Raw genomic sequence first — 144179 nt, 5'->3', positions numbered from 1 at the left:
TCAAATATACCTTCGAATTATGTTTCATCATATACTTCATAGCTATGTTATTATATTTAATTTAAAAAAAAAGCAATAAAACAATGCAGTCGAACAGGAACAGTCAATAATAATAATAATCTTTAAGCACTTTCGATATTTATTAGGTTCTAGCTGTTCGAGACTTTGGACGGGTATAATTCATTCTCTCATTAGTTTAAATTTCTTAATGTCCTAACTTATCGGTTGCTGACGTTATAAAATATACTTGTGTGTAAATGTATGTGCCAAATTCAGCTTTCTAGAATGTTTTGGAAAGTTGCGCGTTGTCAAGACAAATATTTATATAAGTATAGATATTAATCACTTAACCAATGTAAAATATAGGCATAGGCTTACAATTTCGTCAGTATAGTCCCTTTAATCAGTCACAATTAAAATGATTAAACGGGAATCCAGCACAGGGCGATATCTGAAGCAATGCCGCGAACAAAGCAATTTATCAACGCTCAAACATTAACCCTTTCTTTATCGTCTTTCAGCTAACATATTCATTTTGCAAGTAGAGATCTAATTAATTATAATAATAATAATACAATTTTACTTACACACAAAAGAATCATGTTCACAATTTGTTTGCAGTATTATCTAAATCTGGGGTTTTTTAGGCTCTGACTCCGAAACTAATATTAATTGAAAAATTAATCAAGCGTTTGCCTTTAAAACCATAAAAAAATGTTACAGAATCAAAAATAACTAAAAGCATAATATATTCAAAAATAAGAAGCAAAAGAAATATTTGTTTATATTTATTATTGGTATATACAAATGCCAGAAAACGTATAAAAAACTATCTAATGGTAATATGTAATTGCTTTAGACATTTCTAGTATAATAAAGGCGCTGGCGCTTATTTAGCTCAAAGGCTTAGTCTAGCGGTGCAGAGAGGCAATAGTGCCAGCGTTTTGGGTACAATGCTACAGGACAATCTTTTAGACTGCGTGTTTTTGGTATAAATTTAAATTTTATGTATTATAAAAATGACTGTATATAGTATTTACAAATAATAAATCATAATTATCGTTTAATAAATATAAATCATATATCAAAATTTATGAATTACAATTTCATACGCAATGTTTTAGCTCGATTTGCTATGTGCCTTTGACGATGTAAGTTAATCAGGGGTGAAATTCGTGAACACATTTACCTTAAGCACGAGTTTTCAATTTCCGCTCCAAAAGGCCCATTTACAAGAGGAAATTTTCATTTATATTTTATACTGTATATATAAATGTAAATTAATGGGTGTGCTAAGCATAAGTCAAGTTTTTTTATACGTTAATGTTTTTTATTATATGCGCTAAGATATATATTTTAAAAGACCATTAAACACTTTATTTATGACCTTAAAATATATTCAAAATATAAGTACGAAGATGTCACAAATGTCAATGCTTATATAGTCAATATTATTTGTTTATATATATTCCTTATATAGCAAATTTCTATGAAAATATTTCATTTACGTTTATTCATTGTAATAATATTATCGACGTGTATTGAATGTATACGTTTAAATATCGTATCGTTTAATATACCCTATATTTCATGATATATGCTTAATGCATCTCGCGTTAAGTATATATCATAGAAGTATTCTAAAAAGCCTTCATAACAGTCTGTGAATGTCCCACAGCTGGGCTAAAGCTTCCTGTCCCTTTTTGAGGAGAAGGTTTGGAGCTTATTCCACTACGCTGCTCCAATGCGGGTTGGTGGAATACACACATGTGGCAGAATTTCAGTGAAATTAGACACATGCAGGTTTCCTCACGATGTTTTCCTTCACCGTATAGCACGATATGAATTATAATCACAAATTAAGCGCATGAAAATTCAGTGGATGTTTGCCCGGGTTTGAACCCACGATCATCGGTTAAGATTCACGCGTTCTTACCACTGGGCCATCTTGGCATTTCAACTTTTTTTACGAATATTAAACTTCTATTATTTAAGTTAAAAATTATACAGAATTTCTTACTTACAAGGAAGCGCAATTAAACGAATTGAAGAAACTATAATATTAATTTTCATGGAAATGGGTTAATAGTTTATTTTGTACACGACAATGTATATAACTGGAATTTCTCAGTACAGGCTATTTGAATGAAGGTTTTTGTGTGTTTTAGCTTTGAAATATTTGCTTTGGTATTTTAATATTTGCTCTTTTGTGTAAGGATATGCTGTAAAATATGTTCATTGTTTTTTTTAAATGCAATGTTACAACAAAATACTTACTATTTTGTAATGAAATATTCGCTGTATTGACAAACAATATCTTTACTAATGCTAGTGTGGAAGCAATGCTATGCTAACAAATATATTTCTCATAGTTCTGTTTAGCCTTTTTATTCACAGACAATACTCAAGTTATCTATCGTTATGCGAACGCATTGCGCTGCTGAGTTCTTTTCGACGTTTGTAATTTACGAATAGTATGTGTTTACATTTCAACGAATTTCTCATCCATCTCGTATTCATAATGAAAATTAAACCGTATGAAGGGTTTTTTTCATTGTACATCGTATACAATTTTGATTGTTTTTTGTATATTAAAAAAAATAAACAATTTTATGTTGCAATGGTTGCAATCTTTGTTTTAAGTCTTGTTGAGAAATTTTTGTAAGTCTATTGATTACAAATATTAACGTATTGATGTCCTCAATTTGATACGATTTTTTTGCCTTTGTGTGTATATGAGTTTGTAAATATGTATAACGTACGTATGTGTGAAGGATTTTAATATGATCATTTTAATCTCGCGTTTTATGGAAACAAATTACGATTTCGATTCCAAATCAATTACATCCGATGCGTTATACGATTACCATAACGAAAGCCTAATAAGGTTTTATATAAATTTTAATTAAACTTGAATCAACCGTTTGTTTAATTAAAAAAGTAGACGGATATAGATAATATTCAATACAGACATTAAATGGAAAGTTAATAGCTTCAGCAGGACCCGCTGATTAATCAGCTAACTGAGCTATTTTAATTTACAAAAAAGTTTTAATCGATATATTTCATTGATATAAATGTATTTCGAAAAAAATATAGAAAAATTATGTAAAATGGTAATGTTCTTAGTAACAAATTATTTTTCATTCGTTACCGCCAAATTGTATATAGTATCAAAATGTATTAATTCACCTTTAAAAGACCGTATCTTGTCGATCTTGTGTTCGACTAATGGAATTAAATCGTCAGACAAGAACATGTGAATGGGATTCGAAGAACAAATTTACATAAAGGGTCGTACCTACCTAGGGAAACGTGAAAAAGATAAGGGTCTAGTATCACTGTTCTTCAAACAGTTTATTTTATACAATCGTTGTCAATAATGGTATTTCTATATGCTTAAATAAATAGTAAAAAATAACACAAGTACAGTGCGTGTTAGTATTTTTAATATACGATTTTTAAATTGGTAAATAAAATTGTAGTGTAGTAGTAGGGATACTATGTTTTTAGTAATATTTTTTAGAAATGAGAATCGATTAAATTATCCTTGATGTCACTAGGTAGGAGACAAAATGGCATAACTTCAAATTAGTGGCATTTTAAAGTTAAATTATTTTCATATTGCAGTGTAACATTACGCTTATAAAATAATGAAATATTCTACATCTCTTGAAGTTTAGTGAAGAATTATAACAATCGATATATTCGGATAGATTCTGACACGTTAAATAATATGATTAATAATAGACAAAAAAAAAGATTTCTTTTGTTTTTATAGTATTTCCTACAAATACAGGTACTTTTATGAGGTCTCACTGGTTTGACAACATACAAGTCGAAACTAGATGATACGAATGAAATTATATAGGTTTGATGAAAAAAAAAGAAACATGGTCATATCAATATAACGTTATAGGGAAAACAGTTCACTAATTACAATGCATATTATTCATTTTAAAATCAACATTACTTTTGCGAACGAAGCTGTGCACAAATGTAATAATTCTATTATAATTTTTAAAACTATGATGACGGGTCATATATATGATAAAATTATTAAAATATTACAAAATATATAAAGGCAAGCGGGTAGTACATCACCCTATGGTAAATACCACAGCCCATAAACGTTGAAATATTTAGGATTATTGATCATTTCATTCACCGTCAATGTGCCGACCAGCATGGGAACTAAGATGTCACGACCCTTGTGCTTGTAATTACGCCCTTTATGTACCCTTTTTCATATTATCCAAGACTACATTCTAACTCTATATTAGTTGACCTGCGGTTTAAACTCAGAACAGACACACGAGTGAATTTGAGTTTGAAATAAAAATGTATCGAAGCCATGAAAAATATAAGTAAATGAGAAAAGAAATACAAAGAAACGATCTCAAAAGTTTTTTTTTTAAAAATAACCAATATTTCATTAGGTATAAAATATCGGTTGCTTTGCTCACTTAAAAGAAAATGTCTGAAGATTAATTGTAAGGAATGTTATTTTAGTGTTTTTTATGAGATATGCTAATTAAGTTAGAAGCGGCGTCGGCTTGAATGTAAAATGAAATAGCCGTGTTTCCTCTTAAACAAAGAGTAGCCTTTACCCTTAGAAGCCGACAACAATGCCCGCTTTCCCACTTTATTACCTTTATAAAGACCTCTGTAGAATTAATTACCGTCTCATATTTTTATTGAATTTGCAAATCTTTTTGCCATAAAACAAGTAATATTATTTCTATATTGAGACATTTTGTTCAGTTACCTCAAGTAGTAATAGCCGAGTTGTCAGAACACGTAAATCTTAAATTCTTAACCGATGACTCCGAGATCGTGAGGAAACCTAAATATGGCGGATGTATAACTGCTACTTATTCCACATCGGAGCAGCGCTCCGCAACGTAGACCGCAGCTTAGCAGTAGGACATTTATAGGCTGTTAGTTTTCAATTTATGCTTCTTAATAATATACAAATAGCAATTATTAAATTAATAAAAAAAGTGACAAGTATCTTGACATGACATGACATGACATTTTCATTCAGTGGTTGAGAGCGCATTGACAGTGTAAATAGTGATTTATTAATTTCGGTGTCAGTTCCTTCTTAGTAATGTTCAACTAACAAATATTAATATTACAAATAATGTGTATAGAAAATAAAAACATGTAGTGATAACGTTTTAGGATTTTAAGTAATGGAACGTAGCCTTAGTGTTGTAGCTGAAGCAATCATCTTACGACTTATCTCTAATACCTGTTGTCCAAAAGATACATTGCTTGAATACAAACTCCAAGAGAATACCAGAGTATTATTAAAAAATGTTGGCAATAAGATTCATAATATATCCCAAGTAATATTATAAATGCGAAAGTGGATTTGTTTGTTTGTTACGCTTTTAATTTCTCAACCTAGCATCATGAAATGTTGTATACATGTCAGGGGCAAATAAAACGACGTAGGGTAACTAACGGCAGCCCATTCCCATAAACTAGTAGGCGGAAAATTGTACTAAAATATTTCCACCTGGATATGTAATGTAACTTTTATATTATTTTTAATTAAATTTTGTTATGAATATTATAAAACGTACTGTAACGAGCTTGACTAATATTTCATGCGAAATGATTATACAGTTCAATATATATATATTGAATAGTTTTACCCTCCGTTGATACATGTATAAATTGTTCAAAAACGGCTCACGTTTTGAACTATTTAAAACGCTAAAACACTCACTAATTTTCAAGTCATAATTTACGCGATTTAAACATCACGAAACAAATAAAAACTGCCACGCACGTCCACCAATTCGCATTGAAGCAGCGTAATGGTAAACTTAGTAAGTCAATAAGCACCAAACCACAAAAGAAGATGAGGTCTTGGCTCAGCAGTGGGGTTTACAGGCTGTTAAAAGTAAAGATTTTTCATTTTGTATAAGCCAATATTAACGCGGGTGTAACCTCAAAACACAACTAATTCTAATATAAAGTAAAAAAGCAGTATATTACAAAAAGTTTTATCTTTCAGAAAAAATGTAATTAAGAAAAGTGTAAAAGTACAAGGCGCTATCATATTTTTTGACCCAAATTGCAGACCGCGATCTGTAAGTATTAACGTCAACATTTCGTCACGTACTTTTAACGAGAAAAGTCCCATTCTTAGATGTAATTCGGAGAAAGCGGATGGAAAATTATAGCGAGAGTATTTCATGAAACAAAAATAATAATAACTATTTATATATATTTTAAAATTTTGTATCGGGGATTTTATATTTGACAAAATTAGCGTATTATAAAGCAAGATTTAATCCTCTACGTATTCACTAATACCTTAAAATGGTTTTTCAAATGTAATAGAAATATATTCCGGAAATATTTCTATATATAGAGATATTAAAGACGAGTTTTATTTGTTTAGTATGTTAATGTGATTGATAACATATTATTATGTTAATGCTATTAATACTGCCTCCACATTTGCGTCATGATCGGCGTCATGAAACGGCACGAAAGCGAATGTTTGTGGTTTTCGCATATGTTCACGCTTTTCACGCTCCATCGCATCTTGTTCCTCTATTCCGAGTCGGTATTTATGTCTGTCATTGTTTGCAATCTGCGAACCCAGCGTGAACACAAACGCACTCAAAATTTGCACGGTAAAAACAGTGTATAGTGGGTATTTATTATTTCACACGTACTGATATTTATTTTCTTTTTTGTGCGTCATCGGAAATGTCCTACTGACCAGATATAGGTCTTCCTATCTTAAAAATAAGGCTTACGGGTAGGATTTATATGACAGAATTACATAGACGTGAAGTGGTTAATTGTTTTTATTTTATGTTTATGTCAATTTGTTCGTTAGCCCAAAACTGCTGATAATTTTCGGTATCGATTCATTGGCAATAACGAATGATTCATATAAAATAAATTGAATTAATTATTTAATCTCAATATATTAGACATGACGTACGTACATAATATTATACAAATCCCTATTGAGCCACATAATCGATTGTTGAGTTGTTATAGAAATCGGACCGGCTGCAAGAAATGGAAAATTACCTTTAAAACTTAAGCAATCCGATTTTTGACGTAAAATATGCGAATGAAGACTAAGATTGTTCGTAATTTTTGGCGAGTTGGTGACAAAAGAGATTATGGGTTAGTAAGTAAATAAATCAAACGGCGCCGCTTGCCTTTTATGTTCGCGAAAAAACCGAAGTCCTTGTTACGTCCTACAGTCGTATTACGATTCCATAAGGAATTTTCAAGAACCATAAAATATTTAATGCGTTGCTGTTTACATTTTATTAGTAGCTTGTAAGTATTTTGTTTTATTTTATTTCAAGGAACACAAATACTTATAAATAAGAAAACCACTAATTATTTTTAATATCTTATAAGTGGTAGGGCTTTGTGCAAGGCCCGCAAGGTGTTAAATATCAACTTAGTATTATTGGGTTTCGATTTAAAGGGTAAATGAGCCATTGCAACTACTGGTACGAGAGACGTAATATCTTTGTTTCTAAGGCTGGTGGCCGAATGGATTGACACTTAAAGCCGTTGGTGCTGCGCCTGAACTCTTTCCGGGCCTGTCGAATTGCCGTCCCATCGGATTATGAGAGTTAGAAAATAGAGAGTGCACCTGTGTATGCGCACACACTTGTGAACTATAATATGTCATGCGCAGTTGGCTAGTCTGTCTTGAGATTGGCCGCCATGGCTGAAATCGTCTATAACACATTATTGATTACATTGATAACTTAAATAACTATACTTTAATCACAATTAAAGTATGGTAACAGCCTGTAAATGTCCCACTGCTGGGCTAAGGCCTTCTTTTTTGAGGAGAAGGTTGGGAGCTTATTTCACCACGCTACTCCAATGAGGTTTGATGGAAACCAACAATTCAAGTAACCAACAATTAAAGTAGCTACTGTATAAATCCTGACCGCGGGGAATGGTGGCACTCATTTTCCCATTGAATTGCATTTCCGATTCTCTGAGTGAAATTGAACCAATTATACGGAGCAGACAGGGCAAAATGTTTTGTAAAGGATTTTTTGCTATTACTCCAAGGTCCAAATATTTCAACTGCAAAGCCCACCAATATACAATTTAGAGTTCAAAATATACGATAAATTTATATCTGTTTATAGTTCAATAGTAATTTAATTAGTACGTTCCATATTATAATCCTGTTTTTAATTGGAATATCATTTGCTTATACCAACAACAGAAATTTTAATTAAAATAAAGTGTGTAAACAAAAACAAAGTTAATTTTCGGTAACCAATTAAAAAGAAAAACCCAATTAAAACATTTTTAAACGAACAAAATTTCTTCATAATCTACGTCACAGATTCCAAAAGTAAGTTACTGAAATAGTAGTTTTTAAAACATAATTTTGAACGCAAACTTTTTATCATGTTTCACATTAAAAATTCGTTGATACTAAATCCTAACTATGATTTTTATGGCGTTTTTTTAAAAAAACTTGTAATTTAAATATTTTTTATCTTTATAATTAAATTGAACGTAGCATACGTTAATCTACTATTGGTTTAAATTAGAATATACATATTAATATTATACCGTTATTTGGTCAGGCCAAGTTTTGTTTTAAAGGAAAGAAACTATGTTATTATTATTTATAGTAAATTAAATAATATATAATTTAAATTTATAATTATCAATTTTATTCAAATTATAAATAAAATTAATTCATTGAATGTACTGTATCTTATTGATAGCCAAGTAAAATAATACAACAACAAACCAGTGAAATAAACGCAGCTTTTTACATATATTTCACTCTACGCTTACTTAATTTTAATGTATGCAATGTAGGAAACGGGTTAGAAATGTAGTCTTAGGTTGTGTTATGCTATGTACATACATCTTAACAGCTTAACCTAATTGTGTGAGAAGACGGAAGTACAGATTCGGTTAATTAGATCCGGTTAGAGAAATATGATTTACAGCGGTAAAGTAATTAAATGTGGACATAATATTTACACAGTAATCTGTTTATCTCGTAACAATAAATTTTAGGTTTACAGATACGAGAAAATTAACTGTATTTTGGGCCATATGGTAGTAAGTAAGTCACCATCACCCATAGACATTGGTGCTGCAAGAAATATTAACCGTTCCCTACATCGCCAAAGCGTCACCACCTTGGGAACTAAGATGTTATGTACCTCTTCTGTAGTTACTATGACTCACATTAAACTGTAATACAACATTACAAAGTATTGTTATTTAGCGGTAGGTAAGGTGGTAAAAACTTAGTAATCTCTTCATACAATATATACCGGGTTATTGTTTATTTACCTAAATGCGAAAACTAAGCTTCACCTTTGTTAAAAAGTGCCTTTTGAATAACTAATAATATTGTTTTTTTTTACAGTTAATAGACAAGCGCTTGACCGTTGACTTGCCTGATCTTAAGCATAGTCACGGCCTAGGATGGAGCGCGCCTGCCCAGAAGGAACCCGTGTACTCTGGATTTGAAGACACCAACATTGTATCTATCAGGAAATATGGACTCAGACAAAGCATTCCACAGTTTCGCAGTGCGAATAATAAATATGGATTCAATGCGCTTCGTACGTAAGCGGGGAAGTTCCACTGTGTACCTATGGCGCTTTGGTCGCGTTTGCATGTCCGTTCGATAGTAAAAGGGGGCGGAAGGAATTAGATCATGTAATTCCTGCGCACATTCTTCTAAATGTATCCGATAGAAGACTGAAAGCGATGCAACCACACGTCGATGTTCGAGACTTTGGAGTCTAGACTCGACCAATGTGTCGTCTCCTATCAGCCTCCTGGCACGCTTCTCAATCAACTCTAGAGCCCGAAGGTGGTGCTTAGCAGAGCTATCCCAAAGGTGAGAGCAGTACTCCATACAAGACCTCACTTGTGCTTTGTATAAGCTGAGCAGTTGTTCTGGAGTAAAGTAACGTCTCACCTTGGAGACGATACCAAGCTTTCGGGCGGCTATTTGGGCTTTGGACTCAATAAAAGAGCCGAAATTTAGCGTATATAGATGACGTAAACGTTGAACTTAAATTCTTTGTTGTACCAGATTGTGACATGACTTCAAAAATCTTAATAGGTATGGATTTAATTAATAATTCTTCCCTTAACGTTTTAGTAACTGCATCGGGTGCCAAGTTAGTTCGTCAATGTACAGTAATGCACATACAGTCAAATAACTCAATTTTCGATACACTTGACTGCGATCTTACAAACGATGACGAAATCAATCGATTACGTGGTTTATTAAACAAATATTCACATCTTTTTATTCGAGGGTTTTCTAAAACACGCGTTAATACCGGACAATTAGAAATACGCTTGAAAGATACCAAAAAGTATGTCGAATGTAGACCCTATCGTTTAAGTCCCGCGGAACGCGAAAATGTGCAGAATATTATTAAAGAACTGCTCGAAAATAATATTATATAATAAGGGAAAGTGTATCTCCGTACTCGAGTCGTATTATTCTCGTTAAAAAGAAAAATTGAGATGACAGATTATGTGTCGATTACCGCGAATTAAACTCGAATACGCTCAGAGATCATTATCTACTTCCTTTAATTTTTGACCAAATTGACCAATTGACAAATGGACATTAATATATGTACTACTTAAGATAAGGATGCGGAATTTCATCAGATCCCTATCTCTGAACAGCCTATAGAGAAAACGGCATTTGTCACGCCTGATGGATTGTACGAATATCTTACAATGCCATTTGGTTTGAGCAATGCGTGCTCTGTATACTAACGATGCATTAATAGAGCACTACAACATCTCTTGGGAAGTGCAGGCATTGCTCAAGTTTACGTAGATGACGACCTGAGTAAATGCATTAACTTTGAAGAGGGAATTTCCCATATAGAAAGAATTCGCATGGCACTTTTTTTTTTTTTTATATTCGCCGGGAGGGCAAATGACTCTACTCCACCTGATGGTAAGTGGTAGTAGAGTCCAAACGCGACGACGGCCAGTACAGACGGGAAAAACGTTCTGCACTAGCCGCCTTCGCCTTGCCGGCCCGCAAGATGCCTCTTCACGCCTCGTTTGAAGGAACCCGGGTTGTAAGAGGAGGGGAACACGTGAGCTGGTAAGGAATTCCATTTTTTGGAAGTGCGACAAAGAAAGGAGTTGCCAAATTTCTATTAGGCACTGGAAAAGGCAGGCTTTTCTATTAATATAGAGAAGTCTGCGTTTTTAAAGCGTTCTATTGAATACCTCAGGAACATAATAACTGACGGAAAAGTTAGACCTAGTCCTCGTAAAGTTCAAGCTCTTTTAAAAGCTCCTGTGCCCACAAGTGTAAAGCAAGTTAGACAGTTTAGTGGTCTAGCTGGCTATTTTCGGCGTTTCATTCCCGATTTTTCCCGCATAATGTTACCTTTATACGAGTTAACCAAACAAAACGTTAAATGGGAATGGAACGAGCGTATGAAGAGGCACGTAATACTATAATTCCGTATCTGACGTCCCGTATTGTCAATATTCCAGGAAGAATACCCCATTGAACTACACACCGACGCCAGCAACATCGGATATGGAGCCGTCCTCGTCCAGCTGATCGACTTACGCCGGCATGCTGTTGCCTACATGAGCATGCGCACTACGGACGCTGAGAGCCGGTACCATTCATACGAGCTCGAAACGCTCGCAGTGGTGAGAGCTGTCAAACATTTCTGCCAGTATTTGTACGGCCGTAATTTCACAGTGGTTACAGATGGCAATGCTCTTAAAGCATCTAAACATAAGAAAGAGCTTCTTCCTCGAGTATACCGCTGGTGGGCGTTCCTCCAAAACTATCATTTGGAAATTGAGTACCGAAAAGGACAAACACTTCAACATGCTGATTTCTTTAGCCGAAATCCAGGTACGATAAATGTTAATATAATGACTAATGATTTAGATTGGTTAAAAGTAGAACAACACCATGATCCTGTAATACGACCTAAAATTGATAAAATTCTGCAGAAACAAGAAGTTCCCGGTTACGCCTTGAAAGACGACGTTCTTATGAAGGTTTGGGATGATCCAACACTGGGGCCGCAACAAGCTGTAGTAGTACCCAAGGCATTTCAATGGAGCCTATAAACAGCTTTCATAATGCATTGAAACACACTGGATGGGAAAAGACCTTACATAAAATCAAAGAGACTTATTGGTTCGACACTATGAATACCGTGGTGAGAACGTGTAAAACATGGAAAGGTATGTCGGGCGCTATACAAGCACAACTTCACCCTATACCTAAACCTTCAACTGCTTTCGAAACCATACATATGGATATAACTGGTAAACTAGGCACTACCTATGACTACGTCATAGTAACAATTGACGCCTTCAGTAAGTACGTCCTTTTATATCACGCTGCAAATAAAAATCCGCAGAGTACGTTAACAGCCTTAAAACGTACGATACACTTATTTGGTACACCGGCACGGATAGTTGTCGATGGCGGGCGCGAATTTCTGGGAGACTTCAAAAATTATTGTGAACAATACAACATAAACATACATACAATAGCGCCAGGAATAAGCCGAGCAAACGGGCAAGTGGAACGGGTCATGGGCGTGTTAAAGAACGGCCTTATTATGATAAGAAAATATGAAACCAAATTATGGCATACAGCTATAGACAGCCTACAATCAATCAATCAATCAACAGCCAATCGTTGTCCACTGCTGAACATAGGCCTCTCCCAAGGTGCGCCAAAGCTCCCTGTCCTCCGCCTTCCGCATCCAGTTGGTGCCCGCCACCTTCTTAAGGTCGTCGGTCCACCTGGCTGGAGGGCGCCCTACGCTGCGCTTGCCGATTCGCGGTCTCCACTCTAGGACTCGTCTGCTCCAACGGCCATCGGTCCTACGACATACGTGACCAGCCCACTGCCACTTCAGCCTGCTAATTTTGCAAGCTATGTCGGTGACTCCGGTTCTTTTCCGGATAATCTCATTTCTGATCTTATCCTTCAAAGATACTCTGAGCATAGCTCGCTCCATAGCACGCTGAGCGACTTTGAATTTGTGGACTAGTCCCGCAGTTAGTGTCCACGTTTCGGCACCGTATGTCATGGCAGGTAAGACGCATTGGTTGAAGACTTTCGTCTTCAAACATTGCGGTATAGACGACTTGAGGACTTGACGAAGGTTGCCAAATGCTGCCCATCCCAAGCGAATTCTTCGATCGGCTTCCTTCTCGAAGTTGTTCCTACCGATTTGTATAATCTGTCCTAGGTAGGTATATTCACTAACAACTTCGAGAGGTTTGCCCTCGACGTATATCGGTCCCGGCACGACATGCCTATTGAACATGACCTTGGTCTTGTCCAAGTTCATGCCGAGACCGACACACCGGGATGACTCGCCTAGGCTACGCAGCATTTCGGTGAGTTGTTCCAGCGACTCTGCTATGATGACGATATCGTCGGCAAATCGAAGGTGTGAGATGTACTCGCCGTTTACATTGACTCCATACCTAGTCCAATCCAGCGTTTTGAAAACGTCTTCCAACGCGTTGGTGAACAGTTTCGGGGATATTACATCCCCCTGTCTCACCCCTCTGCGCAATTGGATCGCCTTCGTCTTACAGTCCTGGATGTGGACAGTCATTGTAGCGGCGTTGTACAGACATCTCAGTACCTCGATATATCTCCAATCGATATGACATCTCTGCAATGAGTCGAGCACTGCCCAGGTTTCGATGGAGTCGAAGGCTTTCTCGTAGTCCACAAATGCCATACACAGCGGCTGATTGTACTCTTCGGTCTTCTGCACAATCTGCCGAACAGTATGGATGTGGTCCACGGTGCTGTAGCCTGATCGAAAGCCGGCTTGCTCTGGGGGCTGGAACTCGTCAAGTCGTCTGGCGAGACGGTTCGTGACGACTCTTGAGAACAGCTTATACACGTGACTCAGGAGGGAGATTGGTCTGTAGTTTTTCAAGAGGGTTTTATCACCTTTCTTGAAAAACAGTACCACCTCACTCCCGCTCCACGTTTCCGGGGTCTTGCCATGTTGGATGACGGAATTAAAGAGGCTTGCTAGCTCTTTCAGGACCGGAGTCCCGCCTGCCTTAAGCAACTCTGTTGTGATTCCGTCATCTCCCGGAGATTTGTTGTTTTTAAGCTGTTCTAGAGCCGCCCTAATCTCTCCTTGGTCAACGACCGGGAGCTCCTCGGAGTAATGGCGCATAAGAGGGGCGCGCTGGTCATCAATACTGATTCCCATGGGTTTATCCGATCTTGAAGAGAACAACTGCCCATAAAACCTCTCTACTTCTCCGATAATCTCAGGCCTAGAGGTAACGACCCCACCATTTTCAGTTTTAAGTTTTGTCAGACGCGGCCTCCCAAACTTGCGAGCGAACACTTTCGATCCCCGATTTTGCTCAATCGCAGCCTTGATGGCACGGGTATTGGAGCGTCGGAGATCGCGTCGCGTCAGCGTTTTTATTGTTCGGTTTAAGGCCTTATCTGACAAAAACGATGGTAGTTCTCGTCGTTTTCTCATGAGCTCGAGTGTCTCAGCAGAGAGTTTTGGTGCGTTGTCTCTTCTCTGTGGCGGAAAACACTTGCGGGATGTGTTTTGCAGTATTTTGACCAGCGTGTCGGTTCTCTCATCAATGCTGCTTATGGTTTCCAACGCGGTGAATTGATTTTGAAGTTCCATTTGGAACTTTTCGGAGCCTTGAGCAGCTTGGAGCATGGTAGGTCGGAGAGTAGACCTCATCATTCTCGATCTTTCGGCTTTTAAGTTGATATTTAGAGTGCCTCGAACCAAGCGGTGATCACTTCCGGTATTAAACCTGTTGATCACTGAAACATCTCTAAATATGTGCCTTTTATTCGAGATGATAAAGTCTATCTCGTTCCTTGTCACGTTATCGGGGCTTCGCCAGGTCCACCTCCTCTGAGGCTTCTTTTGAAAGAAAGAATTCATCAAAAAAAGCCCCTGCGCTTCGAGGAAGTTTACCAGCATTTGCCCCCTGTGATTTCTGCAGCCCAAGCCGTAAGGTCCGACTTTCGATTCACCGCTATCTTGTACTCCCACTTTAGCATTAAAGTCTCCCATAACAACATTGTAGTGGGCCCTCGAGGTGTCGTTGAGGGCCTTTGCGATGTCCTCGTACATCGCTTCGACCACATCATCAGAGTATGTCGAAGTTGGCGCATATACCTGTACAACCTTCAGGGAGTACCTGTCGGAAAGTTTTAGGACAAGGTACGCTACCCGGTTCGACACACTACTGATTTCCACAATGCTGCTAATGAGATCCTTTTTGACTAGAAAACCGACACCACCCTGGGAGAGGTTATCACCTTCGCGGAAGTAGAGTAAGTTACCGGACTCTAGAGTTATCGTGTCCTCCCCCTGTCTTCGGACTTCAGATAACCCCAGTATATGCCAGTTTATATGACTTAACTCTACTTCTAATTCGGCGAGGTGATGGTCCAGCCTCATCGAGCGTCCATTATACGTTGCCATTTTCAGTCGTTTTATACGGTAGCCTGCCGTGAACCGGTGATTCTTAGCACCCCCTGCCCTGCCGATACCGCGACCGCTACCTTGGTCGGGCCTAGCGGGCTTGCCGGTAACTGGGGGCCTTTTTTTGGGCGCATCTGGCATTTAGGGAGGTGGTTTGCCCATACTCGCCGCGCTGGGCAGGCGTGTTGGCGAGCGCAGTAGGGGGTAAGATGTTTATGGGAGGGGGGACGCTGCTGCCCATCCCCCCTTTTCCCCGTCCCTCAGTCGCCTCTTACGACACCCACGGGATGAGATTGGGGGAGTACTATTCTAAGCCGGTACTCCACGGCTACAGTTAGCTCTAAATTGTACCCCGCGTCGCGCTACAGGTACTGCATTGCTTACTCTACTCACTCGTCGGAAACACTGCGTCCCGCCCGAACTCATAAGTCTGGTAAATATAGAAGAGCAAAGCATCGATATTGACCGATTATATCAGCATATATAACTCAGAAAATGATAGTAGAGGCTAAAAAAGAAAAAGAACGCTTTGACAAAAACAAAGCAAGGATTCACAGATATCAAAGAGGTGACTACGTATTAATTAAAAATAACCCTCGTAATCAAACGTCCCTTGATCTAAAATTCAGTGAACCGTACGAGGTTTGCCGAGTTCTAGATAACGATCGCTACATAGTAAAAAAAGGTGGTAGGACAAGGCCGGCCGAGAAAAGTAGCCCACGACCAGCTTCGCCGAGTACCGCAACCGGGTCAGCAGGCAACCGTATCGGCGGACACAAATGATAGCGATGCGAGCGCATCTGATGACCTCCAACAGCACACTGCTAGATCAGAAGCCGCCAGCCACGAACCACAAGCTTCCACATTACACGAGAATGCCCTAGACAAAACAGCCGACTAGCTCCACCACAATTAACCGGTAAGAAGTATTTGGCTCTTTGTTTATATTTAATTGAATTGTAATAAAACGTAAATACCTAATTAAACGTAATTGTTAACATAATGAGATGTTACAATAGTTAAACATGAACACCATCATAAATATTACTGTTAAAACCTGCTTTACGTCCTTACTACATGAATATTTTTCAGAGCCTCTGAGGACCACGGTCATAAAAATAAGGCCTAGACCCCAGCATCAATCTTACACTATTACTTTAGAGCCTCTGTGTACCACGGCGCACAGGACCGCCCAGAGCACAGCATCAACCCAATTGTTTCCGAGCCTCTGGGGACCACGGTCATAAAATAAGGCCTTGACCCCAGCATCACCCTTTCACTATTCCTTTAGAGCCTCTGTGTACCACGGCGCACAGGACCGCCCAGAGCACAGCATCAACCTTTCCACCTTAATAAAAATATATTGTTGGCGTATTGAGACGTACAATGATAAAAAATTTGACTACAACTACAAATGACATAACTGTTACTATGACTAAAAACTAAATTGCTGACGTAGTGAGACGTTCAGTAATACCAATGACAGATAAATCCTAATATAATAAATTATGTATTTATCGCTGGTGTAACGAGACGTGAAGCAGTATCACAAATTATTAATTATAATAATTCAACATGAATACTTAAATTTATTACTAATAACGTATCACAGATACGCTTTTCAAATTACTAATATTTCTTGTTACAGGTGTAAACAAGTGCCGAGCACGCACTGTTCATCAGAATGGCCGTATCGACGCAAACATGATTTTATGTCGCGCTTGCTATAATTAAAACAATTTAAAACATAGTTATTCAAGCTTTAATAATTGTGTAATCATTATTGTAATGTATGTAATTATCTAGTTGATTATAAACACATAACTATGTGATTGATGATTTTGTGAGTTGTGTATGCGTGAATCGTCATAAATGTTAATAGTTTAATATTAGTTTACATATTTAACTTTATTACAGTTCTAAATATGTTTTTAATCGAGTTGACTATTTATTTGTAATTCTGTTATTTAATTCTAGATGGCGCTCAAACGCCATCTAGGAGTAGTGAATAAGAAGTGTTTAATATTATAATAACGGTAACTTTATAATTTAAATAATTAGTAAATGTTATAAGGCGATTTTAGAAATAATTACTTCTTATTAATTTGTTAAATTAGTACTTGAGAGTTGCCAAATTATTTTAAGTCATATCTATATACGCTAGCGGCGCTAGGTGGGTAGCTCTCAGGTAAAACAGTCCGCGTCGGTAAAAAAGGGCCGATGCCACATTAGAGTAAGGCTGGTTGCGAGAGGGAACGGAACGAGCGGCTCACCGGGGCGGACGCGCTGTATAATATAATATAATAAGTTACGTATTACTTTCTGTTTTCTATTATTTACGATTTGTGTTATTATAAGAAAAACTTATGAAATTAGCTTTATTTCTTCTTTATCATTTTCATTTTGTAAATACTTGTGTACTATTTTATTTAGTATAAATAAATAAGTGGTTTTGTTTAAAACTGTTAATTTACATGCTATAATTAGTTTTACTGTTTGAGATTTAAAACACGTACAAATTATTAGTTTAATATGAGTAAGAGTGGTGAATATGCTTTTTAAAAACAGTCTAGAGGCCTCTACTTCGACAAATATATCTTATAATATATCTTGGCCTGAATTAAGACCTTACTAGCTCGCGCGTTGGACCTGTAGCTCTCAGTCATCTGCGTACCCATGGATACCAGGAATCAGCAGATTAATGATGTGCAGCGGAAATATTGTCACCGAGAGCACTGACCCCTGGGGAACACCGGCATTTATAGCCATTTAATCCGACGATTGGCCAACCAACCACCACTTGTAACGATCGGTTCCTAAGGAAGTCTAAAATCCACGCACAAAGGCTAGCAGGCAGGCCATATGCAGGAAGCTTGCTGATAAGGCCATTGTGCCAAACCCTGTCAAAGGCCTTCGAGATATCCAAAGAAATAGCAAGTGCCTCTCCATGTTTCTCGATGGCCTAGCTCCAGATGTGTATGACGTACACCAGAAGATCACCAGTGGACCGATTTTGGCGAAGTCCGTACTGTCGGTCACTGAGAAGGTCATTGGCTTCCAATAGCCATAGCCTAGAGCCTAGTATTTAGTTGTTGGAATGCCATCAGGTCCGCTAGCCTTGTTCACGTCAAGACTGCGTAGCATTTTGCGAACTTCCTTTTGCCGAATGTGTATATCACTCATGTGAGTGTCGGCGCTAGGTGTTGCTGGAAATGTCGCGCTACCGACCGCGGCGGTAAGACGTGAAGACTCTACAAATAAAGACGCAAACAGATTTGCTTTCTCTTCAGCGGTGTGAGCTAGCGTCCCGTCAGGCATCTGAAGGGGAGGCAGTGAAGGGCGACAAAAATACGCTTCGACCGATTTAGCTAGGGACCAATACGCTTTGCTACCCGGTGGGTACGAAGCCAGTTTGTTCCCTATTCGATTAATGTGATAGAAGTGATGGAGTGCAAGCGGAAATAATTGAATAGAATTTTAATTAACTTGATAATTGTATGCTTATTATTCAAACCGAGTGGTTAAAATATATATAAATATTTAATTAGATAAATTGAAGTTGATTTTATAAAACGTATATAATAACAATAAAATGCATTTTAAAAACAAGCTTATATTTCATTCTGGTACTAAAATAACTAAACCTTAGTATACTTTTCTTAATGAAAATCAAAATATTTTGTATTCAAATAGACTTTTAAAAGTACTTATGAATCGTCAAGCGCTACCACCGGTTCGGACACTGTATATACTGGTGGTACTGTTGGTTGGGCTTTGTGCAAGTTCGTCTGGGTAGGTACCACCCACTCATCCGATATTCTACCGCAAAACAGCAGTACTTGTTATTGTTGTGTTGCGGTTTGAAGGGTGAATCAGCCAGTGTAATTACAGGCACAAGGGACATAAAATCTTAGTTCCCAAGGTTGGTGGCGCATTGAGTATGTAAGCGATGGTTGACATTTCTTACAATGCCAATGTCTAAGGGCGTTTGGTGATCACTTACCATCAGGTGGCCCATATGCTCGTCCACCTTCCTATTCTATAAAAAAAATTGTATTGTCAAAACCCACACATCTTAAATGTGAAGTTAAATAAAGGCTTGGCAAGAAATACGAAATATATGTTATTAAGTGGTTAAAGTTTAATACTGTTTAAATATGTGATTTCCTCCTGACCGAAGCTAGCTTCAAGACTCTGGGCTGCTACTGAGAACTCTCAACGGAAAAACCCAATATCCTCCTTTTATTGGTCTGGCTTGAACTCAGGATCTTGGCCTTATATACTAGTCACTGGACCAACGAGGCAGACATATTTATATAATATTCATTTTAAATAAGGATATAAAAATACAAAAGCATATACGATTGTTTCATTGCAGAATTTCAGACCATTTTTCATTTAGAACTAAAACGAATCGACTTCATATGAAACCACGCGCGGGAAAACACAGCTTGTAACATGTTTTATTTCTATTGCTACAAGCATGCGGCAAAAATTACTAAAAAATATTCTATCCCTTTGTGTGCATGTGGATTTTTGAAGTAATAAAATTGAACATGAATATTCGTTCTCGCGTGAATGTTTTAATATTTGCTATGAATGTTTGGAAAAAAAACTCTTATGGCGACGCTTCACTTGGCGTAGTGTGCTCGCATTTTTCCATTAATTGTCCGGACTCGGACCGGATTGTGCATGGGACTTTTTGACATTTGTAAAAATATCGCAAAAGCATTTATTTTTTGTGTTTCATTTACTTGTTTGTTTTTAATAAACTATCAACGAATTATTTTAAGATTCATATTTGTAAATTATAAGATATAATTCTTTCAGATAAGACTCTATGGAGTAGAATAATCTTGCATGAAATATGTACGAGTAATACAATAATATCTTAAGTGAAACCACAGAAGCTTTCAGTCATCAATAGAAATAATATATATGCCGATACAGTACCAAAAATACGATCAAAATGTACTTTATTCAAGTCTTGTAAGTACATTTGAATTAAAATTTTACAAGATAAATTAATTATAAAGCTACTAACCAAGGCCGTTCTTTAAAATAATATATAAAATAAAATAAAATGCCAGCACATACTGCTCAAACAAAAACCACAATGTCCAATACCAATTATATTCACATGGGATCACCTTTAATCTACACTAAATGTATCCAACACAAAGAAACAAGAACGAATTTAGATCTTAATTTTAGGTTAAAAAGGATAGTTTAAAGGTTTGCTATTTAAGGACATATGACATTTTAACTAAACATTATTTATTAATTATCACGATCAAATATTTTCAATTAAATAGGATTGCACGTATCAGAACAAATTAATAGAAGAGACAACATCAATTGAATTGAACTTCGTACTTTCATTTGACTCCGTCAGGTGCTTTCAAAGTTTTCACTGCATTGCAATTCATAAAGTACGAACGGCAGGCCTGTATAACATGCAAGCTGCTCCTTGTCAGTAATTCTCTTTTTATTTTAGTTGATCACCAATATGTATGAGAATAGAATTTATTCTTATATGACAAATAAAAAAACAGTTAAATTACATATTTAATGTTCTTACAAGTTATGTAAGCTTAACAGAAAAATGAGAACAAAGAAAACGCACCACGATATAAAATTAAAACATGATCGGAATTGCGATTCAAAACGGATATGCTGCTAGCATTCTTGCAACCATTCCACGTGGTCATGATTTGTACAGTAGCTATTTTTTTTACTTGTATTGTATGGTAGACGTATGTAAATTAAAAAAATAACCTAATTAAAAATAATATTAGAGGTGCGAAAGTGAGTTTGTTTGTTACTCTTTCACGACTTAACAAAGTACTAGACTTAAGTTAGGGGTAAAGTAAAGACCATATTATTAAGAATTATATAAAAAAATTGAAACTTACAATTTAAAACAACATAAACAACACAATAAGCCGAGATGGCCCAGTAGTAAGAACGCGTGAATCCTAACCGATGATCGTGGGTTCAAACCCGGGTAAGCACCACTGAATTTTCATGTGCTTAATTTGTGATTTGTGATTATAATTCATCTTGTGCTTTACGGTGAAGGAAAACATCGTGAGGAAACCTGCATGTGTCTAATTTCACTGAAATTCTGCCACATGTGTATTCCACCAACCCGCATTGGAGCAGCGTGGTGGAATAAGCTCCAAACCTTCTCCTCAAAAAGTGGAGAGGAGGCCTTTAGCCCAGCAGTGGGATATTCACAGGCTGTTACGGAAAACAACACAAATTTATCAAGGTTATCTCTATCAGTTCGCCTCTTGCAGTTTTTCAAATTCCATCAAATATAACAACTACATATATAAATTGTTATGTGTTTTTATGGTACTTACTAGCATAAACGGTAATTATAAGTGTCTTCACAAATAACCTGTAAATATTTTAAGATTACTAGCTAGTAAACCTGACTTTGCTCTTTGAATGCTTATAATATAAAACCGCGTTCTACTACTAGTAACTTTAAAATTTATTGTAAATTGTATACATCTTATTACAAAAATAAATAAATGTGGGGCATTTTAAATTCTCTTCGTAATTATCAGTGGCTGTCCGGAGTCTGGAAAATACCAGTGTTTATACTCCCTCCCTTTGGACATTCTCCTGAACTCTTTTCGCGGGTGGCTTATTAAAATAGAAAAAAATAATTTATATTATCTGTTTGGTTCGGTTGTGTTATAACATAAAACGTAACATAATTATTTATGGCATTATTTTAATTTATTTATAATAATAACGTTATAAATTTATCTAAGTTATTGAAAAACACGTCTTTGGAAACAATCTGCGCTTTTTCTTCACCACCAAACACGATAAAAATGAACACAAATTGAACAAATGGAATTAAGTTAAATTCAGTGGCGTTTGCCTGGGTTTGAACCTCCAATCTACGGCTAAGATTCCTGTTTCAAAACCACTGGGAAATCTCGGCTCAATATATTTGACTACAGAATATGAGATAGCTTTATAAAATTTATGAATTTCCTTACAAAGGTATGCTCTAATGTTATGGATTATGCCCTGGTTCGATGGAGCTGTCATACTGCGAGTATGACCCTACTTGTCTCCTTTCAACCATTGTATGAAATCGTACTTATATTTAGGTATATTACATAACTTTGTGCGCCCCATACCCGCATCAAACATGTTCTCGTTAAACATTGATTTTATCTTTCTTATTTTGTGACGCTGAAAGCATTTTACTTAACGGAAACACTGAAAATGACAGACTCCTTTTATAATTCCTAAACTATATAAAATCTTTCTTATTGGAAATTTATTTTATAAAAATATCCATTTTCTTATTATTGTGTATGAAATTGCATTTTAAATGAGTTATTGTTTGCTTAGAAACTTTTTATATAAAAATCAATGTTTATTGATTCGTCCCGTAAATATTCCGTTAATGATCAGTTTATTGTAATAATAGTTTAGTGTCTCATATAAAATAATTTTGTGCATACAGAAAGTTAATATTAGCAATGCATGCTCGATCTATGATCTTGTCCCTGGATATAAGGATCCCAGATATTGTTTTATTTTTTTAAATATAGAATAGGAAGGCGGACGAGCATATGGGCCACCTGATGGTAAGTGGTCACCAACGACCATAGACATTGGCATTGTAAGAAAGGTTAACCATCGCTTACATAGTTAATGCTTCAACTAACCATGGGAACTAAGATGTTATGCCCTTGTGCTTGTAATTACCTGGCTCACTCACCCTTGTTTTTTTTCAGTTAGCTCGAGATTGTTTTATGGTTAGAACACATGAATTTTAAACGATTCACTGAATTTTCATGTGCTCAATTTGTGTTTGTAATTTATCTTGTGCTCTGCGGTGTAAGGAAATAACACGTGACCCTTAGCCCAGCTGTGGGCTACAAGCTACTTCCTAATTTTTCTTCAGGTATTTTTTTGTCTTGCGATATAAAATTGTACAATACAATTTTACTGCTTATAAGAATATCGAACGGGGCAGATTGTTTCAAGTACGGCTTGTATTGTGTTTTGCCGAATCAGATATTTCAAGATGATCTTGAGAGACCGAGAAGAGATTTGTAAGACCGGAGTATTCCTATATTTTGTGCTTTAAATACGAGCACTGAGTTCTAAGAATAATAAATATATAAGAATGTAGATGGTTTATTTTATAGCGAAATAACCGTGCAATAAATAAAATAAATAAACCGTGAGAATTAATAAAGAATAATAAAATTCCAAAGATTTTGAATGAAATAAAAATCAATTTAAGAATTTGCTTCAATATAAATTTCAAGAAAAACATGGAAAAGTTTACGATGCTCTATATCAAATTATAATTATTTAAATATTTAGAACACCTAATCAGCGAAAAAGCACTATTTTAAAAATATATCGGAATTAAAGTTAAAAAAGGTAAGAGCACGAATTGATAACTTTTTAAAATTAAAATAAGTTCTCTTTATTATACCAATTTCTCATTAGTGGTTAGTTGGTAATTAAAAATAAATACCTCTTAAAAATAACACTTAAAGTTAACTCGCTTCTGTATGTAGTTCTGTGTACATAAAATACTTTTATGACGTTATCAATTAAATCTTCTACTATTTTTATGATGAAAACGTTTTCAAACGAATATTAGCGTACTTATTTGATGATACATTTTAAGTAAATAGAGAAGCATTTCTCGCAATCGGATAAATCTAAAATGTAAACGCAAGAAGTTTGTTTAGTTAACATATCTCTCCGTCTTTGGAAACGAGATCTTGTATATCTTACGATTAGCTGGGGGTATGCGGGTGATGACGAGTTAATATATTCATTGAGACTTACTTTAGAAGGTTTAGAAGATAATGTTGTATTACAGAAGACGGCTTTTATCTTAATGACGGAATCAGTTCAAGGTTGATTAAAAATTTCACTTACATAGTCCAATGGACTCAGATTTATTGAAAATAATTGTTCCATCGTTATTATATTAACAAAGGAAATGTACAGTACGGGGGTATTGTACTTTCAAGGACTGGTATTGTACTGTCCTATCTCTTTATAAGATTTGGTGCTTGGGGGATACACATATGGCAGACTTGGTTCGACTAAAAGATGGCAATTAGAATTAGCGGCCTAACTTAAACGTTGCTTATTGACTAATAAGTTAAAAATTTATTTATTCCATTCAGTATTATTGATTTAAAATTCAACAAATGTATTTTTTATTGGTATATTTAAAATTATCTGCGGGATTATGTTAGTGAAATAAAAAAAATCTCTGAAAGGCCAAGAGAAAAAAGCATCGAGAAGACTTGTGATATCAATCGCAATACGTTTCAATATCAAACAGTTTTATAAATCAATTTTTGAATTGAATGCGGATAGAATGCGAGCGAATAATCTGTATTCGGCAGTGTCTATCCAACTTCAAGTAAAATAAAAAATTAAAAACCTATGCTTAATTTGAAGATAAAATTTGCATATTTAGCTTTTTTATAATCCAATATTTCACACTTAATTCTCGTTCGTAAATTGGAAGAGGTCGGTATACACGGTGATCTGCTTCGTTGGCTCTCTTCCTATTTATTAAATCGAAGTCAGGCGGTTGCGGTAAGAGGTTACTGCTCCTCATTTGTTCCGATTTCCTCAGGTGTTCCTCAGGGCTCTCACCTCGGACCATTACTATTCAATTTATTTATTAACGATGTCCAGAGCATCATCAAGCACTCGACTACACTTTTGTATGCTGATGATATGAAAATATTTCTCGAAGTTGAATCACAATCTGACTGTTTGTATCTACAAGAAGACCTCAATAGATTATTTCAATATTGCTGTGATAACCAGTTACTTCTTAACATTGATAAATGCAATATAATATATTTTTCGAGAAAACGAAAACCGATAGAATTCAGCTATCACTTAAATGGTATAAGTCTATGACGGGTATCCGAGGTGAGAGATTTGGGGATATACCTCGACAGTAAACTCACATTTAATGCACATATCAACCATGCTGTTGCAAAGGCTTATCGGGTGCTTGGATTTGTACTCAGGATTGGCAAAGACTTCAGAGGCTTGGAAACTTTAATTATTTTATATAATGCATATGTTCGCTCAATTCTCGAATATGGGTCCGTGATCTGGAATCCTCAATATAATATCTACACTGACAAGTTAGAGAAAGTTCAAAAAAAATTTGTTAAACACCTTGAGTTTAAAGTACAACAAAGTGCTTCCTATTCTTGTTCCTATAATTTATCACCTTTGGCCGACAGACACATATTGAGAGATCAGGTTTTCTTATTTAAAGTTATAAGGAATCTAGTTGACTCCCCTTACCTTTTATACAACATAAATTTTAAATGTCCCAGACTAAGTTCTCGTCACCAGTGTCTATTTGATGTACCTACTACAAGAACCAAATTCACACAAAACAGTTTTATATTCCGATCTTGTAGGAACTATAACAAATACTTTTAGTGTTGACTTATTTGTAACCTCACTAAATTATTTTAAAGAATTAATTAAAAATGTTTTAGATAATCGTAATTAGAGTTACTTTTAAAGAGGATGTAATTTGATGTATTTTTATTAATTTATTATTGTTAACATTATTTTATTTTAATTAAATGCTTTTCTCTTCAGATTTTATATTAGGTTAGATTAGTTAATTAATATATTTAATTAAATTCATATCATTGTATTCAAATTGCTCTAATTCTGTATTATTTGTAAGTGGAAACTTAATTGGTATCTGTATTATCTTTTTCAATCATATATTTGTGTATTATGTTACTGTTTGTTTCCCAAATAAAAAAAAAAAATAAAAAAAAAAAAATTGGAGATTTTTAGTAGAAGTTTTTTAATTTAATATAATAATAATCTTTATTGAAATAATTTTTGTACATAAATTCAAATATACATACCATAAACACCATAAATAAGGAATACACCTATCTTGGGGTCAGTGCCATCCCATAGTGATTACAGTTTATTAAATTACCGAGTATGTTTAGATTTATTAATTTTGCTAGCATTTAGATAAATATAAAAGAATAGTAAAAAATATAATTATATTATTTCATATAAATTTAATTTCGCAGATTGAATTTAGACTAACATAAACATAGGGTAATAATTAAGATAATTCATAATGATTATATAATATAGTTGATTAATTTATTTACCAATATCAAAATTGAGCGTTTTCGTCATAAATAAATATTGTCAATTGCCCTTTTCAAAATATGAATAATAATTATTTATTGTTATTTTTTCTGAATAAATAAATGATTATCATTCATTTTGTTTATTATATTTATAATTGCATAATGTTAATAAATGTCCTCTCGTATTGAATAAAAAGCTTTCATTTGCAGCTACTGAAATGGGTTCGCGTAAATCTTAGTTTTCCGGTTCGACGACATCGATATCGAATTATTAAAGCATCTATCGATAATAACTACGCTATGTTTGTTCGCGGGGCCGGAAAATTCAATATTTCTCATTTCTCAATTCAATATTTCTATAACAGTCAAGGTTACCAGTATATTGTATTATTATTTTTGTTTCGTTGGTTATCTGTGTGTTAGAGATAATATTTTTTGTTTTTGATACAATTTAAATAATGGTATTATATTATAAGGTACAGTTGGGCAGTCGGTAATTGTCGGTGATTTTTCTTGTTAAAAATCTTGGAGCTTATTGCACCACACTTACGCAAATTACAAATTTTTAATTTACTTAGTATGAGTACAAAATATCTTTTCCTTTGTTTTATATTGTAATGTTTTTTTTTGAAGTACCCGTACGCCACTCCACTGTATTATTGAGGTATTTCTGATGTTCGATCACATAAATCAATATTCGAAACAGGGTTATTCGTCTTATAAATACGCATTGCGTATCAATAAATAACTAAATAATACGCTTCTAAGCGTGGGTTTTTTATTTATGAAAAAAAAATGATTATCTGTACATGCATACTGTTATTTTAAGATACTGATATTAATTGATAAATAATATCTTGTTTCAATATGAACATTTTCTGTTTTTAATACAATTTTATTTTTTCTCATCGACTCTTGAATGCTTTTAGTATTACTTCCTTGATGTGTTCAATTTTAATTAATCACTACATTTAGCAAGTTTAATGTAAAACTAAGTTTCAATAACGGATGATTAGTTAAACAATGCTGTGTCTTCTTCTTTCGAATGTCAAATCAATATTGACAGAAAGAGCGAAATGAGTGTTTAACTAAGCAATGCATAAACATTGTAACAACAGTAAGGCGCAAATATTTTAGTGTAAGTAATTGTGAGCTCATATGACTTAACTAATAAATATACATTAATAATATAAATGCTATATATTAATAATATAATTGTTAGTTGAGTTAATTTTATTTGGTAGGCTATGGATCGGTATGTAAATATTAGAGGACATATCGTGAATTTATTCTATCAAGAAAAAATTATGAACGTTTTTGTTCAAGACACAGTCCTTGAAAATATAAAGTAGTTTACATACAATATTTTATTTTTAAATTTTAACTGGATTTATTCATACAAAATTAAATGAAATAATAGCAATTTTACTTTATAACTCCGTCCTAAATAGAAGACATCGAGTGTAGTCAGTCACGTTTCCTTATGGACTGAAAATTTATTCAAAAGACGAACGGGCAATACAGCGGAACGCGTTACATAAATTACACTACATTTCATACATTCTTACATAGCAATATTCTAAATTCAAATACAGACAATTTTGAATGCTAATATATTTTACATCAATATATCTCATCAATAGCGTTCGATTCGAAATAAGAAGATAAAGTTCAAAGAATTGTTCAAACGAGAGCTAATTCAACAAATAGAAACTTTTCTAATAAATTGACTGGAGTTAACCGTGATAGATGTTGAAAATATATTTACAATCGACAAAGTTTTATTGTCATAAGTCGTTGTTACACATCGATAAAATTACTAGTTGTATGTCGCGGTACCGCTACCGTTACAAATTTTTTTTACCAATATTCACGTGTTTTTTGTTCGTGTCTGTTTCTTTTATGTGTCATTTTATGAGTTAATGTTTTTCCATATAGCTATATATTTACAATGAACCAGATTTTTATTTTGATTTTCCGCATGTTCGTGTTAGTAGGAAAGAATCCAGTATAACCTGGTTAAAGGGCGCCCGGTATCTTTTTGAAGAGTTTAGACAGGGACTTTGACAAGTGAGTTTTGAATAAAAAAAAAAAAAGAATGGTTGGCATTAAATACAAGGCTTCGACAGTAGAGCAGAACACCAGTGCTTAAAATCAACTGTAAAATTTATCGCATTTTTTTAATAACTCCGAAGCATATTACTCTAAAAGTTAATTATATTTTTTTTTTATTTCACTTGTGTTTAAGTCTTCTTATTTAAATTAAAACATATTATATTAAAGAAAAATTGGGAACTTTGTTAGTTAAGTTTTATAAATATTTCTTATAATTAATAAAAATATACCGTTTTTTTCCAAAATAAATAAATACAAAATAAAGTATAAACTTAAAACAAGTGCTTGTAGTAATATTTTGGAATACCTGCTACGAACGTACCTATAGATAACGACCATATCTTCGTTATATATTTAATTAAATACGTAATTTTATTACTTACAGGAAGTCCAGCATCTGCAACAAATAAAAATGATTATCATTTAATTGTAGTTGTTTTCATAAGTTAAACAAAAATCATACTTATTAGAATTAATAAAGAAATTTGTTAAATATTAATTGTCTATATACATATATAATAAATAAATAAAACATTATTCTACGATGTAATGTGCTCGTAAGTGTATATCCTTTATTGGAGATCCTTAATAAATAAATATGTATTAATATAAAATATGCGAAACTGTTCTAATGATTTAGTATATTTTTGTCTTGTCATCGTTGTTTTATGACGTAAGGTACAATCGGAGACTTATATAGGCTTATATTTCGGAAAATATACAAGAGCTATGACTGCGTCAAAGAATTAAATAAAGGAATTATTTGAGTGTGTGCTACGCTACATGCTGAGTCGAGCTAAGTCAAAGCCATGCCACGACGGTTACGTGCCGGAACTGTCAGCCAGCCTTGCCCGTTTGGGACGTCACGTCCAATGGTAGGCGAGTGATAAATATCCGAATCGCTCATTTGGTAACGCTTTCAGTGATGCGCCTACGTATGTCGAAACTTATTTTTATAGTAAAGGTAAGAGGAGCATATGGTAAGTAGTCACCGAAGCCCATAGACATTGGCATAGTAAGAAATGTTAACTTGTAATTGCTCATGGTGTACTGTATTCTAGTAGTCAAGTCCTTTCAATTGATACCCATATTGAGGGAACTGTGAGAAAATATGTAATCAGTCATTTTGTGGCGGCGGCCATCTTGTATTTACAATGATACTGAATGAATTAAATAATAGTGTCATCAGAACTAAAGGAGTGTACCAAATTTCATATCAATCAGTCAACTGGAAGAAAGTAAAAAATCAATGACTCAATTTGACCCAAAATCCAACAACAAACAAGAGTAATATATAATATATATATATATATATATATATCCAAACTAACATTAACTATTCCGTATTACAATAGTCGGCCAGCTTCAGGTCATGTCGAACCTTAAACATTCACATCGTTTGTCAGCCCGTAAGCCGTTGAGTTATTATATACACCCCACCATGTAAATGATTTGGCATGGGTAAATCCAGTTCAAAGTTAAAAATTATTTAAAAATATTTTATGTATAACTATAACTACATTACTAAATATGTTTGATCATTAACATAAAAGAATAAAATTTTCTCGATAGAAAAAAAACAAGACCTTTTTATTTAAGTCTTTTAATTTTTTTATCTATACTCGAAATGCTATAGGTATATAATAATTTTCTTTCCGCGGATAACCACTTCTCATGTTGCATCAGTCGCTTCGGCGCTGTTGAAACAAAAGGACTGTGGAAAAAAAATAATTACAACGCTTTGTATTAATTGTCACAGTTTTATGGCGAAAAGATCTATACCAAATTGTTCTGAATATTTTATAAATAAGTGTAACATTAAAAAAATGGACTGCCGGTGAAGATAGAAAAAGCATAAAAATGAAATCGCGTCGCAAGAGAGCCGTAGGAGGTACACGCGGATGATGTGTATAATTTTGCTCTTAAGGTGTATTCTATATACTCGTACAGAATATGCGGAATTTTTTCACACTTCTTTCATATCGAAGTTAAACGCATCCGGTTTCCTTCGTTCTGACGGATGTTACTTTTTCAGTCTTTGCCTTAAAATGTAGACATGTAAAATATATGTATAGCAACATTTAGTATTTTAATATGGACCTCTCTTCTCCTTATCTATAGTTTCTTTATTATATATAGCACTTTTATACGTTATTATTTTGATATTTTAAGAAAAAAAAAATAGTAATCGAAATGTGTCTCAATTTAAAATTCCAAAAATATAAATATTTTTTATTAAATAGCGTATCGCGGTCAGTTATCGACATTTTAAAAAAAGAATACGAAGTGAGTTTTTGCAGAATAGCATTTTATTAAGAACTACCTTAAAGAAATTCAACAAAATATTTTGTATACTAAATTTGTTTTTAATATTTGTGTAAAAGACAGTAGCCTAGATACATATAATTTTTATCTTAAGATTTAATGAAACATAGGAAAATGTAAAAAGTAGCTACAATACGAAACAATAATTCAAATGTTTAAAAATAAAGTATATAGATGTTAAGGGACAATTTTCTACAAAACAATAAGGCTTTGACGATGAAACTCAAAGTGAAATCAATTGGGGAATAGCTGGCTATTAATAACCTTCGAAGTAGTCAACTTTATTGCTCCCCGGATATTTTAATGATTAAGAAATCGTCTTTTATTATCAAAATTTAGATTACTATAAAACTTCAATTAAGAATTGAATGTATTTTTCTTTGATAATATGATTCTTGTTTGTAATTAACTTACTTGGACCATAAAATTAAAATTCATTCTAAGCTGTGTTTAATTTGGAACAGATTTTATTTAAATTTTGATTGCTAACAATTTTAAAGTGACTCAAAAGTATGAAGTCGCTTGATATCAAATTGTATAATATTAGGATTCGTATTATATTGTATAATATTATATTCGTAGGTCCTATATATCATATATGACGATGGTTTTTGCTGTGCATTCTAGCATGCCGTGACGGCAAACGACATGACGCTCCCTTACACCATCATGATTCCTCTCCGCCGCTCCCTACTCTCTTGTGTGTGCATGGAGCGTTTACTATATAATCAGTTGTTATATATTAATATAATAATAACATATTTCTTTTATTTCAACAACGAAACTGTATATTTTTATTTATTTTACTCCATATTTATATATTTCTTTATTAGTTTATAAATTCCTTAAATAAAAAAATATCAATGTGCGTGACAATTTTTTTTTTCCAAATAATTATGTTTGGTATATTCAAGTAAAATAATAATTACGATTTATTTCGGTTGAAACATGTAATGAACAAAAGAATTAGGGAAGATTTTTAATTTTTTGTTCCTTAAACGTAATAGAAACTCGATACATATTTATAATATAAAAATGGCATAGCTTTCTTTTTTGTAAAGCGCTATAAATGCTTATTTGTATACATTTATTTTAACTGAACAATATATGACAATAAAATTCTACAATAAAAAACATATAAGGATGTGTATTTGAGATAACAAGTGTAATTAGTTGTTATATCAACTCCAAATGTATACGAATTTTACATTTTATTTTTAAATATTTCTGCTGTGATTTTTTCATTTTTATTTATATATGATACTTTGCAAATAACACATAAACGTAGTGATTAAATTAAATTTCATATACCAATTTGCTTTCAATTTCGTATGCATAATGCAATACACTGTTATATTGTTTGAATGTATTAACTTACGATGTGCATTAGTTTGTCCTTTGAACTTTATTAAATGTTCAAAACGTTAAAATTTATTACAATTTCTCCTGCACCGTTGGTCTAGTGGCTGGCAGACCCCAATTCCTGTAATGAAACCCTGGGCTAGTAGAAATATTATTTTCGTTCACAGAAAATAATATTTGCAGCTGTGTATTTCTGGAAGTCGAAACCTGGGTTTATATTCCCAAATTTCGGAAATCACGTAAAGCCGTTGGTCCTGCGCCTGAACTCTTACCGGTCGGGTCGAATTTTTCATTTGTGTTTTATCTATTGATCAATTATAAGGATGAAATCTATTTAAATATATAGTAGTAGTAGTAACAGCCTGTTAATGTCCCACTGCTGGGCTAAGGCCTCCTCTCCCTTTTGAGGAGAAGGTTTGGAGCTTATTCTACCACGCTGCTCCAATGCGGGTTGGTAGAATACACATGTGGCATAATTTCAAAGAAATTAGACACATGCAGGTTTCCTCACGATGTTTTCCTTCACCGTCAAGCACGAGATGAATTATAAACACAAATTAAGCACATGATAATTCAGTGGTGCTTGCCCGAGTTTGAACCCACGATCATCGGTTAAGATGCACGCGTTCTAACCACTAGGCCATCTCGGCTTTTTATTTAAATATATATATATATATATATATATAAAATATATACATATATATATATATATATTTTATATCTTTATCTAACATTCTCTATTTAACTAAATAGAAATATCTCTATCCGTTATTAAAACAGGCACAGACATATACGTGCGCGCGTATATATTTAAGCCAAGCACGACTGGTTGCCTTCTCGTAATAATTTTTTTCTCAATGTAAATTCGTTATTCTAGTTTATGTAGCAAATTGTAATCATATTTCTGTTGAGGTAATCTAATCGAGTTAGCCCGCACGTCCAGCTTGACTTATAAATTAAGTGACAGTATAGTTATGTATGACGCATGGATTACGGCTTGGCACGGGTGACTTTTTCTAACTGTAATCAATATCAAATGTAATATTGAAGCAAGCAGCACTGTAGAGGTGCAATGCTTAATTGATTGTTATGTGAAAACAGTCATCAAGTTTTATTAATAACTTAATAATTTCGATTATTACAATCTAAACCTTTGGCACGGATGTGGTGCTTAACCATGTATTTAGATACATTCTCTGCATCTTCTGGTTTACTTTTTATGTACATCGTTTTAGTAGTTTTTTTTTCAGTAAGACATTACAAATAACGTATCTTCATTATATCGTGTGTACAAATACATACAAATAAAAGACAAATGATTTACAATCGTGCGAAAAGTAACCAATTAATTTTAATATTTTTAATTTTTTTTTCTATATGCTTAGATTAAAATATAAAAACATTTTCTGTGTAAATACTTTAAGCTCCAGTTTTAAATAGCAGTACTAAAATTGCATTTGCACACAAACGACACAATTTTCCAAAATGTAATCTATATTAAAAAAAAACAGAAAACAAAAAAAAAAGTTTTGCATTAAATCCAATAGACATAGTAGGTACGATATTTATTTTCAACGTTAGTTACTGAGAATGTTCTATTAAAAACATTTTCGCTTGAACAGTGTAATTGTATCAAAATAAATACAAGGCCATTACATAATATAGCTTAAAATATAGCAACGCATTTGGCATCGTTTCCTTTTTTCCCACGCAGGTGAAACCTACAGAAAGGTAAGAATGCCCCTGGGGAAGTATCCGGTTTATGTGGAATTCTCGTCCACTAAAACCCCTTCGGTGTCCAATCTCTGTACGGATCTGAAAGGATGTGGAGGCTGGGATCGCAGGCTAACTTTGATAATGTAGTCATAAATAGTCTTATCTTCCAAATAGATTTTTTTAAATGTGCAAGAACATTGTGTTATTGTGTACAATAAATTTTCTTAATTTGAGGAAAAAAGTAACCGAGTTTATTGTTTTTATTACTCAGTAGAATTAACTTTCTGAACCAGTGGTAGCTTTAAATTAAATTAAATCCTGTAACATGACGATTCAAAGGACCAAGTATTCTTCAATAAACAGAATTTTCATTTGTATTGCATTGTTTCGTTTTAGCGGCGATGGAATAGAGTTAGCGTAACATGCAAGAGGCACGAACTCATAACATTTGGTTAACAGTTGGTACCAAATTAGCGATGAAAGGGATCGTTTATAATATAAGCAGGCCCAACCCTAATAAGGATATAACATTTGTTCGTAATTTATCTCTTGATAAACCTTTTTTTTTAAATAACAATGTACATATGTGTATTATCCGAGTCGATTTATTGAAACCTTTAAAAATTTTATAAACATATATAATGAATGTTTTTTTTGTTAGTGTATGTGTTCATCTATCACTTTCAATTGAATGATGATATGAATGACTTACTTGGATGAACGCGTCTGACGCGTATAGTATCATGTTTAATAGGTTGAGTAAAATAAAATATTTAAGTGCCAAAGTAAAACATGTCATATATAATTTTAGCTTTAATTATTAGCATTATAAACTCACTAATATATATTCGCTGGTATCGCTACTTACGTTTGTATATATTTGTCATAGTATATATTATGTATATAGTAATGCACGTCTTCCATTTATCAATCGATTATATTCTTTACTTTAAGAATTATTTGCAAGATTCGTTTTTCTCGCAATATTTTTTTTCGGTCTTGATTAAAGTCTGATTTATTTGCTGTAACTTCAGTCGTTCGACTTTGGAATAAATTACCGGAGTCCATAATAAAAGTTTCTTAACGTGTATTTAAAAGCCATATTATTTTGATTAAATATAAGATTTTACATAATATTTGACTTAATAATATGTAAAAGTAATAACACTGGGACATATGTCGGTATATTTACGTCATTTTCTCCGCTGCCAAGTACAAGTGTTTGAACTCAGGGGTGCTTGCACGGATTATTGTTAGGAATCGATTTTTTTCAAGCAGGGGAAACTTTCAATGTTTCTTGGGCCTTGGAGTAATGGTTTATATGGAATTCTTACCCACTAAAACGTATGTGATGGTCGTCCTCGGCACATATTGACAAGGCAAGGTATTGTTGGAATTATCACAAATCCGCGGCCTCTCACTTGCTAAGTTCGTTCATAGCTCTTCGCAATCCTCACAATTGCGTAAGGTAGCTCGAAGCTATTCCAGAGCAGTCGTCCTTCTCAATAGCCAGTGGCTAACTACGCTATTTCGGCATCATATCATATTATTTAAGATGTTGTTAATTAAAATTAAGCATGTCTCTTAAGTCTAATACCCTTAGGTATTTATATTTTTTTGTATCATTCCTGCGCAAAAAAATATCTCTTAAATATACTAGTAACAGATTTGCAGTAAGCTGGTGTCTACAAGCTTACTACTTTCTAAGCTCTTGGCAACATGGCCCACCTTTGGCAAAAATATTTTTCTGCTTTGTAATGAAGTGTTAAATAATGATACAGTTTTATTAATATGTAATAATTTGTAAGTTTATTATGGAAGCTTCTATGATATTATATATCTTATTAATAATCTTGAATGATTGTTCCAGATCGTTTTGTTAGCAGTAGAACAGCATAGTTGATAATACATGAGAATCTAAGCCCGTGTTAAAATAAAAATATAAAAATGTTCGTGTATACTCCAGACCGATTTCTGTCACGGCGGCCAATCTCAAGAGAGCTTAGCCAACTGCGCAGGATATATTATAGTGCACAAGCGTGTGCGCAAACACAGGAACACACTCTTTTCCCTTAGTCTCATAATCCTATGGGACGCTAATCCAACACGACCGGAAAGAATTCAGGCGCCGAAAAAATAGCTTTACGTGGTTTCCGAGGCATGGGAGTATACACTTCTAACTTCCAGACTTCGACTGCTACTGAGATTTTTAAACAGAAACCCAATGACTTTTTATTGGCTCGACCTGGGATTTGACCTTCGGGCCTACGTTCCCGAGTGCCTTACATCTAACCACTAGATCAACGAGGCAGGGCATACTAATGATGTAATTATAAGTTTGTAAATAACCCGTAGCCGCAACATCTCCCTTTACGAAAAGGGATTTTGTAGATTAATTCACCTCATTGCAGTAATAAATATACTTGATGAATACACCTTCATCGATCACGAGTAGAAATTACGCACATGTAAAAAAATTTAATTTAAAAAATGTGATAAATTCTATAATTATTTTAATGCGAATCACAAGGATATTATATTGTAACGCAGGCATAAATCTAATGGACTTTACTGTATCGTAATAAGCTTTCCTATAATCTACTAAAGAATATAGCAATACAATTATAACGGTGTAATTACTAAGCGAGCTATAATAATATTAATAGCATATTCCAACTACAAGATTAGTAAAGATAAATAAACAACTTTGACATCGAGTTGACACAACATTATTTATATATAGATTCATGAAAAAATGGCGTTTTGAATGTCAGTGAAGTTGTTATCGGAACTTTAAAATTTAAAGTAGATATAAATAGATAAGCGGAATAAGTTTTATTATAAATTAATATATATTAATCATAAATTGTTTGTTATGCATAATCCCATGGAATACCCAAATCTAAGGTTTGTTTATCTTTACTCCTTTGGAATAAATTGGAATAGATTATAATAATATAATAATAATACCCTGGGACATTTTTCACACACGGCCATCTGATCTCAAATTAAGCTTGTACAAAGCTTGTGCTATGGAAACCAGACAACTGATATACTACGTATACTACTTTTCTTTTGTAAATACATACTTATGTAGATAAATACACCCAGACTTAGGACAAACAGACATGTTCATGCACACAAATGTCTGTCCCGGGTGGGAATCGAACCCACAACCTTCGGCGTAAAAGGCAAATATCTACCAACCACGCCAACCGGCTCAACATTGGAACAGGCTATAAGTAATTTATATCCTTCTAATATGGAAGCTATCATTATTTTTATGTTATAGAAATCTCTACTCAACCCAGCATTGGATACTCCAGAATAATGTTATATTATTTTGAAATCTTATTGAAAAAAAACCTTGCTAAGAAGGCTAATTATGTTTAAGCTATACATAATTAGCCTTCTAAACCTTAAACTCTATTCTACGTTATAGTTGTAAAGTCGATAAGTGCGTCAGACATAATATGCACTAGTGATCAGGCTTACAACTTTAAGCTGTCAGAGGCACAGGAGCGTAACAATGTCGATTATTTAGCATATATTTACATTTCTCAATATTAAAAAGCTACTGCTGACAATATTATAGAAGGGAAAAATCAATAATCACCAGCATCATTTTAGACTCTAAACTGCGATTTCATCTTCATGTGGACACTATAGTAACTAAGTCTATCAGGGTTTTGGGTTTTGTCTTGCGAAATTTTAGGGATTTTAAAAACACTCAGAGTAAAATTACTTTATACACTGCTTTAGTTCGCAGTATTTCAGAATACGGTAGCATTGTATGGAATCCTCACTACGATATTTACAAGAATAGACTTGAAAGTGTACAAAAAAGGTGCTTATGGCATTTATCTTATAGTCAAAATTTAGCTAAAAAACTGCCAAGTTACGAAGATAGACTCTCAAAATTTTAAACTTCTTTCTCTTTACGATCGTAGACGCGTCCTCGATAACATTTTCCTATATAAGTTATTGAACGGAACAATCGACTGTAGTAACCTTCTTGCTAAAATTATGATTCGTGCTCCTAAAAAGGCCACTTGACCATCTGTGTATACTCTCTTCGTTGAAAAACTTACTTAATCCTGTCAGGGGCTCTACTCTCCAATTAACAAGCTAATCATCGATTTTAAAAATATCTACAAAATGCTCAATAATATGATTAACAGCAAGAGAGTGTCAAAAGAAGCTCTTATATTTTTAATGACAATTTGAATCAGTTTCGTAAAAAAATAAAGGACAAAAAAGATGTCCTAAATAATAATGTATAAAAATAATGTATAAATTTTTGTTTTTAACATCTTTTTATTCATGTATAAATATACCTCTTACTTCTGTTTGCTTTTAATCAAATAATTAATATTCAAAAAATTTAAATGTTCTCAGATATTTATATTATATTCATTTTATACCAATAAAGTGATAATTTTATAATAATTTAATTGTTAATGTCTTTTCTATTTATTATTAATATTATGATTTTTAAAATTATTATTTTTTTGTACTATATTAACACCTATAATTTAGGTACACTTATTTGTATAACGTCATGTGTATTCTACCAACCCGCATTGGAGCAGCGTGGTGAAATAAGCTCCAAACCTTCTCCTCAAAAGGGAGAGAAGGCCTTAGCCCAGCAGTGGGACATTAGCGGGCTGTTACCGTTTTATACAACAAATATAATGTATTGACTCAAAATAGTATGGCCAACTGCGCAGGACATATTATAATGCGTACAAGTATGTATATGATAAACACAGGTGCACTCTTTATTTTCTTACTCAATTGTATTTATTAGTGTACTTCTTGTTGGTGTTGATATTATAATAAATAAATAAATAACTCGACAAAAGAATTAAATAAACATAGCCTATTTACAGAGCAGTATGAAGTAAGTGAACTTTAATACAAAAGGCTTAGTTTTTTGCCGGGATTGCGGTTAAAGCTTTAAGCTTTGCTTCTTAAGTTTTATACTAAATTGCCTTTAGCTCGAAAGTAAATGACCTGTTGGCTTCTATTGTATTATAAAGCAAAAGTTCAATCGCATTGTTAGTAAATCTACTTCATAATCCCTCGACAATGCAATATGATGCATATTTCAGTAGACGGTAACACTGTGATAAAGCGGTAACACTTTTCGCAGTTCGTTTCATGAATACTCGATGAGAATTTTTCAAACTTACATCCAATATATACAACAAATATAAGATATCTTATTATTCATAATTTTAACCAATGTCAAAGAAAGTAAAGGTTCTAAAAAAATAATTATTAAAACAAGTGCCCCGCTGCCGTGTTTATTTGCCTGTCTGAAGGCGAAAAATTTAAAACTACCAAATGCATGTTCATACGGCTTTCACCAATGAACGAAGTGATTCACGGGGAACGATTAGATGTAAAATTCATTAATTTCTTGTCAATTACTTAAAATATGAAGATGATTTTTGAAGATATCGGATAAAATTGCAATCGGCGTGCGCCATGTAAACCAGTAGAGTTATATAAATAATATTACGATATAAGGGTTTTACGTAGCCCCTTATTCTACTCATACGAAGCTAGGATAGGTAACGATTACACTTGCAAGTTTGACAGTTATTTACAAACACATAAATATATTAAAATATATTTTAAATAATAGCCTACAATGAAAATTGTTATTTAAACTTTCCTTCGCATTATAAAAAAAGTTATATTTTGAAGTGTTATAAAAAAAACAATTATATTATATATATCTGTCACGTCTTTATATTTATAATAAGGTACTCATCAGATATTCTACTGCACAACAAGTACTGCCTACCTATTATATAAAAAAAATCAAGACGAAGAATGTGGTTCTGCTCGATTCGGCTACGATAGTCCGTGGATTTCTTAACTTGTCGCCCTAACTCTAGGCTATCAGGTCTGCCCGTGTAGCCGTGATACAAACTGAATGCAGTGAATATACATTTTTTTCTATATATATATAGATTGTATATATTTTAAAATTATATTGTAGTACGGAGATGAATTCGGTAACTATATCTCCAAATATTAGATATAAATGAATAAATTAAATTCATAAATAATATAGATTACAGAAAAAATAAAACCCATTTTTTATCAAAGTTATCATTTTATTTTGTAAGGAGTCTAATGTATAATATATAGGGATTCTTGGGTGTTTTGCTTTCTATATTTTCAATTATATTATATTATAATCCGTCATATAAATTATTTATAAGTTTTGTCTTTCGACTTGATTTTTTCTCCATTTATATTTTGGCAGATGAGATATAGACTTGTATATAAAATATGAAATGAAACGAAAGATTTCCTTGCTCTTTTTCATTTTTATTAATTATGTTTGATTGATTGAAAATATGAAAACTTCTTGAAGATTATTATAATGATTAAACAAAAATGTTATATGAGACCTCTATGTAAATTAAATCTACAAAATCTATACTTGAAAGTCAAACGATGTTAGCTCCTTCATCAATACACGTCAAAGCTTCGTAAAGACGTATTGTGTTATATGAAATAAGAAAGCCTCGCTCCACTTATGGTGAACACATTTATCACTGAGGCCGTATGCTTAATTAAATTTTATGCGTCATAAATAATATGTACATTCTAGCAAGCCACGTTGCGGCTCCGCTTGCGAATTTCTTTTTTGGAATCATTTGGTTTAAGAGTTTTGCACGTTACTATAGATATTAACGACTTGAATATAACGCCATATGTCTAGCTATGCTCTATCTGAAAACAATCATCTCGAAATAAAAATATTGTGATTTTTAATTTAAAAAAGGTAATATACTGACAAATTGGCCTTCTGATGTTATATAGTCACGGCCTATAGTAATTGGCACTATAAGAAATATTAACAATCGCTTATATACCACCTTTGGAACTAAGGTGTTATATCCTTTGTACCTGTAGTTATACTGGCTTACTTACCCTTCAAAATGGAACACAACAACTGAATGTTTACTGCGATCAAATGTTTGTGTAAAACTGTTTAAACTTATCGATGGAACTGGTGAAAATTTCAGTTCCATTATTTGATTTACAAATTATACTAAGTCGATTGAAGTTAAATAAAAATTTGTATACAGTCAAGTATAGTTAAGTTTAATGTAACTCTGGCGGGATGAGGTGTGGTAGCTCTATTCAATATTCAACTATACTGAAAATCACTCGGCTTATTGTACTATTAGAAACATTATTGAAATTGATTAAATTTAATATATTATATAATTTAAAGGTAGGGTAGAGTATGTATTGGTTTATTGGTTAGCTTATAAGACTGCAGATTAAGAGGTTCCCAGAATCTAAAACCTAAAGCCTTGGTTCGGGCTAGAAAAAAGTTATTACCTTTTTAGGTATTTGATAAAAAAGGACATGGTATCTGTGATCGCTATTGAACAAAATTGTCAATTCAGTTATTTCATTACAAAACTAAGGAACGAGATATTAGCAAGAGATATTTTGAAATATTTATTAACAGGAAAATAAGCTTTCAAATATCGTCCAGTATTTTTGTATATAATATCAAAGACCTTTTTATGAATGTTTTTTGGTACAATTTCAAATCAAATGAAAACACCTGTTACATTATTGAAGCAAGCTCTTTACAAGCGCTTTTCTTTTCAACCTTCATTTTACTTTAACGTTGTTATTTAGGACCTTTTTATTTAATATTAAATTTTAAATTTTCCTTTTATTTTCGTTATTAATAAGTTTTTTTTTTGTAGCAAATACTCTGACAATTTTTAACTAATCGAATATATAAGTCTTTTGAAGTTAATTAACTATTAAAAAAAAAAAATTAGTTCAATAGTAATCTGTATATTCATATTAATATAGCTCATAATAAAGCTTACTGGACTACGTATTACGGACATCATTGTATTGGTAGTTTTGCTTATATTTCCCAGGTCGAGAATCAATTGACCTGGAATCGTCATATTATAAAAGCTAATAGCTTCAAGAATGATAGGGGATAAGAAGAGATCTATTTAATATTGGATGAGTTATAGGAGAGAAAATCGTTGAGCCCAGCGCCACTTTGGTCGAAACTTTACAGAAAGTCCGCAAAGCTTGAATTACGAAGGATTGACGAGCTTAGCTTTTGTTTTGTACTATAGAATTAAACTGTGTGCAATAATTTATAAGTTTTAAAGATAGCTCTGGATGCCCTTGTTTTACATGTGTACATACATTCGTGCCGATTTGAGAGGGCCACTGAAATGTACAAAAAATCTGCTCTGCGCTTTGTGTGATATGCTTCAGCTTCCGAGTGATTAAGTAGATTTGCTATTAAGGGTTGTACAAAATTATGGATTTTTTCCATAGTTAATTTGCATTACTTGTATAATATTTTCCTTTTATTTTCGTTATTAATAAGCCGAAGATAATATAATATAATATAGAAGCCGAGATGGCCCAGTGGTAAGAACGCGTGAATCTTAACCGATGATCGTGGGTTCAAACCCGGGCAAGCACCACTGAATTTTCATGTGCTTAATTTGTGATTATAATTCATCTCGTGCTTTACGGTGAAGGAAAACATCGTGAGGAAACCTGCATGTGTCTAATTTCACTGAAATTCTGCCACATGTGTATTCCACCAACCCGCATTGGAGCAGCGTGGTGGAAAAAGCTCCAAAACCTTCTCCTCAAAATGAGGAGAGGAGGCCTTTAGCCCAGCAGTGGGACATTCACAGGCTGTTTCGGTTCGGTTCGGTTCGGTATAATATTTTATTATATACGTAACAGTTTTATAAGAATGTCTTTATAATATGTACACGTACCATTTTAATAGTTGAAAGCTTTTTTATGGATTCATAATATAATAGCATTAAATTTTCAACACAGCACAAGTAATTAGATTCGGAGATGTTTTTTGTAGCAAAGGCATTTCATGTAAAGGTTAAAATACATTCAACCTTTTATGAATTCTAAAACGATGAATAGCTTTATTTAAACGTGAAAGTAATTATTTAGAATTTTAATTAAAAAATTATTGAATATAATATATTTATTTCGGCAGTAGCTATTAATATTAAAACAATAAAGATACGTTCGATACAATGGAAAAAAACTAAACAATACTTTAAAAAAATGTTTTCAAAGTTATGATCATCAAGCGATTTTATTACATTAGAAATAAAATGAACGCATCCAATTTATTTATAAAATAATAAACAAACCCTAATGTCACATAAATAGTAATTTGCCAATTTTTCTTTGATTTACATATATTTTTAAAGGAACTTTAAGTAGAGTTGATATATTAATATTGAATTAATTCAAAAAGTTTAATCTTCTACTAAGACCCAAACTGCTAACTATAACGTTTTATATTAACACTTCAATTGACAGAAAATAATAAACTAACCCGATTACGTGCTAACAATAAAATATAATGTGCTTAAAATATTTAATTTAGTGTTTTAGGGAAACTATGTAGTCATTTTTATAATATAAAAAATTAAAAAAAATACACACTATAAATTTATAGCAAAAACACGCCGTCTAAAAGATTGTTCTGTTATTTTATGTCCTTAAAATAAATATATTACAACCCGGGTTCCTTCAAACGAGGCGTGAAGAGGCATCTTGCGGGCCGGCAAGGCGAAGGCGGCTAGTGCAGAACGTTTTTCCCGTCTGTACTGGCCGTCGTCGCGTTTGGACTCTACTACCACTTACCATCAGGTGGAGTAGAGTCATTTGCCATCCTGGGGCATATAAAAAAAAAATATATCTACCGCATAGGATTGTCATCTTTTTAGAATGTGAGAGTGTATTTTTTTTGCGCGCTTGTGCACAATATTATCCTGCGTAGTTCGCTAGTCTCGAGAAATGCCGCAATTTTGGAAAATTGTGCCTCTAGAAATGACTTCTTTTTTTCTTCTTTTTTCGCTCAAAGGATCCGAATTGTGTTTCAAAGGGGAAATGCTGCTAGTATTATTGCCAACATTTTACGTGGTCATGATTTGTATAGTAGGTATTTTTAATTTTTTTACTCGTATTTATTTAATGCCTTAATGTAATGAAAAACATGCGTAATGAATATTTAAATTAAAACAAAAAAAAAAACAATCAAGTTCACTTCACTGATAAGTGACAGCAAATTCTGTAGAATTAATATTTTCTACACGTTCAAATACGTACATATAATATGTTCCTAACTTTCATTTTTATATAAACAATTTCAAATTCAAGAAGTATCTTGAATACAATTTGTCAGCACTAAGCGAGTTTTATACGTAGTTTAAAAGGTATTTTTGAGTATGAAATCGATGCTACGTGTAACCGTAACAGCCTGTGAATGTCCCACTGCTGGGCTAAAGGCCTCCTCTCCTCTTTTTGAGGAGAAGGTTTGGAGCTTGTAGTATTTCTTTTCTTTGTATGGTAAGTAAGTTATTAATTATATTATCGCCAGTTAATCAATCTGAGCTATATTAAATAATAAAAGTAATATGAGGATTTTTTTAATAAAAAACACAATCTTCATTAAAAAAAGCGACTTTTAACTTCACCTTTAGCAAATTAAAAAAAGAACGTTTAATTCTTCAGAAATTAAAGAATTTAATTTAATTTATAAAATACTAGGTTAAAAATATTATAAACAAATATCATTAGTAATTGATTCCAAAATTGTTAACGTTCTCAAAGTCATTTTCATATATAGTAAAAACAGTTTTGTTTTTGTTAAACCTAAAAAATTAATTTGTGTCGTAAAATTGCCAATTCATGTCATACGATGCTAAAAATCGTAGCACTGTGTTGAAATTGTTAGTTTAATTTAATTGAACGTCGATGGAGCTTTCATTAGCGTTGGTTATAAAAAAAGAATAATAGGAGCAATGTTTATTATGCGAGTATATTTTTTGTAACGGGTAAATTTATTTGTATTAATAGTATTCAGTGGTTTGTTTTTTGTTTTTTGAATGTGTTTGCTTTTTATGCTCACGGGTGCTAATATAACGGGATTAAATTACTGATTCATAGTAGTTTGTTTTCGGTTTTAGAAATTGTGAGAACTATATTAATTTAAATTCATACTGAGCTATTTGAATCATTTACCTAGAAATCGTTCGACATCGTCTACACCCGCACGGCAAGTTTTGTTCTCTTGGAATCTAGTGACATATTCATAGAAGTTATTAGGTATTTTATGTTATAATAATTTGTTACGATCTTCAAAATTATAATTATTGCTGTTATGTACGTTTTTATATGCAAGTTATACTGCATATATTTTTTGTGTTGCGTGTGTTGTGTTGTTTTACCTGTTGCTCTTAATGGTTATTTTAAAGTTACCAAAATATTACCTATTTCAAAGTCTGAAGCTTGAAACACCTACGAGTGTTGATGTTAGAAATAAAAATATACATTCTACATTTAAATTTAATATGCACAGCTTAAAATATATTCGAAAAAAATACTGAATAGAAAAGGTATATTTTTCGATGAATACTATGGAAGTGATAAAAAGGCATGAAATTTGTATTCATAGATTTAATAATAATTATGTAGATATTTTACATAGCGCTAAATATTTAAAAATATATTGTTGTTGTAATATATTATTATTTTATAAATAATAAAAATAATGCACTTCTATTATAAAGTCATGAAAACGTCAGAGTGACGTCAAAATGTATATGAATTAAATCAAACTAAAATATACTTTTAAAAACGGCTCTTATCTACGAGTTTGACGAGCCGGTTGGCGTAGTTGGTGGATTCCTTTCACGCCGAAGGTTGTGGGTTCGATTCCCACCCAGAACAGATATTTATGTGCATGAACATGTCTGTTTGTCATGAGTCTGGATGTAATTATCTATATAAGTATATATTTGCAAAATATATATAATGTATATTTACAAATAGTTTTTTTTTATAGAATAGGAAGGCGGATGAGCATATGGGCCACCTGATGGTAAGTGGTCACCAACGCCCATAGACAATGGCGTTGTAAGAAATGTTAAAAATCGCTTACATCACCAATGCGCCACCAACCTTGGGAACTAAGATGTTATGTCCCTTGTGCCTGAAATTACACTGGCTCACTCACCCTTCAAACTGGAACACAACAATACCAAGTACTGCTGTTTTGCAGTAGAACATCTGATTAGTGGGTGGTACCTACCCAGACGAGCTTGCACAAAGCTCTACCACCAGTGAACATATGTAGTATATCAGTTGTCTGGTTTCCATAGTACAAGCTCTGTACAAGCATAATTTGGGATCAGATGGCTGTGAGGAAAAATGACCCAGGATATTATTATTATTACCATAGTATCCATTTAAGAGTTTTTTTATAGATAGTTGAGTTTGAGTACCGAATTTGATTTTGCATTTATATAATATTCATAATATGTTACCAAAACTCTACAAGGCTCCTTCCTCTACGTACGCATATATTTAGCCTATTTCCATAATATTGGTACGCGACATATATACGAAAACCAAGAACAGATATAATAGAGATCACGGAGACAGGATGTCGTGAACGCCTAATGGTCACAGCTGTTGCTTGATGTGTTCCTTTAATGTTAAACCAAGTGAAATGATCACGAATTTAAGTACAAGAACGCTCTCCCATCCAACTTATTGTAGATAAAATTTACATATTACGTTGTTACGTAAATTTACATATTATTATAGGAATATTTTTTCTGTATGCTACGTTTTGTTTGTTATAAATTATACTTGAAAAAGTGGAATTCTACTGTAACATTTAATGTAACACACATGACCCATTGCTGGTCAGACGCTCCGTTTCGTCTAATTAATGATTTGCTGCGTATTCTACCACGCTGTTTAAATGCGAGTTGGTACATGAATGTTCTACTCGTTGCTTTTCTTCAATAAAGAAATGAATTAAAATACAATTGAAAAAAAACAGTCAGTGCGTTCATCCTCTTTCGGTTAAGATCTAAGTGTTTTATATTATATTGTACTTCGGCGCCACAAAACAAAATGGGCAATAATAAAAGACGAAATGTTGATAACAACTAGGCTACTAATGGACGCTCTAATCAAGTACTCCAGATGGATTTGCAAACAGACACCGCACAGTAACGTAATACTATTAATTTGGCCAATTTGAAAAAAGAAATATTGGTAGATAAATATAAGAACTGTTTTTTACTTGGTATTATTATTTGGAACTTAGTCGTAACACGGATTCGGAATATGAACACAGTTGGTAAAATTATGTCATAATCTGTATTACCTATGTGGTCTAGTGGCTAGATGTAAGACCGCAGATCCTAAGGTCATGGGTCCAAATCTAAGTTGCAAGTTGATAAGTTTTATTAACTGATGGTATTTGGACAGGTCTACAAAAAGCCTCACTAAATGTAAAAAATATATTTCACACAACGCATGTGTCATTATATGGTAATCAGACCGGTTCAGAAGTTTAATAACTTGTTTATAAATCTTATATTTACTTATCAGAAATTAAATATGTGTGCTCATTGGGTTGGACCCATAAAAACATCTAAAAATATATGCAAAAGCTTAACACTCGCAAGTCTATAAATGATAAACAAAGATTACAACTAAAAAAATAAATAAAAAAAAATCTAGTTTCTATACAAATAACTCTATTATTATTTTTTAAGACGAGATAAATTTGTATTCGTATATATGTCATAGTAAGGTTTATAGGCAGAGGGCTTGTATAATTTACATTGTGGTTTTGCTTGATAGGGTTATACTTATAGACGTTCAACGCTGGACTCGGGTTCAAAGCGTGACATTGGCGTAATTCTTGTTCAATTATTTAGATGTTAATTGATTTTGTGCTATTGGTCCTTTATTTTTTAATTCCAGTACCTTTTCATTCGATTAACTTCGTTAGCAACTTTATATCAGCCAACTTTGAAACTGGCTTTTTTTTATAAAATAACAGACGGGCAGACGAGCAAATGGCCACCTTGTGGTAAATGGTCACCTAAGCTCATAGACAACCATTGCATAGCCCAACCATTGTAAGAAATGTTAACCATCGATTACATCGCCAATGCGCCACCAACCTTGGAAACTAAGTTGTTATGTTCCTTGTGTCTGTAATTACACTGGCTTGCTCACTCTTCATACCGGAACACAACAATACTGCTGTTTTGTGGTACAATATCTGATGAGTAGGTGGTATTCTACCCAGAGGAGCTTGCACAAAGCCCTACTACCAGTTAATCCTCCAGTGACTTGAGAAAATTATACATTTAATAAGTGTGTAAAGTTCGTGGTTGTAAATATATTTTTATATTAAATATTTTGATAATAGAAATATATAGGAAGTTGATCTTTTTTTAAAACATCGTTCCTCATTATTAAAATATTGCATAAAACTGTATACAACATATATAACATAACATTATATATGCATTATCTGACAGCCAAACTTAAGAGGCACAGGATACAATAACAAAATTATATACAAACATTATTAGTAAGCACCAAAAGCTTTTTATTAATATAAAAAATATTTCATTCATGATTTTTTTCTATCGAGCATATTTTATTCTTTAAAATCTTATGATCTGACCCAACCCTTGAAACTATAATGTAGTTATTAACTGTAGTTATACATACAATATTTTATTTTTAACGTTGAACTCGATTTATTATGCAAAACCAATTAAAGATTAGCAATTTTGTTTTATACCCCTTCTTAAGTTAAAAGTCCCTTCACGCCAATTCATATATTTCATTTGCAATTTTTTGCATATTATAAAAAAAATTATTAAAAAGTTACTAAAATAATTATCTAGTCTTATGCCATTTTTATCTTTAAAACTTATTCAGAATTATTGTAAGGTGTATGAATATGACTACTATATTATTTATTATTTTACTTAATTATAGAACGGTTCAACAAAAAAAATATTCAACGTCATTCGTCGTCGTTAAAAACGTCAGTTACACAAGTATACTATACGTAAGCAAAACGAATCGTATTTTGAATAAATGGATTTCACAGGTTATAGTGCTAGAGGAATATAGTTTTATAAATTCGCACAGTAAGAAAAACTTGTTATAAATTTTAAATTAAATGCACGTTCCTGTCCATGTCTCAAGACAGGACTACGCGAAACTAAATTTCAAACAATGGCTTTCTGTTCAAAGTTATAATAGGTATTTGAAATGTTGGCCTGTTTTATGATATTTGATGATGAACGTTTTTTTTTTTTTATAGAATAGGAAGGCGGACGAGCATATGGGCCACCTGATGGTAAGTGGTCACCAAAGGCCCTTAGACATTGGCATTGTAAGAAATGTCAACCATCGCTTACATAGCCAATGCGCCAATGGGAACCAAGATTTTATGTCTCTTGTGCCTGTAATTACACTGGCTCACTCACCCTTCAAACCGGAACACAACAAGATCAAGTATTGCTGTTTAGCGGTAGAATATCTGATGAGTGGGTACCTACCCAGATGAGCTTGCACAAAGCCCTACCACCAGTATAACGTTACTATTCATAAAGGAAAAATTAGTACAACACGAGATGGCCCGCAGTTTATTGACTAAGGATTGCGGGCCGCCATCCCTCTAACCTGCACCATCGAGTTTGTGTGCTCGGCGTCATGTGTTAACTCGTGTTTTTAATCTATTTTGTGATCGGCAATGAAGAAAAACATCTTGAGGTAATCGAAGCTATATCGAGGTATAGAACTGGGAACTTTGATGAATCGTGGAAGAGTCGAAGCACTGGATTGTGATTGGCTGAAGACGATGGTTTCACTTTTGTACTTCTGTTTTTATGTGTACGAGACCATGCGTCATATAAACAGTTTTTTTAATTATGGAGCCCAGGCAAGCAAAAAGCCCACATGATAATATTAATTTTTATATAAAAATATGCTTTTTTTTAATAATCGTGTTTTCTTATTTCGTTATATTGATAAGCTACCTCTCATGACCTTGAGATTTGCACCCTTTTAAGCTAACTACTTTCTATTTTGAAAAGTGAAAGCTTGGAATGGTATGTCGTATTTGATAATGCAAATAAAAATATAATCTAATTTACCCACGTCCTTTTAAAAAACCTGGTCTTATTTTTATAATTTTATTCATGTAAGAAATGAAAATAACTATAATGAGATACAACTTTAATAAGGTAACGTTTTTCCCGTCAGTACTGGCCGTCGTCGCGTTTGGACTCTACTACCACTGACCATCAGGTGGAGTAGAGGCATTTGCTCTCCCGGCGAATATAAAATATATATATATATATATATATATATATATATATATATATATATATATATATATATATATATATATATATATATATATAAGATCCGATTAAGTATAACGACATTCTTATTAATTCTTAAGTTAATATTAGGTAAATAATAATAAACCAATTGCTTATAGTTATATTTAAGCGAAGATAGAGTAAGTAAATTCTCATCTATGCTAATTAGAACATGGAAATCAAAGGATTCCAGATATTATTAGTTTGCGCTAGTTGGAGGAATTATTACAGAATTTTAGTCGGTTGCGTTAATTTTAAGGTCTAACTAAATCGTTCGTATTCAAGACGCATGAACATGCTTTCGTTTGAATATATTAACAAGAAATCCTTTTGCTAAGAATATGAAATACTTAGAATGAAATATTTTTAATAAGGTTTTTTAACTTTAATTTTGTTTTGATGCGAAACATTAATTTCCCGACGGCAAACGGCATGACGCCCTGATATACTTTACTCCCTGTGTGCGCTGGGCCTATAATATATACTTAGTCGTCATATGTATAGTAGTAGTTATAATGGTTTCAAATTTTTGATAATAAGGAGTTATTTACTAGTTGGTCTGTTTCTTGAAATACGTGGATAGCGGGTTCTCAAGGAAAGTATTACTGAGTTCTTATGTACTTTTGTTTATATATTAGTTACTATTATACTTGGTTTCCAAATATAATAGTAACTAACTCCAAACCTTCTCCTCAAAAAAGAGGAGAGGAGGCCTTTAGCCCAGCAGTGGGACATTCACAGGCTGTTACGGATTACGGATACTTGGTTTGCATTATAAATATCAGTAGATGTGTTTCCACTAAGCCGTAATGGCGCAGCGTGGTGTATAGAAAGCGAGTTAGTATAGAAACCTCTATTCAGTATGACATTTTTTAATTATTTTTTACACCAATAGAATATTTTAAGCAAAATTGCAGAGATATAACATGTCTTTAATGGTGAATACATTTAGCAATTCACTAAGCAACAATTGACATACAAAACGCGTTTACTGCATCGACAATTGTGTAGCCTAATGAACTGTCACTGCTTTCAGTTACTGTTAGTTCCGGTGCTCCAGTCTACAGATTATCAAAGGCAATTGAAAATGAACTGTAATAAGTTATAATTATACTCATATTACAACGATGACTACTCTCGAAACAAATATATGATTACAAATTCAAATCATAACAGCTATCTACTGAAAAGTTGGTAATAACATTGGAGCCAAGTTAATTCTGTGTTGGTGAAACTACTGAGTAAAGTAGAAATCTTAGTTGAAAGCGGCATATATAGTTTTATTGGATGGAATTAACCGATTAAGGCTCTCTCGCCGCATGAATACCATAATAATATAACATAGGTCTACATTTTCAATTCAAGTTATGAGTGTTGGATTATGTTGTTACGAAATTAATTAATTGACATCAATTGTAATGCTTCATTTGTATTATAATAATAATGTCCTCCAGGCCGACTTCGGCCACGGCAGCCAATCTTAAGAGAGATTAGCCAACTAAGCAGGAGATATTATAGTGCACAAGTGTGTGCGCAAACACAGTTGCACTTTCTATTCCCGAACTCTCATAATCCAATGGGACGGCACGACCGAAATAGTTCAGGCGCAGGGCCAGCGGCTTTACGTGCTTTCCGAGGCACGGGAGTAAACACACTTTCAACTTCTAGACTCTGGGCTGCTACTGAGAATTTTCTGACAGAAAAACCCAAAAACTTTTTATTGGTCCGACCTGGGGATTTGACCTCGGGGTCTGCGGCCTTACATAAAGCCACTAGAGCAACGAGGCAGTCAGTTGTATTGTACTATCCAAATGTAGTTAACAATTTGGTTAATAATATATAATTTGATTTTGAATATTTTATCGTCCAATCGGATTGTTTGTGAGGGAATAGTGTGCACTTGAGTTTATGCACACTGTTGCATTATATTATCTTTGTTATGTGGGCTAACGTCCCTTGAAAATGGCTGCCGTAAACAAAATCGGCCTAGAGGACCTCACGCCTCATCCTATCGTCGAGCAAAGGATATTCTCTTATTGATCCATCCGAGTATCATATTTTAGTATATCAAGATGTTGTTTGGAGTACAGTTTTTTTTAATAATATAAATAATAAAAGAAACAACGCAAACGTTTACTACATATCGATACACCTGTTTAAATAGTATAAAACAATGTCACCTTTGACTATCGTTCAATCTATTATTCCATTACTTTTTATAAGCAACAGGAAGAGTTTTGATGCGGTTTTGCTTTGATTTTAGGTAAATCTTCTTAAAGGTTTACGTGGATTTTTAAAATAACGAGAAATTTAAAATTTTCTCCTCCAGCCTCCAGCATATCTATCCATAGAGATTTATTTCAATAAATATCGCCATTTTTCATTTTGTTATTATGACCAATAGTTTAAGAATTATTTGAATAAACGCATGTGATAAAAAACAAAGGTTTCCGTAAACTAAATTTACTTAATCCTGATTATATTTCAAGGTTGGATTACATCTTATTTAAAAAAAAAAATAGTACAACGTCGGGACCGGTGACGAGCACTTAAAAAAATTTAAAATTAATAATAACAAAGATCAAAGATATGAATAACTAAATCTAGAAAAAACGGTCTTACTTATAATCGTTGCTTCGCGGCTATTTAGCTGAACACTGATTTCGCTCTAAATATCATTATTGAGTTGATAATCGGAAAAAGGATATTGTGTCTTCTTGTTTAACTAATCAGTTACTAAGCAACGTTTTTAAATATAGTCGAAAATCAAAAAAGAAATTTGCGATTATTTGACACATTAACGCCATTTTTCAGCGTTAAACGTAGGTGACATTAAAATAGAAAGCTTGTTTATGGCTGGTGTAACAATGTGGTAATCAGACGTGCAAGTCTTAGATTTTATTTCCACTGTTTAAATTGCTTTGTTTCAAATTCTTACAGTTCATGCGATGAATCGTTTTTATAGTACTGCAGAACGTGCAAGTTCTAGGAAAGAGAAGTTCATTTCAGTAAATATTTTTGCGTTAGATATTTCATTTATTGGTTATAGGTTACATAAATTTACGCTACGACTCTAGGGAGCGGAGTAGTAACCTATAGCAAAGTAAAATATGGCAAACCGTATGAAACTTGTATAATACAAATGTAACTCGTGTGGAACCGCGGGACAGAGCTAGCTATAAAAAATAATAATAAGACATTAAAACATAAAAATTGATCGAATCTTGACTTCAACTTTAATAGTTTTTTATATAAAAATTTGGTAGTAACTATATCTAGCCAACTTTATTGCTATCCATTTAGCAATAAAGTTTTTTCAAAGATTACGTTTATACTTATATACTTATATATTTTATAATAGAATAAAAATTAAACTTCACAGAGTTCCTTCGTAGTAGCAGGCACAGCAACTCGATGAATTAAAAAGTACAAAAACTTCTTTCGACGCGCTGGGAGTAAATTTTCAACTGTTTTCTCATATTCATTATCATATAAAATGAGAATTCGTCACAGGGACGAGTTCCGGCACAAAACCTTGTTTTGTAAACACTACCAATATAAAATTATTGCAAACCGGCTCGACCCTCAGGTCGAGCCGGTTTAAAGTAACTAACCCAAATTTGAACTTAGATCTTCGGAATCTGCAGACTTATAAATATACTAGTCTAATAAGCCAGTTCACTTAACAGAATCGACTGATTAGATTAGTTAAACAATACTGTCTTCTTTTTTCGTATGTCAAATCAATAATGACAGGAAGAGACAAATCAGTGTTTGACTAAACAGCCGTTATATACTATTTGATTAACAAAATATTATTCATCGTTCTATTGTCACTAGGAGTTATTGGGTAATACGACAACTTCAGTTTAGTTCTAATTGAATAAACAACTAATTTGAGAATATTTAGATTGTTCAATCATATGCTATTGAAATGAATCTGTTATACAAACTGTTGGATGTGACATATTATTAACAAACTGTCTATTTATTTGACAGATGAAACGTGTTCATTCTTGGATGGCCGAGTTTACATTAATTACAAATGTGTGTATGCGACAAAATATGAATATACAATATGCATTATATGAATATACATATATAGATTGACGAGCCGGTTGGCGTGGTTGGTGGATGCTTGCCTTTCACGCCGAAGGTTGTGAGTTCGATTCCCACCCAGGACAGATATTTGTGTGCATGAACATGTCTATTTGTCCTGAGTCTGGGTGTAATTATCTATACAAGTGTGTATTTACAAAAAAAGAAAAATAGTATATGTAGTATATATTTACTGGTGGTAGAGCTTTGTGCAAGCTCGTCTGGGTAGGTACCACCCACTCATCAGATATTCTACCGCAAAACAGCAGTACTTGGTATTGTTGTGTTCCGGTTTGAAGGGTGAGTGAGCTAGTAATTACACAGGCACAAGGGACATAACATCTTAGTTCCAAAGGTTGGTGGCGCATTAGTGATGTAAGCGATGGTTAACATTTCTTACAATGCCAATGTCTAAGGGCGTTTGGTGACTTACCATCAGGTGGCCCATATGCTCGTCCGCCTTCCTATACTATAAAAAAAAACAGTTGTCTGGTTTCCATAGTATAAGCTCTGTACAAGCTTAATTTGGGATCAGATGGCCGGGTGTGGAAAATGTCCCAGGATATTATTATTATATTGATAGCCATTATCTGTGTACTGGCACCATGCATATCGTAGCTGTCACGGACTTCTTTTGTTTTTTTATTATCCTCTTGTAGTATTGTCGGGTAATTGTTATTGTCAGTGTAAGATTTCGATATTATGTGTAAATGACTTAGTCGCATTATTAGCTAATTTGAATTGTTCATGTCTTGACAACATGTAGTTGAACTCGTAATTTTATGATTAGTTACTTCTTTTTAATATATACTTCATTTTTGTCCTAAAAATATACATAAATACGTATGTGTGTTTTCCTCAAATTTTCATAAATTTAATTTGTGTTTGGCTGTGAAGGTAAGTATGGTGTCGTCTGACACTTTCCGACATTTTACTATTGTCTTTTGCGGCGAATTTCGAGATTATTTTTACGGAATAACTTAACTGTCGATGATCGATCTTAAGTTAAAATTATAGTTTTAAATCGTAAAAAGAAAGAAAATAACTTTTATTAGGGCATTGTCATTACTCTAAAAGGTTTTGACGTCCTAAAAATCGGAGCCAAGCCCTGATCATAGTTTGATAGCTATGATTAGACTAATTCCATTAGTTTACAGTCGAAGTAATTCGGCACGTAATAAACGCCGGCCTAAATTGATGATAACAATAGTTGATATTGAAAGTCAAATAAAATTTGCCATTAAATTGTCCACTTTATTTTTATATGTTAAGGTTTATTTTGGTTTGACTATAGCGTTAACCGTGCTAGATTATTGGTTGTTCAATTTCGGTAATTTGCACAGTATTACTTGTAACAAATATATTGGTAATATTTAGTTTAATAGCGGTCATTTCTATCAATTAGCTGTTTAGACCAATTTATTAATTATTACAAAGCTTTAAACACGCTAATTTCAGGCACTAATTTTCGGTTTGAATTCAGCTTGCGATAGAAAATTTAGGGTTTATTTTGGGGATAGGCTCAGTAGTTTTAGACTAGGAACCTGTAAAGTGGAATGATAAGCAAATATGTCAACGGATATGGTATGAAACGATCAGGCACAGATTAAAACCACGGTGGCAAGTAAGTTTGGTTGAAACCACGGTGCATATGATACATTAAACAAAAAGTTTTTCCAATATAATTAAAGTCAAAACGAAAGCACTAGTATTGTTCGAAGTTATATTATTACTAATTTTGTGGTAAGGACGACATAGTGTAGAATTCCAATGGTTCTATAGATAGATCAACGGAAATAATTCCAAACGAAAGTAAATATATTAGGTAAATTTACCTGCAGGTCTGCTACTAAGCAAACCTTAGACCAGTTAGCTTGCTACGTCAATAAAAGGACTTAGTGCGGCTTCGACTAATCTATTCTTAGATCTTTTTCAATTACAATTGAAATCTTAAGGAAGAAACATCTTTCTCTAAACTTAAATCAAAATGCTAATTCTATTTGAACTGTCGACGTGACTGGATGAAATTCAAATCTGGATTTTATTGAAAACAATGTATCGTCTACTTCTTTGAAGTTTTGCATATTTATATAAAACTGTTTTCTCTAAGTTTTATATTTGGGTAAAATTAAGAAATGTTTTTATCGTGATTATATTTGTCATTTTCACATGAAATATGAAAAATGAACACGCAGTTTAAATTCGGTTATAAGCGTATTGTTAACTACACCGCTCAGATACCGCCAGTTAACCACTTGATAATTTTTTTTGTGCAATTACATTAACGGCAGAACAGCACGGTGTATTTTGCTCCATAATGACAAAATCTACACAAAAATCGCTTGCTAACTACCGCTGCCTTTTTTCAGTACGTAATCGCGCGTTTCACGCATATCTGTACAAGCGCTAAAACTTCTACAGTGGTTTATTAAAACATTAAGAAAAAGTTAAAGAAAATAGGTTTATTTTCTTTAACTTTTTCTTTTCATGGTTATGAAGAGAGAACTTAAGTGGCCCAGCATCTTCGCTACGTCAGCGATAATTTTATTTTGTCTTAAAAAAGTATAGACACTGCGTATTACATTACTTTTAATACGCTCTGAAATGTTTAGAAGAATATAATTATGTTATTATTAGTTTGTTATGAAGGTCTTACTCAGTAGTACAGTGGTGCGATTTGGTCCTTATTAACTGAATACTTGAACGACATTCTGTCATAAAGTTAGTGATAGTTAACAAATTAGAAATCCTTACTAATATGTAATGTAAAAGTAAATTTGTGTATTTATTTCTTTCACGTTTCGATTGATCATCCTGATATTTTGCATACACGTTGTTAGGAATATGTATTAACTCTCTCGTTGGTCTAGTGGCTTGATGTAAGACCGCAGAGCCGGAGGTACTGTTTAACTGTTGTACTGGTTCAATTCTCAGGTCGGGCAAATAAAAAAAGTTATTGGGTTTTTCTGTCAGAAAATTCGCAGCACGAAAAGCTGTTGGTTCTGCGCCTGAACTCTTTCTGGTCGGGTCGGATTGCCGTCCCATCGGATTATTATGAGAGCTAGGGAATAGAGAGAGCACCTGTGTTTGCGTACACACCTGTGCACTATAATATGCCCTGCACAGTTAGCTAACCTCATTGAGATTGACCGCCGTGGCCAAAATCGGCCTGGAGGTCTTTGTCTTTATCTTAGCTTATCTTATGTATTAACTCCTACTTATAACTACACTGGCCTTACTCACTCTTCAAACCGTAACACAACAATACTAAATATTGCTATTACACGGTAGGATATATGTTGAGGAGGTGGTACCTATTCAGAGCTCTGGCACGTAGTAAAACTTTCTAAAATCGACCAAAATATATATATCTTGAATACTATAAAACAAAGTAACATTTCGCGTTCTTTATTCACTATTACTGTATATAGCTTTATTCTTTATTCAATTTACTAATAGGAAAGACATTTTTATAAGAAGTCGTTAAAAGGTGCTTTTAGGGCGCTAACTATATTAACACTGACTAAATTTGAGACACAAATTATATTGCGCTATATCCAATTTATATTGCGTATCTCATTCCACTCTACTGATTTTAATCTGTACTCCGTTACTGTTACTACTGCACGGCCGCATTCTATACGCACAAGTAAATTTATTTTTATTTTTAAGAAAAAGTTGATAATGTTATTTTAAATTTGCATGATTGTGTCTCTTTTATTTAAATGTCTATATATTTTTCTTTTTTGGTTCGTGCCCATAAAAATCGCCAAATTATTCGGAAAAAGTATTGGCAAATTTGGAGCATTTTTAACGCAAAGCGTTTAAAATAGCGTTAAAAGACAGTTGCAATCATTAAAGATTTCTTACCAGAGATGTGTTATGTTAAATTAATTTATAATTCATATTAATATTGAAAAATATTTATTTCTATACTTCAGATAGTGGTTTGCCCTAGGAATTTAGGATTTTATCCCATGCAAGCTCTAGCCTTGATCCAAATTTTAATAGCTCGCAGTCTCCGTTGAAACTATCGTTAGTTAGCAATTAGAAAGAGGTGGCTTAGCTTCGTTATTGTTCTACAATGCGTTCCTTTATACCTTGCAATGGCTTAACGAGATGTTTTTTATTATTGTCGATTAATGATTGGCTTATATAAAGTAAATAATAATATATAGAAGTCATCGTCGTTATCATCAGCATTGCTTAGCCAATCGCAGTAGACTACTAGATATAAGCTTCACAAGACGCGCTAAACTATCCAGTTTTTTGGCTGTCTTCGTGTTATCGGTCTACTTCGACTGGAGGCTGCTAGAATATCTCGAGTAGTCAATCGGTCATTAGTTTGTAAATGTTCGCCTATATAAATTACAGTAAGGTATAATAATTTCTCATTGCAGAGGTTTTAATTGAACTGTTATGAACAATAACGCGGAATCTACACTTCCGAAATTTTTTCTCGTAATAATCCAGTATTTAAGAGACGCAAATCTCAAATTCTGAATCAATCAATCCTAGTTCAACCTCGGACAAGCACTACTGAATTTTCTTGTGAACAACTATTGGTATAATGTAGTGTGTCACGGGGTTCTCGTGTGTACGGGGTTCATTCCACCTAGACCGTTACATTAATAAAACTCATCATAAACATTATTAAATTTTAATTATAAAATTTACAACATAAAAATCAGGGGGTGGGCCGTTGACAGTATCTGGTCAATTAAGTTAACATTTAATACAATAAAATATTACAAGTGAGTTAACTGTGAGTTGGCATTGATTAAAATTAAGTGATAGATTTAAATAGATAAGCAGGATAGTGCAAACCCTGAACGCAGTGTCACAATGAATGAGCAAATAAGTAAAAGCAGTGCGAAGCAGCAAATAGCACCAGCAGCAACAGCAGGCCACTGGAGAAGCAGTCTCTCTCTTCTCCATAAAACAGCAGAGCCTCCAACAGCTCCAAATCAGCAACAATTCCTCGGTTGAGTCCACCGAAAAACATTATATTACTTTGTAATGCAATATACAAAGTATATATAAAATTATATAAAAATAAACACTCCCTGTGAACAAAACAACTTATTACCTATCTTGCATGAACACTAAGAAGGTCCTAAGAATGCCCTAGATACAGGTGCAAAGAAAAATAAGTTATTAAAACCAAGTTATTAACCTAGATAATTGAGGTTATTAAAGTTAACTTTTAAAGTGTCAAAACGTGGAAAATTATTGCTTAATTAGCAATAAAATAATATTACAAAGCAAGAACTATATTTAAATTAATGAAACAAAGCTCTTAAACAATTCGAATCACATTAGGATTTGACCCAGGTCACCTAGTACATTGACAAAGTCTATGTTCAGTTTTTGAATAAAATATGAAGAAATTGATAAAAATAAATAATGAACCACGTGATATGTTTATATAATGTAATTTATGCATCAACTCACCTCAGGGGTGTTTAAATATGTAGAAATAAGACAATATATGACTTATATTGCACCTGGCACGGTTTTGATACAAAGACTGAAATTAAACGAAGAATCGATAAAATACTACTTAAATAACAAATAATATGCCTCGACTAAACGAATACAACGTGTTTTACTTACGGTTTGGTAACCCGAACCTCTCAAATAAGTTTTACAAAGTGGATGACGTAGAGACGCTAACCTCAACGCTGTCCACCACCATCTCGAGACAGCACGGCCAGCAATGTTGTTTCTCACGGAGACACAAATACTCCGTCCTGCCGATACCAGCTACCTTAATTATCCCGGCTACACGCTTGAAGAATCCTTCAAAGCGAAAGCCGGAGTATGCTTGTTCGTCAGGACGGATGTTTGCTGTCACCGACTGCGCTGCTTGGAGGACCCCTCCTTCTCCATGTTGGTGGTACGTGTAGACCTGGTTCGTCAGAGCCGAGTCTACGTGTGCCTCTACAGATCCCACAATGGTGACTTGGAGACAAGCCGATTATTTGACCATCTTAGTCAGGTGGCAGATGCTGCGCAAGAGCAATTTCCTAACGCGGAATTGGTATTTTTGGGGGATTTTAATGCTCACCACGAATCCTGGTTGAAATCCCTCAAAACTGACCATGCTGGAAGGACTGCTCATGCTTTTGCTCTCACACATGACTTGACCCAACTGGTTGATCAGCCCACCAGGATCCCAGACATTGATGGGCAAGCACCTTCTCTACTGGACCTTCTGCTGACTTCTCACCCGGTGGAATATCAGGTTGTGGTTCAGGCTCCTCTTGGCTCTTCGGATCACAGCCTTATTTCTACCTGAGTGCCACAGGCCAAGCTGCCGCCACTAGCGGTATGCAAACGTCGCGTTTGGCACTATAAGTCGGCGGATTGGGACGGTATGCGCGATTACTATGCGTCGGTCCCTTGGAAGGAACGTTGCTTCAGTGGGAATGACCCGTCAGCTAGTGCCGCTGCTGTTGCTGGCGAGATCATGCTGGGAATGGAATACTACATTCCTAGCTCAGATCTCGTCAGTAGGAGTACGCGTAACCGTTGGTTCACTCGTGAATGTGCCGATGCTGTATCATCTAAGCAGGCGGCATATCGCAAGTGGATCAACGGCTGCATAACCGGGGCATCTAACATTGACTCACTGAAAGCAAACTATAATAAAAATTCCAAGTCCTGTAGAAAGGCATACACGAGAGCGGATGCACAGCGCATTGTACAGATTGGTCATGACCTTGTTTCGCATCCTAGGGGCTCCCGTAGATTCTGGCGTCTGACCAAGTCTGTGCAAAACAATTTCTGCCAACCTTCGCTGCCACCGCTCAGAAATCCGGACGGATCGCTAGCTCACAGTCCGCAAGAGCAAGCTGATCTCCTGGCTAAACTCTTTGCCGACAATTCCGTCATCGATGATTGTAGTGCACTGCCAACTACAATACCTGCATGTGGCCATACGATGCCTGACATCAAAATCAGGCAACGTGATGTGCGTGCGGAGCTGCAATCACTTGATGTACGGAAAGCTAGCGGTCCCGATGGATTACCAGCCATAGTGCTGAAGAAGTGCGCAGCGGAGTTGTCTCCTGTGTTAACGCGCCTGTTCCAACTTTCTCTCTCTTCGGGAAGTGTGCCGGAGGCTTGGAAAAGAGCTAATGTGCAAGCGGTTCCCAAAAAAGGGGATCGGTCTGACCCGGCAAATTATCGGCCAATAGCTATCACCTCAGTACTTTGTAAGGTGATGGAACGGATTTTAAACAACCAACTGATCCATTACCTAGAAGATCACTGTCTGATTAATGATCGTCAGTACGGGTTTCGACCAAAACGGTCCACAGGTGATCTTCTAGCGTACGTAACACACCTCTGGGGTGAAGCTATCGACAAGCATGGAGAATCGTTGGCTGTCAGCCTCGATATCTCCAAGGCTTTCGACAGGGTCTGGCACAGAAGTCTTCTCTCCAAGCTGCCGGCATATGGTCTGCCTGCTCAGCTATGCACCTGGATTGCCAGCTTCCTACACAAGCGTAGCCTTCGTGTTTTAGTTGATGGTTGCGCTTCACCATTCTATGTAGTGAATGCTGGGGCCCCCAGGGATCTGTGCTATCTCCCACACTCTTTCTTTTGCATATCAATGATATGCTCTCTCTTGGGAACATACATTGCTATGCAGACGATAGTACAGTGCATGGTGGATACCACGGACGCGCAGTGGCTGGGCGAGCGGAAATTGAGGAGAGGCGGAAGAATCTTGTCATTGAACTCGATAGGACGTTAGAGCTCATCGCCAAATGGGGCTCTGATAATCTTGTTGAGTTTAATGCCAAGAAAACACAGGTATGCGCTCTCACGGCGAAAAAGTCAATATTTTCCCCTCTTCCCTCCCTCTGCGGTACTCCGCTGATGATGCAAAGCAAAATCGCCATGCTGGGGATTGACGTTCGCTGCGACCTTAGTCCAAGGGATTACATCGAGGCTGTTATAAAAACAGCTTCACGGAAACTCGGAGTTCTGAACAAGGTGCGGCGCTTTTTCACGCCACAACAACTGTGTCTGCTGTACAAAACACAGGAACAGTCTTGCGTGGAATATTGCTCGCACCTTTGGGATGGCTCCGCTAAGTACCTACTGGAGGCCTTGGACCGGTTGCAGCGACGTGCCGTACGCATTATTGGCGACGTAAAGGTCACAAACACCCTTGAACCTTTACAATTGCGTCGTGAGATAGCAGCACTGAGCGCTTTCTATCGACTGTATCACGGCGAGTGCTCTGAGGAATTATTCTCTCTAATTCCTGCTTCCCCCTTCCTTCTTAAGTCCACGCGAGCTGGTTCTCGATGTCACCGCCTAACTGTGACATCAATTCCATCGCGAACAAAGAAATTTGGCACCTCCTTTCTTTGTCGCACTTCCAAAAAATGGAATTCCTTACCAGCTCACGTGTTCCCCTCCTCTTACAACCCGGGTTCCTTCAAACGAGGCGTGAAGAGGCATCTTGCGGGCCGGCAAGGCGAAGGCGGCTAGTGCAAAACGTTTTTCCCGTCTGTACTGGCCGTCGTCGCGTTTGGACTCTACTACCACTTACCATCTGAGTGGAGTAGAGTCATTTGCCCTCCCGGCGAATATAAAAAAAAAAAAAAGTAGGTAACCCTCCGCTAGTATAATTTTATATATAATTTGAAACGAATATAAAAACCAATATACGAAATGTACAAACAATATATTCAATGCCAACGATCAACTATATTAAACGAATATACTTACTAAAAGGAATATATTTAATCGTTTAAAACTAACAGGCGTCGGTAGGCGACCGGCGCTTGCTCAACGATCCAAAGGACCCGAACATCGTAGTGCTGCCATCTCTCAAACCGCACAGATAATAAATGTCGAAACAATGAATGCCGATTCGATAACCGTAATTTATTTTTTAAACCGGTTATATTAGGTAAAATAAACACAATATTTAAAAAAATAAATTAAATATTGGAAAATTAAAATTTTTAGGGTTACAGGGTAAGCTCCCTATATTGTCCCCAAAATGGCCTTAACCAAGCAGTTTGATTGTTTACAAGTTGTCACTTACTGTTCCCCTACATATTGGAGGATACACAGTAACATTTTTCGTTCATAGATTGAGATTGACTTTTCATATTTTATTGGCAATGTTCGGGCAGTATCTGCACATGAAAAAATGTAAAGTTATAGTGTACACGTAGACTATTTAACGATAAATTTTTCAGAGGTAATATAAATATCAAAACAACCTTTCCATTTTCGAAACAAATTTAAAGTTCAACTTAAAATGTTTAAATGTTAATTATGCCAAGATTATACTTTTGCAAGAAATCTTAAGGAAAAGAATATTGTGTATTTTGTTAAAAAATAGAAGCAGATTGGAAATTATCCACAAATAAACCCTTTAGGAGAAATTTTGCAAAATTATATAGATAATGTACATTTTATACCTAGGGTGTAGGTGACCTCTGTCAGGTGGCCTATCTGTGTACGTATGTAATATATTTCGTTTTCCGCCAACCTTATCTGTGACGGAAATTAATCGCTTAAACAAATATATAACATGTATTTACAAATTCACAATACAAAACAGTTTATTAAAAACAATAAGTTTTTTTATTAAAGATATTGTTATATTTTTCTAAATTCATCTCACATACAATTAAATAAACGGCGTTGTGTGTGCTGTGACATTTATGGTTTATTTTTGAATGAAAGTATATATGTACAATAAATATATTGCCTACCGTTGGTCCTGCGCCTGAACTCTTTCCGTCGCACCTGTTTATGCGCACACATTGTATTATATTAGGTCCTGAACATTTGGCTAGTATTCCTTGAGTGCAGAGAACATAATTAATAATGATAAAATTTGTTAAACATATCCATCCATACTATCAGTACTTTTAATACCTAAAAGGTATACTTGTGTAGGGTTCGTATGATATTGAAAAACTAACAAAACCTTTATCTGTAGTGTAACACCTGTTTTTTCCTGATTATTTGAAAGATACTCCGGTTCTTATGCTTGGTAGTATTACAGCCTGTGTCGACAGCAAATGAATTAAATAAAGGCAAGTAAATGCTGATTTAGTATGCTATTAGCGGTATAGGGAATGCTTATAACTTAGTTTACTATACTACTTTGGAGGTACTTTATCAAATGTTATGGAAAGTAAAAGGTATCATAGCGATGAATATAAGCAAATATATATTGCAAATACTTTAAGTGTTATTTAAAAAATGTAAATTAAATATAAATTAAAATGTAAATTAAATATAAATGTAAATTAATATTTTCGCAGTGATCTCATTTTTTTTAAAAAAAAATATACAGCTTATGTTACTTACTGATAATGAAGCGAAGAATTTATGAGTTTATCCGAATGAAGAATTAATAGTTTACAAATAAACATACCATAATATTCTTATCTCTTTATTATAGTATACATGTATAACCGCGATAAGGCGGTGGCCTATGGTATCATACGGTGGCCCATTTGTTTGCTCCTTATTACAAATGCGCGAAAATAAAACTAAAATATGATAACAATAACAAGTTCCATATATGAAGCAAGCAACGAAAAATATTTTAAGTAATTTATAGTACTATAAATCTTGTGAAGGTGTTTCCCAAGCTGCTTTGAGAAGCTTTCGCGTTTCCTAGACAGGTTTATCTGAGTGGCGTGTAATCTTTTTATTGGTAATTTTATTTTCTACTAAAGTAGTGTGTTTGAAAAACATTTTCTATGAATAACTTACATTATTTTCAAAATAAATACACTGTTCAAACATACGTAACATGTGAAATTGTGTATTTAATATGATAAACAATTAAATCAAGAGTTGAGATGGCCCAGTGGTTAGAATAACGGCCATCGCAGTGGTTTTAGTGGATAAGAATCCCACATAACCCAGTCCCCCCCATGGAAGCCGGGTATCTTTCTGAAGGTTTCCGCTGCTTTAAAAGTGGTTAGAACAAGTAAATCTTAACTAAAGATGTGCCTGTTGAAACCTAGACAACAGTGAGACTACACACACAGCGGCGTTGAAAGAAAAAAACGTAAGAAAATCTGTGGGATGATTCTGCTACATGTGTAACCAAACCGCATTAAAGCAGTGTGGTGGAATAACTCCAAACCGGAGAGGGCTTTCACCATAAGAGATCTTAGCCCAGCAGTGGAACATTTACGGCTTATGTTATCTTATTTTTACTCGAAATAAAATCTAAATTTATATATTTAAATATATGTATATACTCTTCTACAGGAAAACTTAATAAATTTCTATTTGTCCGACTTGGGTTTTTGAACCCAGAACCTGAGCCCTATATCTAGTCACTAGACCAACAAGGTAGTCAGTAATAAATTAGCTTGTAATAAATGAATAGGAAATCGCAACCTCCCTAAAAAAAGCAATTTAAAAAGGACAATTGCGAAGACAAAATCTCATTCAAACAATTTCGTTAGACAATAAATCTTACAGTGGTCGTAACTCTGTGGGAAAGTTCGAATATATTCTTGTAAAAATATCTCTAATAAAAGACGAGATGACCAAGTGGATAGACCTCGTGTTTCTTAAGATAGGTTTAAATCATTTCATGACGATCAATCGAAACGTGAAAGCATAACAATAAAACAAATAAATAAACAAATTTACTTTTACATTACATATTAGTAAGGATTTCTAATTTGTTAACTATCATTAAATTTTTGACAGAATGTCGTTCAAGTATTCAGTTAATAAGGACCAAATCGCACCACTGTACTACTGAGTAAGACCTTCATAACAAACTAATAATAACATAATTATATTCTTCTAAACAATTCAGAGAGTATTAAATGTAATATAATACGCAGTGTCTACACTTTTTTAAGTCAAAATAAAATTATCGCTGACGTAGCGAAGACGCTAGACCACTTAAATTCTCTCTTCATGGTTTATTTTCTTTAACTTTTTCTTAAAGTTTTAATAAACCACTGTAGATGTTTTAGCGCTTGTACAGAATGCGCGAAACGCGCGATTACGTACTGAAAAAGGCAGCGGTAGTTAGTAAGCGATTTTTGTGTAGATTTTGTCGTTATGGAGCAAAATACACCGTGCTGTTATGCCGTTAATGTGATTGCACAAAAAAAAATTTCGAGTGTTTAAGTGGCGGTATCTGAGCGGTTAAGTTAACAATACGCTTATATCCGAATCTGAACTGCGTGTTCATTTTTCGTATTTCATGTGAAAATGACAAATATAATCATGATAAAAACATTTCTTAAATTTACCCAAATATAAAACTTAGAGAAAACAGTTTTATATAAATATGCAAAGCTTCAAAGAACTATTAGTAGACGATATATTGTTTTCAATAAAATCCAGATTTGAATTTCATCCAGTCACGTCGACAGTTCAAATAGAATTAGCATTTTGATTTAAGTTTAGAGAAAGATGTTTCTTCCTTAAGATTTCAATTGTAATTGGAAAAGATCTAAGAATAGATTAGTCGAAGCCGCACTAAGTCCTTTTATTGACGTAGCAAGCTAACTGGTCTAAGGTTTGCTTAGTAGCAGACCTGCAGGTAAATTTACCTAATATATTTACTTTCGTTTGGAATTATTTCCGTTGATCTATCTATAGAACCATTGGAATTCTACACTATGTCGTCCTTACCACAAAATTAGTAATAATATAACATCGAACAATACTAGTGCTTTCGTTTTTGACATTAATTATATTGGAAAAACTTTTTGTTTAATGATCATACGCACCGTGGTTTCAACCAGATTTACCTGCCACCGTGGTTTTTATCTGTGTCTGATCGTTTCATACCATATTCATTGACATATTTGCTTATCATTCCACTTTACAGATTCCTAGTCTAAAACTACTGAGCCTATCCCCAAAATAAACCCTAGATTTTCTATCGCACGCTAAATTCAAACCGAAAATTAGTGCCTGAAATTAGCGTGTTTAAAGCTTTGTAATAATTAATAAATTGGTCTAAACAGCTGATTGATAGAAATGTCCGCTATTTAAACTAAATATTACCAATATATTTGTTACAAGTAATACTGTGCGAATAACCGAAATTGAACAACCAATAATCTAGCACATATACATATATATGTTTTATAACATTCAAGCAAGCTTCACACCAATTTTCATCAAAATCGGTTCAGTGGTTTAACCGTAGTAACAGTAGAGGTACTTTCGCATTAATTATACTAGCATAGATTAAATTTTTCGATAATCATGATGAGTACATTCCATTTTTTTAATGATTCATCATAAATCACATCTAAAGTTAACTTTATCTTTAATACTGCCAGAATATTATTGGAACTGCTTCTATTTTCAAAATTTCATCTCACGTTTCGACTGAGTGGGTGGGAAATCAGCCCGATCCAATTAGCTCAGTCCATTTGGTTGCGTTAATTTCCGGATATAGACAGACTATTTTTCAAATGTTCTCATTTTCTTTTGCTTTACTCAATTTTTTTAATTTTAACTAAACTTATTGTAATGTAATAACGCACAGTAACGGGCTAAGGTTATTGTTACGCTAATAATAACTGTAACTAAAACACGTTATTGTTTGCATAATGAATAAAAATAAAAACTGGTGCCATCTAATGGTGGTAGCAGATATTCTATAGCCAAGCGCAACTACTTTATATGTTGCGATTTGAAGGGTATGTAGGTCAATGTGATTACTGATACAAGGGACATAATACTTTAGTTCCCACGATTGGAGTATTTAAATTAATTGTTAATATTTATTAAAGTCTTACAATCCTCTATTTGTATATAAAATAAAATATTTTATTAATTGACTCACATTATCTCTTATAATTCGAGGTATATATAGTAGGTATATATAAGTGGTTATATCTATATATTTACACTTGTTGCCAATAAGGAAAACCCATTAAGTTTTACAAACCCGACTCGAGATTTGAACTCATGGGCCTGCTATTGAAATGGCTTCTAGGCAAACGTAGTATTTATTGGCTTTTATATAACACTAGCAAATCCCGGAAGATGTTGTTCTGTCTGGGTATATAATAACAATAGTTATATCGTTTACTGATGGTAGGGTTTTCTGCAAGCTCGTCTGGGTAGGTACCACACACTCATCAGATATTCTACCGCAAAACAGCAGTACTTGTTATTGTTGATTCCGGTTTGAAGGGTGAGTGAACCAGTGTTATTACAGGTACAAAGGACATAATATCTTAGTTCCTAAGGTTGGTGGTGCGTTGACTATGTAAGCGATGATTAATATTTCTTACAATGCCAATGTCTAATCAAAACAGTAAACAAAATAAAATGCACATTTTTAACTTTTCATTTCATCAAAACTTATTAATCTCATACAAATATTTTGTATGAGATAACATAATTTAACATAATTTATATAACAACCTAGCTAATTGTCGCGGTTTCGCACGGATAGATAAGAAAAAAAATTTATTTATGATAAGGTATGCGTAGTTCTTAGTGATCGTCTACATCGGGGAAAGGGTAACTGAGACAAATTTCAAGTCAATCGGGCGGTTAGTTTAGGAGATCTCGTGATGAGTGGTATTTCGCTTTTAAATGTATAGATATAGGAGAAATGTAACGATTATATTATATCAAATCAAAACGATTTTAATTAATAATGTCCATTCTTACAACAACTCAAAACAAACTTATTATTAAATTACTAAACAAACACAGCAATAGAGCGAGCAAGAAACATTTCAGTTTGTTAATGTAATTTTTTTCAAGAATAAAGTTTATAAAAAACCAAGGTACGTCAGCATTCATGGTCGGAACAAGCCTCATTACTTTTTTAAAGAACAAGGGGCTTATTGCAATCTGCTGTATTTACAATACTCTCCTTTGTTATAATAACTGCTTGTTTTTAATTTGTAGTTATATTCATATTGAAGACAAAAATACCTTTAATTTTTTTTTATATAGGGCTGAAATTGTAATTAAATTCACATAGCAAATGGGCCACCCAATAGTAAGTGGTCATCACCGCCCATAGGCATTGGCGATGTTATGTCTCTTGTGCTACGGCACTGCCACACTTTCCCTTCAAACTGGAACACAGCAATACTAAGTATTGCTATTTGGGGGTAGAATATTTAATAACGTACCCAGACGGGCTTGCACAAAGCCTTTTTCCAAACTTGATGATAGATCAAGTAAAAAATATATTAAATACAAAAATTGTATTAAAATATTCACACTAATTAATGTCAAAATGGCAAAAAATTAAGGTCATGGTAGCTGAGGAACTTGAACAAATATTTAAGATCACATTTTAATAAAATTTACATGGAACCTCAATTAAAATAATTTGTTGTTCCGTGCCTATTGGTGTTACCGATGAGCCCTATGTCGTACGATTAAGGCCACGCTGATTAAGGTGAGTTAAAATACGAATTACAAGATATATATAGATGACAGATAGATGAGTCTGACTTTGTAGAACAGTTTGTTCGGTTACAGCTGTCAAAAATATGTATAATAAAAAATTAATAGATAATAAGTAATAATTAAATTTGAAAGCTTAAGTGTAAATATATCATTATATGTGTATATTAAAATTAAATAACAACTGGCGACTTACTTGCGGCCTGGTTGCTTCGCGTTCTTATAATGGCGAATAAAATTACCTGCAATCAATAATAACAATTAAATCAATCATCATATCAAAATTTAAATTATTATTCTATTGAAATAAAAAAATGTAAGCATAAAGAAAACACGTAAAATATTTCAATATTTTTACAATTATTATAAGAATTGAGTCCCAAGAGAACATTCAATGGATTCGGCTTAGTATAATAACACAAAAATATTTACCGATGGTTCTTTATATTCATATTTGCAATATTTCAAAAGAATATTTTTATCGTAATTTCACAAACCAACAAATCTTAATGTGCAATATAACGAGTGCGTTTCCTTAAGAAAACATGTAGTTCATATTTACATTTATCAATTAATTAAACGAACCAAATACGAAGAATTTCTCAATAAGTTTGCTGAATATTTTGCGTTAGCATAAATATGCCAAAGAAAAAATTAAAAATTCTTTTAATATAAATAAGACACATGTATATTTTAATTAAGTATGCATGTGAATATATAATACCTCATTTTTTCTTAGGATGTGTGACTTGTTTTTAGCTATGGTTATAAATCACTCATTATTATATCTGAATGACCTTGTATTACTGAAACACAATAATACGATCAGGCATTCATTGTTCCCTTAAAATATAATTAAAAAAAAATATTTGAACCTACTGCTTTAAACTATATATTTATTGTCTCTAAAACTTATTTAATTTGCTTTTAATATATTCTATATGGTAATTGCGTATGAAATTAAGCGGATACTGGCGTTAGCAGGCCGGGAAAACGCTGGGCAGAAGAAGAAGGTTATTGTCTATGGCACCTTTATGGTAATACATATATCTTCAATAATGACTTTCTTTGTGTGTGTTTTTTGTTTGTCTTTCTAAATACATTATTAATACTAATACTATATTAATCTATAAATATAGACAAAATTCTTTATATATTGTACGATTATAATAAACTATGTTAGGCTAAATGGCCGAAAAACAGCTCACAACGCGTTGTGATAAAATAGTCTCAGTAACAGTAACAGTAACAGTAACAGCCTGTAAATGTCCCACTGCTGGGCTAAGGCCTCCTCTCCCTTTTTGAGGAGAAGGTTTGGAGCTTATTCCACCACGCTGCTCCAGTGCGGGTTGGTGGAATACACATGTGGCAGAATTTCGATGAAATTAGACACATGCAGGTTTCCTCACGATGTTTTCCTTCACCGAAAAGCACGAGATGAATTATAAACAGAAATTAAGCACATGTAAATTCAGAGGTGCTTGCCCGGGTTTGAACCCACGTTCATCGGTTAAGATTCACGCGTTCTTACCACTGGGCCATCTCGATAAAATAGTCTCGAAATTCAAAATTAGTGTTATGGCTCTTATGGAGTATATGTATATTATTAATAATTATAACATTCAAAGAATATACACATATTAGCGTATCTTTATAAGTTAGATTTTAACATTTTACGAGTATAATACAAATTAGTTCTTACAGAACTTACGGCTGATTTGGCGTTTAAAGATAAAAATGTTCACATTGTACTAAAAATATGAATACTGACGCATCAGTTTCCTAAGTTGCGTGTCGCATAAAAATGAACGTTTAGTCATAAGTAAAACCTTGGATGTATTTGAACAGAAAAGCTTAGCTCAGTAAAGGACCAGTTGACTTTTATGACTCTCTGAGTATAAAGGATTCAGAAAATTGAAAAGATCAAGACTCATTTTATCGTTCATTTATACGAGAAACGCAAGTTACACCACTAAGTAAAGAATGAAAGTTATTGTTATTCAGACTGAATGAACTTTAAAAAACTTTCTCGTTATGGATTTGTTTTAACGAGCGCATAACTAAAAACTAAAATAAGTTTACACATTAAAACTTTGGCTTTATGTAAATTAGATAAAAAAGTTTTAATTATTTAAGAAGAAAACAAAGAATATATTTGTAATACATAGAATAACTTGGTGGCAGGTGCATGCCTGTCTGGGTAGGTACAACCCTCTGGTCAGATATTCAAGCGCCAACGACAATATTTAATATTGTTACGTTCCACTTTGAAGAGTGAGTGAGCTAGTGTAATTACAGGCACAAAGGACATAACATCTTAATTCCCAAGACAAAAATCAATAACTAATAGAATGTAGTACAAATTCGATATAAATCTTAATCCAGTATGTTTCTGTATCAGTTTGTAATTCTTGAATAAATGTTCATGTCTTAGAATATCTTTCAATATATTATGCAAGCAGCCATTACTCCAATGGATAGAGTGCTTAAATTCGCAACTAATACAGCAGGATCAATGCTTACAGGAAATGCTTATAATTGAACTCAACCTCATCAATGAAGAAAAAAACATTGTAATGAAACCTGCATTTATCGAAAGAGTCTATGATTTAAATAACGAACCAACTCGCCACTGCAAGACCAATTTATTAGTGTTAAAGTATGCACTGATTTGTCTTCTTATCGTAGCGTTTGATTATTCACGTTACTATGCACTTGTTAATTGCGCAAGTGTATGCAACAGCACAGATGCACTCTAAGCTGAAGAGAAATCTGGTGTACATAATGCTACTGACATATAACCCCTCGCTACGGATGTGTTCGGATCTGCTGGTATACATTAACCAATAAACAAACAAGGCATTGCTGAAAGCGAGATAAATCACGAGTAAATAGTATTACGTCTGCTTTGAGTCCACGACCTTTTGTTGAGTTACACGTGTCTCTATTTTAAATCTATCTCGGCTCGATATCTAATAAAAAAGGACAACACATATAGAACACATTCTTTGTATGTATTCATAGACCTTTTAAATAAGATCATCCGTTGTATTAATGGAGCGAAAGGACATGTATTGAAATGTTAGCTAAATTTACATAGAGGTATCACCCAAGGGAATGAGTATTTAGATATGAATACGTAATTTAATTGCTGGAAAAGAGAAGCAGAGTCTTGCCGGCTAGTATCAGTGGAATCAAAATTTCGAGCCGGTGGCAGCTTTGCCTTTAATACGATCCTGTAAAATAACGGATCAATTGCTTGTAAACGCCTATTTGAATAAAGTATATTTTTAATTTAATTTAGATTTTGATACTTTGTATGTCGTTTTGGCTTCTTATTTTAATTAATTAAAATATTTTTAAAACTATAAGTATTATAATTAAATAATAAAATATAATTAAAAAACTAAAAATACAGTACGACACTTAATTCTTTATTGTTAGGTTATTAGAAATTAATAATATTATTATAGACATTAGGTTAAGAGTTACTGATAAACGTAAAACATTAAAAAAAACGTGTAATTAAAAGTAAATTAAAATGATTTTCTATATAAAGTAATGGTATTAACCTCGAACGACAAGATAAATAAATGTTGATGGTTTTTCGACGTTACAGAATGACTAGCGTATTACAACTGCTAGTTTTTAATAATAATATGATAATTGAAACTAAATAACACTAACTAATAACTGTCTTATGATTTATTTACAATATTTAGGACAGGACCACTTAAATTGTCTGGAAAAGAATATTGTCACAACGATGCGATAATGTAGCAAAGCTTTCAATAAAACCTGTTTGATAGAATGACATTTAATTTACTTATTATATTTGACGGCACGTGTACGAAATATGGTTGAAAAAACGATGATTGCCATTATCAGTCATCCAAGCGGAACGTCCTTGGTGACAGGACAGCCATCTGACGTTCGATACTGTTTGAACGCCGCCAGTACACTGAGCTTGAGACAAAGTACTAATTTATCTCTACTAGTATTATCTAATTTTGAGATATATTAGTTAAGACTTTTAAAGAAGATTGAGTAAAATTAAGTAGTAATTGTAAGATTACATTATTGACTGATTCCATTTACACAAAATGTAGTAAACTAAAAGCTTAATGTCACACGACTGGGTTGAGCTTATTACAAGCCAAGCCTATTACTCTGTCGTCGCCAATAATGGGATATTATGCTACATTTGTCTGATATTATACTGGCTTACTCATCCGTCGAGCCCGAAAAACTAAAATATTTTTATTTAGCAATAAAATAAAGGCGTGGTAGCCCAGCTCAAAGTTCTACCACCAGGTCATTGATTCTCTGCGACAGATTCAGTAATGAGCCAAAATGAATGACGTCATAATGTGCTAAGAAACAAATAAGCTTTTGTAACGCGCCGAGTTATGTTTTCATGAAATGGTATTCGTATGCCTTAAGACTTGTCCATGACTAGGTTAAGAGATTTCAAAAAGTAATATTAAGTTCCTCTCATAAATTGTAACATAAAAAAAGTGTTTTTTTTTATGTTAAGGGCATACCTAATACCAGCAGATAAAACGACGCACGATACCGGCTCGTTTGTTTTTGAAAGTCATTTAGAATTAGAAACAGGGTCTAGTAATAATAGCTTATTTTAGACAATAAATGAATTCTCAGAATATTGAAATAAATATTTATACAAAATCAACAGAAATGAAGTTACGAGAGTTTCATTTAATTATAAAATGACGGCTCACTTAAAACAAAATAGTAATGTTCATTTTGATTTTCACTTCATAACATCATAAAATGTTACCACGTCCATTAACTGTTGAAGCTCTGAGTCATTAAATACCAACTGCTCGTTAAATATTAGTAGTGTTTTTTTTATGAAATGTGAGATAACATTCCACTAGATCATATCGTATGAAGTTATATATTTTATAATTTCATGTTAATTCATTCTAGCTGTAGAGAGAAATGTTTATAATTTAAAATTTTCGTAACAACACATTTGTCTGGATTTAGATTTTCAAGTAGTACCAATTACGATGATGAACCGAACCGAACCGAAACAGCCTGTGAATGTCCCCGCGCTGGGCTAAAGGCCTCCTCTCCTCATTTTGAGGAGAAGGTTTGGAGCTTATTCCACCACGCTGCTCCAATGCGGGTTGGTGGAATACACATGTGATACGATGATGAACTGACCTTTTAATATAGTAGTCGGTTTTCCGCTTTTATAGAGATGGTTTTACTATTAACTGCAGGCGGTATTGTTGTTCTTATGGCAAGGTTGAGACGGGATGTACTTTAATTTCAGCCCCGAGGCCCAGAGATTAAAAGATAGGGCGTGACCGTGGATCCTGGTACCGATGGCGGCCATCACAGTGGTATATAAGAATATCCCATAACCCGGCCGTCATCCCAGGAACCGGGTACCTTTCCTAAGGTTTCCAATATCCACGTATGAGTGTAAAAAAGTACATTCCACCGGAAACCTTAGGCAATTCATAAAATATTAGTTATAATTATAAAATATTAATATATTTAAAGCCCGATCGCGTGGTATAAGGGTTTAAAATTTGATCATTATTCGTTGATATTTCATAAAAAGAAGCTTTATGAATTTTGCCACAACCCAGGCTATCACTTCTGACAAAATGTTTTCACAATCAGTGCTGCGGCTTATTCATAAAATAGTAAAAGATAGACGACGCTCTTTTAGCATTTAAAATGTTTATTTATTTTATTCAAACAAAAGATTTTAAGAGATTCATAACAAATTTTAAGGAAAAATATTGACGACACTTTCTTTTAGTTCCTTTTAAAAATAAAAGAAATAAAATATTTGAAAAAAATCTAACGCCCCAGTTGTCGGGGAAAATAATAGATGCTATCGACACTTCGTCGGTGCTTTTGTGAAACGTAGATGTTTCACTGGCCATAAATCCGACGTTTCCAACTAAGTGTTAGTGCTTAAGAAATACAATAAATATTTTCCCACAAAATAAAAGTGAATAGCGCATAATTTATTTTGTACATTTTTTATTTTTATAAAAAAGATTTTTTTTTTTATATTTTAAAGATATATTATTTAAAACATGTACCCACAACCGCCTCTACACATTGGGGCTATAAGAAATATTATACCATTCCTTAAATCGCCAATACGCCACCAATCTTGGGAATTAGGGTGTTCACTCGCCTTTAAAACCGGAACACAATATTACTAGGTTTTGCTGTTTGATGGTAGAATATGTGATGAGATGTTGGTACCAACACAAAATTGTACAATGCCCTACTGGTTACCACCAAACACTTTACGCTATACCTTACTTGGGGTATTTAAAATAAAGTCCAATCAAATTCGACGTCCATTTAATGTCTGAGTTACAGAGCGACTGAATATAATTTATTAATTATTATTGATTCAAAATATGGTTTTGATTCTTACTGTATTGCATGTGTGCACACGGCACAAAGCCTTTTCTTGGTAGAAACTACATTTCGAGCCAGAAGCGGTCTTAAATTCAATTTAATTTCGTTACATGATATTAAACAGTGCTTTTCAGAGCCTACTAGTCTAAAAAATATTTTATTGTCAATTTGCGAGTCATTTCCACACTTGATAGGGTATTTCAAGATATACTGTAAATTTGTATATTTAAATAACTAAAATTAAATTAAAATTTTAAATAACCGTCCACACACCGCTATGCTCCCTCTTGGAAACAAACATTGCTATGCAGATGATAGTACAGTGCATGTGGGATACCACGGATGCGCAGGAGTTGGGCGAGCGGAAATTAAGAAGAGGCAGGGGGATCTTGTTGTTGAACTCGATAGAACGTTAGAACACATCGCCAAATGGGGCTCTGATAGTCTGGTTGAGTTGAATGCCAAGAAAATACAGGTTTGTACTCTCACAGCAAAAAAGTCACCAATTTCCCCTCTTCCCTTCCTCTGTCGTACTACGCTGGAGATACAAAGCAAAATCGCCATGCTAGGATGGACCTCAGTGTGACCTTAATCCTAGAGATTGCATCAAAGCTTTTATAAAAAAAGCTTCACGGAAACTCGGAGTATTGAACAAGGTGCGACGTTTTTCACGCTACAACAACTGTTCCTATTGTACAAAACACAGGTAAGGTCTTGCGTTTAATATTGCTCACACTTTTAGGACGGCTCCGCTAAGTACCTGCTGGAGGCCTTGGATCAGTTACAGTGACGTGCGGTTCGCATTATTGGCAACGTAAAGATCACAAACACTCTCGAGCCCTTACAATTGCGTCGAGAGATGGCAATGCTGAGCGTTTGTATCGACTGTATCACGGCGAGTGCTCTGAGGAATTATTACTCTAATTCCTACTTCAACCTTCCTTCATAAGTCTACGCGTTCTGGCTCTCGATGTCACCGCATAATTGTGACATCGATTCCATTGCGCACAAAGAAATTTGGCAACTCCGTAAAAATGAAATTCTTTACATTTGAGACATCTTGCGGGCCGGTAAGGCGGGGGTGGCTAGTGCAGAACATTCTTTCCGACTGTACTGGCCGTCGTCGCGTTTGGACTCTACTACCACTTACCATCAGGTGGAGTAGATACATTTGCCTTCCCGGCAAATATATAAAAGAAAAAACATCCATAATGTAACCGATCAAATATATTCGTTGGCCCTGTAACTTTATTTTAAGTACAAAGTAATATTTTTAAACAAGCGTCGTGGTGTTGGGTTTGTGGTCCACAAATCAATTGGACCTGTGAAAGTTCGAAAGTGATTTTGTCGTTTTGTAGGAAATAAGCTGATGATCTTCAAACGTCTGTACAGATTTTATATTCTATATTATAAATATAATGAACCATATTGATCACGTCAGGTTTCAAACAGAAAAATCGCATCAAAATCGGTCCAATCGTTTGGGAGCTACGATGCCATAGACAGACAAACAGATTGTGTATCTGTGTAAAACTTATTAATAAGTAACATTTTAACGTACTATCTGCCCTGCAGAGACCATTAAGCTATTAATTGACCTCTTAGAGAGTTTAGTTATAATTTTGTCGAACCAGAGCAGCCACTTTGAACATAAGTCTACTAAATGCTTGTAATTAAAACTTCAACGTCAAAATATTTCATATTTAAATAAGTTAATAGACAACGTTAAGTAAACAGACATTTTAACTAATAATGTTTAATATGTTTGCGAATGTGCGTTTGACAGCGTAATTATCTATCAAAGTTATTTCGATTGTTACATGGATGTACCTTGTCAGTTATTCAATGATATAACAATTATTTTATTGAAAATTTGAAGGTTTATATAAATATTTTATACGAACTATTTTTTATACGACTACCCAAAAATGGATGTAATGTTTTCAGGTTTCATATACGTATATGAGCTTTTTTTTACCATAACTTTTAAATGTTTGAACAGATTTGAATATTTATCGTTAGAATGCTCAGATTGTTCCGCATAACACTGGCTATAATTTAAAAAATATATATATCAGTACATCGGTCTTATGATATTTAATTATGATATGATTTTTAAGAATAAGTTGGCTTTTAAGTATATGAGTTTTTAATTTATGACTATGATTTATTATTTTTGACTACAAATAAATGAATAATTTTAATTATAAAAGATAAATACTTTACTAATGAAAGAATGATGGAATATATTTAACCGTTTAATTTAAACTTTGCGTTTATATAATTAAGTGAACATGAAGTTGTTACCTATAGTAGTATTTTTAATTTACGTCTCCTCATTTGAATTGTTATAAAACAATACAATATATTTTATAACATTTAAACATCAATAAACTTATTTTGTATCCAATTGTATAATTTTTAAGAACCAGACTTGACATGTGAAATGCGTTAATGCGAAAGTCATGGCAAAAATCTCTGTCGAAAGGAGAAAAGAATTTTCCCTCATTTTCTCAACAAATAACATCTGTGTGTCATTTGGAGTCGTAACGTGAGTCTCGTAACAGAATCCAAAAGAATAGAAAAAAAATCTATATTTTTTTACTAACTTCTGATAGCTTAGCAAAATACATTTACTTCAAATAGTCATGGTACATATAAAAAAACTTTAAATAAATATCTAATGTATATTTTTACTTTTTATTTCTGCTTTATGTTATTTATTTTTTATTTTATATAGGTATAAAGCTGTCGAAATATAAGGGAATTTCGCTCATTACGTCAGTGAAGAATAAAAAACAAACTTTGGTCAACTTGTTTAAGAACAAACATTTTCTTAAAAGAATCTGTTTGCCGGCTTCATTAAGAGGCTTTATTTCGGAAATGGAAACTGGCTGCCTCGAGGCTTACGTTCCGAAGTATCAAGAGTATTGGTATAAGTGACGTAATTTTAAGTACAATTTCTTTCTTTTTTAAGTATATATTTATTCACCAATTTTTGTATTAATTTAGCCATGATTTTAGCGACGTCTTATAATTTAATTTTAGAACCTACCCGTTGTTTGGGTTAAAAATAAATAAAATAATAAATACAGTTAAAGTCTGTTATTTTAACTGTTTACTGTTACTGAGGTATGAGTAGGAATTAGATATCTAAGGCTCCGAGGCACTGATATTTGTGGTAATTGTAATAATTTCGAAGCAGATAGAGTCAAATTATAATATTATTTTTGTCTGGGGCCCTTGAGAACTTAAAAAAGAACATTCATATACACTTTGAATACACTATGTCTAGTAATAAAGTTAGGTTTCAATTATCATCTACGAACTTTCATGCTAACGATCTATTTCCTTTTAAAATCGACTTCGGTACTAACTATCGCCGAGCATCGCTTGTGTTGAACTATGTACTGTTGAATTGAAAAAACATAACAGCCTGTAAATGTTCCACTGCTTAGCTGGAACCATGTGAAACTTATTCCACCACGTTGGTCCAATGCTGGTTGATACACATGTGTGTCACACTTTTATTCGACATATGCAGGTTACCTGACAATGTTTAAATATCTAACCAAAGAAATAATTGGAATAAATGCTACTAAATTAAAATATGTAATTATTTACTGATGTTACTCGTACACAGTGAAGTGTGATCCTGGGTGCTGGAGCGTCGAGCTGGATCGTTCTCGTGGAAATTATTCGTATTGGCCGTGCAGTTTTATGTAAATTATAATATTGATTGAATATGAATTCGAGAACTTGGAAATCATTTAAAATCATTGTTTGGTTATAGGTGGTAATAATAAAAGTGACGGTGAGATACTTTTAATTTCAAAAATAAACACTAAAAATTATAAACCTCGTTTAAGGCTTTTAATAAACAACAATTTTTTTATAAAAAAGCTATTAAAAACAAGTTCGATTATAAAATATTAGCGACCAACAATAAATGTTGATTATAATATAATTATATAAATTAAAATAGTCATAAAATTTATTATACATAAATATAAAAAATATATGTAATGTATAAAATCTGTCAATGAATGTCTATACTATATGCATGCACACTAAATTCCAAGTATGCATAAAATCATAGCAATCAATTTTTTCGAGAAAAGTAAGCATTTATCTTAAAAACATTAGCGTCACTTATCTAAGCAATCAATTCATTGCATTACATGTTAGAATAAAAATATTATTCCAATACTTCTGGGAAACCTAGTAAAGTAGGTAGGTAAAGGTAAGTCAATCTAGGTAAGTTAAGTATGCAGAATTTTATCGTGAGAAACTACCTGGGGAATTATATATAACCTACACCTGCGTGTTAGGAAGGGGGATTGTAGGTGTAAGGTATAAAAAGAAGACTATGTACATTTACATTAAAATAGATTCAAAGATTGAGCCGAGAATGCAGACACACAAAGTTTATTTTTACATTTATAATATTAGTAAAGACGTTTGCTTTAAGCAAGTGTAAACCTTGTAGATTAGATTTAATTTGATTTGATTAGTAAATGGTGAGAAATGTGCTTAATGAGTTAAGTATTCATGTGTAAATTAATATTAAGCAAATTTGTGTATATTAAGGCTTCGTAAGTCACTTGATCTATCATTTTCCAATTTGCGGTTTCATATTTTGGCTATATCAATATCTGTCAGCTTATAAAGCAATAGAACCACATGCCACATACACTATAAAGTACTTTAAAGCCTCGGGCGTTTCTGTATCTACTGCGACTATTTTTAAGCCGAATAATAGCGGTTCTGTGTATTTTGAAGCTTCACTATAACGCGACATTTTCTAGATAAGATCTCAACTTATTATATCGACGCATAAATCATTTAATCGGGTTATTATAAAAATTGTTTATGAGCAAAATTTTACACTGAACAGGGCAATTGTAAATTGAATAGAAGAGTCGAATGAAAATTGAAAAATGATTGAAAAGTTTTGTTAATAGTAATTAGTGATATTTATAGATGATAGAATATTTTTTGTTAGTATTGTAGCCCCAACTACCATTTTTCGTAGGTTTTGTCTACGCCAGATGATCAGTTGTGTCGTATGGTGATAAATGACGTGTGGCAGTGTTTTAATATAGTGTCAAACTGGTCGACTGCTGGGCAAAGGGCATCTTCTTTTGCGTAAGGAGAAAAATTTCGCGGATTTTATAACACACTTACAAATTATATTAGTGCACAAACACAATCCAATATAACAACCGATATATGCTGGAAAACAAAACTGAGAAAGTTAAAATTCAGTAAAGCGCGGAATTGAACTCACAAACTTCTGTCAAGCTCCTCAGTTTGTTTTCCACTGAGCTATCTTGTGTCTATCGATAAAATAACAGTATCGAGTGCTATTGGAAATTAATTTAAAATCAATACGTCCATAGTTATGACTTTTAACCTTAATTTATTAATAGTTTGTAATTAATTTAGAACGGCATTCCATTCTGTATAAAGTGGGGTTATCGGATGCAGTTACCATAAATATTGCGTCACAATAAATCGAGATTCAGAGTTATTTATCTATACTTATATTTTTATTTGTTTTTTGTTTCATATCTTAACTTTTAAAAACTAAACGTGAAATTTTAGTATCATAGCGTATTGTGTGTTCCTAATATCATGCATTATAAGTTTTAGATAGCAATCAGTGTTAACGGATCAGCTAAAAGGAAACATTTTAAAGGCTACTGTGAAGAAAAACTGAATATTGCGGAAAAAATAATAATAGGAGACGTGTTATTCACGCCTTAATTTAGGTTATATGAGATATATAGTTATATAGAACACGTCAGGAATGTTAATTATTTTAAACATAATGTAGAACTCGGGACATTTAATTTTGTAATCAGTTATTCTGCGTGGCATATTTTGATATTATGTTATATCAGAAGAAAAGGATTAAAAATGCTATCTATATTTATAGTATAAGACTTCCTAAAAGCCCTATTAAAATTTCCTCACGGGTCACCAATAAGACGGGGAATCCATGGAGTACGTGACGTCGAGATATGGACTACATAAAACAGGGCAATCATATTTCGAGCATAGTGTAAAGTACTGTTTTTTATGTTATAGGCAGGTGGACGAGCAAATCGGACACCTGGTGGTAAGTGGTCACTGCCGCCCATAGACATTTGCGACGTAAGAAATAATAAGTATTCCTTACATCGCCAAAGCACCACTAACCTTGGGAACTAAGATGTTATGTCCCTTGTTGTAATTACACTGGCTCACTCACACTTCAAACCGGAACACTACAATACTGCTACAATGTTGCTATTTTGCGGTAGAATATCTGATGAGTGGGTGGTAGCCAACCATACGGGCCTATACAAAGCCACCAGGTAAAATATTTTTTTTATTATGTCGTCTCGTAGTCTTTACAGACGTGTTGTCAGTACCTTTGCTTCTTATTGGTTTATAGTTTGGTGTTTTATGTGTTGTAACAAACAAAATATGTAAAAAAAGTATGCAAACTAATTTATAAATTATTTTTAATAGTAACGTAAAGTACTAGCTGTTATTAATTCGTCGTATGTATTTATTTTTTATATAAAGATCAACCTATATAAATTGTCTTATCAAATATATGATATATTAGATTATTTCATCAAAAGCAACGATTTAAGTGATAAGCCTTTTTAAATTAAATGAATACTCACTTAGACTTTAAGTATAAATGTTATTTGGGAGTTGATTAGTTAAACAATGATTTGTCTTCTTCTTTTTTTAAATGTCAATTTAACGATGACAGAAAAAAGAAAACAGTGTATAACTTAAAACCAGCTCAACAACTTTAAGCAAGATAGTATAACATATAAATTGTCAGTTTTTATTAATATCACCTTAAATATTTATTCTTCTGATTTATTATGTAATGAAAATAAACATGTACTATATTTTTAATATCAAAATATTTCTATATTGAAGTTTTTAAATGAATGCCACTGAATTGATTATACACCTACATACGCATCGGTTTTATATCCAAATAAAATGTCGTCTTTTTTCAAACATAACATTTTATATAACTCTATTATAGTTGGAAAATTGAAGTGGATTGAGTAAATGTAAAAGGAAAAAAAATGTTCTATGATATTTTTGTAGAAACAATAGACTTGCATAGCCCTGGTCTCGATGGACTTTTTGCTTTTATTATTTTTATGATATCGACTTCGCTTCGACTTCCCATCGTTCGGACTATTTATACAAGGTAACTCAGTACGAGTGTCCAAGCTCTTTTGAATATTTTATTGATATCGATTTTACTGTATGCTATGATGTTTTTTAATGTTAAATAACAACTCATTGTTATATATAATAAGGAAATTATTAAGGAGATAAATAAATAAATCACTAAAAAAGTATAACTAAAATTATATGACCGAAATTACACGTTAATACAATTGATGTTTGTATATTTCATTTAGTAAAAAATTAATTATAAAAAATATACCGAAGAGTGTGCAACCCGTAAACGTTACAGAAATGTTTTTGTTATTTCAGTTTGCGTCCATTTGTCAGGTATATAAATATCGACCTTAAAGTTTGACTCTTCGTCGAGAAGCATTGATTTCGATACATTTAACATGCAAGATCAAGTCTATTTTGGATGTATGGTATAAGTGTTTCAAGGTTTAAAAGTTAGAAACAATTAGAACCATACTAATTGAGGTCCAGACTTAATAACTATAATAGTTAACTCACTTGTTTAAATATTTTGTTAGGTTGGAGGAAGGTATTATCAAAATGTCTGTACAGACATTAATAATTAGTTGTTATATAAAATATAAATTTATATCAGGTAGGCAGGTGAGCAATTATATTGCCCTGATAGGAATTATTATAACCTTTGTTTATATATATATTGACACTGCAAGCAGTATAAACATTTCCTTACATTGTCAATGTGCTTTATATTCCTGCCTGTAATTACACTGGCTCACTTCATACAGGAACAAAGCTATACATTGTATTCCTGTTTGGCGGGAGAATCATTGATGAGCCAACTCCAATGGGCAAAACACTAAGTTAAAAGTCTTCAGACTTGTTTAGCTCTCTGGTAAAAAGTAGTAGATTTATAAATATTCGACCCGACAATGACACTGACATTTCGGTTATATGTAAAGTACAAAGTAACTGCTATATTCTTGAGGAAAAGGCTTACTGCAAATCGGGTTGGCAGAAACACTCTTCTGTGGCTGATTTTATCTGATATAATTATAATCAAGCTTTTCGATGTTTCATCCAAACCGAGAATGACATGAATTATATAAACAAATTAAGCACATGAAAGCTTAGTAGCGCTTTCTACGCGTTTTGGTTATAATTACGGGCTTATGTAATGTAATTTTGATAATTTTTTTGAAACATCTAGTTCATTGACCGCGGCTGAAATTTCCTTGACATTTTCTATCACTTTAATCAAATATTGGTTATCAGACTTTAGCCGCACAAGAGCAACGAAACATATAAATACAAGTATATAAAAAATGTGCTAATTTCACCTTCAATATATATTAAAAAGAGGGTTTCTTTGAGCTACCTTGTTTTTCCGAAGAGTGAGAGCAAAAATAACTATAGAGGTGAGCGATAATATCTATGGTAGTCTTTCTATCTGCAGCCTATTAAACAACAACAACACAAATAGCTAATCCAGTTTTTCTACGTTTGTCTATTCAAATACAGATTTTATTGTCTATATTTTTATCAAATTTTATCATACATTTTCATTTCCTATCAAAATTTTATATTAATTAGTAATGTTATGTTCAGGCTTAAGGGAGAGGGACCATGTGTAATTACAGGTACAAGGGTCATAACACCCTTACTAAGGTTGGTGGCGCATAGACTATGTAAGGGGTATTTTGTTTCTTACAACATGCCAATGTCTATGGGCTGTGGTGAATACTTATCATCAGGTGACCTATTTACGAGACGAGACAATAAGTTTTGCGAATGTGTAAATAGAAGATTGTACAGTTATGCATATTTAGTAAACATAATGCGTTCGAATATTTAAAATATTTACAAAATATTCTTCATTGAATTAAATGTAAAGCTACCACGGATTCTGAAAATACGTTCTACCCAGAAACAACTGAATGAAACGCCTAGTGCATTTCATTCAATTGTTACTCGCCTAGTGCGTTTCGACCACACATTTTTTTTAAATTTTACAGATTAAAATATTAGTTATCTTGCATAAAAAACAACTTCACTCTCTTGAGGATCTTTTTGAGATTTCATATAATAATAATTTAAAAAACATATTTTTTTTTTTTTTTTACTCACAAAACCAACTATTAATTATATTAAGGCATCAAAATGATAACAATAAAAAACCTGTTTTGCTCAGAATCACTAGTTAACATAAGTTGCAGCTTACGAGGAAAATTATATATTAGGGGTATATTCGTTCAAAGTTTCTGCGGGTGTGGCGAAGTTTGTAAAATGAATGGAAATAGAACTATTGTAACTTGACTATGAATTGCTACGGAAAATTAATATTAAACGTATTCTATTCAATTTGGCCTTTATATTTCAATACTTAACTTTTTCGGAATTTGTTAATTTGCGGTTCTTTATAATTAAAAATAAAATATTTAACAACTACTTAAGGCTTCTTATCACGAACTCTTGTACAGATAAGTAATTTTATGCTCTTTTTATCCTCAACATGATATTTTGTATGTCTTAAAACACGTAAAATTATTGGGCCGGAACTTTAACTATCCGATCGTGTGAGTTTGCTGATGATGACGAGATTATGAGAGTGACTGAAAAGAAAATGCACGTGTAGATAAAAGCGCTGTAAGAAATATTAAGCATTACTTTTATTGCCAATGCCTTAAATATCCCGGACCGACCGCGGGGAAGAGGGCGACCCGCAACCTGGTGGTCAAACCTACAAAAAGAGGCCCAGAAAGAGAATCTGAGCACACAGACAACCCAGAATAGAGCTCTCTGGCGCAGATGTACAAGGAGACCCGACCCCAGCTGAACTGGAAATAGGGTTTAAACAAAGAAAGAAGAAGACTTTTATTACCAATGCGCCACCAACCTCGCATCATGTTTTGTTCTATGTACCTGTAGTTACACTGGCTCACACACCCTTTAAACCGGAACACAACAATACTAAATATTACTTTTTGGCGGTAGAATATCTGATTAGTGGGTGGTACCTAACCAGAGAGGTTGCAAAGCCCTACCACCAAGTAATCAATGTGGCTAATCGGACAGGAAGGCGTCCTCATCATCGTTATAATAAATATGCATAAAAATTTTGCTTTAGTTTATAATAATTAGTTTTTTAAATTGACTATTTGTAAGTTAGTTGTATTTTAAAATTTTATTTAAAAAATATTAGTATCAAATGTCATAAATGATAAATGCTATATTATATGTTGAAATCAAAAACAAAATATTATTTTTTCAATTATCATTATTTGTATTTTGTATTGTAATATCACAACCAACAATATCGTATATCGGGTTCGCTGGTAGTCGCTGTCACCGAAATCAATCTGGGTATCACGTATGTATTTTATAGTAAATAAATAAATAATTTAAGTATTTCGTTAACATTTTATTGGTACATTCAGGATATGTATACGTAGTAAAAGAAAATCAAATCTCTACTGTTTTACTGTTACTAACTTAACTTTATTGCGTAAAATTCTTTGGCAAATAAACAGTTACTACCTTATACGGCTACTCAATGACGTTTATTGCGTTTTAAACTTGATTGTATACATCCGTTTAAATAAGGTTTCCTGTGGATACAAATGTAATTACATTAAATCAATTGCCAAGGGATTATATTTTTAAACTGAATGTATGCGGCCAATCTCAAGCGTGATCAAGCAACTGCAACAAGAGTTTAATATATATTATAGTGCACAAGTGTGTGCAAAAACACGGATGCATTCTCTATTTCCTCACTCTCATAATCCTATATGACGTCAAACGGATATGACCTGAAAGAGTTTCGACGCAGGACCAACGTGCTATCCGAAGCACGGGAGTGTACACACTTCCTACATCTATATTATATATATAGTATATAATATATATATATAACTCAAATGGGATAACTCAATTACTTTTAATTGGCCCGACATGAGGCTTGAACGCAAGACATCAGGATCTGCGGCCTTATATCTAGTAGTAAAAGAATAAAAGAATAAAGCTATTTTCTAAGATAAGTAATGTTGTTTTTTGTTGTCATTAAGTGTTCGTGCCCGCGTTTAACATAAATAATATTATAACTGCTAGAGATATGGGTGTTTTTTTATTACTACAAATACTTCATAGTAACAATAACATCAATTTAACTTTATACACCTGCATCAATATGTATATAAGTGAGTTTTTTTATTTCACCATAACTTTGAAATGTCAGAACAGATTTAGATATATTCATGTTTGACTCCTTACAAAGACATTGGCTATAATAGGCATGATGACTGATTTTGAAATAACCTTCTATAATGTAGGTACACGTCTACTATTACTGAAAATAATTTTATTTCAGTAATAAACTAACTATTTACGCAAATAATTTCATTTTCATTTACCTATTTTGAATTTCGCTCGAAAACACCCGCAGGTGTCATGGCGCCTGCACGTGACGTCACGCCTCAATAAACGACAGTAAATATTGTATTATGTCTATACTCAACGAAGAAAGGCCGAAAATATTGCGTATTTCCTAAGGTTAAAAATGAATTCCAAAGTTTACAAGTGGTGTGCGGTCCCTCTTTGTAAAAGTACATTCGAATGCCAACCAGATCGAAGAACAATCTACAGAAAGAAGCAGAACGACCATATATAAGTAAGTAACTAAAGATGATGGTTCTTGAAAAATGTGAAAAGCAATTAAAAGGAAGTATGGTTACAGAACATTTTGAAGAAATTGCAAATTGAGACGGAGATTAATAAAGATTTATTATATATTTATGTTATATTTAGAATTATAGAAGTATTCGTAAATATGTAAATTCACAAATTCAGTATCTCGATCTCGACCGTCCGGATTTCTAAGCGGTGGCAGCGATGGTTGGCAGAAATTGTTTTGCACAGACTTGGTCAGACGCCAGAAGCTACGGGAGCCCCTAGGATGCAAAATAAGGTCATGACCAATCTGTACAATGCGCTGTGCATCCGCTCTCGTGTATGCCTTCCTACAAGACTTGGAATTTTTATTGTAGTTTGCTTTCAGTGAGTCAATGTTAGATGCCCCGCTAACGCAGCCGTTGATCCACGCTCATCCAATTTTGAGGGATTTCAACCATGATTCATGGTGAGCATTAAAATCCCCCAAAAACACCAATTCTGCGTTAGGAAACTGCTCTTGCGCAGCATCTGCCACCCGACTAAGATGGTCAAATAATCGACTTGTCTCCAAGTCACCATTGTGGGATCTGTAGAGGCACACGTAGACTCGACTCTGACGAACCAGGTCTACACGTACCACCAACATGGAGAAGGAGGGGTCCTCCAAGCAGCGCAATCGGTGACAACAAACATCCGCCCTGACGAACAAGCATACTCCGACTTTCGCTTTGAAAGATTCTTCAAGCATGTAGCCGGGATAGTTAAGGTAGCTGGTGTGGGGAGGGCGGAGTATTTGCGTCTCAGTGAGAAACAACATTGCTGGCCGTGCTGTCTCGAGATGGTGGTGGATAGCGTTGAGGTTAGCGTGGAGTCCTCGGATGTTAGAGAACTCGACCTCAAACAGCGTGGGTATGGTGGGGGCGTGCACCGCTGAACGACCGTTATTTCTTAGTTGCGCTACCATTTGGAAAAATAAGAGACGTGAAGCGAGCGACGTATTGCCACGATAGGGATGGGCAAAGTATGGAGGCGTGTTTCCCCAAATGGTTGCCAAAAGGGAAAATATACTGATCCGCCGGACGGAAGGGCCCCCGAAACCCCTGGAAGTGGCCACCGGGACCCCACCTTCCGGTCACCAACCGGCACGACGGTCCACCCCGAGATTATGCGTGGCCTGGTGGGGCAGCCTCGCGAGCTGGTTAGGCACGCTCGGGCCCCTGTACTATGCCACGGGCGGCCAGCGGAACAGCCGTTTCTTCAGGTCTCCCTGTCCGGCAGGTCAATACAGTTTCCCCCGGCATTGGTTCAACAGCCATTTCCACCACCATGGATTAACACCCATCGCGGCAATACTCGGGTCGGGCACGGGCTGTACGCTGGCTGACCTCGAAACGCGGCTGCAAGCCACTTCACGAGTTTTTGCGTACGGTGGTAACAAGCCAGGCGGATGTTAGCATTCTACCACCAGATGAGCAGATGGTCGCTCAGATATCACTTAGTCGCCTCTTACGACACCCATGGGAAAGAGTAAAATGAAATGTATTCTTTCTCCGTCACTGCACGGATAAAAACTTGCTTACATGCGCTTCGCGACATGGAATGTCTGAACTATGAGGACGGGCTTCCCGAACACCTACGGAAGCTCCGATTGAGCCCAAGAACTGCGCAAAACAGACTAGACTGTATATTTATAAACCGCTGTTGTAAAGTTTCGTCTGGACCAGTAAATTGTATAAGTAGTAGATAGTAGTGTTTATTTTATTTTATTTTTTGTAATTTTGTATATGAGTCTTGTTACTTGAATAAATAAATTATTATTATTATTTAATACTGTCATCATGCCTATTGAATTTTGAAGAAAAAAAACAATAGAATGGCAGTCGTGTTTTTTTAATTTTAGCGTTTTTTTTAATAAAACCAATATTTAATCAAACGATCTAGATACATACAAATTGTGCCATACGTCTCAACGTATACTCAATTTCTATTTCCTGGAGCGTTTACTCAAGTATCTTCGAACGTATTATTCTAAATTGCAAATCGTAAATGGTGATTTTACGTTAAGAGACCGTTTGAAACTACAATGCTATTTATTTTAATATAAATTTATATTTTATATAAATTATACAGTAGCTATGGTTTTGTGGTATCGGATTTGCGTTTCCATCGGATTATGACAATGAATTTTGTAGTGTAATATGTCCTGCGCAATTAAATTATTTTCGTTTCATCATTGTTGGCTCAACAATTAGCGCAGACTCCTTTAACAATGGCCGTTGTGGGTGATACCCGTGAGGTCACCATAAATATCATGATTATATTATATGTTTTTAAATACCAGTAATATATATATATATAATATATATATATACCATATATTACTTTATAACTATTAACCCGACTCGAGATTTGAACTCATGGGCCTGCTATTGAAATGGCTTCTAGGCCAACGTAGTATTTATTGGCTTTTATATAACACTAGCAAATCCCGGAAGACGTTGTTCTGTCTGGGTATATAATAACAATAGTTATATCGTTTACTGATGGTAGGGTTTTCTGCAAGCTCGTCTGGGTAAGTACCACCCAGTTATCAGATAATCTACCGCAAAACAACAGTCTTTGGTATTGTTGTGATCCGGTTTGAAGGGTGAGTGAGCCAGTATAATTACAAGGGACATAACATCTTAGTTCCCAAGGTTGGTGGTGCATTGGTGATGTAAGCGATCGTTAACATTTCTTACAATGCCAATGTCTATGGACTTTGGTGACCACTTACCATCAGGTGGCCCATATGCTCGTCCGCTTTCCTATTCTATAAAAAAAAGCTTAATTATATGTATATTGGTTTTTAATCCTTTATAAACTAATAACAAGATTTTAATATAGACTAGTTTTATATTTAAACAAACCGCCCGTCCTAATAGTACGGGTAATATTTATACAAAGTTGCTCCTCTTCTTGAAGCTGAAATTCCAAAAAATCTTTCTTAGTGAGCGTCTACGTCACGAAAGGAATAACTATTTTAAATTTTAAGTCGATTAAGCCCGAGTTTCGAATATCTCGTGATAAGTCAGTGGTATTTCGCTTATATAATATATACATTTATGCCTTACTAAAAAACATTTAGTAATATAAAATATAATTAATACTCGATAGTATAGAATATAGTATCCTTGTCGAAATATAAAATGATTAATTTACCTTTTACATTTTAGTAAGTGACTTTTAAAAAAACATAGGTATTTATATATCGGTAAAAGCAGAATGAGTGGCTGTAAAAGATTAACTGCGTTTTACGATTCGGCTTACTGTAATTTGTTATCAATTTAACAAGTAATTAAAAAATATAATGCAGGATTAAAATAAAATATATCTGATTCGTGTAAGCCTTATTTATAGAAAGTTTTTCGTAGAATAAAGTTAATCGATTTTGTTACTGTCAAACAGTAATTAGGTATTTCTGGGTACAATACTCCTCTCCGCTTGAGGTATTACCATTTAAAAAAAGAGCTTTACGTCTGCGCTGAGCTAATGCAACTTGGTGGATTGAAATGAAAAAAATATCATTGCAGGTGCAAGTTGCAGGACACAGAAAAAAAAGTAAAATGCAAATTTAAATCCCTTTTTCAAGCAACATAGTTAGGCCAAGCAATATCTAAAAAGTAGCCTTTTTAGTTCACATGTATTTACTTATATTTTTTTTCCGACGTAGTCACTGGTCTATATGCTGATCCTGATTCTTTTGATCTATGTATATATTTTGACATGCAATTACTATAATCGAAAGAGACCTAGTATATTTTGTGAAACAACATATATTTTTTTATGTACCTTAACTTTACTTTAACCATATATAATGAAAATTCAGTGGTGCTTGCCCGGGTTTGATCCAACGATCATCGGTTAAGATTCACGCGTTCTTACCACTGCGCCATCTCGGTCGGTTTTTTTACTGCAGATACCAAAATTCTTAAATTAAAGGTTGTCTTTGAGTAAATCACTATAATTAAACATACTACAGACATATTATTAATTACTTAAAAGTTTACGAGCAGATTTTTTAGTGTATATGGAAAAATAATAAAAAGTAAATAAAAAATTTTCCAATATTTTACTAATGTATATTGGAATAAATATTAAAACTATTTACGCATATACAAATCATTTGTTTCATTAGTGTTCAAGGGACAGCGTAGAAATATTTGAAAGCTATAAGAAGTATTAATAACTGAATAAAGATCTTGCACTATAGGGCATTGACTTTAATTTAAATTTTCAATACAAAACTATTATTTATATAAAGTGCATGTTGCTTGAGTCTTCGAAACAAAGTTAAACTTCAGTATCGATTCACTAATGGATAAGATCACATTCCAGTAAATAGAAAATGTTCTCTCTTGTTAATGCAGAGTTTATCCAGAGCCTAAGTTTACAGCTTCATCAATAATTTTCAGCTAAATGTGTCTACTAGAATGGCGACTGAGCCAGTGTAATTATAGGCACAGGCATTTCGTAAATATAAGAAATCTTCGCTTGTATTGTAAGTTGCCCTTTTTTGAAGGGGCCCATTTGCTCGCTCGTCTTTTTAAAATTAATAAATTATAATTATCTTACTTTTTCCAGGAGTATCACAAGGCTATGATTTATTAAAAGTGAATTTATGGTTTCCACACAGAAGTGCTATATTAAGCAATTTTGTTTAAATAATAGCTTCTTGCTGTAGTTATCACTTGTAAAAAGCAAAAAATGATTTATGTACATGATGTTAAGTTCACAAATCAAATAGAAACTGGTCGATCATTATCTATTGTCTTTTTTAAATGAATGAATTAATTAAATAATAGAACATTAATTATTAATCGTAATATATTTTAATTATTAACAGCAATAATAAACTATATAAGACTTGCACGGGAAACAGAAAATTTGAATGTGGATCGGAGCCTCATTAATTTCTCATGCCTTATTTCTTGTTGCGGAAGGAATCGAATTATTTGGTTGGAGACACAACGCGAACCATGGGATATTAGTGAGGCACGTTTGACAGAAATTATTGATTCATTAACAACGCTCTTAATAATTTATATATTTTCTAAAATAAATTGATGGGCAATTTATAAAAAATAAACGTTAGTTTTGTCCTTTTTTAATTAAAAATCGCCTAATAACCAAATCATATTTTAAATTTTAAACAACCAACATTCGATTTGTAGATAAAATTTAAAATGGAGACAATTGTATCTAGCAATGAGGTCGTATATTCACATAATATTAAATTTTATATTTCGCTGTGACCTCTGTACGAACGCTACACGCCAGGCAATAAAATCACAAACATTAGAAAGCACATCTAGTCGGTAAGAGGGAAAAGAGTTGCGGTTCTGAGAATACGTGATACGAGACCGAAGACCAGGACCTATAGTTCATTTCGTGTAAAGGAAAACATTATGAAGAAAACGTACGTATGTGGCGGGTGGATTCTGCCACATATATATGTGCTCACTTTTGAGCATCATGGTGGAATTAACTTCAGACCTCCTCAAATAGCTTTTCCAGCTGTACTGACTGCTTTTCTATTATAATATGTAGTCAAATCTAACAGTGTATTAAACGTTAAACAACGGTTTTATTTATTAATAGAAAGACGTGTTTATTAATTGTACACTTATTTAATGCTCTGGAAACTCGAGGTCGGGAAAAGCGAATAGCGAATGAATATATTATGGTGCTCTAGCAACGCAACCTCTCGACCCTCTTAATATGGATTTTTTCAGAGATAATTCAGCGTTGTCTCTTATTCTCACCTACCTTTAGTATAATACAAATAAATTTTTCTACTCTAATATCTTTATTCAGATCCAATTACATTGTTTGAATAAACATACTTTTTTGTTCACAGTGCAATGTTATTTTCTTAATTAAAATTCAGAAAGGGCGTTTTATATTAGTCTATGTAATAGTAAAAACTAGTAATGTCATCTACTATCAACAATCAATTTCGACGTGACTGATTGCCATCCGATATCTGCAGATCAGGATGACAAATCAACGTCAAATTTAATTAGGCACATCTACTGCGTAATTTGTTAACGATTAACAAGAGATAGTGGTGATAATAGAGATTTATATATGATATAGATTTACTTACATTTGTTTAATTTCATTGACAGCCTCTATGGTCTACTGACTAGCTTATAAGTAGATCCCGAAGTCCAGGTTACAAATTTGCGATTGGACCAAAATTGGACCAATAAAAATTTATTGAGTTTTTTCTAAAGCTGGGAGTTCGCAGAGTTTACACGTGCCTCGAAAAGTACGTAAAATCGTTGGACGTGCGTTTGATCTCTTTCCGGTCGTATCGGAATCGTCATCGAATTATAAGAGCAGGAAAAGCAGTTGAATAGCCATCGGATTACAAAGAGTAAGAAATGCAGTTGTTTCCCCTGGGAATTGTCGCCATAGTCGAAATCGATATAGTGGATATCATTTTAGTTGTCTCCTAAATCTTGTAAATTTAAATTAATGTACTAGAAGAATGTTTTCATAAATTTAAATGGAAATATTTTACGTCATACAATTCATACAAACGGACTGCAAATTCCGGAAATAATTACCGGAATTTGCAGTTTATATTAAAATTATTGTTACGCTCTGATACAGTTAAATTGTTGCATTGAATAAGTTTCCACTTATTTCATACTATAATCGATAAACATTTGCTACTCTATTTTTCTCACTTAAATTTGAATTAAAAACTTACAATCATTTCACATTGTTTATACCACATAAGCATTTCTCAAAAAATTACATACAAAATGAAAAATGAAAATTGAAAATACATATAACAAAACAAAATGAAAAATGAAAATACATATAAAATGAAACAAAATGAAAAATGAAAATAACAAAATGAAAAATGAAAATACATATAAAATGAAAATAAACGCCTACTGCATTGAGTTTATGCCATTAAAAATACATTTTAGTATTCGTTTTATTAAAATTTAATGTGAATAAACCGTAAAATGGTAGTAATACTGTTTACAAATGTATCTAGGTCTACAGAGAAAAGCTCTTAAGAAAGTATTTTTCACACTACTTAGACTATAATTTTTAATTCTTTTTTTTTATAGAATAGGAAGGCGGACATGCATATGGGCCACCTGATGGTAAGTGGTCACCAACGCTCTTAGACATTGGCATTGTAAGAAATGTCAACCATCGCTTACATATCCAATGCGCCACCAACCTTGGGAACTAAGATTTTATGTCCCTTGTGCCTGTAATTACACTGGCTCACTCACCCTTTAAACCGGAACTCAACAATACCAAGGACTGCTGTTTTGCGGGAGAATATCTGATGAGTGGGTGGTACCTAGACGCCTTTCTATTCTATAAAAAAAAGTTACAACAAAGTGGATAAAATTAAAACTTTCTCCCAAAAAATACAAGATTTTTTTTTTTAATACAACCGAATACCATGAAAATTGGCACACATTTCATGGTAATCGGTCAAACGGTATCGAAGTCTATTAATCTCAAACGACGATATATTATATAAACCCATTTTCATATAAGAGTATAAGATACTCCTTCGTTCACATGAATATGACTAAAGAGACAAAGTTTCTGAAATGGAAATCTATTCATTTTGTGAAATTAAACATTCATCACATTTTACTGGGTAAGCTATATGTTGAAGGAGAAATCAGAACTCACATTCGCTCTACATTTTATTTTTGGAATCTAGTAAAAAAAGTGCCGGTGTGTATTAATAAAACATTTATTTAATTCATTAAAGGCTTATCAGTGAAGTTTCTTTCTGTGTAATAATTTGGTGTCTTTGCTGAATTTTGGGTCATTATAGTCTCTTTCTTAATTTTTTTAACGACGATAATGATGTTTTGGAGTCCGATTTCGGAGACGGCGACAAATCTTAAGAGCGATTAGCCAACTACGCAGGACATATTATAGTGCACAACACGGTTGCACTCTCTATTCCCTCACTCTCATAATCCGATAGGACGGCAATTTGACACGACCGGAAAGACTCCAGGCGCATGGCCAACTGTTAGTTATTATATAGTATAGTAGTTATTATATAAATCGAATTTTATTTTTATAGTACGTTTCTTAAAGCCGAGATGGCTCAGTGGTAAGAACGTGTGAATTTTACCGATGATCATGGGTTCAAACCCGGGCAAGCACCAGTGAGTTTTCATGTACTTAATTTGTGATTATAATTCATCACGTGCTTTCCGGTGAAGGAAAACATCGTAAGGAAACCTTCACGTAACATGTTTTGAAATTCAATTCTTCAAAATTCAATTCTCAATTTCACTGAAATTCTGCTACATATGTATTTTACCAACCCGCATTGGAGCAGCGTGGTGGAATAAGCTCCAAACCTTCTCCTTAAAAAGGGGAGAGGAGGCCTTAGTCCAGCAGTGGGACTTTCACAGGCTGTTACGAGTACGTTTCTTCATAAAAAGGGTGGTAGCTACCCACCACAATTAGTAATGAACTGTTTTCTTGTCAGTTGTTCTTTGTATAGTCTACACTATGGACCGTTACCGTTTTACATATCTTAATACTTTATCGCGGATGAAAACCAGCAAACACTACTGAATTTTCATGTGCTTAATTTTTGTTTACAATTCGTCTCGGGCTCAGCGTTGAAAGACAACTCAAAGACTGTTGGTTTACTTTTTTTTTTAATTAGAATCAATAAAATTATTTTAATATGATTGTTGCATTAGAGTAACTGCCAATTAAATAAAAAAAATTAAAAAAAAAATCTTGGGGACTAGTCATCTTCCATAATAGACCATTAGTCAAGTAATACATTTTGAATTAAGTAGTCAGGAAAAATACTTCCAGACTGACGCTGCGAAATACATTAAAATTCAAGAAAATCTATAAACCTTTTATCTGTCTATTCTATTGAAATTTTTCTTCGGGTAAGAGATTTTTAATGCAGCTTTCAATCTGAGGTCATTACTAAAGAGCGTTGATATAATAGAACTACAACAAAATCGTGTCATTCTGACACCTGTATATCGGACGGGCTGGTAGCCGTAGGTGGTAGATACTTTATTTCACGCCGAAGGTTGTTGGTTCGACTTACACCCAGGACAGACATTTGTGTGCATGAACATGTCTGTTTGTCCTGAGTCTGGTTGTAATTATCTATGTAAGTATGTGTTTACAAAAGAAAAAAAGTATATGTATATGTAGTATATCAGTTGTCTGGTTTCCATAGTACAAGCTCTGCTTAGTTTGGAATCAGATGGCCATGTGTGAATAATGTCCCAAGTTATTTTTTTTTATAAGTAATGTCTTAAAACACAAAGATACGATTAAGGCTTTCTTATGCCTGCCCGCTATCCTGTATACATAATATGTACATAATTTTTATTTTAATTAAATATAGAATATAATTCATTATAACATTACAAACATCCGTCTTTTACTTTCTCTCGGTTTAAGTAAACCATGAGTTGGATTTAAATGAAAAATACCAATCCACTATTTTCGCGTCTCTACTCTAATATTGCTTGTACTTACACTGTGGATTTTTTTGTTTTAATAATTTTAATATTGTGTTTCAGTAATTTTAAATTAAGGAGTTTCCAAGGATAGTTCAAAATTTATAACCTGTATTATTTATATTTTAAGCAAGACCAATTATAGCTATTTTCTTCTGATCGAACATCAGTCGTAGCGGATATCAAATCGACACAACTAAATGTTTCCAGTCAGACGCTGGCTATGCATGCAATCCATTTGTAGCTTATTTTAAAATCCTGGTCGTTAAAGAGAAATCATTTACAGAAACACCTAAAAAAATTTAGTAGGTGTATTTAAAATTTTTATTATTTATTAATTCACGGGGAATCGAACCTGGGATCGCAGGAAATGCAGCGTGATAAACAGCCACAAGACTAACAGAGTTTGAATACATATATAACGATTGTGTATTCAATCATAGTGAAGCTTTGTTGTTGAAGTAAACATGTCTATTAAACTGTCAACTTGTCATTTAGCTGTTTGATTTTTAGTTTGGTCATGAGGTTTTTTCTTTGTTGTAAAATCGTAAAGGAAACATTTTACCAAAACAGACATTTTAATATTACTTAGAACATAAATGCTTGAAGAAGAATTCAATTTTTTTTTTTCATTTTGTCATCGCGTTATATACGTTTGTCTTCCGCTTGATTAAAACAGATCAACCTTTTATTTCACGACATTTGACCTCTATAATATAAACAGTAAACAAAGAAGAAGGGAGAGGCGAAATGTGTAAATATTGAAGTAAAAACAGCTGTGAAATTTGACATGACTGTGGCAAGGGCAGGATTTACGAGTGATATAAATGTGCGTGTGTTTGAATCGCGCACTAATGGTGGAACCATATTTGTATTTTACATCGACTGACTTTGATGGCCTTTATGGCTCAGTGGGTTAAAACCTCAAGTGAGGCCAATAGCAAGTTATTAAGTTAATTTACACTCCTATGCCTCGCTTAATTCTTTACGATCGTGTCGGACTGCTTTCCTAAGATTATGAGTGTCAGGGAATAGAGAGTGAGAACATTCTTAACCAATCTCTTGCGCAATTGGCTACCTTGAAAATAATTGCCTTGACTTAAATCATTCGGAATGATAAAATAATTAGAATAATGTACACTGAACATATACAAATATATAAAATTTGGAAACAGTTTCTGTTTAAAATAAATTTAAACATTAGCATGTCATATTGAAATTAAATTTACATTTTCCAAAATGACAATATATATTTTTTATATACAATACACAAAAATCACAATAGTCTTTGTTCGAGTCTAAATAAAATCATGAAAGGGGAAGCTGTTCAGTTGTTTAGACAATAAATAAAAAAAATTGCTTCGAAAATTAAAGGGAAAAAATGTTAAATATTTTTTTAGCGTTCACGACTTATTGTCAAATGTGTTTTGAATATCACATTTTCTAAAACATTACATACAGCTATGCTTTTAGATTTACTATTTTCATTGAAATAGTCTTGGCGAGCTTAGACTACAATATGCATTCAATTATTGTCGAAACTATTTATATTCTCATTATTCACACGTCGATTTTATACTATCGACTGCTTAATTGTTAGTGATTTGTCTGTAAATTACATTGAAGCAGCAAAAAAAACCAGTGAATATCTTCCTTTCCACACTGCTCCAATGCAGATTGGACACATTCTAATTTCTTTACGATGTTTCCTTTCACAGCCGAGCAAGGAATAATTTAAAACACAAATTATGTAGTGCGCGCCTGGGTTTGAACCCATCGGTTATAATTCAAGCATTTAAGATTATCGACACGGACATCACGGCTTAAAAAAAGCAGTAAAAGTGAATCAAAAGTTTGTATTTTATGCTGTTTTTTTTTTTAATTTACAATTGTTTCTGTTTTTTTTATAATCTGTAATAGGAAAACGAAATGACAAAAGTATATTGAAATTAGTTTTCAAAGTGGTCAGTTGTCTGAGGTTTTCTATGGACTTACTGACAGACAAACAATATCGAAGTTATTGTTTCCTTTTCTATAGAATTTTCTACTAGTCAATCGATTGTCACGTGATATATATAATACATAATATTATAACTTATAAATCATATACTATGTGAAATAATATATGAGTTATTTCATCTCAGCCTGAGGCTCCTAAAAATTTTAAAATGTTATAAAAAAATATGAAATGCATTTTTTAATTTAATATTGCTATCGGAAACTTGTTAATAGAAATTCGGATCAATTAAGCGATTATATAAAACTATTAAAATTATGAGTAAACTTTTATTATATTTCAAAATATATTGGCTGTCTACCAAAAATATTACGTATTAATTTTATCAGTAGCTTATTCGTGTGGATATTATACGTGCTAGGAAAAAGTTAGTGTATAAGATTTCATGACGAACAGTTCAAGTGCAATGTTCAATGTAAAATCAGAATGGTGTATACAACAATGTCATTTTTATTTTATTATGAAAGTCAGCATACGAGCAATTGGTCTACCTGATTGTAAATGATAACATTTACACATAGACACTTGCAAAATAAAGGGAGTTGGTATTACGGTGCTGGCCTTGTAGGAAAACTAAAGAAAACTAAGTTTAAGAACTCCACATTATAGCACTCAGAGGAAAACTTCAGTAGAAAGATCTTTCCATAACCTGCACGCAAGAATTTATTTTGACGCACGTATATCAGCGGGATGCCGTGAAATTTTCACACTTATATTATTATTCGATTACCCGCCCGCGACTTCATATTTTGTTTGTGACAAAAAATATTTTGCTACGGTTTGATTGAAGCTGGACTTTGGGCTGGATTTAATTAAAATAACTTTCTTTGTACGTGGATCCTAATAGTCAAACAAATGACTTATAATCATTTATTTTATTATTTATTTATTTACTAACGTTATTAACAGAATTAAATGATTTTGCGATCAATGTTAAATTAATGAGTTCAGTTTTGAAATTAACTATTATATTAATTGATCTAACTACTAAATTATTTCTAAATTTTATTGATTTAATAAAAAAGTAGCTTTCGTGCAATTTGACCACATTGTTATCTTTCCATTTTCAAACCAAATTACAGTTTATATATGATTATATTTTTTTAATAAAAGCAGTATTTAACATACAGGCATAATAATAATGTACTTCGGACCGATTTCGGCCACAAAGGTCAATCTCAAGACTGAGCCAACTGCCCAGGACATTATAGTGCACAAGTGTGTGCGCAAACAAAGGTTTTCCCTAACTCTCATAATCCGACCGGAAAGAGTTTAGACGCAATATTAACGGCTTTACGTGTTTTCCGAGACATGGAAGTGTACACACTTCCAATTTCCAGACTCCGGGCTGCTAATGAGAATCCCAATAACTTTGTTTTGATCCGATCTAGAATTTTATCCCAGGACCTTCGGGTCTGCAGCGTTATATCTAGCCACTAGACCAACGAGACATTCAAAGCATGTGGAAGCATTATGCTTTATTTAACATATATATAATTACAGTGCTTAAATACAAGTATAAACACTGCTTTAGCATGTTTCATGAACACCTAATTTGATTTTATAACAAAATTACGCATTATATGAATAATTAGCTTGCGAGTGAATATCATTTAACTTGACTTACAGCACTTAATGTATGTGAAATGTAGACAAACGCTGCTGGGTTAAGGCCTCCTCTCCCTCTTTGAGGAGAGGGTTTGGAGCTCATTCCACCACGCTGCTCCAATGCGGATTGGGGGATACACATGTGGCAGAATTTCAGTTAAATTACACAGATGCAGGTTTTCTCACGATGTTTTCCTTCACCGTAAAGCACGAGATGAATTATAATTACAAAACAATTATGAACAATTTGTTTTCTCTAATATGTAAGCAGTTTTTGTTGTACATAAAAACATGAAAATAATCATACCGAAAAAAACCTAATGCTATTCAAAATTAATAGTTAAAAGGGCAACTACAGCAGTAGAAATTAATGGTCAATTGAGGTCGCGTTAAGAATATAAATATAAATACATAAACATGATAATTGACAATATATCGTGTTACAAAGTTGCTGAAGAATTTTATCTTAAGTTAATATTTTATGCAAATATTAACTCATAAGATTTGTTTATTCTTTAATTAGCAAGATTGAGCGTAGCCAATGAAAAGGAAATATTAAATGTTAATTAAAATAATGCGGAAAAATATGCTCACAACAAACCTTTAAATAGCTGTTCCATTATAATTATGCAATCAAGTAAAATCAATAATTGTTTAATGGACATGATAAATAAAATTAATGAAGTCTTAATATATAGGAAATGTATACAGATAAATATAACGTAATATCATCGGTCGAGCTATGAAATGATCTATGGTATTCATTATGGATTTGCGAAAAAATAGCGTTTTGAATGTCGGCGAATTTGTTATCGGAACTGTGAAAATAAAATTAAAGTTTCTATACTTATAACTACTTAGTTATTGGGAAAAGTTTTGTATTCAAAATGAATATGTATTCATAAATCTAAGGCTTACTTATCTTTATTCCATCTGCCATTGGAATAAAGTTAACTTACCTATCTATTTTACTACAAGTTGCAAGATGTATTAAGAAATGAATATTTATCACATACAACTCCGAAACGTTTGCTTACTAAGAACATAATGAATGAAATATAATAATTAATCGTAAAAAATAATAAAAAATCGTGGACACTTACCGTAGGACTGGTCCACAAACTTAGGGTCGCTCAGCGAGCAATGGAACGTGCGCTGCTTGGGGTTTCTCTCTTCTGGCAGATAGAATCCGAAATGAGGACATTCGCCAGAGAACTAAAGTCACCGACATCACACATAGAATTAGCTCGCTGAAGTGGAAGTGGGCTGGTTATGTCTTCAGGCGCATTGATGGCCGATGGAGCCGACACATGTTAGAGTGGAGACCACGCTTAGGCAAACGTAGTGTAGGACGCCTTGTGACAAGATGGGCCGACGATTTAAAAAAGGTGGCAGGTTCGGGATGGATGCGGACTGCCCAAGATTGGGATGGTTGACGTTCTATGGGAGGCTTTCGTCCAGCAGTGGACGGCAAAAGGCTGATACAAAAATCGTAAAAACAGACAGTTTGATTTGAACATTCTTTTAGGGCTTATAATTAATTACAGTCACAAGGGACATAACATCTTAGTTCCCAAGGTTGGTGGCGCAATGGTGATGTAAGCGATGGTTACCATTTCTTACAATGCCAATGTCTAAGGGCGTTTGGTGACCACTTACCATCAGGTGGCCCATATGCTCGTCCGCCTTCCTATTCTATAAAAAAAATAAAATAATTAGATATTTATTCTATGCGCGCGGTATTATTTACGCCGCGGTAGCATGCGTAAGCGATCCCGTGGCGCTCGTTAAGACGGAAAGGATACCGCTGGTTTTTTAGTCGGTATCTCGGATATCTCGGTGCCTAGGACTTCGGCGAGCCCCACCTACCACAGCGTGAAAAAAAGTGGTATCATTTACCTGATAGCCAAATAGGCTGAATGATGTAATATTATGTTATTTTTGGTAACAACAATCATTATTATTATTACGTGATGTAATTCTGTTTTATTATTACAATATAATTTCTTAATAAAAAGAGTCATGTCTAGCCGTTTGTGACATAATTACGGGTTTGCTACAACGATAGCAATTCTATTTATATGTAGTTGTTTTTTTATGTGTTGCTTTCTATATATTTTTTAATTCAATAAAAAGAGTTAAGGATAAATCAAGATAGTTCCAAGTATCTATTTATATAAAGAAACCTCTATTGGTACAATGCACTTCTCTCAAATTTGAAAAGGAATTCGAAGATATCTTTATTTTCTATTAAGAATTCTATACACACAACGGTTTACGTTCCTAGGGTACCTGGAATAACTTTGATAAATGTTTAATGCAACGAAAGCCATTACTGCGAAAGCAGTTAGCCGTATGCGGATAAAGCCTCCGCTACCCCTGGGCTTTAACTTGTGACGTTATATACTTAGTTTTGTGATACTGTGTACTGTGATTTCATCGTTTCTGTAAAAGGATGGCTACTCATTTGGTAATAGCGAACATTAGTTTACCATAAAATAATTTTAAAATTTCAGAATTGGAGCCGATATAAGATACTGAATAGAATGCATGGATCTTAACTAAACCACAACTGATATGAGTATTCTTATCCCTAATTTTTTTTATTATCGGTGCTCGGTGGTGGTGAATGAAAACTTCGTGAGGAAACTTGCATGTACCGGATGCAATTTAACGTCCGTACCCGTAATAATAGGACAAAAGACCTTTTCCCAGCCATATCTGACCAGACACTGGTCACAAAACTCCAGACCTTAAAACATCGTCGTAAGGTTGCCTGTCTGTCGATAGTTGAGCATTTAAGACACGACCTCCCTCCCGACCTCCATTTTCCCCATCACCTACAATGTGGGTACCTTCAAGTTTAGAGTGAATAGGCATCTTCTAGGCAAGCGTCAAGCACTAGCCTTATACATTTAAAAAAAAATGAAATCCGAGCAAGTATCATCTATATCGCATGGAACAAAACACCTGACACCAGCAGTACTATTCTGTAAATAATTACTTTGTATCTCACTCGTGAAGTGTTTGATGAGTGTATCCATTTATTATTATGATTATAAGAGACAATTTTGCATATCACTTTCTGATAATTTACGACAGTGTACTGCGGTGAGTTTCGAGTTTGTTCTTACGAACAGCTTTACAGCATGTGTGAAGAAGTAATGATGAAATACTTATGTATTTACATGTAATATGTACCGAATCCTCATCATTGGTAGACTAGGAATTGAGCCTACTGTTGGACCGCCTTGGTCCAACAGTAGGCTCACTAGAACATCTTGCCTACCGAAACTGTTAAATAAAGCAATGCAGTAATAAATTTTTTGTGTTTTTTAAGTTCTTCATATTCTTATTCAATAAAACTCTTAATATTTTTATTCAATAAAATCAAAAAAATCTAATAAGCTCTTGAAATTACAAAACATAAATTTAGATATCAATAATTAATTGCTGTTATTTTTTATTCATCCAAGAAATACATAAGAGTTTTACCAAATTTCAATAAATATTATGTATGATATATTTATTGTTGTGAATTTGCTTAAATAATTAACATTATGTAAAAGCTTGTCATATAAGTTTCTTAAACTTATATGTCAAGTCAATTACTTATGGGTTAAATAATTAATAATTAATTCCAGAACCAAGGGCCATAATCATAATCTTAAAGTCCATGGTTGGCAAAGTAGGTCAGTAGCTTCCTGATGTTGGCACAATTTACTTGATTTGGCGTATTTCTTTATAATAATATAAAATGTATACGCAAAAGATGTCATTAAATTTTATTTATATAATTTAAAAATAAACTATTTGAAAATAGCTATTAAGCTTTTGGCAAATCAGTGCGCAGTGCATGCTTGCGCAAAACCTCACGCTAAAAAAAGCTTCTTATTTTGAAGCATGATTTATCTGCGTTTCCGCCGACCGAAGTAAAATTTATGAACATTTACGCGTAGGAACGCGTATGTTCGCATCCTTGGTCGTTTTAAGGCTTTTGAGAAGTCTGGAGAGAAATTTAATGCTATTGAAAATATAAATAAGTGAAATCCGTTTATTTATTTGGTATTGTTGTGTTCCGGTTTGAAGGGTGAGTGAGCCAGTGTAATTACAGGCACAAGGGACAAACCATCTTAGTTCCCAAGGTTGGTGGCGCATTGGTAATGTAAGCGATGGTTAACATTTCTTACAATGCCAATGTCTATGGGCGTTGGTGACCACTTACCATCAGGTGGCCCATATGCTCCTCCGCCTTCCTATTTTATAAAAAAAAATATTCTACAACGATAGAATCTTAATTTTTATTCTAAATTGAAGAATGAGTAAGCCAGTGTAATAACAGGGAAAAAGGATATCACTTCATAGTTCTAATTATTGGTGGTGCATTAGCGATATAACATAATTATATGCTTGCCTGTTTTTCCATCTGCTTTTGTATACTTACTGATGTCTTAAAATGAATTTAAAAAAACTATAACTGTATGGTTGAATCATAATTATAAGTTCTTTTAGTCTTTTTGTGCAATATTATGACAATAATCTTCATTTACGATTAGTAGGTACTAATAATAATAGTAAATTAAACAATTGCTCATTTTTTATGTAGATATTTAACTATAAAGAAAAAGATTTAGAATAGAATGTTCTCACTTTTCAGTTCGATGCTACTGAACAACGATTATCAAAGCATCTATGAATATTAAGTGCGACATACTTGATCAGAGATGCGGAAAATTCAATGAGCACCTGGACTTATGAAGGTTTTATAAGTCAAGTAATGAAAAGTAGGTCAAGACAATTGTTAATATTGTTCTGTTTATATTATGATATGTGTTATCATCTATAATTTTCTGATTATTTACTTATATTTAGTCCCCAAACAAAAATGAATTAATTTAGTCTACTAGCTTATATTGTCATCAACATATCTATATTAATAAAAGAGAAGGGTATTTTTTGCTATGCCTAACTGAATAACCTACTAAACCACATAACTTGTACTCGTATCTTCTCGAAGATTCAGCGCGTTTCGGAGAAGATATATTATTATGTACGAAGCTACGCTTCGCAGTTTCATCATTTGAATTAAACCTTCATATATATTCGTAAATATTATATCTGCGTGTAATTTATCTAATTAACCGTAACGCGTGTGTTACAAGTGGGGGCGACAAAAGCCCAAAGGGTCTTGATCGAACCTGATACATCGTTAGTCGGCCCATAAGAAATTACGTTAATGATGCTTTATTTGTATAAATACGGTGGAACGGGTTTTAAGCTCAAATGAAAGATTTGGTACAAATTACTGTTTAATGACAGTACATAATGAGGCGCAAAGTTACAGATACCATAAATAAATTACAAAAATAGTAAAATTTTGCTCAAAATGACAAAAATGGTTTAAATTGTGATATTATTAATATTTTTTACATGAAGTAAGTCTATTATATGTGGACAGGATGCTCAAATCAAGTTAGAATCCATAGTTCATTTATTGTGGCTTTGTTTATATAAATAAAGTTTAAGAGAATGATTCATAATCAAATTATAATGTCATTCAGACAATTTATGTCAAAGAATATTTAACAAATAGGAAAAGATGGGAATACTATTAATTTTATTTGTCAAAATGTTTAACTACTAAGTTTCTTGCCGGTTGTTCTCGGTAGAATCAATATTTTGAACCAGTGTTTAATGAAAGAAGTAATGCCGTTAATATTATAACGAAGTAATGTTATTTTACGGCATAGTATAATTTTTAATCAAAGATAAAGCTTCAAGGTGTTAAGAACGAATCGAGTTCGACGATTCGATTCGTTCTATCTAACAATATAAGTAATATTAAAACACAGAAAAGTTTTTAACTTGATCTAATGGAAAGGAAACTTAATTGTTGTTATTTATTTCTTATTTTGCATCAAGTTAACGCATATTTGTATTATTTCTATTTTATCACAAGTAATATACTTATATAATCTAACAAAACCATTTAAAAAAAATTAAATTTACTTTACTCAAATAGGCTTTAGCGAGCTTTTGACTTATGAATGATTTTATATATAAAAATTAAATGTACAAGCTACGATCGGCTTGGAACGAAAAGTGTATCGAAAAAAACCGACAGGAAGTATCAAAGTAAAACTTGGTCTTAAGTCAGTCAGCTAAACCGCTGAATATAACCATCAACTGTTAGAGTGTAACATTATAATTTCTTGCGAATAAGTCAGTCAAATCCGTGAATGGACGGGAATCGCGAGTGCTGCCGAACTCTTTCGCCTCGCAAAGAACAAGAAGGAGTATTTAAAGCTGACTGCCAACCTTCGCTATTCGGAGTGGCACTCGAAGAAGAAGAAGAAGAAGTCAGTCAAAAATAAATGAATAGTAAATTCTATTTTTGGCATCACGCCTTGGGGGTGAGACCGACTCGTATGCCGTGTCTGTAAACGGCATGATGGCATAAAGGTGCGATTGCACGGGACATGGCAGATGGCAGCAACATACGGCCAATAGCCCGCTAAATTGTACACTCATGCCGTCATGCCCCCAATCTAATCCGCCGCCGCTCTCTTCTCCTTGCCTTGTGAGTGCTTTGCCCGTATACTATATATTATTTTAGTAATAAGAAAAATGTATATATATTTCAGTTAGGAAACTATGTTTTTATTTATTGTACTCCATATTTATTAATTACTTTTCTGCAATTACACATTACTTCTATAACCATCAATTTCGATGTTACACCTTACCTCTGACGGCCAAATTTTGTTTATTTCGTAAGTGACATTATCGTTGTAATCTGTTATCACTTAGCACATTCGAAATATACTTAGCAAATAGACAAATTACCTTGTGAATAATAAATGTTATGATTTTATAAAATATATATATATTCAATATTTACATTTTCCCTTACCTTCATTATCATTTTCCATTCACACAAACAGGCCAGGGGCTCACAGACATTTGCACATTTTACATTTACATATTTCTTTATCACAATTAACTATGTATGTGAAGGCTCGAATGACGAATGAATTTATTTACAAAGTCTCAAAAGATGTATTAAAACGCGTTAATTGAGATAAAGGCGTTTTCTAATTCAATTAACAAAAGACTGCTTCAAGGCAGATACGAGATTCATTAGCTTGTCTCATCTAGTTACCTCTCATTTGTTAATTTTAACAACTTATTTCCTTTTTAATTATATTAATATGAGAACGGAATTGCTTCTAGGAGAAGACATTGATTTAATAATTTAGAAGTTAATATTTGTACATTTTATTCCTGTGTACATAATATCGTAGGTGAACTCATCTTTTTATTGGGTGTTATATATATATTTATATTATCGTTACTTTTGATTGTTGTTTTATATACATATACAATTAAGGCAAATTTTATTTAAAGAAATAAAATTTTGCGTCAAAGACCGTTTCATTCAGGAATGCTTTTAAACGTTGCACTTAAATTCGAGCTTAAATTTCCTCAGCGATGGTAAAAGCTTAATATATAAAGCTCAATACTTACCACTGACTATTATTAATATTATTAACTAAATAAACTATAAATATGTCATTCATAATAGTCATTTTTTTACCTCCTGTACCCGGGCTGGTCTATATCGTTTCAAAAAACGCGAAACTCCATCATACATAGAGTTTGTAAGGAATATAATATTAAATTTTCCAGCATCGATTTATTTACGGAATCAATCGCCAACTTTATTTTTGTGAAATTTCCACTTCTCTCATGTTTTTTGTTTTATTATTATTAGTTTGTGCTCTAATTATGTTTTAGTTATAAGAGGAAACTTGGCTGGTATGTGTGCTAACATTAATATAATAGTTTTAAGAATGAATATACTGTTTGTTTCCCAAATTAATAATAAAAAAATCATTAGGTTTTGGTTTCAAATGCGTAGAGCACTGGCTTAGACGAAAGGAAGTTTTAAATTGTAATCAATATAACTAAAAAAAATGATTAACTGAGGTTAAATCCACCTTTAGTGATTCTGCGTATGTATTTATATATATTTATTCCTTTATAATATTTTTCTATGAAGTTGTTTTTTAATGGTGATATTTTTATTACAGTTATAAGAACGCCTTTTGCATATAGTTTTTTTATTATTTTGTGTGTGCAATAAACACTAATAAAATTAATAGTATCTAAATTTATAGTTTGACGTAATGATGTAAGTAAGCCTATATATAATATTGAAGCTGCTGCAAAGCTTCATTAGTTTAAAGGAAGGAAAAAGCAGACGAAAGAATAAATAAAATTGGTATCAATACGGCACAAAAAATTGATTTCTTTTGTTTTTTTAATGTTGTATATGTGTTTATTATATGTAATAATTTTTTTATATCAACTTGTCTATTTCAGAAAGGCTGAAGATTTTATTACACCATAAAACTGAACTGCCATAACAAGATCCCATAAAAATGAGGACCAAAACCTCGTCGGAAAAAATAATTTTATATTTTCCGTTATTTTTGTTCGACAACTACGAGTAGCTAATTCGGTACATGAACATTTTCTTTTGTAACACATTAGTGTTCCAAAAGAAAATTCACATTTTTATACCATGTTGTTTAAATTTGGAAAGATATTACTATTAATTAGATTACAAGATGAAGTTTGAAGTAGAAGTATTTCAGTTACCTGAAACAAAACAAAATATATAATTAGTCAAGAAAATAATAATAATAACAGTATGTAAAATCTTATAACTAGACAAAAGCTCTTTGTGAGGAGAAGGCTTGGAGCATATTCCAGATACCAAATTTTCAAAAAAGATTCCAGTGACAAATTATTTAATATTTGATTTTATGTATATTTTATAGAGTTGCCTGGAAGAGAATGCCTTAAGCTTTTTTTTTGTATTATATATTTTTTATTCTGTTGTATTGCACAGTATTAAAAAAATAAAAATTAAGTAGATAAAGTAAGACATTGATGACGGGCCGCTTGGCGATGAGAAAATTCTGAAAAAAACACCACATTGATCTGTTTAAAAATAGTTTAAGTAAATTTTATAATCTTGTGAAAAATACTTATTAGTAATTAACCATAACCATATTTACGTTAAAATTTTACTTTGTCATAAATAGTTATATTTTATGTAACATCAAAATTAGTCCACTTCCCTGTTAAAACAGTAGTGGAAACTTAACTGGCATAAGTGTTAAAATATGATTATTATATTAAGTTGTAATATACGATATGCTGTATGTTTCCCTAATAAATAAAATAAAATAAAATAAATAAAATAAAAAATAAAAATCGCAGTCCTGTCACAATTGGTTATTTATTTATTTATTTTTTATTTATTGCATTGCCGTTTCCAATCAACACAAGATTGTGTAAGTAATGATTTTTTTTTTTCATGAAAAGAATTATGATAACAACGTTGACTGTTTAGTAATACTTTTAAATTGTAAGGTACTATTAATATAATATACTTTGTTTTATCTATTGTCTGCTGCATAATATGCAAATAACACGTACATTGGTTGCACGATTATAATTAAAAATATTTTTTTAAATGGTTTTCATTCAGACAAAAACAAAAGTATGCTAACAAGGGCAGCAGGGTGACAAAAATATTCGCTGTGATGGATTCGTGTAAGTTATAAAAATACGAAAATATTTTAGTTGAAACAATAATATTTGATAAAAATTGGTGTATAAAAGTTGTAATAACCGTAACTCCAAAATTAACTGATTAGGTATAGATAAAGTACAATATTTTATATAACAAGTGCGAATATGTTTTTCTGTAACGTCATTAAAAATATAACTTGTAGGCTTATGATGATAAAAGACGCTGGAAGATGAAAAATTAAGATGAAGATTTCCTACTCAAAAAATGTCATGTCGCAAAAGCAGGACGCGGAGTGAGAGCGTGAGGAGATAAAGAAACTTCTACTATATTAAAAAATATATTTGAACCCAGCTGGGACAACTAGAAGCCAACCTAAGAATTGAATTAAAAATTCAAAAATGGAAACAATAAATTTAATCTAATTTAGTCTACAATTTATAGATAATCTTTTTTTGTGCTGTATTATTTCTTTGTAACGTATGTATGTTCAAGTATTATTAGGTTCTGAAGAGACAGGTGAATAAGCAAATCTTTTAGATGTCGGTATGCAAATCTTCAACGTTGTGAAACGTTCATTGTTAACTAAATGTTGGCACTAATTGATTAATGTTGGTAGATGCTCATTGCAGGCGGTTGTCAGTCAGGCGTCACTTGTGACGCCTTCCCTACCTGATTGTTTGCCGCAAATAGATTGCTTACTGCGATTGTTTGGATCTAAATTTACATAATGTAGTTACATGTTTCGTAAATATAAAACCCGTTGTGATTGTGAATAGTATTTTTCTGTTTGCATATGTTGCGTAATAGCATGCTATAAGCATGTTTTGATTACAGGAAAGTGCTATCATGGACTTTAGCAAGATATTTTTTATTCGATTCGTTGATATTTTCTTCTTGAGATGTTACAAGCAGGCATTAATTTCATAACAATTATGTTTAGCTCATACCTGCATTACGTTGCCTTTTTATTATTTCGTATTTTTTAAGCTCGCGGTATTATCTGAATACGGCCTTTAACAGTACTTCTTTTATTAAAACGCATCAATTGTTTTAATGTGGTCCATAGATTGATCAAAGATCTAGAATATAGCTTAAATGTACAACAGGTCGTTTGGGAAAGTTCATTGACCGTAAGACATGCAAATTAAAGTAGGCCTTATTTCGTATGTCGTAAAGCCTGGATCTGTTTGTCATGTTAACTTGTTTATTAAAAATACGTAATAATGAACTCGCGGAGGGACATTATTTTTTATTGTTGTTTACATATTTCGGGAAATAAATATAGTCAATAAAAAGTATTGCTGTCATTTAATTATATAAAATCATCAATATTATATTCAATTGCCATAAAAGATTAACACGTATAATACAAAAGGAAATTTAAAATGTTAATGACGCAAAACGCGTCCGTAGGGATATTCTGAAACTTACCGCGGAAAACTATCATGAAATGTCCGAGAGTGATATGCGACATTGACTATAATAATTATAACATTTAAAGAATACCTGCATCAAAACAGTATATCACTATTCATAATTTCACAGATGAGTATATTCATAAAAATGTTTTACATAAATTATAAGATCGTAATTTTTTTTTTTTTTTTTTATAGAATAGGAAGGTGGACGAGCATATGGGCCACCTGATGGTAAGTGGTCACCAAACGCCCTTAGACATTGGCATTGTAAGAAATGTCAACAATCGCTTATAGCCAATGCGCCACCAACCTTGGGAACTCAGATTTTATGACCCTTGTGCCTGTAATTACACTGGCTCACTCACCCTTCAAACCGGAACAAAACAATATCAAGTATTGCTGTTTTGCGGTAGAATATCTGATGAGTGGGTGGTACCTACCCAGACGAGCTTGCACAAAGCCCTACTACCAGTAAATAATACTATATTTTATACAATATTATTATTGTTTTATTGCTTCATCTATCAATAAAAGAGATAGTTTTATGAATCATTTGATTGTGAATTATCGTAGTGTAAAGATCAACTGGATTCAATTATTGACAGAACTCTATTTTATATTTGTCATGGGATTAGAAATTGTTTTATGAAAGCATTTTTTGAACTAAAAGCTATGATGCCCTCTTGACGATTTTACATTTGTCAATAAGTGTGTGTGCGTAAACACAAGTGCACTTGCTATTCCTTTAATCTCATAAAACGTTGGAATGACGAATACAAGTGACAGGAAAGGGTTTAGGCGCAGGATCAATAGCTTTACGTACTTTCCGGGCACGTACACTTTGTACACACTTTCAACTTTCAGACTCCGCTCTGCTACTAAGAATTTTTCTATATAAAAACCCAAAAACTTTTGATTGGCTCGACCCGGAGGTTGAACCCCGAGAGCTGCGGCATTATAAGGTAGATACTCCATCGAAGCAGTCCAACTGAAAAATATTATCACATAATATGATAGTCGAATTATTGTTTTCACCCCCATTGGAGCAGCGTCGTGGAATAAATTCCAAAACTTCTCCTCAAAGGGAAAGGAGGCTTTAGCTTAGCAGTGGGACATTTACAGTCTATTATTTTACTTTTTTTTACTCTTTTTTTACGTATTATTGTATCTGAGCTCTGAAGTATACATGTATGTATATATGAAAGCGTTATTTGTATATAACCTTTGACTGCAGAATCACATCAAATGTTTTTAAGAAAGAAAAATATAGTAGCGCATCGCAATTTTAAGTATTTGAGCCAATCGGCATATAATTGGCTGTTGATGACTTGGCGGACTTTTATAATGACTTTTTTAACGAGTCGATCAGGCGAAGTTGAGAGAGTTATAACGATTCCATTAATATAAGCAAAGTCTGATTACACAATTTTCCAGAATCACAACTTTGTGATTCTGTACATAGTACTCGCATAGTGAGTTTTTATATGAAAATGCTGTTTATGCAACGATAAGGACTATATTTATTTTCCTCCGTGATAGAAGAAAAATCAAACGGAATGATTAGAAAAAAATAATGATTAACGTGTTCGTTATAACGTTTTACGTGAATTATGTTTATGTAATAATAATATCCTGGGACATTATTCACACATGGTGATCTGATCTAAAACTAAACAAAGCCTGTACTCTGGAAACCAGACAGCTGATACCTATGCTAATTTTCTTTTGTAAATACATACTTATATAGATAATTACACCCAGAATTAGGACAAACAGACATGTTCATGCACACAAATGTCTGTCCAGGGTACGAATCGAATCCACAACCTTCCGCGTGAAAGGCAAGTATCTACCAACCAAGCCAACCGGCCCGTCAAATGTCTATTTATAAACAGATTTATTTGTTTTATTGTGCCTTACTGAAAAGTTAAATATCAAACAGTATAATCAATCGAAGTAAGAAACTCAATCAGAGAGATAAATATAGATGTCTTATACAAAGTTAATAAAAGTTAGAACATCTTATAACCTAGTGAAATACGTTTTTTCAATGTGATATATTGTCTGAGTCTCATCATATATTATTTTGAGGTTATTATTATTTTTGAAATTTCTATTCTGATATTGTATTTATTAAAAAGAAAAGATAAGTCTATTGATTTATTAAGTGACAATGTAGAAAATTGAACAATAAAAAGATTATAATACATAACTGTTCAACGAAAGGAATCAATACTTGCTATACATATTTTAGTATTTTATTTCTAAAATATTGATATGTCATTTATCTTGTTTTGATATTATTTTGTAAATAATATGTTATTGTTAAGTAATATTTTAAATACAAGGTTATTGTGTGTTATGTAGACTAAATTTGCATGCTGTAACAACCTGTTAGTGACTTTGTGTAACTTAATGTAAAGCTTTGTAATGTATACATATAATTTTGTTTGTTCTTACAAATAAATAAAAAGTAAATTTGGTTCTACTTTTGAGTTTCTTATCAGTTTTTATTTATGATCCCTTTGTTGTTTTGCTTATAATTTTTTACCTTAATTATCTTTTACAAAGAATACCAATCCGCTGGCACTTAGAGAAAGTATTTCTTCAGTTATCCGGTCTATAAATAAACAGAGCAACGATCGAAATAGTTGCTTTATTTACACTGAGTAACTGATAATAGCTTTTATAAATGTTTGTTTGATATAGTAGGGCCACTTAATCATAATTACGGAAACTATGTAAATATCAAAATTTGCTAATAGCCGAAGAGCCGAGATGATCTAGTAGTTAGAACGCGTGAATCTTAACCGATGATCGTGGGTTCAAACCCGGGCAGGTTCCACTGAATTTTCATGTGCCTTATTTGTGTTTTGTAATTCATCTCGTGCTTGACGGTGAAGAAAAACAACATGACGTGAGGAAACCTGCATGTGTCCAATTTCAATGAAATTATGCTAAATGTGTATTTTACCAACGCGCATTGGAGCAGCGTGGTGGAATAAGCTCGAAACCTTTTCCTCAAAAGGGAGAGGAGGCCTTAGCCCAGCAGTGGGATATTAACAGGCTGTTAGTGTAGTGTGCTAATGCTTCGATGGCTGAGTGAGCTAGTAGACGTAGTCGTAGATGTAAATCTCGGGGCGAGCCCATTAAACAGTATTGAGTATTTGAGATAATTAAAAAAAACTTAGTAGCACCTCGAGGTATGGAAGTTGGCACTTAAAGCCATGCTCTCCGGTCATGTCGGACTGCGGTCCTAATAGATTATGAGAGTGAAGGAATGTAAGAGTGCATCTGTGTTCTCGCACAAATTGTGCACTATAAATATCTCCTGCACAATTGGATAGCCTCCGATGTAATTGACCGCTGTTTTTTTCAGCCATCTGTCAGAAGAATATCCGCTATCACTATATAATTGTTTAGAGTGCTTACTTTAATATTTTTTGTCTCTATATATACTTTCTGCTTCTTATTTGCATTAGTTATTAGTGGAAACTTGAAAGGTTAATGTATTATTTTATTGTTATTTATTATTTCTGTGTTACAGTTCTGTTTGTTTTCCGAAAAATGAACTGAACATATGAATAGTATTGTTATCGAAAACACTTTTAATGATTTTTCATTGCTGTTTAATTTTTGCATATTTCGTTTTAATCTATAATATTAACGTCCACAACCGTGCAGCTATAATATAACAAATATAAGCGTACTCTATTTTACAAAGAATTAATCTTAAAATTTAAAACAAGGTAAAGGAGAAAAAATATAATAAAAATGGCAGTAAGTCGACTTACTACAAAGCTGAGGAAAAAGAAACAAAATTGCGGGTTGTATTATACCCGGAAGGATTATTATAAGATTTATATCCAGAATTATGTCCAACTTAAAAGAGAAAAACTTAATAATGGTGACATTATTTATTAGAAGCAGACAGGAGCAGGTGAATCCTGAATAATAAAATGACTCTGCTTATCTCTGCTCGTAAAATATTATTTTTGAAATAATAAAATAAAAAAAATAAATAAAAAAAAAAATATATACAAACAACAACAACAATAACAGCCTGTTAATGTCCCACTGCTGGGCTAAGACCTCCTCTCCCTTTTGAGGAGAAGGTTTGGAGCTTATTTCACCAGGCTGCTCCAATACGGGTTGGTGGATATTGTATACAATAAATATTTAATACGTTGCTTGGTTGATTGCTGGGATTATAGCATTTTTTTCAAATATTGTAATAATATTTACATACATAATTAAGGTCCATTCAGAATTTTATATACATAGGCACCTTTAGAGCTTATAATATTTATGATTTATTTTGATTGGATTTAAAAGTAAATTGAATTTTTTTTATCAATACCTATTTATGACAAAATATTTTTATTTACCTTTTGCACATGCAGTTAGCTGGTTTACGTTACTTTTGTTTGTAACATTGAGCAATTGTTACTGTATGTGTATTTCTACTGTAGTTAATAAACATTAAATTTTTATTTTTTTTTGCAACCTTCAGGTGTCGCTTTTATTATTCTCGTTTATTTACCCAATGCGTATTATTTATGATTAATATAGTGGTCTTGTTAGATATCACGAATTATGTATATTCTCGAAAACATAAATGATTTTCCAATAAATATTTAGACGGAAATAAGAATCCCACATTTGTCGTAGGGTTGACGCTTTATACCTATAACAAGAAATAATAAAAAACCAATACAAAAATATTCTTTGGATTAAAAGAAGTATTTATTTTACCCTTAATAAAAAAAAACTGCGCAAGTGGACTGGTGTTTTATTCTTTTTAATTTTTATTATTATTTATACATATAATATTTTGACGAGCCGGTTGGCGTGGTTGGTAGATACTTGCCTTTTCACGCCGAAGGTTGTGGGTTCGATTCCCACCCAGGACAGACATTTGTGTGCATGAACATGTCTGTTTGTCCTGAGTCTGGGTGTAGTTTTCTATATAATTATGTATTTACAAAATAAAGGTAGTATATGTAGTATATCAGTTTTCTGGTTCCCATAACACAAGCTTTGTACAAGCTTAATTTGGGATCAGATGGCCGTGTGTGAAAAATGTCCCAGGATATTATTATTATTATTATTATTAATACAAGTTTAACTTAAATTAAGAAGAAATTAACGCATCATTAAAGGTATAAGAATATTTTAATTATCGTTCGATGACAGTTATTAAAAGTTATATAATAAAATGACGGCGCTTGTTTCCAACTTTCAAAAGAGAAATTATATTGAAATTGTTAGGGCATTGTTTAAATATATATGTATATATTGGTAGCTTTGAAAAGAATATTCAGATAAGTTTTTTCTAAATGTAGTTAAATTTTCAAGAATCTAGAAAAGTCATATATCATCCATATGATTAAAGTTAATACGGTGAATGTTATGTATTTTGTTTAATCTATACTAAAAAAGCTCAAAAGTTTTATTGTAGGTTTCAAGAGCCTATCTCAGGGTGCGACATCCTAGTAATTTTTTTTTTGTTTCTATACCTACACACAGTGTACAGCCAGTGGTACAACGAAATTTAATGTAATAATTTTAATTTAATTTATTAAAACGTACAAAAAGATTAATATAATAAAACTCACCAGAGTTGTGCAAACCAAACTTAACATTCACACGAATATCAATGAATAAATCCAAATACGTTACTAACTTTTTTTTATGGTTGCCCTCGTTTTTTTTTAAGTAGATAATAAATCTAGCTTACAAAATTGCTTTATCCGTTATTAGATATTTGAATAACCAAACCAATTGTAACTTCTAGTTACTGACAAATAAGAAAAATAAAAAACCCTGACAATGACAAATAAACGAGTTGAGAAATCCATAAATAATTTAGTACATCCAAGAGTCACCCCTAAGCGACGGAACAACAATAAAACTATAAATTGTTTATCCATCTATTCTGAGGGATCACCGACAGAATGATGCTTGGCTCATCTCCAGACATTCCCGAGGAAATGTTTGGAGAATTCTGATCACTTGATCCACAAAGCCAATAAAATATGTAAACAGAATAAAGTCATAAACTTACTAAAACGATGACTATAAAATTTTGTGTGTTCAACCATTAAAACGTACGTTTTATATTGAATATTATTACCTCTATATTTTAAAGCTTTGAGGTTTAAAACGCTATTTAAATTTCGAACGTTCCGTGACTTTATGTTGTTGATCTTTAAAAGAGGTTCCCGCGAATGAGGTTCTACGGTAACATAAATCATTTTTTTTATGTTAATCAAAATTGTTCTGAAGAATCAAAGTACAAGATACAGATATTTATTATTCCGATAAAAAGTATATATTTATTTCTCCTAAGGTTCTGTTCCTCTTGAACGTGCTGCTTAAGTAAGAAATACTCTAGAGATTGATTATTATTATTAAAAATAGATTATAAAGCTTTGAATATATTTGCATCTGGTAAATATGCTTGGAATTTGTGTATCTCGTGTATATGTATATTAAAGTAAAGGCATTTATCAAAATCATAATGCCTGTTTCTATATACAAGTGTTATTTTTAGTAGCGTCTGATACAGGGATACAACAACCCGTGAGAAAAAAAAAAGTAATTGGTGCGCCACATTTTTTATTTAGAATATTGCTATATATACTTGCTATATATTTACAATTTTGTAAAGTGACGCATCACGTCAGTCATTGTACTCAATAATTAAATAAATTATTTGTAAATATTTGATACTAAGTTTATTTTATCATACAAAAATATCACTGGCTATTGTGTTTTTTGGCATTCCATTAAAATTGATATTCCGAATGAGTGAATACTGCTATAACATGCTAAAGAAAATCTATACTAAATAGATTACAAATATAATACGAACAAATTATTATGTACGATGGAAAAATATTACAAACGCACATAATTCGAAAAAAGGCAAGTCAAATGGGACAGTACGTTTGCTGTCTATACGTTAAAATATATGGAGCGTAAATAACGGCTGGCGTAAAGATGAACATAACTCCTGAACTTGATTTTCGCTCTACGATCAGTTTACGAGAAAATTTAGGAGAAAGTTATGAGAATGAAATTGTTAATTGAATACGATTCTATTATATGTACTGTTTATATGTAACAAGATCTGTGTCTTTACGTTGAACCTTTTTTAATTTATATTTATGATAGTAACATTTTTTTATAGTATAGGTAGATGGACGAGCATATCTGGGCCACCTGATACTAAGTGGTCACCAACACCCATAGACATGACATTGTAACAAATGTTAACCATCGCTTGCATCGCCAATGCACCACCAACTTTGGGAGCTAAGATTTTTTTGTCCGTTGTACCTGTAATTACACTGGCTCACTCACCCTTCAAACCGGAACACAACAATACCAAGTACTGCTGTTTTGCGGTAGAATAGATATTCTATGATAGATATTCTGATATATGTGGGTGGTATCTACCCAGGCGAGCACAGAGTCCTACCACCAGTAACGGAGCTGACATTTCCTTAGTTTATAATAAGTTGTCATATAAACTTTAGATTTTGATCTTGAAAAAAATAACTATTACTACCTACTACACAGCCAATTACCCTTGTAACTTGCAAAATTACTATTTAAATTGGTAACATCCTACTTGAATAAAGTATTTTTGATTCGTTTTTAAATGCAGTAAATATATTTGATAAGCTCAATGGATACAATTAAAAACATTAAAATTGTAATAATCTATTTTCATCAGTTTTATTTTAATTTAAAACAATAATAGCGGTATACAGGTAATCGAAAATTTAATTTATAAAAGCTCTGTAGATAGCAATAAGCGTTTTATAAAGCTTATTCCTTATAACGGTAACGTAATTTAATTGAATCGAAATTCGAATAATCTTAACAGACCTCATAATAACGTGTTCAAATTGTCTGTTCAATGAATACCGATTTTTAAGCAATATTTAAGAGATAATTTATTGAAATGTAACTTTCAAACTAAAGTCAAATTTTGGGATCGATTTGGTTTTTGTTATTAAGGTGAGCAATGAAGCTTGTCTGTAATACTTTGTGTTATTGTATTGGGGTTGTTTATAAATAATTTATTCAAATTCAATAAAACTAAGAAGGTAACGTTTTTACATTAAAATAGCACTGTAATTCGTTATAAATATTTACTTTAATCTGGTTTTTGAAAGCTTAATCAATTAGACGAATATATATATATATATATATATATATATATATATATATATATATAATAATAATGATGGAACTAATCTTATATAAAAATAAAGTAGTAAAGTAAGCTTGTTAATGTTCCATTGGTAGGCTTAGACCTTTTCTCTTTTTGAGGAGGAGGTTTAAATCACACCATGCTGCAAGCATCAATTGTGCAAGCTGGTTGATAACCCAGATTTATTTCCTGGGTTTGACACCGCGATCTTTCGTTAAAATTCACGTTTTTAGCCACTGGGCTATCTCAGCTCTTTATTTCATATTTAAAAGCGGGTAACCAACACAGTCTGAAATTCTTTAATAAACTCCTGTATTGTAACCGTTAATTGTAACGTGGAGATTAAGCTATTTATTTCCTTTTTTTATTTACAATTTATAATAAGATAAGGATTGTATTTAATACTTTCACTAATATTTTTGTTATGCATTTTTTGTAATCAGTGCATAGCGTAGCAGTTAATTAGGATACATTGAAAACACGATTATTTTCCTTCACTTTATTTACCGACTGTTCTGGTGGATACGCACTCATTATTTGACCACGAAACATCTATTTGTATTGCTTTGTTCAAGTTAAACGTGGGAGTGAGCCAGTAATTATAACCACAAAGAAAATAAAATTTTAGATCCTTTGATTGGCGTCGGATTGACGGTCTAAGAAATTCTGGAAGTGACATTGCCTATGGGCGGTGGTGAAGGGCTTTTTGTAAGTCTGGGTAGGTACCACCCACTCACTTTATTTTTAAGAACAGCCGTGACTGATGTCAGAAGTCCTTTCATCTTCATCTCCATTAAATTCATAAATTAATTTTATTAACGTGTTATTTGGTTAGAGTCGAAGACATTCATAAATAATTTATAGGATATATATTGCAACTTATGTATTGAGTTAAACATTGAACGATTCATAAATAAATGTTTGTACAGCTTAGATAATTTTAATAAGAATTTAAAGTTTTTTAATTACCCATCTGTTTGCCTCAACTCGTGTAAGTTTTGATATTATTTTATCTTTTAGGTTATTTTGAAATAAAGATAAAAAAATATCCCATCATATTAATAATTACATAGGTTCAACTATCGTGACACAAAAAATTTCGAATTGAATGAGTCAATTGTTATCTATGCATGTCGATTGATGTGGAAACACGAATAAAATTTTAATTTTCTGCTAGAAATATAAGTTATAAGTTTATGGCCATAAGGCCGGAAGTATCGTCAGGCATATTATGCAGTAGAAATAATTGATTTTATTAAGAAAACGAGATATCGAAAGATATGTAAAAATATCTTGAACATAATTGTCTAATTGATCGGGTTTTACCGACGGTATTGAGTTTCTAGTTTCAACGGAATCAACATTTCCATATATTTTTTTATCAAATAGGAAGCCAACGCTGTATACAATTTTGTTTCATATTTTAGTCTACAATCTTAAATTGCTTAAATATAAAAATTGCATACCTTACTTACAGGTTAACCTAACATGCGTAGGAAAAAAAAAGTACATTATTTGTAATAAAACTTAAAAAAGAACTAAATAACTTAAGCAAAAAAAGTGGAACTATTTATAAAAACAAAAAAAAAACATGCAAAAATGATAACAAAAGTAGAAGCAAACGTCATTATAAAAAATTGAAAGTTAAATTAACAATTCCATATTGTAATATCTGATATCTAGCAGACTATAAAATTTATAATAATATAAGATTTTTCGTTGTTCATCATTGTTATCAGCATAAGATGGCAAAGTGCATGAGAGGTTGCTTATAACCGAAGATATACAATAAACTCACGCAAGTATTTTTAATTTGCTTTATTTGTGGTTATAGTTTTCATGTTCGTTGATAAGGGAATATATCGCGAGGCGAGCATAGTGCTACTATTTTCTGCCACATGTGTATTACAAACCCTATATCGAGCGTAAATATGAGAAGAGGCTTCTGATTATCTATGGGATTATTTTTAATATCATAATTATCATCCGCGTTATAAATATCATTTATCTGTTTTAAGCTAAATGTATTCTGTGATTTGTTTCTTAATCTTATATAAAAAAAATTCTACTTCGCAAAAAGAATTTAGCCCTTCGGCTTTGTTATTATTAACTGTTATTCAGATAACAGCCGTTTAATATCTCCTTGTAAAGAAAAGTTTATGTTACGGTGAAACATTGAAACATTTCACCCTTAATGAGATAGAAAAAGGAAAACTCTATGGACTAGTCTGTGTAGGGTTATTTTAACTTGGGAAAAATGTTTTTCTTTAAATATTGGATTGATTTTGTGAAATGTTTAATATATTAAAAATAAATTTAATAATATCAGTTTATTATGATTTAGTAGATTTTGTAGTGCATACTGGTATTAGTAGTTTTATACATATTTTTATATAAAATAAGGTCACACCGCCCATACAAATTGGCACTGCAAACAAATCAACGTCAAAGCGCAGCCAACCTTGGGAAGTAAGTATTTGCATTTTCTCACTCATACTTCAAACCAGAGCACAAAAAATTAACAAGGATTGCTTTTTCGCGGTAGAATATGTGCTGCGGGTGCCACCCACTGGGATAACCTACCCAGATGGGCTAACACAAAGCCCTACCAAAAGAAAAGTAAGTATTTTAATATTGTAGTATAAGGTAATTCTTCAAAAGTCTACCCGTGGTCGCCACTCGATTATAATTGGGGGGATCCGGAATGAAAAATGTATATGTATGTACCTCCAAGAACACTGGCTGGTTTACCCAAACTAGCAATACAAAGTATTGATATTTTGTCGGTAGAACACAAAAATGTAAATAGAATTATTAAATAGATTCTAAAATCTTTCACGAGAGCTTGAGTAATAGAAAATGATATGAGATGTGGTTTTATCAACAAAAAGTTCTATTTGTAGACAAAATGGTTGATATTTAAAAAATATAACAAAATAATAGAATACATTCATTTTGTTATCGGTATGCTTAGTTTTAATTTTTATCTATTTATTAACTATAATACTTAGGAATGTATTAAGAACAAATTTCCGATAATTAGGTGATTATTATACCACTCATTGATCTTGCTGTTGAATTTGGCGGCCGCACATGACTCTTTCATTAGTGACTTAAAGGTGCGAGATTTGTAATTTTCCAAATATTCGAGATATCTCCCAGTGGCTGAAATACTATGTATCACATTGCGGTTTCATAACCGCTTATATATTTATTTTATTTGGCATGTTGATGTATATATTATACCGAAAAAGGATGATTTACAACATTCATCAATGATGCCGCTACTCAGCAACATTACCATGTTCTGTATGTATTTCGGTATGGTATTATTTAGAGTGCGCCAGTGCAACTTATTAAAATAAATAGTCTGATAATACACGCTTCATATTTGTTATTAGTAAGAAAAGAAGCGGCGTAGCGAAACAACTACATAACAATCCTGAGTACAAAATGTTGGCGGGGTGAGACAATTTGTACAATTTCAAGGAAAAAGGTTTTTCTTGTCGCTAAAAGGGATGACATCTGAAAACATCGAAATGCCTTTTTATATCTGATCCTTTTGTATTTAATGAAAAAGATTACATTTTATCTGTTAAGGGTTTGATATGAAATGCCTCCTTAATCCATATACAGTTAGGAACATTCCTACAACATCGTTGTAAAATAAAAATACGTGCGCTAATTTCAAACCGCCATTTAGTTGGTGGAAAGAAAAGTAAAATCATTATTTCATTATTGGCGTGACTCGTGATTCGTTGAATGTATTGTGTGACAATTGTGTCAAATAATTAACATTAAGTTTTATGTTTTGGTGTACTATTTTTATAAAGACCTATTGGAGGTTTTTATAAATTCACTTTCAATTCTGGATGTTAAATATATATTTAGGTAGTTTAGATATTTTTAAGAAAAATATTTATTAAACAATAATTTACTTAACAATTTAGTACAGACAGCAGCTAAATGGACTTTTCTTAATGAAATTTAAAAAAAATTGTTGTTCGTATTTATTTTCTTAGAATACTATTATGTTTGAAGCTCTATTTCCAAAAAAGCTTAATTTTTACCTCTTCAGGAGATTATTTTTATAAAATAGGTCAATTGTCAAGTATATTATATGGCAAAATACTCAGCTGGAATTGGTTCATTTTGCTTCTTTTGAATATAATAATTTTTACCCCTAACTCGAGACAGTCACTATTTGGGCTTAAATAGTTAATAACTAATATCTGTTTTCTAACCGGTTATTGAAACAATTAAGTTATATAATGGTTTATATTTACATATAAATATTCACAGTATTTTATTTGTCATCCTCTAACAATATTATTTATTATTAACATATATAATATATTATTAACAAATGTTTATAAAATCTATAATACAAAAAAAAATTGTCACTGAAAAACTTGTACTTCATTTAAATGGAATAAATTTTAATTTAATGAAATAATTCCACCATAAAGGCAGGCTAAAGAAAGATAAAGAATTTTCACTCGATCTTTGTCGACTTCGAACCAATTTTAATTGTTACATTTTATCCAATACTTTAAAGCTGATTCGTATCAGAGAAGCGTATTACATACCATATCTACGAAGCATTTATTTAGCAAATAAATAATAAAAAAATTGGTAAAGTCATTTTGTACATTAAATGGGTTCCAGACTAGGGTTATTGCTTGAATAATAGCGTGAATTCAGACTGCCGTTTTACCGCGAAGTCAGCGTGAAAAATACTTAACTAGCATAGACGCTGAAATATTAGGTCCTGAAATTGTCAAGCGGGGTTAACTGTCATATATAGAGTATAAAAAAAACATGAAAAACATTTTTTGCTTTCAGACTGGTATTGTTTATTTATTTATGCTTTTGTTAGTTTTAAGGCTTAAATACTGACTTAGAATAAAAAACAAGGTATGACATGCTTAAAACGTATGGATAATGCAAATAGTATTAAAAAAAAAGAACCTCAATGCAGAATACGCTCGCGATATGAACTGTAATAATTAAAGCAAATATCGGAGAGACATCTGTAATAATTATAGCAAATATAGAGGCACTTAAATACCGTAACACTGTAAGATGGTTTTCAATATTTCTCGAGTGAAATACGACGTGAGTTCTTATGGAATAGCACTGCGCTAAGCTATTATTTTCATTACATACACGTTCGCACTGTTTCACGGGTTTTCTCTGAGTCGCCTAAATACCTAATACAATTAAATCACCACTTGGTGGTAGGGCATTATGCCCGTCCCCCTACCTATTTTATACTATATATACATATATATATATATTAATGTACGTAAACTCATCCATATATTTTAAATCAAAATAAACACAATTTTTTTATTTATGTCGAAGGTCGTTTATTTTCTGCAGTGATGATATATGTTCGTCTTCAGCTTGTTTTTTACAGGTTTATTTGGACAGGTTTGTTATGATTGAACTATCGAAATTCCTCAAATAATAAATCAAGTAGTAATATAATAACAAGTCTTTGTTGTTACAACGAGATTGATTCCGGTAATTTTTCACACTACATTCCGCTACATACTTTATTACTTCCTATTTGCAATGGAATAGACAAAGATCTCATTTTTTTTTCTTATTTGTTGTTATTATTTTATTAAATACTTTATTATCTGGCTCGTTGGTTATGAGCTCCTAGGTTTAAATCCCTTTATCAGAGACGTATAGGGATCTTCTGTAAATAAATTCTCGATAGTAGCCTTGAAAACAAATAATTTTGTGTATTTAGGTTAATGCGTGGAATGGAATGTCATTTCTTATCCAGAGTTTGGTTTTGACGTATAACTCTTCTCGTCGGAGACGTGTGGATAGTGTAAGCGCTGTTGTTTTAAGGTCAGGTAGTGTAACGAACATTATCCTTCTCATATCCCACAACACTATCCCTTGGTATCTGTTCTTCAAGTGTGTGTAAATACCAAGGGAGCGCTTCTATTAGTCTTCACGAGTAATAGCTCAAAATAAAAATATTTCGACAAAAATGCTTAAAACTTTTTCGTTTGCTTGAAGTATAACATCTTAAGATTATTTTCTTATATAAGATTTTTTTTTAAATTGTAATTCATGACGTTGGAATTCGGTAGTTATTTGTCACATAAATAAGTTGAATGTTGCAGTGCCCCATTAATTCTTATTTACAAGGGATTTTCCTTATTGTATTCTAAAATATAAAATTGTTTGTAAATACTTTAGCAATTGGTGATTTTTGCTGTCAGACCCGCGTTACACTTTCCTATTTCAATATTTTTTTTCTTATTTGAAAAATTATTTTCAGAGTTTATGTTAAATATGTTTTGTGTATCTTCTGTAATGTTTTAATCACTGTGAATACATTTTCGTTAATCTGGCGATACTTTAAGTATGACAGTTAAAGAAAAGTGTTACTTTGCTTTATTTATTTTGATTTTTTCTATTTCATCCTTCAATGAAAATCGCATTACCAAAAACTAAATCAAATTTTATAAAAAAAAAGTTATTACTTTTATTTATAAAAATATATCACTTTTATAAATATAAATAATTCAATATAATTATCTACCTACCTAATATTTTCATTGAATACTAAAAACAAAAACATATGTAAAAAAGTAATATATACATAATCTGTTTATATACGAAAAAATCTGTTCATATTTTTTGCAGTGAACATTACGATCACTTAAAGGTTGTCGAACACTTAACAGCACCCACGGGACGAATGTCTAGTCTAGGGTGTAACGGGTTATAATTGAGGACATTTGCTACGGTTATCCCTTACAGTTATTGATAATAACCAAGACAGATTCAACATAATAGCCCTCTGACTTGGGAGGATAACGATGTACATATATGTACCCTCGTAAGTCAACGGGTCGTCGACTTTTTTATATTTCTATTTAATTTAAAATATATACGAAACTTCATTAAGTGAACACAAACCTCACTTTTACTCACTCAACCTTGTAGAAATTTCCCTTAGAATATATTTTTTTAATATAAAGCAAAAACTTTAAAGATTTTTTGGGATGTAAAAAATTTGGAGAAATTTTGTTACATTTGCAAAACTTATTACAGTTAAACATCTTTTGAATATTGTTGTTTATTTCGTTTGTAAACCGCAAAAATCGGAAACGCAATTTTCACGTAGACAAAGTTAGAGATATATAACCTCTTTAAAATGTTTGTATAACTTTAGTAGTTTTGTGTCCGGTCGCAACGAAAGCTTTCAGACCAACAATTTTCAAACACTTATTTGACATATTAAACTATCAATCACAAAATATACAGCAAAAGATATTTTTCAAAGAAATACAATATTTTTCAAAGAAATTGTCTATTCATAGTGGAATCGAAACATAGTTTTTTGTTTTCATTTTTAACAACCACAGCATCATGTATTACAATATAACTTTACAAATACTTATTAAGTTATGAAGCCACAAGTCATTAAGACTTCTAGCCATAAGATACTAACGGTCTTATTTATAGAATAGGTAGATGGTCGAGCATATGATCAATCTGATGGTATGTGGTCACCAATGCCCATAGACATTGGCATTGTAAGCAATGTTAACCATCGCTTACATCGTAAGCCATTGGCCATTGTAAGCAATGTTAACCATCGCTTACATCGCCAATACCAACCATGGGAACTAAGATGTTAGTCCCTGGTGCCTGTAATTACACTGACTAACTCACCCTTCAAACTGGAACACGACACTATGAAATACTTCTGTTTTGCGGGAGAATATCTGAAGAGTGGGTACCTTACCCAGACGAGCTTGCACAAAGACCAACCACCAGCTTAGCGACTGCTTAGTTAAACACTGATTTCGCTCTTTCTGTCGTTATTGATTCGAAAAAAGAAGACAGCATTGTTTAACTAATTACTCGCTACACAACGTTTATAAATAAGGCAGTAAATTCATAAATGAATATTTAAGTAAGTTAAATACATAACTTTTTCAAATACTTAATTTGGATATTCTATGAATACAGTTTGTTTAATAAGTACACCAGAAATTGAAATTGATATAAATGAAATTAAATATGTGATTATTCTATCTTAAGTCAAGTTTATTATATAGACTATACTATCTTAAGTCAAGTTTAGCCTTTATTCTATACAATGTTCTAATATACATTAAATTAGTTAGCTTTGAAATTAGCAATGCTTGAGGCGTCTTCCATTTCAAGATGACGCCATATAGTGAGGCAACATAGAGAGCCCTTCATATTTCATGAACATGCTGTTCTGAGAGAAATATACGTGGCATAATTTCCAAAGACATTTAATATATACAAATAAATAAAAATACAGGTCAATTTTTAATTATTTGCTTATCCAAATATAAATATATACATTTAAACAAATATATTGTATATAATATTTTTCAAATTTTGAGACGATTACTATACAACGATACACTCTTGTCCTGACCCTAAGGACGACAGTAAGAAACGACATGTTTTTTGAAGTTTTGTGATTATTAGTAAATACCATAAATTCAATAATATTATAAAGTAAATTCGTGGAGTATAGATGACAGTTTTAGATGCCTATTATACCGGAAATTTGATTGATAGCCGGAAATCAAAGAGTTTACTCCGTCTCCATCTACTGTCACTTGTATTAAACAGTAGTCATTGATTTTTTACCTCTTTTTCATTGCAAAAGTTCTATCTCAAATGAGTGGTATATTTATATGTAAGCAGCAAAATCTGACTGTCTTTGTTCAGCCTGTGTATATATACTAATTGTCATAGCCAATCTGGTGGTGAGCTATAACAACATGAACGGTATAAAAATCTTACCCATGGCTATGACTACCACTAGGCCTACGGCCCTGAACTTATAGGTCAAAACGGGTGACCCGTTATCGGCTGCTTCCAATGGTGATCAGACCGGGTAATACGGAAACCTCCGAAATCCTTACCTAGACTGGCTAAAGCCAATAAAGAAGAGTGTCACTGAAAGGCTCTTCTTAAAAAGAAACATATTACGATTGTTTGTTTATTTATTTGATTATTACACGATTTTAAGTCTTCACTACTACGATAACGATCGACATGAAATTGCTTACACGTTGTCATAGGTACCCTAAAGAACATAGGGTATGTAACATCTGAGACAGCTCCTCCCCCCTCAAACGCCGGCAAAACCGCGGGCGAAAACTAGTTTATACATAATTTGTAAACAACGTAAACCATAACCAGATATATAAGTAAATATTTGCCCAGCACTTACTAATCCGCAATAATTAATTACACAATTAATTAATTTATCACATTTGTGTAAACTAAATGAAATTGTTTATTATTTAAAATTATTTATGTTTTCGCATTGCCGCCTAACATAAAACGACCTATATTTTACCTGAAAATTGGAGCCTTTAAAAATATTTGAACCTATTGAATGTTTTCATATAGATAAACTGTAACATCTATAATTTAATGAGTACCATATTATATTTGTTTTTATGTAAACATTTCATAGTTATAAATAGTAAAATTACACGTTGTCGCATATGAAGCGCAAATAATGTAATTTTTTTTTATGTAACAGGATCTGTGTCTTTACTTTGAACATTTTTTCATTTATATTTATGATAGTAACATATCTGAGCCACCTGATGGTAAGTGGTCACCAATGCGCATAGACATTGGCATTGTAATAAATGTTAACCATCGCTTACATCTCCAATGCGCCACTATCCTTGGGAACTAAGATGTTATGTCCCTTGTGCCTGTAATTACACTGTTTCACCCACCCTTCAAGCCGGAACACAACAATACCAAGTACTGCTGTTTTGTGGTAGAATATCGGATGAGTGGGTGGTACCTACCCAGATGCACAAAGCTTTACCACCAGTAAAATTATGTTGTAATTAATTTATATATTTAAGTACATTATATAAAGCCTCCACTTTTCGTCATATAAATATAATCATATTTCCCAATCAAGTTTCAAACTTGATGGTAGGGTTTTATGAAAGCCCGACTGTAGGTACCACCCACTGATCATATTCTACATTATAAATTGTTGTGTTCCGGTTTGAGGGATGAGTGAGTCGGCGAACTACAGGTACAAGATACATAACACCTTAGTTTTTTACAATTATTTCTTACATGCCAACGTCTATGGCTGGTGATGATCACTTAATATCAGGTGGCCCACTTGCAAATTTTCCTAACTAATATGAAACAATAAAAAAAAAAATTGTTCAAGATCAAGTTACCTTGATTTTTCATGTGCTCGTTGAAAGAAAAGAAAGCATCGTGGGGAAACCTGCATCATGTGTCGAATGAAAGTCTGACACATGTGTTTCCACTAATCCGCAGGACTAGCGTGGTGAAATAAGCTGCAATCTTTCTTATTAAAAAAACAAAATTACCTGCTGGAAACATTTGGCCTGTACATATCTGCCACACAAAATAACTTCTTGCCAACAGCTTGCCATATTGATTAAAGTATATGATATTGCTTCCTTGAAATAGTATTCAACCTTAAACCCATTCTATTTTATAAAATAATAATAATATTATAAATTCTAAAGTAACTCTTTATGTTTGTTTGTTTTGACGGCTGAACCACTGAAACGGTTATGACGATATTCAGTACGAATCCAGTTTGAACTCCAAGAACGAACATAGTTTTTTTTTTTAATTCGCCATAAAAAAAAGTTGTATGAAGGATCGTGTGCAATTTCTACAATTATGAAGTTGAAAATGTACAAATCATTTAAATCTGTTAATATCATCGTAAAAATATTCGAACATGTATTTTAGTCACGAATATATTTCCACGAGCGCAAAGTCACTAGTTTTTATTAACATATTTATCATGTAAAAAGAATAACCAGATTGGGTTTCCGTTTAACAACACAAACTCTGTGACTTTTTTAATATAAATAAGTTATAGTTATGAACATAAAGTCGTTCCGTCAATTTTATGATAACCTTTTCTGATTCGACTCGACTAAGTTCAGTGTCATTTAGTATATGTTTAATTCGGCACAATCTTAATTGTTTTTGTTATTGGAATCAATTAATACTGTTTTCAATTCTACCAATTCTAAATGACAAAATTACTATTTAACGTGTAAATTTATTGTTTTTGTTTAGTCAAACACGTAGAAAAACCCTGTAGAATTTATATACAATATATATACTAAATACAAATACGTACTAAAATATGTATATTATATTTTTAATCAAATACAATATTAAACTCGAGTTTTTTAATGCTAGCACTTTAAACGTAATTAGTTTTAAATCTTTTCAGAGCTATTTTTCTTATTGGACAAAGTGTGGCAATCATTCTTCAATATAAGCTCTTCAACAGTTATATTTTCCTGGTACAATAGATTCCTCTGTTATTACTATAAAACTAATATTTATTGTAACAACTATAACTGACAGTCAAATCCATTCTGCACATTGACCTGCAAGGAATCAATGCACGACCATCAAAGATATATATATATATATACTTATGTCCTAAAATATTTCACGAGAATCTAAATTCCAGTTGACGTTTTCCAATGCGCTTACTCATCTTTAAAAGATTATTCAATCAGTAATTTTCCATATTAGACATATAATTTTGGACAAGATTTATTTTAGTATATTTAATAATGATCAGTATCTATGATATGTATTTATCCCCAAGAATTTGACCCTTGTTTGTGTATAAATAGCTGGACCTTTAAAATTATAGGACATTATTTTGTTAAAAGTTAAAAGCAACCCTGTTTGCCTTCCCTTAAGCGATGTCACAAATCTTGTTAACACCAGTGTGTCAATGCTTAGTGAAAAGCAAATATTTGTGGGCGGGTCCGTAGCAACAGTGCCGAGACAACTATAATAGAATCGAATTCTGAATAGGCTTAATATCAATCGATATGTTTCCTTTGTGTTTCAAGCAACTCATAAATCTGTAATTTTCACTTTAGGATGCAACTATTCATCTCTGAGCAATTGAAAAAACGCTTTGTTAGGACTGTATAGAAGTAACATGACAGTTTCTTGATTATTTTGACTTGATAGACATATTTATTTCTTTAACGCTACACGATAGACCGATTGTTAACTAATAGACTTGTAATCGTTGTTTAGCAGGTGATTTGTTAAAAAATGCCGGGTCTTCTTCTTTTAAATAAGAAATCAATAATGATAGAAAGGGAGAAATCAGTGTTTAGCTTATCAGTCGTTAAGCAACGTTTATAAGTTATAACGCATAACTTCATACAATCTATTTTAAAAAGAAAAAAATATGAAAACTTCTTTATGCGCGTTGCGCTGGCTTATCGTAGGGGATAGACTCATGGCTTCGCGTCACTGACACGCTAATGTTAATATTATATTATATAATGAAATCGTTGAAATTAAAAATAATTTAAGTATTATGGAAATTAATGAGGATAATAATAATTGAAATTTATGTAAATATTTATTGTATTTATGCTATTACTATTTACATATTAATAAAACAATTAGTATTTAAATAATAATATAAGACTATTTTAACTATTATTTATTTAAATTAAGCTGTATTAATATTTTGTACCGAGTTTGCGACATACTGTGTATTTTGATGAATAAAAAGGGATAGAGTTATTATTTGAAGTCCAATAAATGTGGAAATCGGAAAAATATATTTAACAGTTTCAAGTTGAAATGGCTTCCATCGGCAGTCCCTTTGACTGCCTTTTTTATAATTCAAAGATAATTTTCAAGGAATCAAATATTACTTATATGTATATATATGACGACTATGTTAAATTTTAATAACGTTGTTCTATGTTAAATTTCTGCCACAGCGGAGAATTTCAAGGGAGATTACAGTGCATAACAGTGTGCGCAAACACAGATGCACTCTCTACTCTCAGATACTCTCTCTCCCTCACTCTCACAACCTGGTAGGACGGCAAACCGACACGACAGGAAAGAATTCAGGCGCAGAACCAACGGCTTTACAGGATTTCCGTGGCACGAGCATGTACAATCTTCCAATTTCCAGACTCCAGGCTGCTACTAAGAATCTTCAACAGAAAAATTAAATAACTTTTCTGTAGTCCAACTTGGAATTTGAACCCAGGACTTTTGGACATGTAGCCACAAAAGCAACGAGGCAGTCAAACTTATTTATATATAATATTACATAAATATACTAAAAGTCACAATTTCTTTGTTGGCGTTGCAGTAAAGAATGATTCACCCTGTGACGTTTATACAAAATGATTCATTCAAGCGTTCTACCCCTCGTAATACATCTTACCGCACGCCTTTTTAATCCATTTAGTAATATATATCTTGTCGTTATCTCAAATTACTAGTACAAAGTATAGGCTGTTAAATATATATTTCGTTTACAAATAACGCATATAATGAGTATAATGGTATTTGGATAAGGATTAATATGACAAACTAATATATGTATATATATATTTAAAAGACGTTGGCAATTCAATTTGTTGCGATGCTTGTGGCAAAGCAGATTACTGTAAAAGAAAAACTATTTAAGTAATATTATTAGACAAGTCTTCGTTTGCTACCAAAGGCATTCTGTGTATCTTTAACGAAAGTTATGGTTTTAATCAAGTTGTTATAGTCCACTATCAGGACTGATTTATATTTTATATCCAAGTACGATGCATCCGATGAAAAAGATAAAAATATATATTTTTAGTTGTTATTAGTTATATTTTTTATTTATAGAATGAGTTTGCATGTTACGAATATGTTTTTCTCTCTAATTTTTTCTTTTTTCTTGTTAGTATTTATAGTTTGCCTATTAATAACAAATTTAAATCTCACGTCGAAAAATAATTTATAAATATTTTATAAATATATTGATAAAAAGCGTAGAGTTAGTATTTGTTAATTTCTAGCCCGGCAGCTGCAATTAAAATGGTAAAAAAGAGTAACTACTGTGTTTCTTGTTCTTCTCGAATCTACATCCCGAATCAGCGGTAGCTTTACAGTTGATTCAAAACTGTAACACAACGAATAAAAGAAAAATGAATTCCGTCTTAAAAAAAGTATTATTTGATTTGAAAAACATTAGACAAATAAGAACTGAACTATTTTGTCTATTTATATTATATATGTACATACATAATGAAATAATACAACTACAGCAGTTAAAACATTTCTTTTAGTCCAAGGGTATATTGTTAATTAAAAGAATTCTGACCAAGTGGTCGTTCTTTTATTTATGTAACTACTTATAGCATGAACACCTGAGTCGACTTTGATAGGCGTTTTATTTGTCAGTGTTGTAGACCATTGACGTCACCGTAAACTTAAAATAGCTTCGATTGCTGGCAAGTGACTACTTTCTTTTTGTTCGTTATATATATATATACATATGACAGCGACTTCGATAGATTAGCGGCATGCCCGTCATCGGTAGGAGATTCTGGTACAGGGTCAATGGCGTAGGTCTCAGGCAATTAACCACAACACAGTATGATAATTCTTGTATTTAATGTAGGTAATCAGCAATCACAAATTAGAATTTAGTTATATTATAACTATCGGAGTTGCGTGAACCGACGGTCCTGCTTGGAAGGTCCGAACTGTATCGCTCTCTGTAATGAATTAAGCTTTCGACTCACCGCTCTCCAACCATTTATTACGTCACGGCGTTCACACCCCACCGTTACAATAAAATCAACTGTTACTAATTATTCGTATATATATATATGTCGTCAATTATATATATATAATTATAATATATATATATATATATATATATATATATATATATATATATATATATATATATATATATGTCGCGGATTCAAATGGATTGACACTTCAATGGCCGCCATTGTCATCCAATATGTTGATTTTATAAAATCAGTCAGTGCGCACGTCTGGCGCTGGCGCTGTCCTGAACAAGAGACCAAGGGGGGCCCGACAAACGATCACACACGCTACTGACACACCATTATATTTTATATTTCCATCAGCCAGCTGCATGATAAAATACCCGTCTTATATTTTCACAACTTGACGTCTGACCACCGACCAATCTATATGACATACATCACGTTGTGTGGTTCTCAATGTTGGAAACCAACGTACGGTGATATGCTATTTTGAACTCTGTGTCCTTTAAATGTTGTATTCTGACATTTCACGGGTCAGCGGTCAAGTTCATGCCATATTTGGCGGTGAGGCGAGTTCTTATTACATAATAACTCCACCAAAATAAAAATATATGTATATGAGCTGACTTGAAAATCAAAATTTACAAGTTCTATTTTTCTTAAGCTGGTAATTCTAGGATTGGAGTATAAATAAAGACCGGAGCTATAGAGGTAGACGAAGAATATTTATGCAGTGGATACAAGAGGGATAGCCGAGATGGCCTAGTGGTTAGAACGCGTGAATCTTTACCGATGATCGTGGGTTCAAACCCGGGCAAATACCACTGAATTTTCATGTGCTTAATTTGTGTTTATAATTCATCTTGTGCTTGACGGTGAAGGAAAACATCGTGAGGAAACCTGCATGTGTGTATTTTATTGAAATTCTGACACATGCGTATTCTAACAACCCGCATTGGAGCAGCGTGGTGGATTAAGCTCCAAACCTTCTACAGGGAGAGGAGGCCTTAGCACAGCAGTGATATTAACAGGCTGTTACTGTACTGTTAGATACAAGAGGGCGCATGACCTCTCTGTTAACTCGATGACGACAGATCTAACTATTAACTATTATATAAAAAACGCGGAGAAAGTGTTCATTGATATAAATGGACTATGTTTTATTTAACAAAAAATAATTACTGACGTTCTTACCGGTTTTAGTCGGTAGACTATACATTCCAGACCGTTGGTAGACTTACGTTCAATGTAATATTGTATCATTACAATTCAAAAATACTTATCAGAGCCAATTTGAATTAATAATATTCTGATTTTTTTTTTATTTGATTAACTCGAAACGTCGTGAGAAATAATAAAAAATGAATGATCGCAGTTAATACCCAACTATACGAATAATTTTTAGGTACAGTATTACATTCAAACTAAAATATTTACGACGGTCCAACAAAATTTAATAACACATACATAACAGACGAAAGCTAAAACAAAGTTTTTATGTTTATTATTTATTCTTTATTGTGCTACGCATTCTAGAATTCGCACTGGATATATCGCATTAGTAGTCTCTGTATATCTTAAAGCCTCGCTACGTCATGTTGGTTTAATTGAAGTACGTTAAAGCTACAATCGGATACGTGCGAGGACTTTATGAAAAGTGAAAAATTGTGAAAATGACGTATATAAAATAAATTTAATCGTAACTCATTATTGCATACTCATATATATTGTATCAAAAGTTTTTGATTTAATATTTAGTATTCGTCTTTGCTAATTAAATTTAATTTAATCTCAAGAAAATACAATAATGTACATATATTTTTTATAGTATAGGTAGATGGTCTATGTCTATGTCTATGTCTATGGCGTTCGTGACTACATACCATCAGGTGGTCCATATGCTCGTCTGCCTATAATATAAAAAAAAAATTGAAATTTTAAACTACTCAACCGATCATAATTTAGCATACAAGTTATCAGGGGTACAGAAAAGGACATAGAGTATCCAGCATCTCCGTCCCCCCAATGCAGTCGGAGCCGCAAGCGGAAACTAGTAAACTATAATATCATTTGCGTAAATAGCGAGTCCTTGAGATTGGCAGCTGTGACGAAATTCATTCAGGAAGACATTATTTTATTTTTAGCTGCGAATTATTACATTTTCCGTTGAAATGTTATATTTAGTTTACTAACCTCTAATGTCATATTATTTAGAGATAAATTATAGTCCTAATAATATTAATTGCATAAATAAAATAAGAACCAAGGTAAGTTCTAGCGATTTTAGATTTTACGTTTGTAATATTATCATTCATATTCTAATGTGGTTTAAGTTGAAACTTATCCAAGTTTAAGCCTAAAAATATTATGACTGTGACTTTGATATAAAATTATTATCTACTGATTTATGTCTGAAATAATTTTAAAATTAACTATTTATTTGTTTCCATTAATAAAAATATGAAAGAAAACAACGAGTATTTTAATATATAGCACACGTTTTCTTTATTTAAGTTATATAAATAAACTTATATGCATAATTTATACCTTAGCTTTAACCTTACTTTAACATTACTAATATAGTTTGCTTACTATAATGTAATGTAATATAAAGTTATACATTGATTTCTCTCTTTCTTTCAAAATTGATTTGACATTCGAAAGAAAAAGACAACATTGTTTAACTAATCAGCCCTTAAGCAATCTTTATGGATAAAACCGTAAGATTGTTCAGGACTTAGCTTACATAATTAAACATTAACCCCGTTGTACAGTTACATAACGCTTTGTCTTATTCTTTCTAATGTCAAATTGCTCATGACAGAAAGAGAGAAATTGCGTAACTTTTAATACGGTCTATAGGGTTAATTACTAAAGCCGTAATATTTGTCAATTTACGAGTATGACGCTATCGTTTATTCTTCAAAACCCTAATTTGAGTAAGGTTCAGCTTTCACCTTTATTTTTAAATTCTTAAAATAAGCATAGAATAAAAAATACTTAGCTATCAAATATACGAGCACATATAACAAAACTCATTCTTATGTCTTGTAAATAACTAGTTGTCGGCCGCGGCTTCAACCCGTTTTGAAGTTTTGGATAATTTTAGGTATGTAAAGTATGTCACATGTCCTTTCATTTATACGAAAGTTATAAATTATCAAAATTTGGTTCTATACTTTAGTCGTGAAAGCGTAACAGGCAGATAGACTTGATTTTGCATTTAAAATATTAGAAAAGACAAATTATATGTGATACATACGTAAAAAACCCAGCGCTTGTAACAGTACGGAGTGATGTTATTTGGGTAACGACCTAGCGACAATCAGTGCAAACTATCATTAAATTGAACTGTGAATTATTTACATAATAAAAAAGTTTATATAATTATTATTGATAAGACGAAAATAACTGCGTATTGTATCACTCGGTACGCTCAATTAAGATAAATTAAATCATATTTTTTTAAATAATCGTTTTGTTTTACTGTATTGGTGTTTCTTGGCTTCGAGATACGAACTGTTATTTATTTTATTTAAATTTGTTATTAACCAATAGCAAAATAAATATAAATTTTTTAAATTATGTTATAAGTGGGTTTATATAACTTGTAGGGTAAAGTAAAAGGCCCTAACACCAAGTAAGATGGTACAATTATAATTTTTGTAATTAAATAAAATATAGGTGAACTTAAGTGTCTTAAATAATATGCAGTCAAAAAGTCGAAAGTAAAGTTTAACATGGAATATCATATTATTTGTTTATAAAAAGTATCCGCAGACATTTTTCTCTCGGATCAAGTTGAATAAATTCCATTTAATAAAATATTACTTATTATTCAGCAAAAATTGGTTTATTACTCTGTAAAAGGGTACACAGATGATAAAAAAGCGTGGTAAGCATTCGTTCGTTTCAATACCGGGTAATAATAGTTTAATTGTATCTAATTGTCATATCTATGTAAATTGGTGGAATAAAATATTTACAAAGTTTCTTGTCGATTCTTCTTGGTAGAATATCTATACCTAATCGAATTCCGTACTGTAATCGCTTTATATTTTATATACTACTGACGCAGGACGTTTCAAAGTGCTATCGATGTAGAGAATATTTTGTTTCTTTTTGATTTTGAATGCGAATGTGTTTTGAACATTTAAAGTACTTACAATAACAGCCTGTTAATGTCCCACTGCTGGGCTAAGGCCTCCTTTCCCTTTTGAGTTGAAGGTTTGGAGCTTATTCCAACACGCTGCTCCAATGCGGGTTGGTGGAATACACATGTGGCAGAATTTCAATGAAATTACTCACATGCAGGTTTCCTCACGATGTTTTCCTTCACCGTCAAGCACGAGATGAATTATAAACACAAATTAAGCATATGAAAATTCAGTGGTGCTTGCCCGGGTTTGAACCGATGATTTTGTTTAAGATTCACGCGTTCTTACCACTAGGCCATCTTGGCTTTAAAGCACTATATATATATATACTAAATATTTTATTATCATATAATATTTTATTTTATATCATACTAATTATTTTATTTGACTCTTTCTTACGTGATATTAGCCAAAATAGAAGTTTTCCATACTCGCATATTTCACTCACAACGCTACATTACTTACGTTGCTAGTCATATAGCTTATACGTATTTCAGGATAAGATATGCTCAAAAATATTTATTCTGGATAACATAATCACAATGCATCGTTAACATTCCAAATAAATATAATAATTATTATTTAATAATGACTGCTAAGCTATGTTATTAGCTATGTTAATGATTAAATTCCCAATGCAGTCAATATCAAGAATTATACAGTTTTAAATAATTTCTAAGAATAATAATAAATATTATTATCAATATTATAAGCCGCAAATAAGCGACGGAGTATCTACGGTCAAAACAATGATAAACTTATGTCAATGATTACTTATTATATCATATAGTATATATATATATACAACATTTATTGTAATCATGTTTTACATATGTATTTATAAATGTTACTAGCTACTAAACTTTAGTCGGTATGATTTTTACCGAAACATTCACGAATCTTTATATTTCTACCAATTTACACAATACAGTAATGAATTATATATTTAAATCTTCTTTATAAATTACTCCGCCCATTGGTGAAAACCTTATGAAAATCCGCACAGTAGTTTTTGAGTTCATCACGTTCAGACAGATGGACAAATGTGGCGATTTTGTTTTATAATAATTTTATAAATATCTAGTGATTTAATATTAAGCTTTTTTTTATAGAATAGGAAGGCGGACGAGCATATGGACCACCTGATGGTAAGTGATCACCAACGCCCTTAGACATTGGCATTGTAAGAAATGTCAACTATCGCTTACATATCCAATGCGCCACCAACCTTGGGAACTAAGATTTTATGTCCCTTGTGCCTGTAATTACACTGGCTCACTCACCCTTGAAACCGGAATACAACAATATCAAGTACTGCTGTTTTGCGGTAGAATATCTGATAAGTGGGTGGTACCTCCCCAGACGAGCTTGCACAAAGCCCTACCACCAGTAACTTTATCAATATTTCTATAGTAATAGTAGTAATAAGCGTCTGTTAACGTTCCACTAAGGAAAAGTCTCCTCTCGTCTCGAAGAGAAGGTTTGAATATTGGTGGATGTATATATATATATATATATATAATACATCTACCAAGTTGCTCTAATGCGGGTTGGCGAGCTTAGAAATGTATGTGACATAATCATATCACACGTGTAGGTTTGCTCATGATATTTTTCATCGTCCAGCACTTGTAATTGTAAGCACCAATTAAATACACGGTAATTCAATGGTGCTAGCTCAGTTTTGAATCCCCAACCTTCAGTCAAGATTCATGTGTTCTAGCCACTATGCCAATTCGGTATCTACGTTGATGATAAAATTTGCTGAGTTTTATTTTTTGTATTTTATACAAAACTTATAATGCGCTATAAAATGAACATAAAAAATCTTACCCTAAAACTAACGATTATTATCACATATGATTTTCTTTGCACGGCGGAGATATCCAAAAGGTAAGACGTTAGGTCAAAGCAATTATCTCTATGACCAATATAAATACCTACCTGATATTTGCGGCCATTTGCGTTACAGGCATTTTCTCTGTCATTGCGCCAAAAAATTCACACGTATATACATATAATATGAACATAGGTAATCTACATCGATATTATATAACATTTGATATGAATTACGTATATTTAAGACAGCGATGGTTGCTTCTTTTCCTACCATTGCGAATATCTTGGGCAACATGTTTTTAATATATCATAATAGTCCATTCAGTAAAATTCTTAGCATTTTTTAGTATAATATCACGTAATATTAAATATAAATTCGGTAGGATCTTAACGTATAAGATATTATGACATATCTGATAATGACCTTAAAAAGATCACGAGGTCAAATAAACCTTTGTATGCTTTCTTTTATAAGAACTTGACTAGTGTGGAGATGTTAGGCCTATTAAGGTCGTGTAGAATTGGCAGATTTCCATTTCAGTCGTATCGAAACACGCTTAACCTTTAAGCCAAATGAGTCAAGGGAAGGAAAAGAAAAAAATTCAGTCGTTATAATTGGACTGAAATAATTACATCGATTTGACTCAAGATGAAATTGTTTTATTATAAATAGAAATTTTGTCAAAAAAAAAATATTAGTGATATTCGATAAAGTATACTGCTATAAATTTATACTTTCAATTGCTGAATCCAGATCCAGGATGGTTTCCAGTTAAGGGTCATTGCAATTAAAGACGTTAGGAACATAACATCCAAGATTCGTAGCTTACTGCCAAACTTAAGGTTACTTAAGGCGCTATTTAAACAAATTCTGACATATTAAATATATAATAACCGAATATTTCTGAATTAGAGTGGTTTACACTTTTTGCATTGCCTATTCATGATAGGATCAGACGGAGCGCTTGCGTCTTATCGAAATAAATTCAAAGATTACTGTGAAGCACCGTACAAAGTAAAATTTCACATACTTCACATTAAGTAATGTTTAATGTTATTGTATTGGTAAGTCCGTCTTCGTCCTTGTTAACATATATGTGTTAAGCAGGTTAGCCTTAATCTTATGATTGTTAAATGTTGGTAAATACTTATAAAAAAAGAGAATATTTTTATTGCGGATTCACCCGCGTGCGTGGCAGGTATTAAGATCCCTATGTCCTTTACTGTATCCTTATCAACGTGTATACAAAATTTCATGATCGATTGATTAGTTACCTGTGTAAAAGCGTAACAAAGAAACGCCATCACTTTTGATTGTATATAATTAGGTAGGATTTATATGAAGAAACATACCTATTACGCAAAATTACATTGCAAAATAATAATGTATTGGAAATTATTATAAATTCAAACTCCACCATTGAAATGTTTGATAAGTGCTGCATGCATATATATTACAATGCAAGGCCAAGTTTATTGTCTCTGATAAACGACGTAAGGTCAATGTCGACACCGAGACAACTATAAGTGGACGATCTATACGACAAAGCGACAGCCTCGTGATAGAAGCTAGGGCTGTTATCGTTGCTCTTATCCATTTACTATGAAACTAATTCGATCCTTGAATCCCTGACCAACCCTTATCCCAATAATAGTTAGAAATAATAGCTCGTAAATGTACTTCTCCTTTGTGAGACTACCTTTTCTATCATAAAGGTCCAACTTTAATCAAAAATGTGGGGTCAATATTGACATATCGATGAATTTGTCTGGAGACAAAATATCTTGAAATTATAATTGTTCTGACGTGCGTACATAAATGTGGTATTCATTCGTTTATAAAGTAAAACGCTGCTCTTATTGTTTCGTTTGATTAGCTACTTGATATAGCAAATATTATTTAAAAGATTTTTGTTTAAAAAAATATCTTGTAATAATTACAATATGTTTTTAACCTTTATTTTTGGCATGCATTTATATATGGGTATTATTATATAATATTATTTCACATAATAAGCACAATAAATTGGACTGTGGTTGACATTAGGTTTCTAAATCTTTTTTTTTTATTCCATATTTTTATGTAATGACATTATATTGGAGTTTGAATTACTAGTCAAAATCCTGTCAACTTATTTATAGATTTGGTTTATTAAAGCTAATATTTTATTTCCAAAATTCTAAATACCGCATTCTATAAGGCATAATATATTAAAAAGTATAATACAGACTATGACAAATGATACTTTAGTATTCAAAGTCATGATTAATTAATAAAACTTGATTATTTTAATAAACAAACTCGTCATGAGCTCGCTTGTTTTGTGACGTCATTAATAAACATGTCATGGGCGAATAGTGTACCATAACGTGTATTATAATGTACCTTTGAATCACCAAATTATTCATTTTATAAGAGTAGCTGTTAATTCTAATAATACTTTTTCACACAAAAGATTAACTTTTAGATGATAAGTAGGACTATTCTGTAAGAGCAATTGAAATTTAACCGCTCACCGCACAAATCGATTTCGAAATATCAGAAAGTGGTATGCGTCATTAACCATAATAATTATAAAAATAAAACACACATCAAAATAGTATATCACCATAAGTCGTTTGTCAATTATTCACGCATGAGTAATGAAGAATGTGAATGAGTTCTTACAGAATAGTACTCGGTGGCGGATTTACATATTTTCAAGGTATAGGCTGTAAAGTTTTTGCCGCCCTTGCCTCTACAACTGTCATATTTTTCCTAACTGCTTGGAGGCGTTACCACTTGAATAAGGAAAATATTAATAATAATAAAAAATA

The 144179-nt window shown here is 32.7% G+C and overlaps 1 pseudogene; it reads left to right on the top strand.

The window, feature by feature from the left end:
- Positions 1-12218: 12218 nt before the first annotated feature.
- LOC126774726 (uncharacterized) lies at positions 12219-16428 on the top strand (annotated as a pseudogene).
- The last annotated feature ends 127751 nt before the right edge of the window (positions 16429-144179 follow it).

The sequence above is a fragment of the Nymphalis io genome, chromosome 17 (genome assembly GCF_905147045.1).
Source record: "Nymphalis io chromosome 17, ilAglIoxx1.1, whole genome shotgun sequence".
Classification (NCBI taxonomy): Eukaryota; Metazoa; Arthropoda; class Insecta; order Lepidoptera; family Nymphalidae; genus Nymphalis; species Nymphalis io.
This window is presented reverse-complemented; position numbering and strand designations above follow the sequence as displayed.